Source organism: Pholcus phalangioides, unplaced genomic scaffold (assembly GCF_987345545.1).
Source record: "Pholcus phalangioides strain wild (caught in Gottingen) unplaced genomic scaffold, Ppha-v1.0 ptg000007l_1, whole genome shotgun sequence".
In the NCBI taxonomy this organism is placed as follows: domain Eukaryota; kingdom Metazoa; phylum Arthropoda; class Arachnida; order Araneae; family Pholcidae; genus Pholcus; species Pholcus phalangioides.
This window is the reverse complement of record NW_028301600.1, coordinates 53749551-53874927: the sequence shown is the minus strand read 5'-3', so window position 1 is coordinate 53874927 and position 125377 is coordinate 53749551. Positions and strand designations below refer to the sequence as shown.

General features: G+C 35.7%; 4 protein-coding genes across 15 annotated transcripts; 2 read left to right on the top strand and 2 right to left on the bottom strand.

The window, feature by feature from the left end:
* The first annotated feature begins 8850 nt into the window (after positions 1–8850).
* Positions 8851–44748, top strand: LOC149085493 (putative E3 ubiquitin-protein ligase HECTD2). Its single transcript, XM_089233957.1, has 20 exons — positions 8851–9134; positions 19413–19759; positions 19840–19942; positions 25261–25350; positions 25499–25563; positions 25746–25791; positions 26061–26170; positions 28492–28643; positions 28929–29052; positions 29220–29316; positions 29543–29650; positions 29770–29902; positions 30006–30094; positions 30782–30943; positions 31476–31550; positions 35320–35407; positions 37429–37535; positions 37686–37801; positions 42721–42864; positions 44125–44748. Exons 1-20 carry the CDS (start codon positions 8919–8921, stop codon positions 44243–44245), a joined length of 2493 nt encoding a protein of 830 aa, XP_089090083.1. The 5' UTR covers positions 8851–8918; the 3' UTR covers positions 44246–44748.
* Positions 44749–49170: 4422 nt separating this feature from the next.
* LOC149085492 (ras-related protein Rab-24-like) lies at positions 49171–65237 on the bottom strand. Of its 10 annotated transcripts, XM_089233519.1 has the most exons (8): positions 65034–65162; positions 64780–64912; positions 61105–61246; positions 59642–59710; positions 57125–57271; positions 55808–55961; positions 54351–54416; positions 49171–52044 (listed from the first exon to the last, which is right to left on the bottom strand). In XM_089233519.1, the coding sequence occupies exons 3-8, from the start codon at positions 61216–61218 to the stop codon at positions 51989–51991; spliced, it is 606 nt and encodes a 201-aa protein (XP_089089645.1). In that variant the 5' UTR covers positions 61219–61246; positions 64780–64912; positions 65034–65162; the 3' UTR covers positions 49171–51988. The 10 variants fall into 10 exon arrangements, with proteins under 10 accessions (XP_089089645.1, XP_089089650.1, XP_089089649.1 ...); XM_089233524.1 differs by having other exon boundaries at positions 55820–55961; positions 64776–65237; XM_089233523.1 differs by having other exon boundaries at positions 55820–55961; positions 64780–65198.
* A 5057-nt stretch (positions 65238–70294) lies between these two features.
* LOC149085491 (uncharacterized protein CG3556-like) lies at positions 70295–85274 on the top strand. The gene is made up of 8 exons (XM_089233513.1): positions 70295–70517; positions 72567–72783; positions 75338–75594; positions 78594–78754; positions 80873–81062; positions 81816–82077; positions 82502–82635; positions 85152–85274. Exons 1-8 carry the CDS (start codon positions 70433–70435, stop codon positions 85214–85216), a joined length of 1371 nt encoding a protein of 456 aa, XP_089089639.1. The 5' UTR covers positions 70295–70432; the 3' UTR covers positions 85217–85274.
* Positions 85275–88290: 3016 nt separating this feature from the next.
* On the bottom strand, positions 88291–121042 carry LOC149085490 (uncharacterized). Of its 3 annotated transcripts, none has more exons than XM_089233510.1 (4): positions 120743–121042; positions 105841–105986; positions 90617–90961; positions 88291–89079 (listed from the first exon to the last, which is right to left on the bottom strand). In XM_089233510.1, the coding sequence occupies exons 1-4, from the start codon at positions 120831–120833 to the stop codon at positions 88429–88431; spliced, it is 1233 nt and encodes a 410-aa protein (XP_089089636.1). In that variant the 5' UTR covers positions 120834–121042; the 3' UTR covers positions 88291–88428. The 3 variants fall into 3 exon arrangements, with proteins under 3 accessions (XP_089089636.1, XP_089089637.1, XP_089089638.1); XM_089233511.1 differs by lacking the exon at positions 120743–121042 and adding an exon at positions 110338–110613; XM_089233512.1 differs by lacking the exons at positions 105841–105986; positions 120743–121042 and adding an exon at positions 104126–104422.
* Positions 121043–125377: the final 4335 nt, after the last annotated feature.

Genomic DNA, 125377 nt, shown 5'->3' with positions numbered 1-125377 from the left:
TTTTTCTAAATTTTTTCAACTGTAAATTTACTTAAATCAATGTAGGAGAGGGAGCTCCGAAACGTTATGACTGAGTGGCCGTGTCGATGTACTGTATGGTATGTATGTTTATTGTTGAGGCGCGAGGCTCATATTTTTCGCATGGTATAACTAAAGAGTGTTATTTCAATTTGATAAAATTTTATTTTCACTTTGTGTTCCGGTTCTTCCTTTCTTCTAATCCCAAAAGTGATGAACCACCTTTAAAAAAATGGATAGAGGCTGTATCAGCCACACGGCCGCCAGTTTAAACGTGAATACGTTTTTTTAAACTTAGTTACAGTTCAATACGACGTATTAGGTGTGATAAATAAAACTGAAGAAGTGTGTTCATACAAATTAGGTATCGCGGGATTTGTGTCACAATGTGAGATTCATCTTTATCTTATATATAGTTCCTGAGAAACAGCGTTAAATGATTCGTCACAAAAGTGAATCGTAAATCTGGTATCCAAAGCAGAAAACGTATTGACACCTCATTTGTGTACAGGGCTATGTAATAAGAGCTTTCTCATATGACGCGTCGGGATCAGTACCAGCTGACGTAATGCGTGATGTCAATGCTCTGGCAGAACCGAGAAAGCCCGCTGTACTACCTTGTTAATTACAATAGTTTGCAATCATTGTACTGACTATTTTACTGAATTATTCCCAAAATTATCTTTTTGATTATTGCATTAGTATCTGCATATATTCATTTTGGTTTGCTTCCTTCAACCATTTAATAATTCAAATCAAGAAATTTCTTTCTTTATTTTATTTTTTTTATGAAGTTCCTTCCACTAAGAATACGTTAATTAAATTTTATTGGGTTGTTTAGAAGCCAACTTGAGACAGATTTCAATTCTGTTTTTTAACATTCTGATAATTTTCAGTTACCTTTTGATTTTAGTGATTTTCAGAAGCGTTGACTTCGTTATTACCACATGCGTGGTATAGAAACCGTTTACGGGCCAGAAGCAGGTTGGATCCGGGGGGGAGGGGGAGATGCCCTCCTCAAAAATGCAATGGAAAATGACGGTTCTGTCGCGTAAAATGCGGGACGTTTATTCACCGTTTCCCCTTTACTTCCAGTAATTCGCTCCTACTAGACATATTGGCATGGAAGTATATCCTTTCCAGAAAGTGGTGTACTTGTATTTTGTGATTGGATATCATTCTTCATGAACATCTTTAGCGGACCCTGGTGGACTCATGCGTCAAGACAGTCCTGACAATAGCACAACAACTCACCAATTACCGTAAGAATCAGCAAAATGAATTACCGAAATATCAAACGTGCATTAACTGAAACTAAAAACTGGGGCTGGGAATCGATTAAAATTTTTAACTCGTCAATCAAAAAGTTTTAATCGATTAATCGGCTTATACTTTACGTTAGTCGATTTGTCTGTGTATTAAATATCCAGTATGAGCCTTTCATGGCTCCTTGGGTATAACTCTTTCAGTTGTATATGTACCTTTCATGCTTGAATAAAAATAAAAAAATAAAATAATGGAATTTTAATCGAATATTTTTGAACGCACGTTTACCATTCATAACAAACGTATATAGTATATTTTTGACTATATAATATTAATTGATGCTATAAAATATATATTTCATTCCCTTCAAGCACCTATTTTCTGCATGTAAACAAATATAGGAATAAATTAATAAATTCTGGCCACCCGCATGAAGCAATTTAATATACTCTGGAATTTCTTAACTCGGATCTTATCGTGTTTTTTTTTAGAAAATCAGGTTAGTCACTGATTTCTGAGCTTCTTCGATCTCTTTTCTGAGCTTCTTCTGAGCTTGTTTCTTTTAGAAACTGTAGGAAATATCTAAGAGGGGGGGGTTTCGCTCCCAAATGGTACTGGAAGTGGGGAGGACATGTTTCCCGAACGCCAAAACTGATGTTCACAGCGGAAAGACAATATATTTTTTGAGTTTTTTTTAAAACTCCAACCAAACTCGGTTTGGAACTGAAATCCTCCCCAAAATGCGTTGAATCAACTCTGGGATTTCCTAATCCCAAAAAATTTGATGAAATTATTGATTCAAGAATATTTAAATATGGACACTTACCTGAAATATTATGAAAAAGAACATCAACTTAAGATATCTAATAGGTTTTGTCAAGTAAGTAAAGTTAATTTACATACTTTCAATGAAAATTTTAATCGGATTGATTGAGTCGATTAACTCAACTGAAATTTTTAACTGCGATTAACAAGTGATCGATTAATCGGACCAGCCCTTCTCAAAACAGTGAAATAAGCAACTCAAATGTAAAATAACCCATGTGAATACAGCACATGCATAAACATATCAGAGTAATGACGTCACACAGCAGCTCTGAGATCACGCCCACTGAGGCAAGACGTCAAGCGCAACTTCAAAAGGATGAAACCGCCTTTGCTATATAGTCCTGATTTGTCTCAATAAGATCTATTTGCATGTAAGCCTCTATCCAATATTATTGAGGTATAACGTAAAAAGAATTTCATTAGGAAATGCACCACTGGGTTTGTCTCAACGAGATCTATTCATAAACACCATTGGCTTCTATACAGGGTGCCCCAAATTGTTTGCACAGTGGATATCTCTGTAGCCCTTGACTTTAGAAACATACTTTCAATTACAGAAATTTTTCAAATAACGTGCAGTTACTTAAAATTTGTTTGAGGGGTCGAATATTTCGTGCATATAATAATCAGTAGGATTTGAGAAATTAAATATTTCATTGCGTCACTTTTGGATCACTCTGTATATCAAACGTCTGTAGCCAAAGTGGAAGACGCATTAACACCGGTATGGTATATTTTTGTTCGTCTCAATAAGATCTATCCGTAGACAACAAAAATGCGGTGTGTGATACTGTAAAACCTATAGTAAAACCCTTTTGCGGTCACCGGCGGGACAAAAAAAAATAGTCCGCAAAAGTGGAGTGACCGTTAATCAGGGGTTTGATTATACAAAGCGAAATTATTATTTGGCCATAAACGAGGGGTGACCGCATCTGAGGAGTATCGTTAAGAGAAGTTTACTATATATGTATTTTTATATAATTCTCGAAATATGCACGTTTGAAATATTTGTCTACTACTTCAGTAGTATAACTCATAGATTTAGTCTGATAGCTGATTTAAAAGTCGTATTCACATCAAAATTATTAAGCATAATTCATTTGAAGCCATAAACTTCTTATACACAAATATTTCAAAACCAGTTTATCTTTATCTGAAATATACTTTATTAGAAAACTATTTCATTCTTTTGATTGAATTACGGAAAATAAGAAAGGGAGAATTATATATGTTCCTTTAGCAAGAATCCATTCATCCGTCATTCTAATTTGTATAACTTCAACGTTTTGACCTTTGAAAATTGATTCTTGGGATCATTGACAAGCTGATATGATTTTCCCACTTGTTAAAACTTCTATTCCGGTGTCTACCGAGTGTGTTTCCTTGGTGATATTTTAAAAAATCATGTTCCTCGGTTTGTACAAAGTTCATCAGCCACGTATTCAGACGATATTAGTCTGTACTTTTCTTTTCAGTTTTTTAGTCTATTTGTGGATAATTTAAGATTTTCGTAAAGCAAATGAACTCGAGAAAAAAAATTGATATCGTTGTTATATATAATGCAATAGTTCAAATTCTATTTTATATCTATTTATTTGTTTTATTTGAATTACGTTAAATAGAGTGACTTGTGACTGGCAGGGTGCTTTGGGTACATACTCTAATTTCTTATTTTAGATGACGTCATAGCTATGGCCCCACATCCAGGAGCAGGAACTGGGATCTTTTGTGGCCCACCACCCAAACTTTTCACGGATCCTTCTGCACTGAATTTCTAGCATGAAAAAACAAAAAAATGATGGTAATTGCTCCCGGGCCCCACGGCGGGAGCCCTATCAGCACAACCCTTATGGGACCCTCGGCCATAGCCATTGTAAATGAAATAGAGAGGCTGACATGTCATGGCCAGCCGCCAGAGTGAACCTCCATGATTAAAAATGGTGCCTAAATCTGTCATAAGAGTATCCTGTTTTTCCCCCACCTACTTTTATCATAATCTGTGTTTCAAGGTTTCATGAAAAACATTGCAAAATTTTGTTTACAGTGCTTAGTAGTTACAACTTAGTCTTGATAGAAGTTCGCTTTAGCAAGTACGCTTATTCTTCTAACTGTGGATGATAATTAATCTACTTAAATAATTTTGTTAAACACCCGTTATTTTATTAGTGAAATGTTTAATATTTGCGTAGTAATTTGAGGACAATATTTTATATTCGTTACAGACACACACACAGTTATACAAATGCTTCATTTCCAAGCCATCTCGTTAATGGCAGTAAATTGCAATATAGCGATATAGCCAGAGTTGGTGTTTGGTGAAGAAGTTATACAGATGTCACACAAACATGTAAAGAAATGTTAGGCTCCAGGCCCTATAGAAATTAAACAGAAGATCAGATTAACTTTTTAATTAATTTAAGAGATTGACACCACATTTAAGGATTAACCCCAAAACAGACGTCTTCGACTATGCAGATTTACATTGTAGACATAAAAAATAATTTCCTGTATTTATATTTTTGTAATACAAAATTTATGTATTTATGCACTTTTTTTTATTTGTCTCTAATTATTTCCAATTGAGTGAGATACGCTTCGAAAACAGAAATATCAAGGCAATAGAGTAGTCATCCCTTCAAGGTGGGATGACTTGGGTACGACTTTGCATTCATTTTCTCCATTATAGTAAGTTACAAAATAACTATCCTTGCATAAACAAATATCTAAAAACTTCTTTCAAGTGGTGCAACTTTTAGTAAAAAATATTATATATATAGTTCACAAAATAACACAAAGAATGTCCAAAATCTGTACCGAAGTCATGCATGTGTGGTGTAGCAGTATTAGGTAGGGCTCGGGGATCCATGATGTTCTTAAGTCAGCCACCTCGTTGGGCAATTTGCCTGTTGTGGCGTTGTATTTGTATTTGTATGCCAGTTTACGGTAATTGAAAATCGATTTTCAACGTACGCATTAATTTTTACATAAGATTACGTTATCTCTTGAAAATAAAATTATTCTAGATATATATCTTCCGTGAAACAAAAGATTTCCTCTTGATAGGCTAGGCTAAAATTAAAAGAAATATCTACATAAGCACACATTTGCCACATGGATTTACATTTTCCGTTGAATCAAATAATAGCATTTTATTATAAATGTATAACGGATCAAATAAAATCTTGATTAATGCTTTTGATCTGTAAGTAATCGAACTCTGAATTTATAACTTTGAAGTCGACGTATGGAATCACATGAAGCAGTCAATCTATACGTTCAATCAGTTATTATTATTGCCTTGCAAATCTTTCATGTCGCGATAAATACGCGCAATAGCCCACGAAAGTGACCTTCGCGGCCATCGAAGCGTTTGTGGTATCGGTGGTGCAGTTAAGTGTGACATTTCTTTCTGGATCCAAAACGGTATCAGGATCGATTTATATGCAGTATATATATTTGGTATGAAACATGTTGACAATGTTTTTTCTAACACAAGTGAAATAAATTTATCTTGATAAAGAACTTACTGGCTCATTTGAACGAATGGTTTTATCCGATTTCGTCTAATTACTGGATTGGAATTAAAAAATTATTTGCATAAAAAGTACTATTCAGTTTCCTTCAGAAACTGGAATATAATTTTTATGAAAGTCATTGTTTGCCGATGGTAACTTTTTTTAAATTATATTTACATAGGCAGTTTGCATGAAATATTTCCGAAAAAAGTATGCGTATTTCCATTGGTTTTGATAAGAAAATATGATTTCCTAGCTGATAAAAAATCCGCCAAAAGAAAGAGAACGTTTACACAGCAACTTTTTTTCGGTTTAACATCCACTCAAATGATAAATATAAGGTGCTTTAATCTGGTTCCACACCCGCAGCTTCGGCGAGCCAGTCAAAACCCTGTTTATGAGGTGAGGTTCAGGTGATTTTGCCGTCAAAAACCGGTTTTGGTGCAGTGGGTTAGAACCCGGCCCGACTGCGTAATTATAGTCCCTACATTCTTAGTAACACAAGAGGCATTATCACGCCGCTGATCGGTTACTACGAGCATTAAAGATAAAACGTTACAGGGGGCAGAGTTTTTGGCGAAACTGAATTTTGAAGTTCATTAACGAAAAATGAAAGCATTTTTTAGTAAATCAGTAATTGATAGCTGCGCGCTCGCTTCGCGAGCCGTTGTTGTCATCTTGATGCACCTGAACCGCATTTGATTACATCAGAAAAAAAAATGAAAGCATTTTTTAGTAAATCAATAAATGACAGCAAAGATGGAAAAACCTCAGATGGGTTTGGCAGGGAATCGAACACAAAACCTTCGGTACGTGTTTTCCGTGCCGTAACCATTGCCCCAACATGGGCATAGATAGGGGGGGGGGGGCATGGGGCATTGTTCCCCCCCCCCCAGCATCAAAGGTGAAGCCTACTGATCTAATGTATATGCACATATATGAATTGACATTATCATCATCATGCACAATCAGCAATCATCATCGTGGCCCCCACAAACTTTCACGGTCTATCTCCGCCTATGTGCTCCAACTGCGGACGTCGGATTCAATCACAATTAAGTATATCTATTGTTAAACGTCACCAGCAAATATTTCACTGAGTGACGTAATGGTTCATTCCTTATTTCGGCCAGTCACCATGCGCTAAATTTCTATAATGTAGCTACGAATGTAGGGCTTGTTTATAAGCGACCCGGCTTTGCTGAGCTGTAAAATAATAACGGTTCTTGTGTGAAGAAAAAAGACTACAAATAACTTTCTATTTCTTATTTGAATGAAAAAGGCACCTAGAAAGGAAGGCAAGCCAATCTTCCTCCATCTTACAGCAAAAAAACTGGTTTTGTCACTCTAAAGCCCCGTTCACATGTGCAATAAAACATCCCGGGAAGTTCCCGGTAACGGGGATTTTCGCTACAAACCATTCACATGACGTTTAGTTTATGCCGATAATCCCCCTCTTCTAACGGAAGTGGTTGATTCAAGATGGCTGACGAAGGAGCTTACAGTAGTTTTCGCGGCGCAAAGGATTATATGAGAAGTTCGGTGTCGACCACTAATCCACCCCAAGGAAGATGGGCTTTTTTGATGAACTTCTATCCCATCTTTTTTTTTCCCTACGAGTTGAAAAAAGTTGCCGTGTCGGTAATTATCACCAAAGCGATCCCCAATCTTGCACATGTGAACGGGGCTCATGTGACGTTGGAAACGTCTAACTTTTTATCTCCTGCTCCTGACACAAGATGGAGTTGATGTCAACTTTCGCTTTTCTGTTCTAGTGTATATTTCTTCTTATTATTATGTCTCTCCTCTCTCTCGTATGTCCCCCAGTATGTGTTCGGCCTGAGGAGAAATGTGTGTGAGAGTGTATGTTGACAACACTCAATGTGGGAGGTTGTCTTATGTAATTCCCCTGCGTTTTATTGACGCATTATTGAATCATCCCCCCTTCTTACAGAATTAAATGTTGAGTTTAAAAAGACGTCAAACCAAAAACGACAAGATAGGGAAAAGTGATTGGCTATATCAATAATACTGACGTCACACACTTTCGCTCAAAGATGGCGAATGAGTCAGCCTGAGGTTTCAGGAAGCCCTGCTCTTGGGTATAGATGGATGACCCGTACACCAAATGAAGAACACTACTTGTATAATTTACTGATACTGTAGTATTAATAAATACAAATATACAAACGCAATGGCCACAACACACAACTTGCCCAACTTGGCTGAAAAAAGATGTCCATAAGAAATATGGATGCCAAATATAACCAAAATACAGCAACCCAATATAAAAGCATATATCACGAAAGAAAAACAAAATAATTAATTAAAGAAACAAATATTAATACAAAGAAAAGAATTGAGTGCTTTGATTATGTGCCCATCAAGAAACTTTTACTAAAATGAATATTCAATATCTAATAGATTATATACTTTAGTTTCCCGTAAAACTGTGAGCGCATTGCACGTACTTTCAAAGCAATACGTGTACAATACGTGAAGATGAATACAACCCATGATTATTTTTATTTGTTTGGTTTTGTTTTCAGATTTTCTTATTATTGTGAAGATTCTAATTAAATGTATTTAATCATTGGTAATCAATGACAGAGAGATGTAGAGAATGGAATTTCAATCTTTCGATGGAAATGCGAGAGAAATCGCTCAATCATTTGTATAAGTTAGATCGTTCAACGTACCTATATTAAACGTCCTGACGTTCGAATGATGGTTGTGGGTGGCTGTTTTATGACCACTATTGTTTCTATTTTCAGAAAGATTTTCCTTTCAGATTTATATTTTGATACTTACTTCGTGGCATTTACCTTGTTGCTTCACTGACTGCGTTTGAAGCCAAAATGAGCTTGTGAGAACCATCAACACCCCCCCCCCTCCCCCGCCCACAAACACCGCGAGTTGTTAAGGAACCAATAAATCGTTATCAATCTAAAGACAAATTACAAGACGCGACAAGCACCAAAATGTGTTACACGCAGAGACCGCTAAAGTGAAAGAAAGATGAAGTATAGTAGTATGTATAATTGTTTTTGTTTTGTTTTTTTTTCGAAGAAAAAGATGCATCCATAGCCAAAGTCTTTCAAGTGAATCCATACTGCCACGCAGATTTTGTTTGGGACCTGTGTTGCTACGGCGACGTATTGTGCCGAAGGTCGGAATACCCGAAAACCGTAACCAATCGATTCAGTTGTGCCTTCAGGTCCGACCATAGTTTTGAGAAAAAAAGTACTGTCATTTCAGTCTTACGTTTGGAATTCTTTGACCAGTGCTTAAATGCTCTGGAATAGAATGGAATACGCGGAAGACGGTGGGTCAACGGATAACCCATCCGTCACTTGTCCATCATGCCGGATCAGCATGGTACCGTCTCGAGCGAGGACTATGTGCCCCTTCTGTGGCAGTTTCTACAACCGGGCCGCAAACACAGATCCATCGCTGAGGAGGAGGGGCTCCGACGATCCAGTAAGATTACCTCAATTAGTCGACAACGTAAGTATTCGTCTTTTTTTTTATTATAATTGCTCTATTTGTTGATGTTTCGTATGCAGAATGCGTACAATAAAACGAGCGTTTACCGAGATCATTTAAATTCGTCTCATAACACATGTAATAACGAACCATGAGTATTTCAATGGAATGAATTACTGTTGCATATGTGTCTAGAAATTCAAATTATAATTGTTTCATTTACTTTGATTTAGTTGATCCATTTCACTTTTATCTATAACACATTCCATCTATTAGCTATAAATGAAGTCTGAGTCATTTGAAATTTCTGCTCAATTATGAATAGGAAAAAAAATAGAAAATTTATAAATCATCAAAACAAATTGCTTGGGTAACAAATTTCTGTGACATTTTTAACTAAAAATGTGTTTCGAAGTTAACTCTGCGTTGTTTAGAAACATTAACTTCTTGTAAAGCTTTCTTCGTTATCCAAATATTTCGTAACAATGTTCTTCCATAACTTACAAATAAATGTTTATGCCATATTACTCAAAATGTGTTCATATTTCAGTTAATTTTCTCTGATGTAATACAATTACGACTGTAATATACAATTATGAAAACAGTCAAAAAATTTTTAGTTTTCAATTTCAAGTTAATTCAAACTAAAGGTTCTGCAATAGTGATTCTCTCTTATTGATTTACCATTTCACTGATAAAGCTGATTTTTGTAACGTCAGTGTATTTGAAATTATTATCAAATAGTTTTAATTAGTATAATGTATTACAAAATTTGTCCATAAAATTAAATTTTATATTTTAAGCTTCAAGCATTCTTTTTAGAGTTTGTGAAATTGAAGTTCACGATGCGGATCATACCCAGTTAAAAATGTGAAATATATACGAGTTAATCAAGTCGTTTGCCAAAAGTAAGCTTTAACACAGAGTTCCTCAAACTTTTTGCTCCATCGTTTTTTCTTACGATGAGAGAAAAAATTTATTTTCCCTCATCGCCCTACCAAATCAAGCCAACCCATAGGATCCTATGTTATTCTTGTACCTTCTATCGCCCCTTTCATGGGTGGAGATACGGAGGAGGCATGGGGGGCATTGCCTCCCTCCAGTCTCAAAGCGGAGCCAACTGATCCAATGTATATGCGTATATATGAACGGACGTAATCATCATCATCATCATGCCTCCCCCAGAAATCATTATCGGCCCCCCCCCGGACCATTCCCACTTTGGGGAACACTACTTTAACGAATGGATTTGCTAATATCATATTTCGAATTGCTGTAGTAAACACAACTTAGAATATTCAGATATTAAATATCTTATGAAGTTAGCTTCAAGTCTTTCGCTGTCTCTGTGAGCGATATTCATGATGTGATTATACTATTTAATTGTCCAAGTTAGTTGTTTTTTAGACTGCGGAGTTGATAGCTGAAAAAAAACATGCATGGTTTGAACATAGTGTTAAAAAATATATGAATTCAAGTAATGAAGTTTCTCTTTTTCATCACCGCCGCGTATGACTTGACTTATAGCTCCATCTCGTCACTTGACGCTAAAACAAATAAAAGAAAATAAAAATCTTACATTTTCTCTAAAACTGCGCTTTCCAAAAGCAATTCTCCCAAACCTCCAGGATCCGCAAGAAGTTCTGAGAAGTCGAACAGTAAAACCTCGATTAGTCGAATATGCAGTGGCTGGTGAATAACTTTGACTCATCGAACTATTTTTTAATATTAAAGGTTACGGGGCCACTTAATTTTTCTTTATTTAATCATGTGAAATCAGTTCATGTATCATGAATCATTGAATCATGTGAAGAAAAACAGTGCAGTTAACAATGAAAACGAAATTTGTGACTATCCTGTAAATATGGAAGAGTAGATAAACTTTGCCCAATAGTAGTCAGAAACCACCAACGAATAAGGCAAATATACGGAAAATACAAAACTGCTAATGCATTTCGATACACAGTGGTGTCGCCTTAAAATATATGACCACTAATCATGTTGTCCAACTAGGGTTGGATACCAAATATTAACTCTCGGTTGCTCAGCGGGAAAAAAAAGTGGCTACGTCTGTTTACTTCAAACGTCGTGGTCAGAAAGAAGTTTGCCTTATATTTGCCTTATTCGTTGGTGTTTTCTGAGTGGTTTTTCTTTCCCTTGAAGAATTAAACTAAAAGCATGGATTATTATCACACTATCGCACATGCTCTCCCAGTAACTCAGATACCATGTTCAGATACCTCAGATGCCATACTCGTCCAGTCACTTCAAACGTCGTGGTCAGGGTACTTTTTTTCCGCTGAGCAATTGAGAGTTAATATTAAGTATCCAACCCAAGTGGGAGTGTCGGTCAGCAAAATTAGTGGTTAAATATTTTTCCTCTGAAGACGACACCCACTGTGTGTCGAAATGCATTAGGAGTTTTGTATTTTCCGTATATTTGCCTTATTCGTTTATGATTTCTGAGTGTCAAAGTAATGAGTAATTATACAGAGTTTTCGGTAGACAAGAGAAGAGATTAAAACAAACTGTTTTTGCAAGATACATTTAATGAAAGTCATTCGTTGTTCCACAGGCTAGGAGCAAATATCAAGCAGTAATACCATAGTCAGTATATCAACAGTTAACCGTGGTGAGCCAAGAGTAACGACAGTCTCTGTTGAATGGTTATGCTCAAGAGCATAACCACCAATTTAATATATTGTTGCGACATTGCACGGTTCATATTCAATGTCTATTATACCCAGCGCGAAGGAATGTTACTCTATATTGACTGGCATTGGGGAGTGAGTATATGCTACAATGGAATCTCGTTTAAATATAGGTCCATCAATTTCACGACTATAACATTTGCACGAAATTTGGCTTCAGTCGCTATTCATTCCTATACATTTTAATGTTGAAATTTTCATTTAGTCGACGCTTAACCTCAATTATTCGACGTTCGCACTTTGACTCGAACTCCAAATTTTTGGGAAAAAAATCGCTTTCATCCATCAAAAAATCCCCGTAATTTTTATACATTGTGAAAACGCGTCGCTAAAGTAGTTTGTCATGCATAGTGACATCGCAAAAGCCATAAACTTTAAGGTTATTTTGGACAGATACAAAAATAAGCATTGAGCCGGTCGTGGATATTTTACAGTAGATACTTACATGCCAATTTATTTCTGAGAATTCGGCAGTTATGATGAGTCTCAAAGAAACGGATTTAAATTGTTTGAAATGCGACCCCATATGTCCTTTCATAATATTTTATAATTTTCACAGAATTATCCCTGGAGGATAGAAAAATCTATTGAAATCATTCGAGATGTTGCAGATTTGCTAATAGGAAACAAGTACAGTATCGGATACTTCTTTTCGCGGAAACTTTTAAAGAACTGAACTCGATGCACAATCCGCCTTTACTTTGATATAGAAATCAAACAGCAAAACAAATAACGATAACAACTTTTAAAAAGTTTAAAATTACGTTGCTATTTTTTAACTTTGAAATGAATGGCTTATAAGAGCACTCGAAATTTAAATAACGATCAATCATAGTCCTTCATGTAATTTTGCTGATATGTTTTAAAAAAATTAAATTTTGCTCTTATTTTGTGCACAATTATGATTTTTATACAACAAAATTTGAAATGAAATGAAAACTTTTGAATTACTGTTTTATTTATTTTATTTTTTTGAGATCTATGAAGGGAAAACGATTTCCAAAGAAGTTTCAGTTATGCGATGTTTTGACCATGGTTCTTTAACGTCGTATAACCGGCGTTCCACTATATTTACCTTAAATACATTTGTTGAGAATGACATGTAATATGAACATACAAATACAAATACAAATACAACGCCACAACAGGCAAAATGCCCGACGAGGTGGCTGATAAAAAGATGCCCATAAAAATATGGTTGTCATGTGTTTCAAAAATACAGCAACCCAATTAAAAATGCAATTAACACAAATTACAAACAATATATACACATGATAAAATATTATACAATGCCCATAAAGAATACTTATGGTTGTCTTATTCTAAGAATGGATAGCTTCTCGATTTACCCCAACATGTTTATCGTATTTCTTTTTAAACGTGTCAATTGTGTTACAATTTACTACCTCCGGGGGTAAGCTATTCCATTTATTAACAACCCTATTGGAGAAAAATTCCCTGCGACACCATAACCTTGCATTGTCCCTCACCAATCGATACTGGTGTCCCCTTGTAAAAGCAGTCGATTGGCGGTGTACTAAAAGTTCATGGTCCATCCTATCCATCCCATTGAAAATTTTGAACACTTCGATCATATCTCCTCGACACCTGCGTTCATCCAATGTAAACATATTCAAAAAATGAAGTCTCTCTTCATACCTCAAGCCCCGTGTGCCAATAAGGACACGCGTAGCTCTTCTCTGCACCCCTTCAACCAAGTCTATGTCCCTCTGTAGGTATGGTCTCCAAAACCTTACAGCATACTCCAGTCCAGGACGAACTAAGCCTCGAAAAAGCGGAAGAATGACTTTAGGAGAACGCGAAGAGACCTTTTTGAAAATGAGACCAAGCATTCTATTCGATTTTTTGACAACCGCTGAACAATGTTCAGAAAACTTAAGTCGCTCGTCAATGAGAATTCCCAAATCGGTGACTCTAGTTGCATCCGGGATAGTGACACCATTCAACTCGTACATAATTTTAGGTAAATACGTATTATAATGAATGAATTCACAAATGCACACATATTTGTTTAATAATGATTACTAACGCATGTGCTATAGGAGAGAGAGAATCCAAGACAATTTTTCGATTCTTTCGTGTCAAACCATCGAACGGGTGTGTTAAAGTATAATGTCATAATGCACAGGGCCGCAAGCAGGAAGGAGCCGGCGGGGTCAGGTGCCCCGGGCGCTGCACTATTAGGGGCACCGAATTAATCCTTTAACACTGCTCCTTCTACATTACATTGGGGAGCCAAAATTCATTCTTGCCCAATGTAACAAAGTATCTACTGTAGTTGCAGCCGTGGTTAGGTGGCATTATACTTTCCTTAACTTGTAGATATACAAACCATTGTAGCGATGAAGTTCTAAACTCTTATTCTTGTGGTAATAAAAATATACTGTACACATACAAGTTCAATGCCCGTTGACAGGGAAAAATTCTATCTCTTCCAAAACTCATTCGCATTCTGTACCTTTGAAAATTGCCATTAGAATAAACCAACCTGAAAACTCATTTAAACCTCATTTATCATGCAAAGGACACACGTCGTAACCATTTGGCGTCACCCACCAAAAAGTCAGAGTTTGACCTCGTCAACTGTTTTATTGGCTTTTCATTTTCGAAAAAGTTCCTTCCGAACGAGCGTTCGATAAAATCAATTTCTTGGGGAATCACCTTTGAATGACGCACCTTTTGACGTCAACCTATAGAACTTATTTTCTATTATGCATGGACAAACGAAACACGCAATATCGTTTCATAATTCAACGTGAAAATATTGTTCAAAATAAAAGCAAAGTATTAAAATAAATAATTAGAATAAATAAAAACAAATAAAAAAACCCGGAGGAGTTTATACTTGGAAATCTATCTGTCTCTCTCTCTCTTCAAGCTATCCTTGAACCTGGCGTAGTTTTTGATGTCTCTTCCCTGCGGAACTAATGAGCAATCTGAGTGTTGAGGAAGATCATTGTTGATATGATCATAAATCCCAACGTCTGAGAAATCATAGACCATATTCGTTTTTTGATTTTTTTTAAATTTTTATACGCTTTGTTTAATTTTGCATATGCTATATATTTTACTTAACATTTTTTTTTTCTTAATGTTGTAAATGTTGGGAAAAAATTGCTATTTTAGGAAAGTAAAATAAAACCTTTAAGCACATAAAAGTTAGCATAGTTAATATTTTTTTCCAACTTCAATTTGAAATTGGTCGATGTAATAGAAGCCAACCTGCAAATCTTAATTTACTCAGATCATGAAGTGGAAAAAAATTAGTTATCAAACAAAGTTGGGGTAAATCGAGAAGCTATCCATACTTAGAACAAGATAACCATAATATTCTTTATGGGCATTGTATCATGTGTATACATTGTTTATAATTTTTATTAATTGCATTTTTAATTGGGTTGCTATATTTTTGAAATATATGACATCCATATTTTTATGGGCATCTTTTTCTCAGCCACCTCGCTGGACACTTTGCCTGTTGTGGTGTTGTATTTGTATTTGTATTGAATTTACCGATTTATTAAAAACTTGCTGAATTGACAAGCATTTCTTAGGAAAGAATTGCCGTGATTTCCGGTAAATAAGCCGAATCCAGAAAAATGACTGGAGAAGAAATAGTTTTGCAGCAATGCCACGGCGTTTTATATACATGTCACGTTCTTCCTAAAAGCTGCACTTAATTTTCACATTCCCGAACTAGGAAATACTAAAATTTGAACAAAATTAATTTTTTTGCGTTTTGCTTACATTTTAAGGTCTTTTTTTTATATTTAAAACTTTATAATGTTACGGATAAAATATTCGACAATATTCACAAATAAGAAATTTTTTTAACTCCATAAAAAGAAATAAATTAAAAAATCATCATAAAAACTTATCAAATGCCCTGTAAGGAAAAAAAAGTTAGAGTAGACCACGGTTTCAAATTAGCCCCAAAAGGCAAAAATTAACTAATTAACTTTTAAAGCCGCGATGAAGCCAGGGCCGAACTTTGGCAGGTGCAAAGGGCGTGGTTGTACCGGGTCGCTAAATTTTAGGAGCCACAAAACAAGATAAAAATGATTTGATTACATTTTGACTTTAAAAAATTGCTTTAATTTACATTTTGACTTTAGAAAATTGCTTTAATTTACATTTTGACTTTAAAAAATTGCTTTAATTTACATTTTGACTTAACAAAGCAATAGCTTTAAATTTTGCTCAAGTCCTCTAAAATTCAGACATCGAACCCTCTGACCTACAGTTTTGACAGAACCTCCCCCCCCCCTGCCCTGCACAAACCAAGTGAAGAGCGCAGGTGGATCTGGTGCCCCGGCTAGTGGACCAGAGGACGCTCAATTCTTCTTTTAAAATTGCATGTGTGAGACATAATTTATGCTCACCCAGCTGAAAGCGTGTCTATAGTTGCGGCTCTAGGTAGATAATCGGTTCTCTAGCACTGACAGCCCCAACCGTTGGTTGCATGGGGGAATACTTGCAATTGTTTTCGCTGGGCAGCGGGCACTATCGACCAAATTTACTGTCTAATGGATTTTTTATGACCATGAAATAATAGGTTGATAGTCATTCTAGTAGCAATGTAAACCTGGTATGCACTAGGGTATTCGTAGACACTGAGAGGATTGGAAAACTCCGTTTCAGAGAGCAGCAAAATACTTAAGCCCGTCCCTGGATAAAGCTTGCGATAATTCGAACAATATTCTTGATAATTGCATGAACTTCAGGAGGTTAACGAACCTCTGGAGAATAAATTCCGGAAGCGGGTTCATACCATGATGTAGGTCGTTCGATAGAGTCGAAAAAATGGAATGTCAAACAGAAAACAAGCGCATCGAGTTCCCATTATGACCAAAACATATATAATGGATATATTCGCCGGTATCGAACAACCCTCGACGAAGGCATTTGTGAATGCTCTGGTCTTGTACATCCACTGTGAGGAGATGCCACGCCCTTTCACGTCCTAGATTTATATGTAATTGAAGTATGGATTCACGAGTATAACGATTGAATGTATCATCCTTCACAACATAAAAACATTTCACGATGCAGTTCATTATGACGAACATTTCATGTTGTTCCTTCTTCCGGAGAATCTAATCATTAAGTGAAATTAGATATTAATTAACCAATACAGAAAAATAGTAATGATTAAAAAAATTGAATGAAACTTGTATTATAGGAGAAAAGTGGGTATGATTATGTACCTAGTAGTTATTCGATCATAGAAACGAAACATGAAGAGATAATTTCTCAAAAACAAATAATAAAACAACTTTCATTAATCAGGAATAATTTGCAAGAAATGAAAGCGGTAGTTTTATAAACGAATGAGAGTTATAAATTTTCTTTAAAAAATGGTGAATGCGTACTCTTTCCGGCCCCGTCTTGTAAAAGTACGCAGTGTGTGTGGCCAGGAGTATGCGCCCAAAGATTTAAGAGCAGTCGTAAACGAATACCTCTTTAGACCTTCATAACTAGAACATTCCTCCTGCTCTCTCTACCAATCCTTACCATATTCCCCACTCAACCCAATCATCATCTTAGGATTGCTCATAGACTGATCAGATGGACTTCTCGTTGTATGGTGAAACTTTTTGAGAAAATAGGTTTTTTTCGATGGTGTTTTGAAAGCTTTTCCTGTGATTTCAGGGCTTTTTCAATGCAATCATCCCTTTTCTTCCTTTCATGGCTCGATCGGTATTCGCTTTCTTCAATTCCAGATTTAGCTCAGTTTTACCCTTTAAGTGGCATTGACGAGATATCTCGCATTCTTAATGGTCTCTTATTTTAGCATTGACAAGCCCTGATATTTTGTAAAGTTGATTTCTCAATGAAACAGTTTTTCGTATGCCCCTGCTGAAAATCGGAAGAAAGTCTACCTTATTAAAAGAGATAGGTAGAGGCCAATATAGGCACACATGTGTAGTGCTTTCTGTTAGTGAATGCGATATTCAAAGTACGGATGCGTAATGGGGTCATAAAATCTTCAACGAAATTCAAGTCCTAAAACGTCCAAAGAATGTTGGTGCAAGCAAAGCACTAAGACCAGATGATATTTTTTCTCGGGTCCTTAGAGGATGTTCTAATGAATTACTGATGAATCCGTTGCACAGATTTACAGTAGTGTTGCTGAGGGTATGGTTCCAGGGAATTGGGAGCTCTGTAATGTAGGGGGTTCCGACATTTAAAAAGGGTAGTAGAGAAATGGTGCCGAATTTTCGAGTAGTGGTGCCAGTATAATTAAATTGACACCACTACTTCGACCTATGTAGCGCCCGTTGTTGTGGTTGCATTTCATTCAAACTTGGTATATAAGCTATCTGCGTCATGGGAAAAAGATAAAAAGATAACTGTGATAAAAGAGCGCCACTTTTTTTTTACCTGGCGGTCAAAACTTGAACTAATTTTTTGACTAAATTTTTATTTTTCCCATGATTTATATATCCTATATACCAAGTTTCATCAAAATACCTCCATCAGAATAGGCACTACATACGTTTGAGTAGTGTCAGTTGATTTATAAACACCCAAATATGGGGGGCTCAGAAGCCAATCAGTGAAAGTAAAGAATCCTAGGCAGTATAAGTGCCGCTATCTGCTGCTGCAATATGAAGATAACGACTTGAATGCTTTGGCAACTGAAAGTTCTAACAATGAAGAGGTACTTGCAGTACGAAAGACAATTTCGGAAAATTGACTTACACTGATTGGCTTCTGAGCCCTCCATATGTTATTAAATAAATTTTAATCAAATGCATTCAATACTTTGTTAAAATTTGGTACCATAATATAAGAGAGATTTGCTTATGTTATGTTATGAGAACATAACCTCAAGAGAGGCTGATGAGGCTCTAAACCAGGACCTAAGCAGAAAGAGTTCACCATGATGGATGGTGTATGAAAATTTATAAGCATACCCATAAAAATCTGCTCGTCATTTCACCCAATATACAGCAACACAAACCTAAAAATGTGCATAACTAGTTCACATTAAAAAGAATTGATATAATTGACCTGTAAAAAGCGTAATCAAACATGTATCAAATAAATTTAAATTTTCATTTAATTTGTTGCGCTACGTACTAATAACATCGAGACCTTTTTAGCGCACCATTACCCTACAGGCTCTTGCCCCATTAACCTGGATTTGTAACGCAGGGATACATTTTTCAGAAAAATGCACCAAAAAGTTAATATTTTTCCCTTGTTTGTAAGGGGGTTAAGAGTCGAAATCCAATACACACCAAGATTTACAATTTGGATTCCATTCAGAAAGGCTGGAATGACATCCAATAAGACAGCCTTGCCTGAACTCAATGCAAGGACTCTCTTGCCTGATCTTGCCTGATCACTCAAACTTTTAATTGGTGCACTGATCACTCGGCTGTTAAAATCATTTGATGTTAAAAAAAGAATACATAGAAATAAGCCAATATATTTTTCTCAATATAGTAGTAAGTAATATCTCATTTTCCTTATGTTAATATGTAAAAAAGCGTGTAAATATTCATAATGCAGTGTGTAAAAAAAGCGAAAGCCGAAATTGACTATACGTTTGTTTCAGAAGGATTCTGGAAGCCGCCAAATAGTCCAAGTCACAGGGTTCGGTCCTCTTATAACAGACACATTAGGTGTCATTCACACATACATCACTGGACTGCTTCTTCCACCATCTTCACCTGATTCCAGCCCGGTCTATGTCTCCTTACCACCAATTAGTCAAGCTGGCGAAGGACAACTAGTTACGATACGTAGTGATACTCGACAGCAAGCTTACGTTCCTACTGAAAGCAGAAACTCTCTGACGCGAAGCTCGGCTTCTTCGAACGAGGGTAAAACTTTAATGCTGGAGGATATGGAACCAAATCTCATTCTATACCCAACGAAAGACATGACTGTCCGTCAACTCAGGTAAATTGACACTTCCATTTCAAAAGTATAGAATTTTTTGTTTCAGTTTTATGACTTTTAAACTGATATTCTTCAATTAGGGAAGATATTGAAGAAGCAAAAGTTACAACAGATTATTCAAGACTTCAAGAATATTACGAGACGACATTCGGTTCATTGATAGACATTTGTGCAACTTTCAAAGTAAGTCTTGGGGTTATTCTTTTCTTTTTTTACTTTTTTTTTCAGAAATACTTTAATTTTTAAATTTTTCAACTTCACTGGCACAGACAGTGATTTTACATATTTTTAACCGCTTCGCTTACAAGTGATTGGCAAAAGGTTTGGATGATCTCCGTTTGACGAATCGGCGATAAATATAATAACCTTGTTCTAACGTTATGGCATGCTAGAAAAAGGAAGAAAAAAGGTAGAAAATAAGAAAAAAAAACAAATGAAAGGAAACATTATATTACTATACTCTCTCTCTTATCTGTAATATTTACAGATACGAGAGAGTAGGTATGATGCATATTTCTCTTTTCATCTTCACCTACCTTTTCTCTTTCCCCTCTTATGTACCATACATGTATATAGTAGAACCTACATTATTGTAGAAGCTTTTTACCTCCTCATCACGGAGGTAAAAAGAACTACTTTTTTTCATAGGGTTGCAACAAAGTTTCGTGGTGATGGAGTGGGAGAAAAGAAAACAGAGAAACTTGTTTGAATTTATTCCACTTGCGTTTCGACGCAAAATTACGTCCTTGATCGTAAAGTGGTTAATATAAATGTAAGGTGATAAAAATTGTGTACGTTCTGCGTTCTAAATATCGAAAAGCAAGATAAGGATTTAAAAAGGGGGAATTTTGGCTTTTTTCCAGCTAGAAGTAGTGTTCTCGCTGGTTTCTTTTCGGAACCAATTCTTCAGCTCTGGTATAGAAATTTACTTTTCATTCCTCGCGTCCACAATTTTAATTTTGGTCAACGCTGTTTAAGCAGCTTATTACAAATGAAAGACGAGAAAATAACTGCTTGAGCTGGTTTGGATAAAACGAAACAAAGCCACCCTTGCGGGCAGAAGTGTTTGATGCCTCGGGTGCCAAATCCGTCCTATGTTCATCCGACCACCGGTAGACGCCTCCACAACCATAGAAGGGGGGGGGGCACAAACATGGATGCTTGCCCCTGGGGAACTAAATGCATTTTTGTTTCTAGTTGTGTCTCTAGTCATTGGGATCTTGATAGGTGGGTTAAAGGGGCTCGAATCAGGAAACAGGGCCCAAATTATTGAAAGCTTTAACTAATTCTAAAATTGCTGCATTCATAAATTCCGAAATTGTTGCATTCATAAATTCCGAAATTGTTGCATTCACAAATTCCGAAATTGTTGCATTCACAAATTCCGAAATTGTTGCATTCACAAATTCCGAAATTGTTGCATTCACAAATTCCGAAATTGTTGCATTCATAAATTCCGAAATGGAATTGCTTTAATAAATTCTAAATTTTGATCAATACTGAAATTATTTCCTTCATTAACTTTGAATTTTTTACTCTTCCAAATTTTTATGTGGAACTATTTATTTCATTGATTTCCAATTATTTCTTTCATTAGTTCTGAATTCTTATCAATTCTGAATTTCAATAATTTTAGGATTACTTCTTTCATTGCGTATTTCGGAATTTTCATGAATGCTGAAGTTATTTATACATATATATTTCGTGTGTGAATTTTTTTCTTAATTTTATTTCTCCGATTCTGAACTTCTAAATTTTCATCAGTTCTCGAATGATTTCTTTAATTAATTTAAAATTTTCTTCAGTTCTGAATTTTCATGGATTCAAAATCTTCAATTTGTCGGATTTCTGTATAGGTAGTTTTCAGCATTCCTGCATATTCTGTAATATTTTATGCCTTTTTTGGATGGGAATCTCCCTGCACAAAATATGTGAAATCGGGCTCAAGGAAACGCCCCCGAAATTGTTCAGAAACTCTGGCGCATCTACTATTTTCTCACCAGGCCCCAGTTCTAGTAAGGATGGTCCTGAAACTAAATTGCTATAAACTCTTTTTTTTTATGGGCATTCTACCATCTGAGCCACCACGCTCGCCGTTTATGACTGAAAGTTAAGAGAAAACGAATGAACGTCTTTTTTCTTTGACATGAACTTTAACCTAGGGTTGCCAACCGTCCTCTTTTAGGAGGACATGTCTTCTTTTTTGATGTCATTTCAAGCGTTCTCCTACGTTTCGGAAAATTTGTCCTTTTGTCCTCCTTTTCAGGTTTCCAGAATTATTTTTCTTTTTTCTCTGAGAAAATTTTTTTTTCTTCACTTTAAAACATTTTTCTTCATTGATATTAGATCCCCATGCGCATTCATCAACAGTCGTTGAAATTCCCAGAATTTCTTCTGTTTTTACTTTTCTTAGCGGTTTTGTTTTAGTATTGGGAAAAATTATTGTCGTGGGGGGGCCCCCGTTTTATAAGTCGGAATAGTGGCGCCATCTATTGTAAAACTTATGATAAGTGACATCATTAACGTTCCTCGCAGACGTTCTTTTTCAGTATTCGAATCTCGTAACCCTACTTCTGGTAACCCTATCTGACAACCCCGAACACGTAATTATTTCAGAAAAATGCACCAAAAAATGGAAAACACAATTTTGCTTAATTTTTATTCATTAAATCAATAAAAAGATTAGAAAATAGTTGTTTTGTAAAAAAAATTAAATTGAAAAAATAATTTTAATTTAAATATATTTAAGGTAATTTTTAGATAGTTAGAACCTTTCTCTAAAAGACTGTCATATAACAAATCCACTTTCTGTCATATATATTTTTTATTAAATTTATTATTATTATTGTTATTTATTTATTTATTTATTTATTTATTTTTTAGGGCGAAAGTAGGCCGTAAGTTAAGGTAACTTTATCCAATTGTTCCACATCAAATATTCCTATTTTAAAATACTGAAACATGCTTGAAGTAATGGAACTCACTGGATTTGAAAAAAAAATAAGTACTCTCACATATCAATACAAAAAAAAACACTTCATTTATTCTTAGTTTACACCGCTACCTCTTTGTCAAATAAATATATACATTTACAAATCAATAAAGAAAAGAGACTAAGCAACATCAGTCTCATCAGAAGTCTTACACAGGTACGGTACCTAAGTATAATCTTTGTATAATTCTTTTATAAGTTCAAAAGAGCAACTTCAATTTTCGGCTGTACAATATTCACAGAAAAAAAGTTCTCTTTTCAATAATTCGAAGTCGTGATTACTTGTGCTATGTTAGACCATTTGTAGAAAAAGGTGTCTTGTGTTGGCCACTTCCAAGGTTTTTTGTAGGCCCCATGCAATCCACAATAGTGCCAGTTTCTGCTACACTCATAACCAGTCCTGGAAAATATTTTTCCTTCCAAAAAAAAAAAAGTAACTACTATATATATATATATATATATATTTCCTTCTTCCAAACTGTCCTTTAGAGATTGGGGGTTTCCACAGTTTTTGGCAGAGTTGATTCCAATGGTTCATGTTTCTCAATAGACTTGTTAGTTTTACCCACTATCAGTTCCCGGTGTTGGCTCAAGCATTTTCCACTACTTTGGCTCACCTTTCTTTTTGACGAAGTAACCCGTTTTCTGGAGTTAACAAACGTTGTAAGCGGGAAAACACTTCAAACGAGAAATCACGATAAGTATTGGCAAGAGCTGCGAGACCATGGAAATAAGTCGCCAACTGAGAGGGAAAACTTTCTAAGTTGGAACGTTATAAATGGGATCCACTGTATTTTTCTTTAACCCTTTGTGGTCCTGTGTCGAGGTGGAATCGCATTAAAAAACGGTGCTTCATAGTCACAACGGCCCCTTACGATTACAGGAAGTCCCCCCCCCCCCCCAGGTGTGAGTTTTTGTGCTTTTTGAATGGTTACAAGTTTCGCTAACTGTAACGGGCTTGCTGTAAAATACGAACTATAAAGTACCAACGAAACCAACTACACATAAAGTACCAAAAAAAAGTAAAAAAACTCGCCATCGTGCTGTCCGTAGACAGTGCGCTGGAGATGAAAGGAATGGGGTGATGTTCTCATGAGTCATGATTTTGTATACAATCAGGGTAATAGACAGCATATAATGAGGTTCTAGTAAAAACAAATTCTTCATTTCACACATGACTAGATTCTTTTATTAAGGAATGATAGATTTAGAATTGGTAGACCAATGGTGAAGGTCAATCTCTCTCTCTCCCCATCAATTCATCAATTTCCACATTATCCTGATCCTGTATATTGATGATTCCTAAACTTCCATGCGTCAAGTACCTCGTGAAAATACTAAAGAGGTTTGCGTACCACTAGAAAAGTGCGAGATATTTTCTTCCTCCCCAGACTTTTTCTAGGATGCTCAAGGCCGGATCTAGAATCCTGCGAACTACGCGGCCGCAGAAGGCGCTAGTCAACTGAAGGGAGACGATTTTTCCATAGGACAACTGAAAGAAAGGGGTGATTTTTTATCACCAAAATATTATTTGCTTACACTTGAAAAATGTCCAGAACCAGCCCTCTAGAAAAGCGTACTGAGTGTGCGTCCTCCTCGAAAGGCGTTCGAAGCTTCCGCATCACTTGTAAAGCACTACCACATCGTTTTTCCCGTCATTGCTGCTGATTTCTCGAGTACCCCTGACCAGGGCTGCAACTGAGGTGGAGCAGGCGAGTCTGATTCCCCGGGCGCTGAACCAAAAGGGGCGCCGAATTCATCCTTTAACTGCTTCTTCTACATCGCAAGGGGCACCAAAATGCCGGTTTGCCCCGGGTAACAAAGTATCTAGTTGCGGCCCTGCCCCTGACTATCACGTATCCTCTATCCCAGTGGTACGCCTAAACATTAATAGAGTGTGATTCCGATTACCTGGATGATAATCGGCGATTACATGATCAACTTGCAATAATCTCCTCGAATAAATTTTTTTCTCTACCTCGACCGTCCGCAACTTCGTCCTATCAACATTGAGCATTGACTTCGATGTATGAAAGTGTAAAGTATACAGTGTAATCTATATATACACTTATAGGCGCCGGAACTTAAGGGCTGAGGCCATTTGAGACTCATAAATATTGTGAGGGAGCTCAGCTCCCCCTCCCCAAATAATAAATGGATATACAATGCAGTGGTGCACAATGCACCTTCGCTCTCCTGCGTACGCGCTTGAGTCCCGTAATACGGGACGACCAGCAACTTTCAGCCTCTCCAATGTTTTCTTCATGTCGACGCCTCTGCGTACATTATGAGGTAGCTGAATAAATAGATCATTATGGTTGTATGAACTGACAGTATTTTTCCGTTATTTGCTGAAATACTTCCAAGAATCAAAGTCTTAATTACATTGTCTCAATTTGTTTTTGTTTTTTTTTTTTGGTTTTTTTTTTGTATTTTCTGAAATAATAGTAATTTTTGAAAACATTAGTACTAATTAATAGTTGTATTTTGTTGGGAATTTTTTTTTCAGCTATATCCAGATACAGATGGGGCAAAAGCAGATGATCCAGAACTGAGAATGGATCTTTTAAATGAAACGTATGATGTTCTGAATGAAATGGTAAATAGCTAATAGAATCAATTTTTTTTACATTTTAAAATTGCTAACATGGCTAACTTTTTCGTCGAAACCATTGACTCAATCAAAATTATCGAATCGATAAAAACTATATGATCTGAACTGATTTTTGCATCTTTTCTCGTTACAGCCGACGTACGTGAGCAAAGCCGCTTTGAAAGCGACTATAGGAGCTTTGTTAGCAACTAATGTTAGGTATGTCTAAGATAATCTGCTTGTTTTATGTTTGTGCAATTTTTAAAATATATATTTTCTCTGATTTAATATATAGTAAAATTCGAAATAAATCTAAATAATTTCTTAATCAATAAAAAAGAAGTGTTTTCTTTCATAAATTCTAGTAACTTTTGACTGTTTTTAAATTTTTTTAAACACAGATTAAAAGTGAAAGATGAAACAAGGGCCTTATTTGCTTTGCTTCATGTAAGTCATTTAAGTTTGTTTCTCGACACATTGTGTGATAGAAAATATTATTCAATTACCAGTTATATTCATTATAATATAATGAATTTTTTTTTCTTCTAGCATCAATGCGTAAAGTTTCTATCATGCGTTTAGAATCCTTTTTTTTGTACAAATATTATGTATAATAATTGTTTTATAATGGTACTTTGTATAATGTATGTTTTTTCCATCAACCAACTGTTTTTGATATGCATTCATAAATTTTAGACATATTTTCAAATTTACAGAATCCCTTATTCAGCAGCCAATCATCTTATACCGTGTTTGCTCACTTATTACGAAGACTGGTGGGACTGAGTAGCGGTGATCATCAACTACTCATAAATTGGTTTGCAAAGTAAGATTACTTATTTTCTTTCTTTTTGAAATCAAATAATTCTACGCCATCAATTAAACTGACGCGATACACAGAATTTTAAACTCACCTTGTAGTGCACAAAAAAGATTTATATCCCCAATAACACGCCACATCCGATTCCACAGGTCTGTATCTATGTATATAAACTCTGTTTTGTTTTCTGAAAGCACAAAGCTGAACCGTAATGTAAAGTCGTCTGTATCAGCATTTTAAATTTTTATATTTAATTACTCTCAAATATAAAGAATAAATTACTGATAAATTTCGAAAGAATTTACTGATCAGTGATAAGCTAAAAATCTTAAGAATCAATAAATCAACACACACGTATCGTAATACTTACGTCCAAGTAAAAATCTTACGTAATACAGAATTTTTGAGGGGCTTAGAAAATCCTCATCACTTCATTAAGAAATTCCCACCGCTTCATAGCTTCCTGAAGAATGCTGTAGACAGCTCAGAACTGGGGAACTTTTTAATTATAAACACTCTGTACATAAAAACTAATAAGGTTACTTCAATGACTGTAGGAAGCTGAAAATCATAACGATATCACAGCGGCATCCCTATTAGATGTTTAAAACATTTGGCAGTGGATTGGACTTCCGCTATTGAAGCTAATTTTAATGGCTTTCATTACAAGTGTAAAATTTGTGAGGCATTGTCTCAGTGCTTTCCTGTGTTCACTGCCCACGTTTGGACAATGAATAAATTATTCATAATCAAAAGCAAAGAAAAAGTCGCATCACCACAACTCTCGTCGTCTTATATTAAAAGTTATCTATCGCATAAACTTTTTGACACGAAAATTGAATGTATTCGGCCAAAGATTCAGAAACAGCTGATTCGCTAATGATATCGCGCTAATATCAGACTTGAATTACCTATATAGTTTTGGCGTAACAGAAAGTAGTATATTCCAAGTTAAGTTACTTATATTTCGATCGACTTGATGCAGGCAGGCAAACGAATATCTCTGTCATTAAGAAGGATTGCCAACTAATTTTTGCCATTAATTTCGTGATTGCAACGTTATCCAAAACTTTTTTTTGTATATATATATATATATGTATGTATATAGTACTAAGCCGAGATTACTCTATAAAATTTTTATAGAAGTTCTTGAATATAAAATTTGAAAAATGCAACCAATAACCTTATCGGTTGCATTCGAGCAAATGCAATCGATAAGCTTTTATTGGTTGCATTTGTAAAGTTTATAAAAGAATTTTTCTAAAATTTTTATAGTTTAATGCCAGCCTTATTTACATATATGGGAAAGATGGGTAGGAAGCTGGAATCATTCATGGATTTTTGATTATAAAAACCAAACTTGAAGAGATAAAGTTTCGAAAATTTTATAAAACATATGTTACCAAACAAAAAAAATTGTATAAGGATGAACTCTAGTAAAAGTTATTTTATAAAACTTGAAAAATACAACAAATCTATCATCGTATCTTTTGCATTCGCTCGAATTTAACTGATAAGCTTATTGGTTGAATTTTTAGTGTAATCCCGGCCTAAAAATGAAAGCAGTAGCTTTATTAAACAAACGAGTTTTAATTTTCTTTAAAACATAAGTGAAGAGTAAGTACCCAAAGATTCAACAGTAGTTCCAAACGAATGTCTATGTACCTTCGCACCTGGAGCATTCCTCATGTCATCACTCCATACGTAATTCCCACTAAACCCAATCTTCATCGTAGGATTGTTCACAGTCTGGTCAGATGGACATCTCCTTGCATAGTCAAACTCGTTGAGAGAATCCGTTTTTCGATAGAGTTTTGAAAGTCTTGTTCCGATGATGCAGGGTTTTTCGATGCAATCATCCTTTTTCATCTTTTTATGGGCTGGATCAGTCTTCGCTACTCTACTTACAGATTAAACTTCATTTTAAATGACTTTTAACTACTCGAGTATTGTTTTTGTAAATCGTTCATAGATAGCAACTCCTAAGATACAGTTTAATTCCAACATCACATTGTTCGGTAGAGTATGTTCTTCCTAATAACTTGAACCTTGAAAGCTTTCATCAATCTTCTATCCAGGAAAAAAATTAAGATTTCATCGCAGAAAAATTACAAAATCAAATTTTACCCAATAAATTGGAGATATCAAGAATGTTATCAGTAGTGATAGTTTCTTGAGACAGTTCGAAACACACCTGTTAATTTGGTCAGTCACTTTTCCTTACACTGTTGCCAACAACAGAATAAATGCACACGTAGTCTTACACATATTTCTCTAAATGATGCTTATTGACCATCGTTAAATATATGTATTTCTTGCTATAACAGGAGTGAACCAGAGAGACTACGTCAACTCGTAAAAAGGATACTTCAGTTCATTACGATCCGAGAGTTCCCTCCAGCCAACGGACATAAACTCCCTTCAATCAGTAAAAGCAGATGGTGGATACCATGTGCTACTAGAATTCTTGCTTTGATAAGTGAGTATAGAAAGAAACGATGTGTGTCATTCTCCGCTATTCAAAGTACGAAAGATTTGATACCGAGTGGAGATGAAGTTTGAAAAAAAAATTACATACCTTCCCCCCCCCCCCCCCGAGGTTGATGGTCCGATCGTCCGATTCCCCGTAGAAGCATGTGAATTTTATTTTCGATCTTCATCTCTACTTATTAACCAGTCTTTTGTATTTTCATCTTTTTATCAAACATATATTTCAAAAAACTATGAATAAGATACGGGGCTATTTGCCACTGTTTCATTTCAGACACTGCAAACAGCAGGAGTAATCCTAACCTCATCCCTTATACTGAATTCTACAACAGTGCCTTGGACCACATAAACCTCATGGCTGAATATTATCGGTGGCAAAATCCTAGTAAACACCACAAGTAATATCCAATATATCGATTTATTCATTCTCACTCCATTATAAAACTACATCGTAATTTTTTCAACTTCCCACGAATAAATCTCGCTGATTTTTTAGCTAGAAAATTTGCATATTTCTTATTTTTACATTATCCGCTTTTAAAAAAAAAGTTTTTGTCATTCATAGATTTTCCTACTGCCAATATCCTTTCATATTAAGTATAGTAGCAAAGAAAACAATTTTACAAAGAGATTCCGAACAACAGATGATTCTTAACGCACGGGTAAGTGTGCTGGTGATTAAATTGTTGAATGTTATCTAAAATATACCTATTGTGTGTGCTGCCGTTATTTAAAAACAAAATATTTCATTTACATTAGAATAATTTAACAAAATATTTCATTTACATTAGAATAATTTAACAAAATATTTCATTTACATTAGAATAATTTAACAAAATATTTCATTTACATTAGAATAATTTAACAAAATATCTTCATTACTTTTAGAGAAGTCTAATGAGTAGAGCTTTGCATCAACAAGCTCCTGATATCGATGTGTTTTTCCTCAATCTGAATGTAAGGCGATCTCATTTGGTGTCGGATTCACTTAACGAGGTACAGCAATGATTTCAAATAAAATTTTACGGGAGTTTTTCTAAAAATATTTTTTTTCAAAAAAAAAAATGCAAAAGAAATTTCATGTTTTTCAATGCGTTGTAATTTTTACAATTTAGATAGCCAGAAAACAATCGGATTTGAAGAAAAAACTGAAGGTTACCTTTGTAGGAGAGCCAGGGCTAGATATGGGTGGTCTCACCAAAGAATGGTTCCTACTTCTTATAAAACAAATATTCGATCCTGATTACGGTAAATTATAAAAATTAAGTGGCAAAAATATTTTTTTTGTGTGTCTAAGCAATTTCTCTCTCCCTATGCTGTGTATTTCTTATTTACTGCTATCTGCTTTCAGGCATGTTCGTTTATCACAACAAATCTCGATGTTACTGGTTTAGTACATCTCAGTCAGGAAATCTCAGAGAATATAATCTTATAGGAGTGGTATCCTTTTGAGACCGTTATTTTTTATAGGTTGTATCATGCATGAAATATTAAAGTTTTCAAGCATTGGTAATGAAAATTGCATTTGTATTACATGTGTACCATTTTGTAAACATTGTAAATGAACTAAAGTTACTGTTCTAAATTTTCTCATGCGTTCAAAACATGAAGTTCTCATACTTTATATATACAAAAAAAAAACACCAACTCTGGCCATATCGCTACATTGCAATTTACTGCTATTGATGAGTTGGGTTGAAAATGAAGACGCCATCTATCGGTGGTCGCTTCAAGCTCGCTCGGGAAAAATATTTTACCTATATTCTTCCCCGGGTTTGAACCTAGGACCGTGCCGGAAACTTTCACGGTGGTAGACAAACATTTTACCACCACGCCATTCCGACGGTTAAAAGAGATGCCGACAGAGCGGTATTCCTAGGTGGTCACCCTCCCAAGTACTAACCACGCCAGATGCTGCTTAACTTCGGTGATCGGACGAGAACCGTCACAGCACTTTATAACTTATTTTGAAAATATAATAAATAAAACTTATAATTATAAAAATAAGTCTTAGTACTCTAACTTATTTTTAATTGTTTAGCAAATCTTAAATTTCTTTGAATTTCTCTTTTTTTATTCAAATATCATTGTTATTTTTGTCGCTTAGTCCTTAACAATTTGCTTCAGCTTATGGGTCTCGCAGTATACAATTCCATAATTCTGGATCTTCATTTTCCCACTGCTTGCTACAAAAAGTTGCTCAGTCCTCCAGTCGTGCCTCAAAATTTACAGCACACTAATGTAGGTGTGTGGAAATTCGGAATTGATGACTTTGCAGAAGTCATGCCTGTAAGCCACGCTTTACGTAGCAAATATTACAGAAGAGTACATATATTATAAATAGAGTGTTCAAAAATATGGGCCAAACTTCAAGATATGGCATATAACACACCGAGACAATTACTTTTTGTCAAGGACTGTATGGTTGGAAATGAAGCTCAAATTCGGTAACGGTGCAGCATGCGTGAATAGTGTTAGTGAAAGGGGTGCTTTTTTGCCATCCCTAGGTTTTATTTCCGACCTCGAAGAAAAATGGTCGTCTTTGTGGGTTCCACTGCCACTTGAAATTTGGCCTATCTTTCTTGAAATATCCCTATATGTAGTTGCATAAAAATATTATTTTTCGCATTTTTAGTTCTAATTCGAAGATTGCTATTTCAGATTCTGTATAGGCGATATGAAGACGTTACATGAATTCTTTGATATCACACACAATGACCAAAACACATGACAAAGATGTACATATTTTTTTAAATTCCATGGTATTAACTACTTGGTTCAGCGAATAACAATAAATAAATGTCTATTCATTTTTTCGCAGGATGTTGCAATTGGACTTCGAGAATTGCTTTCTTATGAAGGCAATGTAGAAGAAGACTTTTGTATGACATTTCAGGTGATTTTTTTAAATATTTTCCATTAGTAGCTCGAATTGTAGTGAAATCATCGCTGATATCTGTAATGAAAAAATGTATAGAAAGTGCGGGGATTATGGAATAAGTCGGGTGATATGGAATTATGGGTTTTCTCAGCTTTCGGGTATGGCTGCTAGGTGGAAGTGGAATAATGATAAATTACTTTAAAATGTCCCATGATGCTTCAAAGTCGCTCGGTTGTGCCGCTGTGGGGGTTGAGTGGTCATAGTGACGGACTCGCATCACGAGGACTCAGGTTCCAACCCCATCGGTGCCACAGTGGCGGTCGGCTGAAGTTGGTTTTCTGTGGTTTCCAAATTCGAGGCGTGAATGCGAGGTGATCTCCCTGTTAAAAAGTATCTTCACAGAGAGAAATAGGCCAACAACGGTAAAATATTCAATCATACTTCACTCACAATTCGGAATATAGATGGCAGCACTGAAAAATCTGACAAAACGCTAGATACGCACTCAGATTGTTACGTACCCACACTTTTTCCCCGACTCTGCCACGAAGCTGGGCTGGAAGAAATATCGCGGATGTGATAAGTCCGGTGGCAGAGTCTTCGCATTCATTCAGTCACTCGGTTGTCACCATCATCACGGCTGCTGTAGGAAAAGACTTGTTTTTATACTTCTCCAGAAATTTACTCAGGCAACTTTTAAAAAGTGTTCATTAATTACTGTATTAAGAGAATGCCTAATAATTTGAAACTAAGCACAATATACGTTAAAGAGTTGCATTTTATGTCTTGCTCATTTTTCATTTTCTCCGGAAAGATGGAACGCTATTTTTTCAAAGATGGTGTGTCGGGTTATATGGAATACTATGAGTACCATCTGAGCAGCACCTCCTAGAGACAGAAGGCCTCTGCAGTGTTTGCCATAAACGTCATTCAGACTACCTAGCAAGTTTTCCACATTTTGAAACACACAGCATCCTATTTCGTTTCTTCTTATTTTGGCGTAGAATCTTCCTGATTGGCTCCCAAATACCGCATAGAAATTGGATGTGGGGCATAGAAATCGCCAATTCTGAGCTCGATCATTTCTTTTCCTCACAACGATGATACTGGCACGAATAGAGAATTTTTTTCCCTGAATATTCTGAGGGAAAATGGACTACTTACTGACGTCACAAGCAGACTGCAGAGGCCTTCTATCTCTAGGAGGTGCTGATCTGAGTTGAGTAGAGTTCGAATATTTCTTCAAAACGGAAATTTTTGAAGATAGAAGAGAAGAGGTATGATAATCATGTGTGTCCTGTTCTCTGTGGAACCACCTTGACTGTTCTGTTGAAAAGAATGATTGCATTTGTAATTTTTGCAAATAAACTGGAACAGGGGATTCTTAACCTATGACGTAGGTGTCCCGCAGGCAGACTTGATAATTCAATTCTATTTGGAAAATTATTCAATTGTCGTAATTGATATTATAGTAATATCCATATGGATTCACAAATAAAAATTGTACCTTCATACTTAGGTTCATTATACCTCATGAAGGAAAATGCGGGAAATTGCGATCCTAAATACATGGGATATTACTATTTTGCATCGCAAAAATGCAATTTACGACAAATTTGCTAATTACTGCAAAAAGAGATGAAGGATGGAGGAAAAAAAAGGTTGTTGAAAATCGCAGTAAACAAATGAATGTGATCTTTCTTTTAGGGCAGGAATCTTCAACCCGTTGCTCGCGAGCACTTGATAAACGTTCCAATTCAACGCCTACTACAAATTGCATTCAAGGATTGAAATCAATCCTGATTTCATGTATTCATATGTCAAACTTTTCGTAAGGGTGCTTTTCTTTTGATGATAGGTATAGGCAGTGCTCGCGACTGGAAAAAGGTTGAAGAATTCTGTTTTAGGGACATCAAGTATTTGGCACATTTCTTTCAGCTCACTGTCTCCATATTGTTGTAACAATTAGTCTGACTGAGGGAACATGACGGTATCTAGTTTTTGAAGCATGCGAATACATCTTCATTTTTCCGAGCTATATTCTCCAAAAAATATTTTCTCTACTTTTTCCACCTTCTTTCAAACCGAGCACAACTCCAGGCCTATCGCCATAGACAATTTACTACCAAGTGAGTTGGGAAGTGTGTGTACCTAATAGTCTGAGAGCGCATATACTGTTGTGTCTTATTTCTCAGTGCTGCCATCTATATTTCAGAAGTGAAGTGTAATGATTGAATATTTGTACCCTTTGTAGGCCTGTTGTGAAACTTTTCAACGAGGAGATCGGTTCGCATTCTCGCCTCGAAGTTGAGAACCACAGAAAACCAACTTCAGCCGACCACCACTGTGGCAACGGTGGGGTTCGAACCCGGTCCTCAGGGTCCTATGGGGACAGAGCGGGGGTCATGGTCGGTTTTGGGTCCTCGCGATGCGAGTCCGTCACTATGACCACTCAACCACCACAGCGGCTATGTTTTCCCACTGCCAAGTAGCGTAACCCCTGGAATAATTCCTTCTCACAATTTGATTTTTTTTTTCCTTCTAGCGTGACACTCTAGAAAATTGGTGGTGACTAGAGTGAAAAATCTCAGTCTCCACTGAGAGTGTCTCCACATGTCTAGTCGCCACGTGGCGAGTGACGACCATTTAATTTTCACCTTTATTGTTCAGTGACTTGTTTGCGCTCCTAGTAGCTTCCAGTGGACGACCGGCGTTTGTCGATGATACCCTACCGTTGTGGGTCAAGGCACGGAAGGGGAGTGTTGCAATAGAAATTTTGAAAATTCACTTTTCGTATTGGAAAATTATTTAGCTGTAGTTTTCGTCTATCCGATACTGATGTTGGAAAGTATTTGGAAACACAGTTGACGCCATTTATTGGCATCATGAATGTTGTTATCACTTTCTGCAAACAACGGAACGGACCAGTATCATAATGTGGGAAAAAATTCAAAAAAAGTTATTAGGTTTTCGGATAATGTTATCAATTTTTTTTCCTGTCGAAAGTTTTTTTGCGCATTCTGAAGCTAAGGTTGAAACTAAACTTTTTTTCCCCCTGTTAGTTATTGTTATCTAGTTGCAAGATTATATAGGAAGCTAAAAGGTGTTCTCTCCCCTCTCCCTCGTTGACAAACATTTCCGCACTTAATGTCGTAATCGGTCCGTAATATTCGCTCTGATCCATGTAGGCCTACGCGTGGAGCTGTTTTTGCAATGACCTTCCTATAGCTAAGGCAAATTTATGACAAAAAATTATTTTTTTCAGTTCTTGATCCGTTTCTTTGAGTTGATCAGATTCAAATTTCTTTTCCGGAGAGACTTTCTCGAGGATATCGGACAGTTCCATTCTCTAAAGCCCTCACAATGGTTGAATGAAAAAATTCAGGATTTTAGCTCAAAGGGGAAAAAAAGAAGTCCCGTTTTAGAATAAAGTAAAAAACTATAGAACGATGGAACATTTTGCAACCAATAATATGGGAAAGAGGACGAGACAGAGTGTCCCGTTTTACCGATACCCGTTTACCATATGCCTGGTTCTACTAAACAGGATGTATGATCACCGTACTTTCAAACGGGATTTTTTTCCGATATAGTTATCCTTCGGTTATTGTTATCAGAAATCGTGCGTGATTACGAAAAAGTGGTGTAGACTGTAACAAAAACAAAGAAAATTTCTTTAATTTATTAAAATCGCAAATGAAATTTTATAATCGATAAAGCATTTTTTTTTTAATTAATGCATAGTACTTATATAACTTACTAATTTCGATACTTTGATTTATAGGTTTCTGTAGAAGAGTTTGGGGCAATAAAAACTCATATTTTGAAACCTGATGGTGAAAATTTGCCTGTTACAAATCAGAACAGACAAGGTATTAGAACTTAAATATACAATTCCGTTTTTATTAAGACCAGGGGCGTGGGAAGTGTTTCGAACCTGTGGGTGCTCGTCTTGAGTTCCATATAGGAAATTTCGATTTCTGAATCAATTCTGTGGGTGCTCGGACCTGTTTTACAAATTTTCGTGGGTGCTCCAGCACCCACAGCACCCCCGGCTCCGACGCCACTGATTAAGACTACATGTATTCAAAAAATTAAGTTATTTGCCACTGACAAACTTATGGAATATGGGTCCAAATATATTTTGGCTCTTCACCTAAATTTATCAATCAAGATAATGTTATCAATTTTTTTTCCTGTCGAAAGTTTTTATGCGCATTCTGAAGCTAAGGTTGAAACTAAACTTATTTTTTTCCCTGTTAGTTATTGTTATCAGGTTGCACCTGATAACACAACTAACAGGGCACACACCCTTGAGAATCTAGTTAATTCATCAATCTCATTAAATCGAAGACTACTGTTTCTTAATTAATATATGAGGTGGTTAAAGTCAGAATGGTGTTCGTCACATTTTCAAGAATTCCGACTTGAGTAATGAAATGCAATCAAGAAGTGCTAAACTATTGAAAGAAAAACTCAATCAAGTTTTATGTTCAATATTTCGCCACAAGATTGTGAAATCATAAAATTTTTAACATGGCAATGCAAACTACAGTGGAACCTCGTTTAAACGACGTCCAAGAGGCCGAATCAAAACGTCGTATAAATGTGTACGTCAAATAACTGAAACTATTTGAAAATAGTGACTTCTTCCCCCCCCCCCCGTCACAGACATACAAAATATTATAAAATTCAATGTGTTTATATAATTGCATCTCCAATTTTCTCTCTCTCTCTGTTATAAAAAAAATTATTTCAATCATACTTGAGGGGGAAACAAAAATAAATCGCATTTCAAATCACTCTTGAAGAAATGAAATTTAGCAGAGCATTACTTTTGGAACACGACATTGTTTAAAAAATTGCAATAAAATCTTCTGGACTAGGGAAAATTTCCCATCTTAGACTGATTTTTTTGGCAGTGGATGATTTTGCAACCAACAGCTTCGTCTTTGATTTTTTTCCTCTGCTTGTCACAATCGTTATCAAAGTTAACACTAAAATATTCAACTGTTTTGTAAGATCAACTTTCGCCATTAATTTAAAATTATTGTCGAATTCTTCCAAAATTTCCATGTTTTGTTTTTTTAGAGAAAGAGCTTTTCGTTTTCTCGACATTACGAACGGCGAATTTGACACAGCCAGCAAGCAAAGCATCACAACGTAAGAAAATTCTACAGAAAATGATCGAAAGAACTTACTTTAGGCCTATGTGTACCTTATGTCTCTTATCGGCTGACTTGTACCCTCCAAATGCTTACAATGTGTGTGAACATTTTTACCCTCTGGGGATAATGCTAAAAACATTGAGAAAAAAAAAATCTGAAATGGCCGTCTAAACAATTAAATCCCCTTTTCTTTGGAGCTCGCCACTTCTGCGTATTCTCAGAAAAACCGGCAATAAACAAATCACTTGAGTGTCCACTATAAACGGCCATCAGCCAGCTTACTGGATATTTTCGTATACGTCAGTAATCACCCTAGAATTTATGGCTTTTGCGGTGACAATATGCTAGAACTGTTACAGATACGCGTTTTCACTGCTTACAAAAATTGTGGGCATTTGATGGATATAAATGATGTTTTCTCAAAGGATTTGGAGTTCGAGTAGAAGTGAAAACGTCGAATAATTGAGCTGTTACGTCAAATAAATGAATTATTTTAACATTAAAATGCATAGGAACCAATTACGACTAAAACCAAACGGCGTATGAGCGTGTAACTGAGTGACGTATAAACGAGGTTCCACGGTATTACAAAAATTCTAGAGAACCTTCTTTTCGTCAAAATGAGGATTAATCGACTTACACTCACTGAATTTTTACCCGTTCATATGTACAGTACTTACAATCGCAACTAGCTCTTATGAAACATCTGGTTTTTCTCATTTCAGAATATGTCCATTTGTATATAGAACTCATTTTAAACAAAGCGATCTACCAACCTTTCAAAGCCTTCTACCTTGGTTTCCACAGTGTCTGTGCCTCTAATGCATTGATCGTAAGAAAATTCGTTTTTATCGGTCTTGCTTACCATTACCAGTCTACCATTTCGTTCTACATTCGCAGAATAAAATAATTTGTGCTGCTTTTTTTTCCGCTTAAGATAACGTGGTAGCAAAATTTACTTGAATAAGATGAGATTTTTCAGATGTTGCGACCAGAAGAAGTTGAAATGCTCGTATGCGGTTGTCCAACACTTGATATGGAAGAATTACGGAAAGTGACCGTATACGATGGCTTTCACGAAGAAGAACCTATAATCAAGTAGGTAATCGTATACAAGGTGTCCTGTAAGTCCTAATTCAGCCTCTCTCAACCGTTTGTCATAGAGGTATGGTACTAATTTAAAAAATGCTCAAAATGTGTTCAGAAATGAATCTGTGAAAATAGTGTTTCATAAAATAAAATAAAATCTATATTTTTATACGGTCCCCTCTGTCCTCTAACTTCCAATCGGAAGTTGTTTCCCTGACTTTCCCGAGGCCAACAAAAAATTCCACGTTCGTAAGTGCAATGTTCTCTGAGATATTTGAATTCGAAAATCGGAAAAAATATTTTTCGGAAAGAACTGCATACTAATGGACAACTTTTTTTCCCTCATTTATGCTGTTCTTTTTTTTCCTATTTCTATTCCAACTTTTTCCTATTTTTGAATTCAAATACTGTATTTCAGCAAATACAGAAATTAGAAACATGGAATATTTTTGTCGGCGTCGAGAAAGACAGGGCAACAATTTTCTAATTGGAAGCTAGAGGACAAGGATACCGTATAAAAATTCAGATTTCTTATTTTATGACACACTGTATTTTCACTCTCTAAACTGGTACAGAGTGAGTTTTAACACATTTTGAGCATTTTTTAAATCAGACGTTACCTCTCTATTACGAACGATTGCTGTGATGAAAGTCATATCAAAACTTATAGGACACCTTGTATATATAACTTTCATTTTCTTTTATATAATTATACTGTGTATGGTATTTTCTGATGTACCTAATAATTTGATAGCTAAAGAGGATAGCTTAAAAGGACTGAGTCACCTGCAGCCTAGGCGTATACAATATTAAGTATCCTTCACTATTTGGTGAATATACTTGGAAAACATTGTCGCTAATCTGTAATCTATACGTTCATCCGAATTCTCTCAAGATGGAAACCCATAAAATCAATGCTAAACCACTATAGATAATATAGAAAACAACTTTATCATTTGTATATTAGTCATGAAATAATAGTGATCTGGCTCTTACGTAGTGATTTCGATACTCATTTCGCAATTTCTTCCAACAAAATCAGCATATTGATCATGTCCCGTCGCCGTAATAAAAAGCGATCATTCGTGGTCTCTGTGATTTGATTTAAAAGTCAATTTTTTATTTATGTGATCCCATTACCACAGAGAAAAATGTCATTTGTTTCGGTCCCTCTGGATGAAAATTTAGCATTAACAAGATATATAGGGTACATAGGTAACAGGACGCATGACATTTTGCTTGCGAATCGTTGTGATCGTAGAGTCATACTTTCAATTAGAAAAAGTATCCAAATAACGTATAGTACTCATATATTGCATTCATGTTCGAAGGAGTTGAATAGTTATTAAAATAAAAGAAATAACTTTTATACGGATACCCTGTACCCAAAAATCTAATAAAAAAGTTGTTGCCTTCTGATTGGAACAAAAAAAATCCTACGTTTCTAACGAGGAAAGCGTCGGAAGGTGTCATCCTCAAAAAATTATGAAAAAATTAAAGTATATTCATATCACCCAAAAACACATAAAAACAAAAAAATTAGCGGCGGAGTTCAATTATTAAAGCCGCAAAAAATTATTAAAAATTACAAGAGTTGGCTACTTATCGCCACTTGAGCTTCTTGGCGATATCTATGAAGAACTTTTCTTTTCAGCTTTTTCCCTCGTAGAAACTCTCTAGTAACAGTAGAACCTTGGTTATACGACGTTCAAGAGGCCGAGCCAAAACGTCCTATTATTTAATGTGTGTCTTTTAAACTGAGAAACCAAGAATATGACTTCTTTCCCCCCCCCCGCGCCACACACACAGGCTTCTTATAAAAAAAATATTTCAATAACACTTTTGAGGGAAAAATAATTAAATCGCTCATTTCAAATCACTTGAAAAAATACAATTTAGTGGAACATTACTTTTGAGGTACGACATCGGGTAAAAAATTTGCAACAAAATCTTCTCGACTCATTTTTTTGGCAGTAGATGATTTGCAACCAATAGCTTGGTCTTTGATTTTGTTTTTCTGCTTTATATTCGTTTTCAAAGTTGCCACAGGGATATTCAACTGTTTTGCAATATCGACTCTCACCATAAATTTAAAATTCTTGTTGAATTCTTCCAAAATTTCCAGTTATTTTTTTTAAGAAAGCACTTTTCGTTTTGTTGACATTATGAACGGTGGATTTGACACAGCCAGCAAGCAACGAAAGAAAATTCTTCAGGAAACGATCGAAAGAACTTATTGTGAATGTGTACAGTATGTGACTCTTATCGGCAGACGTGTACCCTGCAAATGCTTACAATGTGTGGACATTCTTACCGTTTGAGGATAACGCTGAAAACATTGGGAGAAGAAAAATTCTCAAAGGACATGTGGCCGTCAAAACAATTGAAACTCGTTTCTTTCGGACTCACCGCATCTGCGTATTCTCAGAAACAAGCAATAAACAAATCACTTAAGAGTCCACTCTAAATGACCCTCAGCTAGCTCACTGGCTATTTTCGTGCATGTCAGCAATCATCGTAAAATTTATGGCTATTGCAGTGACAATATGCAAGAACTGTTGCAGCAACACGTTTTCACTGCATACAAAAATTGTGCGCGTTCGATGGACTTTTGTTCAAAACATTCGGTGTGCGAGTCGAAGTGAAAACGTCGAGTAATTGAGGTTTTGCGGCGAATAAATTAATTATTTTAACATTAAAATGTATAGGAGCATATTTGCGACGGAAGCCAAACGCCGTATAAACGTGGAAGTCGTATAACCGTATACCGAGCGACGTAAAAACGAGGTTCCACTCTGTATATTTCTCTCTTTTTTTCTCTATCTGTACAGTACACCTGTACTTAATCATATGTTGTTTGAATAAAGTCACTCTAAGACTTGAGGGTTGTGGGATTTCGGGATTTTTAATTTCATTCTTGGCCTGTATTGCCGTTCAAAATACTAATATTTACTTTTTTATGAGTGACCCATAATAATTCCGCAGGATATTTTGATATGTTTGAGCATATTTAAATGAGTAGAATTAATGGTAATTTTTTCGAAACTTTTTGAGGATGACACCTTCCGACCTTTTCCTTGTAAGTGCAATATTCACTGAGATATTCGAATTCAAAAAACGGAGAAGAGTTAGGGAAAACAGCGTTAAAAGCGGGTAAAACGGTTTATCCGTATTTAACACTGTTTTTTTCCCAAACTGCCCTCTGGTTTTTGAATTTACATATCTCAGTGAATATAGTGCACTTATCTTAGTGCACTTAGAAACGTGGAATTTTTTTTCTCATCAGGAGAGACAGGGTAGAGAGTTTCTAATTGGGTTTTTGACACAGGGTGTGCATATAAAAATTTAACATTTTTATTTTAATAACTATACATCCCCTTGTAACATGAATGACATATCTGAGTACTACACGTTATTTGGATACTTTTTCTAATTAGAACTATGCCTCTAGGATGAACGGTCCACCAGTAAAATACCATACGACCTGTTACCTATGCACCCTGTAGAAAAGTGTTCTCCAAAGTCGGCAATATTGCCCCCTGGTGGGCGATAGAATGGTCAAGGGAATGGTCATCAATAGAAGCCACTGACTTAACATAGGAACCTATGGGTTCACATGAGTTGGGGGGGGGCGATGAAAGAAAAAAAATTCTGATGAAGGGGGCGATGGAAGAAAAAGTTTGGGAAACTATGCTGTACAATTTCATCTGGGGTAAGGCCAGTGATGGTAACTCGTGGGAAATTTCCCATATTCGTGGGAAAAATTGGCCAAAATTGGTCCATATGGGAAATTTCTTGGCGTTTGTGGGAAATTTTGAAATTTGGTCAAACAAAAGAATTTCTGTTGAAAAAAAATATATAAATGCCAAACAATGCTTTTCTAGTATAAAATAATTGACTACATATTTCCACCGATAGATGGCAGCAAAAACTTCGGAATGTGTGGGAAAAATTTAGTCAAAAGGGAAATTTTTGAGGGAAATTTTGCTTGACGAGGTTACCATCACTGGGTAAGGCACAACCTGTGCATGTGTCAGCCAAAACTCTCGTTAGCTTTAATTGTGCTATGTTAGAGCTATCGCAGATTATGCAATAATACCCAAAAATTAAAATTTGGTGAGTTCGGCCGTACAACAGTCTATGTCGTTTTTCCAAACTTTAGAGATGCAATGAAAATTATCGCTGAATTAAGAAAATGATTTTTTTTCTGAATGTAACATAGACCGTTATTCCTTCTGGGAAGGTAACTGAAAAAAAACAATGAGAGAACACAACATACAGGGCTGCAACTATATGCTTGGTCAACAGGGGTAAGCACGCATGTTCGCGCCTCCTAGTAATGTAGAAGGAGAGGTTAAAAGGTAAAATTTGCGCCCCCTCTGGTCCAGCGCCTGGTTCTCCAGACCCGCCTGCCCCCTCCCCCATAGTTGTGGTCCTCGTGACATAGATCGTTGTTCTGAAATTCACGATTGCAGCAGTGTAAAGGGGCATAGCAACGAAAAATGTCACTGTGTGCAGGAACTGACTTGTGGAACGTATAACGCTATATGGCAGTGTTTCTCAACCGCCGGGCCACGGCTCAGTACCAGTTGTATGACCGGGCCTTTCACTTACACAAAAGAAATTTAACGGGCCGCGGGTTTCCAAAGGTTGAAAGGCGGATGTCCAAACCGATTTCACAAAATGTGACATAGACCGTTATTCGGGCAAACCTTTCATTAATTGAGAGACTCCCCAGAAATTTTTCTCCCAACGAGTTGCTGTCTCGAGCAATGTTGTAAAACTTATATTATTTGGTCTAGATCAGGCAAGTTTAATAGAAAAGAAAACTCAGTTAAAAAAGTTTAATATTAACACAAAGGTGAATAAATATATGGCAGATTAATATTCATTAATGTTTCGGTAATTTTTTTCCATGTTATACAAAGGGAATTCTGGGAGATTTTGAAAAGCTACAGTCCGGACCTTCAAAAACAATTTTTAAGGTTTACAACTGGAAGTGACAGAGTTCCCGTTGGTGGAATGGGAGAAATGACCTTCAAGATATCTGCTTTGAATCACAATACCGATATGTAAGTGTGATTGATTTTTGTTTTTTTTCAATATGTGTGAAAAGTATGAATATCTTCAATTCTCAATTAAAAATTAAATTGAATAACAATGAAATGTATAATGAAATAACAGATAACCGCTCATTAACATTTAGTTCATTACCGAATATTTTCTTTTCAACGCACTCATATCACATTGAGCAGTAAAGCACTAACAATATTTTTCATGAACATGATTATTCTCTTCCCTGATTCTGGTGGGCCACAAACCCCACCAGTTAACGTGTTAACTGTTAAGGCTTGAGATATGGTAGAATTTTCCTTGAAAAAGACCGAATCCAAATTGTTTATTGAATTCAGGAAACGTAATAGTGATGAAAGAGAGAAAAATCAACATTCAATTCCAAAATATTTATAATTCATATATACCTGAGTTTAAAGAATTTATTCTCGAGCTCGATTTTATTTCGAAATATTAATCAAACTCACATTTCATTTAACTACGTATAATCATAATTTATATATAACTATATATAATAAATACAGTACACAGAGTCTCCTGTTAGAGCTAATGTGGCCTGTATCTCATCAACCGTCTGTAGTGGAAGTATGATTAAAATTTAAAATATTCTCAAAATTCCCTGTACCAAATTCAAAAATTACCCTGTACCAGTTTTCAGAGAGAGAATACAGCGTGTCTTAAAATAAAAAAATCTAATTTTTTTTACCGTCCTCTTGTCCTCTAACTACCAATTAAGAAAGCTGTTGCCTTGTCTTTTATGATCCCAACAAAAAAAATTCTATGTTTTTTAACTGCAATATTTACCGAGATATTTTAATCTGAAAAAAGTTGGGAAATATTAGCAAAAACTAACGGACAACTCTCCTTTCCTTCATTTTTATGCTGCCCTTTCCCAACTTTCTCCGATTTTTGAATTCGAATATCTCTGCAAATATTGTAGTTAAAAACATAGAATCGCTTTTGTTGGACTCAGAAAAGACAGAGCAAAAACTTTTTAATTAGAAGTTAGAAGACGGGGGGGATTTATGTTTTTTTATTTTGTGACAAACTGTATTTTCACTCTCAAAACTGGTACAGAGTAATTTTTAAACACATTTTGAGCATTTTTTAAATCGAAACCATATCTCTACGACAAACGGTTGATAAGATAAAGGCCGTATTAATACTGTATTTACAGGACACCCTGTATAAATCATATTATAAATTTGATTTATATTAAGTATCTTTTATTCAAATCGAATTTGTAACTATTTTTTCAGGTTACCCATATCGCATACATGTTTCAACCAGTTGGTTTTGCCAAGGTACAAAAGCAGAGATATACTCCGAGAAAAACTGACTATAGCTATATCGAATGCAGAAGGCTTTGGATTAGAGTGATTTCAAATTTATGATGACCTATAAAGCTCCCATTCATAAAAATAAAAAAAGAGCTTCGAGCCTCCAGACTGTGATTTTTAACAGAGCTCATTGTTATACAGTGTACAAAACATTATTTTTTCATCTGCACAGAGTATTAAAAAATTTACGGATGTACAGCAAAGTTATTATCCTTCATCTTTAAAACAAAACATAAAGATATGTTTCTTTTTTTAACCATATGCTATCTACCTAAGATTAGATAGTTTTCTATATTTTCATTGTTCCTAATTTAATGAATTTAAGTGCGTTAACTCGTGATTTCTAAAAAGATCTCGTCTCGATCGTAAACATTTCATATTCAAACTTCAGCATAAGAATGAAACATAATATATGCTGATAAACTTCTGTGATGATATTCTGAAAGCGGAAACTTTTGTCTAGAAATATTATTACATGTAATTGATAGAAGCATTTAATTACTTCTGAAATATATAATAAAACTATTTTTGTTTTCTTCATTATTGACAGATTATGCTTTAATCGGCATTAATAACTTATTTCTTTACTGACAACTCCAAAGTCTATCTTTCAAAAAACTTACTTGAAGCGAATCGATATTCCATCATGGACTCAGTAATGCACATTAAAACCTCTCTTTTACGGATACCGGCGGGACAAAAAAACATTCATCCGTAAAAGAGGGGTGACAGATAATCAGGGGACCATTATACAAGGGGAAATTATTTGATTGTAAAAGGGGGTGACCGCATCTGAGGTGTCCGTTGAGAGCGGTTTTAATGTAATTGCATTGTTAGTCTCTAATGTGTGTCCTGAAATGGACTGATGATTTTTATAAAGCAATAAATGCGTGATTCTGGCAGTGGACTTGCGGGCCAGGCCACAAAATTTATTGAGAAATCTACCTTATCGTAGATACAAATTCCTACCGACAGAGGACACTGTGGGCACATTCTGTCTCTGAGGTGATGTTGTGGGGTCATCCATAATGTTTTAGATCAGTGTTTCTCAACCTTGCGTGTTTCCCGGATTCCCTTATGTGTCGATGAGATTAAGTCCATGGAACCCCCCCCCCCCATTGTCATTAAAATGAAGGCCATAAAATAATACCTGTCAGCCTCCCTCTTGCGGGGGTTCAAACTGGTAGTTGATTCTAAAAGTATCCCCTCCATATTTCATTTGAATATTTCACATCTGTGTTTTTTTTTCACAGGTCTCTGCAGCTCCTTTAATCATCTGCCACGGTTCTCCCTTTTTACTTGATTTTCACCCGCAGCATAATTCGTAGTTCCATCCATAGCAGTGGTTCTCTTACGTGGATGGTGGTCAGAAAAAAACGGGGGGGGGGGGGGATCTCTCTTAAGACTCCCTCCGCTGGCTACGATCTTGACCATACGCGCTCATTGTCTTGTAATAAGCTTGCGAAATTGATTCACGTCGTTTTGTATAAGCGCATTATTACATCCTTACAGCGGCAACGACTAGAAAAGTTTAGATCATTAAAGAATGTGTGGGAGACTGATATTAATTTTCTGAAATTAAGTTAATATTAGCCCTTTAAGTTTTAAGCACATTTCATTTCGGTCGTGGCGTAACCTAATGAACCGAACAGAAACCTCTCTCTCTCTCGACGCTAATCTTCATGCGCCAAAGAACTAAACTGGACTTCAGAGCATTTAAAAACCAAAATTACGGAAAAGGGCGGGCTAACTGAAATAATTCTTTCACTCAGTTCTGGGTGATATTGGTTATTATACTTCTTCGCAGGTGCTCATGACACTGTGCAAAGCGGGCCAAAACTCTTACAGCAACTTTGACACTGTGCTGGGGAAGTATATAGTTAAGATATACTGAGATACGCTGCCATTTATCTCCCAAATCAAAAGCGACAAATGTACTGCAGAGATAAAATTACGTACTGCTTTATACAGTAAAAACCCCTCTTTTGCGGACACCGGTGGGACAAAAAAATTCGAGATTCGACAGCAAAAAATATATATATATTTTTTTTTTTTTGAAGCTTTCAAAATAATTCATTTTGAAATGTACCCAATTTCGATAAAATAAGTTAGAGATTGTGTGTAAAACTAGTATTGTGAATACTTTTTACTAATACGCAATTTAATTTACAATGGAACATAAATAAAATTACCGTAGTTTCTTGTAAATTGACCGAACAGAAATTGTCCGAGGAAAATGCCGTCGCTTTGTATAAGAATTTCATGGCCTCATATAACACCATAATTTCAATGAAACAATTTTGTCCGTTTAGTAATCGTTTAAATTTACCTTGGGAGGGGTTAGTTTGTGTCAAAAGGCTTTCGACCCAACATAAAAATAAATTAATTTTTTTCTGATTTTAAAAAATTTAGATACGCAATGGTTTGTGTGTCATATCAACTCAGTGTTTGTTTCTCATAGGATAGATTTCATGAGAAAATTCAAATACGAATTTTATTGACGAATTTATTATTGTTGAAAGACTTTTCGGTGCTACTGTATATGTTATGGTAAAAGTTATACATCCAGTGATTTTATGAGTAATTGTCGACCATTTTGGTTAGTTTGATAAATGTTTATATATATATTGCAAATTTATAAAATTTTCCGGTGAGAATGTACGTATACATATCGTTACCTGCACATTTTGATAAATATGATAAATCGCCAATGTGAATAACTCAAATTTACTGGACATTATGCATAAACTTTTGTGTAGGACATGGGTGGATATAGGGATAGGACAACGCCAACATTCCCCCCCCCCCCTATAGTGTCAATGATAGAGAGGACTGATCTAATGTATACAGGGTGATTCTAAATTCATGGGATAAACTGTAAGAGGTGATATAAGACTCTTAATCAAGCATTTTTGGTCATAGAATGTGCGGTTGAATCGCAATAGCAAAGGCGGTAGAGGGTGTTTTTAGAGAGTGCACAACAGCACTTCACCAAAAGTAAATATATTTTTCTGACGGATTTGCTGCAATAAGTGAAATCAACCATTCGAGGTAATGTGGTAGGCCTTCTCATAGCTCAACTTGGGGGTAACGCAAATTCTACCACAAGTCATTGTAGCGCTTAGTCATTGTTTGGCGCAGCATAATCTTGATGGTCCTTGCACCAATAAAAAACAAACTCCAATCCTATCCGAAGGTGCATATGCACCCTCGAATGGTTGATAGCACATATCGCAGTAAATCCGTCAGAAAAATATATTTACTTTTGGTGGAAGTGCTGTTGTGCACTCTCTAAAAACACCCTCCACCGCCTTTGCTATAACGATTCAACCGCACATTCTGTGATCAAAGATGCTTCTTTAGGGGTCTTATAGCATCTCTTAAAGTTTGTCCCATGAATTCAGAATCACCCTGTATGCATATAGGAATGAATACAGGAAATGCCCATATGTTGACATCATGATAGTGCCCCTTCCCCACCATCCCAGCGAAGGGCAGAGAGGGGCAGCTGCCCCCCCCCCAGAAGAGAAATTGAAGTGTAGTAATTGACACACAGCACAGACGTATCTATTTAGTATCGGTGAGTTGCCCCCCCTCCCCCAGATCCTGGGTACGCCCTTGCCACCAGCCTATCAAGTCTATCTCCGCGGATGAATTGAATCGATTATGTTGCAGGCCAGTAACTTGGCTGGGGCAATGCTCCAAGGCACCGAGCCGAATGGGGGATCTCACACTTATTTTCCATATGAGAGGAGCTGCTTACCCGAGAGGGTAGTAAATTCTAACACAATTCACACGTTTTAAAAAAATACGATAAACATATATATATTGTGTGGGGTAAATCAAGAAGCTATCCATATTTAGAATTAGACAAAATCATAAATATATTTTATGGGCAATATGTATGTATAATATTTTATCACGTATACAGGGTGATTCAGAAAAGATGGGAAAAACTTTAAGAGGGTAGTATACACAAAAACAATTTTCATCAAAGAATGCATGGTCTAAAATAAAATGCAAACATGCTACATAGTAAAACCGAGTATACGAGGAGAAGACACAAGAATAGCGGATACGTTAAAAAAGCAATTTTAATGAATAATTTACAATAATTGCTCAAGATGTGTTGTATGCTCAAGCACTCTTTCCCCTTTCTTATATAGCATCAGACAAGTCTTTGGTTATTTGCACTTATCTTAGGGTTTATTTCAGAAATAAAGAAAGAAAAATAATAAAAATAGCAATTTGTGGAAAATCCCTTACCACCCAGCCTTTTTCAGAAAAAAACAAGTACAGCTTACCATATGGTTCAAATCTTTCTGAATTTTCACAGGAAAGTGTGAGAGTTCAGGCATTTTGTGTACTGGCTCAAAATGTCAAAACAATTCATCAAATATTTTTCTAGAAATTAGAAAAAATGTTTAAACTTCAAAGTGAACACATCTATCTCATCTAGTTATGGCTAGATATAAGATGTGGTATGATCATTGATCATTTTTGTCGCACCAGTCACATTTTCTGCACACGAGGGCTAATTAGACCGGGACCTACAATTTATTGCCGATTCCGAACAGCAGGCTTGTTTTTTATACTCGTCAAGGGGTTGGTAATGTGGTATGATAATGAATATTATTTTAATTGAAGTCTATTTCTGAACCGAAAAACCGTTTTTGAATTCACATAGCAGAACTTATTGAAATTTGTGAAATGTTAAATGCACATTTTTATTTATCTATAAAATAAGCATCACTTTCAAATATTAAAAAGCTAGAGTAAAATATTTCATCTAGTTAATTCGACTATAACCATTGGTTAGCTATTATCCACACAAGACAATATATGACCGAGACAGTTTCTTCTATTTGGTTTAGTACTTTTCACAACTGTCAAGCATAAAATATTTATTACTTTAGGTATTTAGCATTTTAATATAGTTCTATTAACAAGTAATGAAAACACTGATAAACAAATTAGAACTTTTAATAAACATTAAAAATACAAGCAAAAAGCTCCCAATATATAAATGTTTAATATGTTTTTTCCATCATATAAAATATTTAGAACAGCAGAATATGAAATACATCACTGCTACATAAATAAACTGAGTAAAAACACATATCAACATAGTTTGTGTAAAAGCATGGCGATTGCTTTCAAACACTGATATCATGATCTGAAAATATATACCTCAAGCTTCATGAAAGCTGGAGACATGTATGTGAGCAGTATAGTAAGTGTTCTTGGTCAGATTTAAAAATACTTAGAATGAAAAGTTTATATTTGTATGTGCATTAAAAAAAACATGAATAAAATCTAAAAGTTACCACATCATAGGTCATGTGTGGTCAGTTCTTGTCATAATACTATCACATAGAGATGAGACCTTGTTGTTAAAGATATATGTTCAGTAATTACAATGAGGTATACAGTCTTCCATATGATACAGAATATCAAATTATTAAAATAGCTAATTGCAAGCACTTTCAAAAAACTGCAAAGTTCTTGCTAAGGCATAAAAACTAGTTGTAAAAAACAATAACACAGTATAAGAAATTTCTATAGCACGTAAAGAATTTTGATTTGTGGACACAGTGAACAGTTTATTATTAACAAATATTCCTCAAACTATAGATAAGAAAATTATTTGAAAATGATAATCACACAACAAATATGATGCCAACCAAATTTTCCCATTAAATTGTGAAAATTAGTTTAATGTTAAGTGAAAATTAATTTAGCTTATTGAAGTTTAAATGTGTGCCTAACATGATGAAGATGTAATAAATGTATTGTAGACTCTCAATAACCCGACCGTGCACTACTCTAGCCCATCCAGTAATTTGATGTTTTTAGCAAGAATTTTCTCGAACCACAGAAAAGAAAACCATGTCACTGTATGTCTTTGCGCAAAAGTTTATATTATTTGAAAATGGGCTTTTTTAATTAATTTCTAGTATACCGTAATTTCTAGTATATTTCTGATATGACCTGGTTTAGCGAGAGTCTATTGTACATTATAAAAACATTCCTAACTTCAGTTGCATTTAGAAAAAAACATTTTTCATTTAACAACTGACAGAATAAACTGAATGCACATTTCAAAAAATGAAAAAAAGGCTTTCTTTGGCAGCGTTAACTTATGTTTTTGAGATCATATAACTCAACTATAATCAGAACATTAGAGCATAAAACGTACCTTACTAAACTGCATTTGATTAATTTATCTTTATGCTTGTGGCCATTTATCTTATGCCATGGCCTGATGGCTGGATCAAGGTTTATCTAGCAATCATTATTTGCAACTCAACAGGTATTAATTTGACATACATCATGCAATGCACTAACTACTCAATATGCATATACTACCCAATAAGCATATGCTACCCAATAAGCATATGCTACTTGAGAATCATCGGACAAAATTGACTCATCATCAGAAACTGACATCTATCCATGCATAAAATATTTATTAATTGTGTGATACAGCTACCAATGCTCCCTCTCAGCTGAGCATGTGATCTACCTCACACAGCAAAAGTGCTCCTGGGAATACAAAATCACTATTCCATCAATGTGTATATGACAAAGAATCTTCCTACAAATTACTTAATTGCAAAATTGCATACTAAACAGAGAAAAAAAAATGTCCATACTGGTAAGAAAAATTGAGGGAATGTTAGCAGCTAGTTAGACTCAAGCTTTATTTGTAATTATGCATCATTGTTTCATTTGAACAAACTTTAATTCATGGATAGAATATTTCAGAGTGTAGTGGATTTAGAGCAAATATAAATTTATTTATAATGATGCAATAAAAATTTTCAGCTGTATATTTTAAAACCAAAAAAATAAATTCCAAAAACTATTTTCTTTTATAAATGATGTCCCACTAACATACACAATTTTAAAATAAATTTGAATAATCATTTACAACATTCAAAATTAATTGCATCAGGCTACAATACAAAATAATATGCAGTTCACAGAGAGAATCAAAACTACACTGAATCTTATAGATGGAAAAATGCAATGCACTCTCACATTAATAAACAGCATTGAAATTCAACCTTATCTTTCAGCCTTATGACACAAATAAATGAAAAAAATTTTGTATCAGATAACTTTAAAAACTAATAAAAGTCTCATTCACATGGCAGAGGAACTTTCAATAAAGTTTGTTACAAATGGAATAAAAAAGTAATTTTAATGCTCTGTTCAATATCCAAATTTTTCAGTTAAAGACTTTTCACAGGTAAATGAAAAAAAAAATCAAAAAGGGAAGCTCAACATGCAGTTTGGTAAAAATTCTAATTTTTTTCCATTGTAAAACTGGTTTAATGAAATCAGCACAAACCAACCAAAGGATTTTGATGGCTCTCAGAAAAACAGTAAATGACTGAAAACATTACCAACAGATATAAAACTTGAGTCAATTATTTTGCAAAATTTCAAGTCAAATTTTCTCATTTAGCCTTGAAAAAAAAACCTTAAAACTGCTGCTCATGAGTCATCCTCAATTTTTTATATGAATGAATAGATACTGAAAATTGAAAAATGAGTAATTACAGTATGATGTAACCTTACTTTATAATAAATAAACAAAGACGAAAACATTGCAGTCACAATAAGGGGGCACCCAATTCTATATTTGATGTCTAAGGGGGGAAAAACCTATATTCATGCACCTTTTAGTCATAGTGCTATTCAATAATTAAAAAGAAATCAGTAAATAAAAATACTGGCTTAAGTAGATTTTCAATTGCTGTGTTTAAATGAATCGTTAGCAGCATTTGCTTCTCCTTTCTGATTGACTAGAGATTGAAAAAGTTTCAAGTCCTGAAACAAAAAAAACATGATAAAACATCCTTTATAGTCAACCTTTGGTTTATGAATGTCTCAGTTTGCGAACAATTTGGTTTACAAACAAAAATGATTTGGTTCACGAACATGCAAGCCGGAAAAAAAATTAGACTTAACCCATGACTGGCGTTGGGAAATTTCTTTGTGTAACTGGTGTCATGATGCCATTTTGACCCCAGCAAGTATTAATGCATTCAAAAAAATTAACAAAAAGAGTTTCCACAAAAGCAATGGGTGTTTTACATGACTTAGTTCACCTATCACTTAGCCACTATATAATTTTTCACAATTTTTACTTACTTTCTCAAATTGATCTTTTACTAAGACCAGGACCAGTTCTGGACATTTTTCAAGTGTAAGCGAACGATATTTTGGTGATAAAAAATCGTCACTCTCCTTCAGTTGGCACCCTAAAAAATCTACCCCTTCAGTTGGCACCCTAAAAAGTTCAACCCTTTCAGTTGGCCAAGACACGCATTCAAAAGAAATGGAGCGATGTGTGTGTGACTTTTATAAAAAAAATTTTAAATTACAGATTAAATTTTTTAAATGCAATTTTCCCAATTTAAAAATGAACAGATATGTTTAAAATATACTCAAAAATGAAAAATTTACAATTTTAAATAATATTTACCGAATTTTTATGATCATTTGATCATTTTTGTCGCACCACAGTCATTTTCTGCACACAAGGGCTAATTAGACCGGGACAAAAAGCGTTCTTCCAAGACACCATTCAGATCTGAACACTTAGGTGGTCAGACAAAAAAACATTATGCAAGTGATGTGCTGGGGGTTATTTTGTACCAAAAATAAACTAAAAAATTATATAAAAGAAAAAGCAGAACACCATAAATTTGTCAAACACATGTAAACAACCAGCTTGAAAGGTACTGATGGATTACTAAAGGAACAGGATGGACCAGATGTATTTTTCTCAAGAGATAGGCAAAATGAGCAATGCATGGAGGTACAAAGTTAAAGTACATACGCTCTTCAATACCGTATATGTGGGAAAGCTGACTCATAGCCCAATCCTGATGTTTTACTTGTTTTGGTGACGCTGTGTACAAGTAGCATAATGTTATTTTTGTATCACATTGTAAGTTGGTAGTTTTATACTGTAATGCCCAATAAATGAGGTTCAGAAAATATCTCGGTTTTGTCCTGAGATTTTATTATGGATTCTGTTTTATGTTCCGATTTTTAATAATGAATTCCTGGATTTGTCCGGGTTTCACAAGTTCTTCATCTGGCCACTGTAATTAATCTAGGAGGACATGCTCTGCCCCAGCATTTTTCTTTTCTTTCAAACCGAGCACAACTCAGGTCTATCGCCATGGGCAATTTACTACCTAGTGAGATGTGCCAAAAGTGTAAGTGTGTGTACCTAACAATCTAAGTATGTATCTAGTATTGTGTCAGATTTTTCAGTGCTGCCATCTGTATTTTAGAAGTGAAGTGACTGAGTGAAGTTCTGCCCCAGTATATGGAATATAAGCCCACTACCTTTTAAGGTTGGGATCTTTCTCTCATCCCCGGAAAAGTATTATCAGTTTCAGTTTGATGATTTCAATTGGCTTTACGTTAAGCACTTGAGCATAAAGCATTGTAGTAAAAGTTGACAATAATTCCTTCTTGAGACTTTGAAGATTATTAATCTATTTTACATTGATTTCTAAGGAAAATTTTTAAAAAATTTGTTAGGTTCGTAAACAATAAAATTTATATACAGACTTCAAGAGTAAATTAAGTTCATAAACGCTGTAACTGCTGGTCAACTGTACTTGAAAGATATTGACAATCCTATAAATAACAAATATATTCAAGTTCTTTTCTGGCATGCCATTACACACAAAAAAAGAGTCTAAAGTAACATGATTCTCACGTATTCCCAAGAGATTAGTATAATCTGTCCAGGTCAAATGCTGCCATTCGGAATTGCCAAAATTATAGGTCCTGGTCCAATTAGCCCTCGTGTGCAGAAAATGGCTGTGGTGCAACAAAAATGATCAAATGATCAAACTATGACCTTGCATATGAGCAACACTTTATTTGAATGTGTTTCTCTCATTACTATGAATTGGCTGGTTTGTGCAATTAACCCATTTATAAGCAGAATAAGCTCCAAGCAGTTAAAGCCTCTTATCACAGAGCACGGGATGATTTGCTTGCATAGTATATAAAAATCTGTTTCATTATCAATGTGTGGACAAGTGGTGTATTTGGGGGAAGAATTCAAATGAATTGGAAGAATTCAAAAAATTGAAAATTGTACTCACCCCTATGACTGTTTTGTGCCTCTTGACTCAATAAATAGTTCCTAGCGATAGCAAAAAATAGTTCACCTGGTGGAAAAATAAAAATGGAATATGATGCAATTTAGCAAAAAATATTTAAAAGTTCTGCATGAATAAAATATAACAAAGAATGTATAGCTGCTTGAATATTTTTACTCTTGGTTAGGGTTTTTACATTGATTTTTTTAGCTTAATACATTTGCATCAAAGCTCTATATCTGCTACTCACTTCATAAATCTGATGGATTGAACTCAGTCAGATCATACCACCATTCATTGATAGCAAAACTGATTATATTTGAACTTGTTTTGAATAAGTTGAATCCAGTCAAATTAATACCTCCAAGCATTTTTTTTTTAATTCCAAAAGCAATTGCAGGTTTTTTTGCATTTAGTTTGATGGAAATTGGCCATCGGTACAAGCAAACTATTTCACTTCCTTTTTGCAGAATGTTCCGCTTGAGGATGCAAATGAGTGAGATTGGCATTACAAAAAAAATATTTACAGGAATTCCAATTTTCATATTTTTAATTTATATACCCTCATTATAATATACAGGTGATTCAGAAAAACATTGCTAAACTGAAAGGGCAATTCAGGCATACGATAACAATCCAAAATCAAATAGAAACATAGGTGTACAAATGCCATTCGAAGCAGCTACAAGTTGTTGTTGTATCACACACTTTTAAAGTAATCCTGAATTCAGCAAGCATGAAGTTGCAATTCTGACTACATAAATACGTTAGAGGTCAACACATACACTCAGAACACACATTCCGGCGTATACAGATTTGTTAGAATTTATGCATGGACTGCATGCATGCTACTACTACTTAACTGTACATGCACCTCATACACATTCCTCTGCGGAATTTTTAACGAATCGATACAATCAATCAATCATATATATTTCTGTCCCGCCCCTAGAGGCATACAGCGAATCGATACATGCCGGAATGTGTGTTCTGAGTGTATGTGTGGCCAATAACGTATTTATGTTGTCAGAATTGTGACTTCATGCTTGCTGAGTTCGGGATTGCTTTAAAAATGTGTGACACTACAACTTCCTGCTCTGGATGGCATTTGCATACCTATGTTATTTTGCATTGTTATTGTATGCCTGAATTGCCCTTTCAGTTTGGCTATGTTTTTCTGAATCATCCTGTATAAGTAAAAAAAATTCTTTCAACACAAAACCTTGATCAGTTAATTCAATTTTTTACCTTGTTTAAAAAATAAAAAGCTTTTATTAAATGAAATATCCATTACCAACTATAACGGCATGAATTTGTTTTATTTTATAATTTTATTCAATTAATATTCATGTCTCATATTTTATCAAATATTATAAATAAATTATACAACCGCAAAATTAATGTAAACTATGTAAAGTACAATAACTGGTGTAGAAAGCAAAACTAATTGTAAAACTTACTGATGCCTTCACCTGTTTTGCTAGAAGTTTCATATACTCCACTGGCTTTTATCTCATCAGCATAATCTGTAGTCATATGATAATCAATTTTTCTGTTTTTTTTGTCAGGTTTCACCAAATCCAACTTTGTTCCACATAGATATATTTTACAGCTCTATAAACAAAAGAATGAAAGCAAAATATGGCTGTTCATAAAATTACCATTTGCGGTATAAGAATCTCATTCTCAAAACTTGCATTTCTTGCTATCAAGTTTCATATGCAGTAGAACTTCAGTTTATGAGCATAATTTATTTCATTAATATACTCGTAATCCAAAACACAATATATCGAATCAAACTATGTGATAGGAAATAACAGAAACTCAAATGATTTGTTCCCCAACCATTTCCCTCATGCCAGTCACAATTTTTTTCACAGATTTTGTACAGATAGACTTTTCTTTTTAATTAATGATTTTTTTTTTACTTATGTTTGGAATTTATAGCATCATATCTGTCAACATGAAAGAGGGTCACTATATCCTGAAAGAGTCAAAAGAAGCATTACTTTTTGGACCTTTTCGTCTAATAAAATTTTTTTAGTGCCTAAAAATATTTTCTGAAGTCTAGATTTTTTTGCAATTTGTCCAGACCTGGTACTCAGTGACATTAAACGGATGGTGACAAACTTAATGAATGGGCCCAAATCAAACAAGAACCCTCAAATTATTGAATTTTTTTCTTGACACACATATGCATACAATACATTCAAAATATATATATACTGTAAAAGTTCAATTTTAAATGAAATACCTCAAACAAATTAATTATGTGAACTGGAAAGAGATAGCAAAAATATGAAAATTCAAACAGGAATGAAAAATTCAAATAGGAATTCAAAAATGAAAAAAGCTATAACCAATGTCTAGGACGCTAATCAGGAGAGAACACCCTGACATTAGCTTAACACAGAACGTTTCTGAGAGCATTTCTTGGCCTCCACAGCCTAAATAGATGCTCGAACTTCCTCCTCAAACCAATAACTATAACTGTTCACTTTGAACACAACCCGCCACACCACACATAGGACTAACACATAGTATGTACTTGCACCTTCTGCATCTATTTTTTATTTTTTTATATTGACTGCTACTTTCCTTTCTTTCAAATTGACTAAAAACACTTGTTTTGCTTCTATTTTGATTTTTGAATTCAATGATACTACAGCAGAATGTTGGGGATCAAGCTTCTATTTAGGCTATGGAGGCCAAGAACTGCTCTCAGAATGCACACTTGCAAGTATGTCATTCTTAACTTATTTAATAAAAAAATTAACCTCTTCATATTTTTTCAACTCTTTAATCCAAAACCTTGCCCTTTCAAAACTAGAGTCATCTGACAGATCATAACATACTATTGCAGCCCCAGATTTCCTATAATATATTTGGCACATTGCTTCATAGCGTTCACTACCTGCTGTGTCCTGAAAATAAATCATGATTCTACTTTACATAACTGACACATACTTCATGTTCAGAACATAAAAAATTACTTTTTATGCTGATATTCAATGTTATCTTCTCCATTAAAATAATGAGATATTAAATTTTGAGAACAAAAATTTTTGTCATTTGAAAATGGTTAGAAAGATATATAATATAATATATATTTTAACTGGCGCATAATACAAAGAGATCAACATCAAAATGAACACCAGCAAGACAAACATTTTAAATGAGCCGGATGGGGTACCACTAGTTTAGGGCTGCTTTATAGATTTCATGAATTTAATAGATTTCAATTCTATTTTGTCAACAGAAATAAGACAATATATTGAGGCAATTCTAAGAAACAAATTTACAGAATTTCTTTTCCCTTTTGCCGTTTTTAGCTTCTGGCATTCCCGAAGGTGAAAAAACTTGATGAACAGACACCATATTACTAGTAGAAGACAAGCTGATGATGTATTTCACACACAAGTAAGCTTCCCCCCCCCCTCAATTTCCAGAGACTTAAACCCAATTAAACACATTTAGAACCAAATCAATCATCAGGTACTGTCAGTGGATCCATCATATATACCTTCCAGCAGCTATCAAATGTACTCAATTGTCAGACCAGACATGGCCCAGGCTCTGTCCCTTCTAAGATATATTAGCCCTTTAGAATTTCTAACGAATGGGTATAGTAGTTCGCTGCAGCTAAGAAAGGCTACTAAAGCATCTACTTCAGTACCTCAAGCCACAGTAAGTGAAATAAGGAAGGCGGGGTCGTGTCTCCAGTGGTGCAGATGATAGCATGCTCGCCCGGTTTGCAAGAGGGCCTAGGTTCAAGTCCCAGCAGAGACCAGATGACTTTTCTTTCTGAGTTCACCTCAGCATAATATCCAGAAAATATCTGTTTCCTCAAACGGGTGCATGTCGGAATGTGTTTATGTTGTGAACCTAATGTAAAGTTTGTTTCTGTGAAATGTTTCTTATGTGCAGCTTGTTAAGTGCTGCTAACCATGTTCTAAAACTTGCCTTTCTAGTCATCAAGTTTCATATGCAGTGGAACTTTAGTTTATGAGCATAATTTGTTTTGTGAATAAGTTTGTAATCTGAAACACTCATATATCAAACCAAACTTCCTCATAGGAAATAATGGAAGCTCAAATGAAGCAGCAGACAAACTGGCTGGTTAGATTTTGCTCGTGACATGAATGTATTTTTTAAATGTTGTAGGCTGATTGTTCTCTGTGGAAAGAGTTTTAAACAGGAAATCAGCTTGCATTTATGCCTTTAAGTTGGAAGACCACAGAAAACCAACTTCAGCCGACCATCACTCAGCTGTCAGTAGGGTTTGAACCTGAGTTCTTGCAATGCGAGTTCATGACAATGTGTAATGGTAAGGACCCGCTGGGAGTGGCGAAGGACCACCACCTTATTCTGTTTGCTCGTGTTGCTTATTCTGTTGCTCATTCTTGATCCCGATTGTGGTAAGTGGTTTGTCACAGATGCCCAAATAACAGCATAGCAGCTTCTTATTGTGACACTTCAAGACTGATTAGCTACAGTTGGCACTGCGTAAGGGTATGAATATAATGCATGCTGATTTCTGATTCTGCAAGTTGACACTGTTAAGGATTGGTTAAAAACTTGAATTTCGGGTTTTTTAGCCAATCTGTAATGGCACCAACTCACAGAATTGGAAACCAGCATGCACTATGTTCATACCCTAAGGCAGCTATTCTAAATATTGAGTGATGGTTCAAATAATTTGACTGGGCTTCCAGAAATTTTTCTCTTCAAAATTTCTTAAGATAATTATGAGACATATTAGAGAACCAGCACTTTCCACTCAAGATGTTTTTCCTGTTCAAGAAGTTTTATTTCCAGAATACCAACTTTATTTCCCATACTGAAACAATTTCCTGTTTGAAAAGTTTTCGGGCTTAATATTTTTATTTTATGGTCCATATGCATAGGCATAAACTTTTATTAAGCCTATGGGCCCGATCCCCCTGCCCCCATCCTCAGTATTTGTCGCTTTCTATCTTCATAATACCTACAGAAATATTTTTCTACAGGTATTCTGGAGAGGTTCAGCCCCCTCCCCTCATATTTTTGAGCCCTTTCAACATGTCCAATAACTTTATGCTATGTCCACTACGTTGACATAGGCATAAAATTATTGGAATATAGATTGGACACACTGCAGCATCAGCAGAGCGCGAAATGAATATAAACATCTTTAATTTCAACAGATACATTACATCATTATATATTTAGCATTACTTTCAATATATTTTCGCTCAAAAGTCAAAACTAAAGCATGAAATATGAACATAAAAAGGGGAAAAAAAACCACTAACCCACAAACCTAAAGTCAGTGACACACCATCAACTTCCATTTTCTTGGCACCAAAAGCAGCTCCTATTGTCTGTTCAATGAAAATCCAAACGTTAATATTTTTCAAGTAGCAATGTAAACCACACAAATGCATGGATAATCTTTTTTATATAAGCTTTCTTTTTTTCAGTGAGATTAAAAGAGCCTACTTTTAGATTTTCCAAAAGTAATGAATTTTTATGGAATAATGAATTTCATAAAAAAAATGTTTTCATCTGAAAAGAGTAATATAATAACAACTAGCGTGACTACATGCCTCATACTTTATAGGACCGAGTTGCTTTTTTCCATATTATTTGATTCAGTGAGAGAATGCTCATTCTATCATTTTTTTTTTTAATTTCGAAAAAAAGCCAACTTTAATACTTCTAAATTATTAATTTGCCATCTTAACATGATTGTTTATCAATAAAATGCCCCATTTCAGAGAAACATGGGCAACCTAATAATAACCATTCACATATAGTTAATTTTCATTCATACATACCAATTAATAATTCTTTTTGAATAAAAATTTTAGGGGTCATTCAAGTATCACTTCAGCATCGATGGTGGAGGGGGTTTCAGGTTTGCTGATTTTTGATGATCATCAACCCCCCCTTGATATATCTTTAATGGCTTCTGACTGGGTGTAAAAACGAGAAAAACCTGTCTCTAGTTTGTGGGCACCTGAACTAACATTCCTCCTATTGATAAGTCCTACAGAACCACTTTAGTGATCTCAAAATGTCCCGCTGATACTTCAAGTGAGCTGGAAATGTGTCCAGGCCACTCAACTGTTCTAGAAATGTGTACCAGGCTGCTTAAGTGCTCAAAAACTGTGCCACATGTGGGATCTCTAAATGTGCCACAGACTGCTTAAGCATTCTGGAACTGTGTCATGGGTCACTCAAGTGATTTGTAAATGTGTCACAGGTCACTTAAGTGATCTGTGAATGTGTCACAGGCTTACTCGAGTGATCTGCTTAAATGCTCTGGAATTGTGGAATCTGGAGGTGGCGTGCCACAGGTTTAGCATATATGGCTTGAAGGGTGGGTCGCAATATATTTCTTAAAGAGAAATTTTATGTTCTTAGTCTTCAAATAGCATTGAAATTAACAGAAATTGGTTGTAATAACATATAAAGGTATTTTCTTCCAAAATTTTGATTTTTTAAAAAATTTTTTTTGATCATCGCATAGTAGGAGCCATGTTTGTGCTTTCTCCCTCGCTTACATTTCTGACCACAACATGCGTTAGGAGGGAGAGTGCTAACACAAATTTGATGATGGGGGAGTCAGAGTTTTGCTGACAAGGAGGGGTCAAAAATAGCTAAAAATCTGTTTATGTAATACTTGAACGGCCCCTTAAAAAACATGACTGATGTGTAAGTGAAATAGTTGACAGGTAAATTATACAAATTAGAATTTAACTGTTTATCTTACGTTCTGATAAGGAACATCTCCTCTGAAGCGGTCATAAATAAACCGTTCTACAATACTGGTCTTTCCACAATGCTCTTTTCCAAGTAATACCACCTTCAGATCTACTGGGCCCATCGCCTCATTTGTGCTTTCTTGCTAAAAGCTGAATAATCAGTAAAAGAGCATTATTTAATACAGATACATGCTTCATGAAATACAGTAGAACCTCTCTAATCTGGACACCCATAATCAAGACTTGACAAATCTCAGGCACTAGGTCATGTCGACTAAAAAATTGGTATCCGCACCTCATTCGTGTAGTTTTTGGATTTGCAATTTGTCATGCCCTGCCTATAATCTAAACTCTTCCGCAGAGAATTCCCCCCCCCCCCAACTGGGTATTTTGATGTCTTTAGTTTACCAAAATTTTATTTCAGCTTTTTCCTATTACAACAGCCATTTTTCTTTCCTTTTGTACCACTTTCCCCCTCCCCTCATTATACTGTTGGTGCGCACTGTAGTTTTCAGGCTTAAAGTGGAAACAAAGATGGTCCTTGCATGCCTCAATGAATGTGATTAGTCAGAAAGTCAGCTTTGAATAAAAAAACTTTTTTCACTTCATTTCTTTCTGCCATAGTTAACCTTAGTGTTTTAGAAGAACTTGTCCAGTGCTCTATTATTTTCTGTGATTATATCTATGGATTTTCCACATGCGGGAAAAAGGTCAAGTGATGTTGTAGGTGCAAATGGAAACATACTGCTCTAAGTACATGTATATGTGAGAAACTTGAAACTTTTGATAAATCTAGAATGCAAACACCAGTACAAATGTTGTGTGAAGAATATGGAATCGGAAAATCTACGGGTTAAAGAAACAAAACAAAAAAAAGAGAAATATGCTTTTCTGGATGTTGTGCCAAAACAAATCTTTAATAAAGAAAAGTGCTTTGTCTCTTCCAAAAATGGAACCTGGATCCTCCTGGATATCGGGCAAGTGATGTATATCCAATATATCAGAGACATACTTTTCATTTTCTTATAACACATTATTAGCATGAAACACTAAGTAGCCGCCCTTAACTACAGTAATTTCTGCCACAGGGTATTAAGAGATATTTTTCGGCCGGAAATATACTGAGAAATAGGATTCTCTGGATGTTATGCAGAAACAAATTCATTCTGCAAGATTCATTCAATTTGGTTTGATTAGCTCGTCATTCCAAGGATTCGTTTCCGCATAACATCTAGAAAATCCCATTTCTCAGCATATTTCAGGCCAAAAAAAACATCTTTTTAAAAATATAGGCCTTATATTTTTCAGTTTTTTCGAATTCAAGCAGGGCTTACAAAAAACATTAAGAGAAAAGTGAAGGATTTTTTTTAATGCAGATAACTAGTAACAGTATGTAAATTATAAATTATTCTTTAAAACTAAATCATTGTTTATATTATATAATTTATATTATATAATTTATATTATATAATTTATATTATAATATTATAATTAATATATATAATTATATTAATATATAACTTATAATACTATAATATAATTTATATTATAATATTATAGTACACATATTATTAATACATAGATTATATGCATATATATTGCTTTATTGATTTTCTCGCAAAGGAAAATATGGATCAAAATGCTCAAAAGGCATAATACTGCTTTAAATATTAAAACTTGGGAAATGAACAAAACTTAATCCATATTCCAGAAAATTCTCTAATCTGGAATTGTGCCTATGTACCGAGGAATCTGGATTAGAAAAGTTCTACCTTATAAGGTGTTTGGTCCAGATGAAAATACAATTAGTTTATTGAAGGTTTCATATATAAATGCTCATATGAATTACATATACCACTTTTTTTTAATGTGGTCTTTCATGAAAATAACACATTGTCCACATTTTGTGTAGAAAGTTAGCTACAGAAAATGTGGACAAAAAACTTTGCACTGTTTCCTAATCGTCGATAAGAAAATTGATGAGCTTTGAAATGCATTCAATCAAAAATAATAAATTTTTTCCGTAGGTACAGACCTAGGGGAGGATTTCCATAGTGGGTCATTCAAATATTGCGTCAGCAGATTTTTAGCAATTTTTACCCCCCCCCCCCCCCCCCGCCCGTTTGTCAGCAAATTTTCATCAGCAAGGCCCTTACCTCCTAACGCATATTAAGATCAGAGAGAGATGTACACGGGGGAGCATAGTAGAAAGCTCGTGCACCCCTCCCCTCCACAGATTAAAAAAAAAATTTTCGTGTAAAATATTTTAAAAAATTGAAATTTCAGAAAAAAATACCATTATACGTTATTATAATCAATTTCTGTTAATTTCAATGCTATCTGAAGGCTAACTCAAAATTCATAGACTAACTCTTCCTCATCAAGAATTTCATAGCGACCCACCTCTAAGCATATATGCAATACCCATGGCCCTCTGGGTTATCTGATGCGGCCCGTCACCTCAAACCTAATTTTGTAAAAATGAACTAAGCGGCACATTTGCAGATCACTTAAGTGACCAGTAGCACAATTCCAGCGAATTTAAGTAGCCTGTGGCGCACATTGGCAGATCACTTAAGTGACCCACGACAGTTCAAGAACACTTGAGCGGTCTGTGCCACATTTAAAGATCTCTTGGGTGACATGTAGCACAGTTCTGGAACACATAAGCGGCCCCAGTGCAGTTCAACATCAGTCGAGTTACCCGTGGCACTTTTCCAGATTACTTAAGTGATCCGCGGCACATTCCCAGATTACTTACGTGATCCGCGGCACATTCCCAGATTAGTTAAGTGATCAATGGTATAATTACGGATTACTTGAGTGACACGTGACACAGTTCCAGAGCACTTAAGCTGCCTGCACATGTTTCTATAGCACTTGAGCAGCCTGGACACATTACCAGATCACTTTTTTTTACAGGATTATTTAAATATTACTAAAGTGGCTCTGTAGAGGACATATCAATGAAGAGAATGTTAGTTCAGGTGCCCACAAACTAGAGAAAGGTTTTTTTCGTTTTTGGCACACCCAGTAAGATGCCATTAAGAATATTTCATATTTTTATAAAGGATGGTTGATGACGTAAGCATCATCCAAATCCCCCCTTGTCATCAAAAGTCAGCAAATCAGAAACCCCTCCCCCCCGCGATGCTGACGTAACTCTTGAATGACCCCTAGGATGAAAAAATAAAAGTAACACTACTTCAAAACTTTTCCTTTCTAATATTTGATTGTCTATTTAAGTGGTTAATAATTTATTAGTAAATTGTGCATTAACGCAGTGAATGTTTCCAACAAATGCACACATCAAATGCTAAGAAATATGAATGTTTCAACAAATTTGGATATAGTGAACCTTGGATTAGTGACCTTTTTATTGGGTCCACAGATGGTTCACTATAATGGGGTTCAACTATACTAGATACAGTATCACTGAACTTGTCCCTAGCGACAATTACAACATCATCAGTATAACCAATGCAAGCCATTCCAGATTTAGCCATTTTCTCCAGAAGTGAGTCCACAACTAGACACCACAAGATAGGAGAGAGTCAGTAATTATTTACAACTAAAATAATCTTGCATTTTTCAAAGGACAAACTTGGTGATTTTTTCAACATGAACGAATGGAACAAAAATTCAATTTCTCAAGAAAAACAATTTTCCTTTTGGCTACCTACTGAGCACTTTGTTCCATCAGCACAGTGGATATTCGTTTGTATGCAGTTTTTATTTACATACACAACAGAGCAAGTCCCGATGAAACAAAAAGGAGTTGCATAGTAGGTTTTGAAGTACGTCCAAACTCGTTCTCTGGTCAAATCAAAGAAAAAGAGCATAAATAAGAGTTGAAAGCTTGTGATTATAGTAATACCGAATCGGTATTTAAAATCGAATGCATTACGTCTTGAAATAATAAGAAAAAAATCTAAACTTGAAAGTTGAACAAAAGTTTGTCAGTCCTGGTCTTGGTCTTATTATTCAGGGCACTTTGTTTGTCAGTAAATACAAACTGTGATGCAATCTTTCGAACAGTGATGATGATTATACACAAGGTTTCAAATTTAAACAAGTAGAAAATGAAATCGACACCAAAAATGGCAACGTAATTATGGATCAAGTATCTCCATAAGCGGGGCAAACTAGGTGGACGTTCATCAGGAGTAGGTTGACCATACTTCCTGTATTTTCTGGTACAGTCTGGTTTTTCCTTAGAGGTGAGCCAAGGGACAAAATTTCCATCCTTACGAGACATTAATTCAGCGTCACTTTGGAACATTAGTAAAGTGACTCCGAGAATTCGCGAATGTTTTCCAAATCTAGATAAAATATAATAGAAATACAACGCCATAACAGGCAAAATGCCCAACGGGATGGCTCAGGGCAGTCTCTATTCTACCGGTAGAATAGAGACGGCCCAGGACCGTAATCCTCGAAAACTCTCAGTTTTCGAGGGTTACGCCAGGACACGACCACCTAGATAGGAGGTCGTGCCCAGGATGGCTGAGAAAAAGATGCCCATAACTAGGCTGACCATATTTCCTTGAGAGAAATACGAGAAATTAGGATTCTAAATACGGGAAAATCCGGGACATCGCCAATTATTGCCAAGAACGATGCCAAAAATGAACAATGTTGCCAAATATTGCATAAATTACGAAAAAATCGCAATGGCGGGAAACGAAGCATTACTGTAAATTGCAGTGAATTCTACGAAATAAAGCGTTCACCAAGGCAAATGTGGGAGATTAATGTTGTTATTTGTAATTGCAATTATCATAATATAATTTATGAGTTGAAAAATAATTTCAATCTTTGACTTCAATAAAGAATAAAAATCCAAGTAGGCGTCATGTAAAAAAACGGGAAAAACCGGGACACTTCTGCCAAAAAGTCGGGACGGCTAGAAAAAGAAAGAAAACCGGGACTGTCCCGAGAAATACGGGACGTATGGTCACCTTACCCATAACAAATATGGATGTCATATATTTCAAAAATACAGCAACTCAATTAAAAATTCAATTACAAACAATATATACACATGACAGGGCCGTCATTTCAACTTTTTCCAGGGGGGGCAAAGCACAAGTACTCAATATATGTATGTGTGTATATATATATATACGGGGTGATTATAAAAAAACTATCCCGACATATGGGCCCCTAACTATCATACCATTCACAGAAACTGGATGAAATTTTGGCATAAGGTATTTTGAGGTATGCGCTCAAGAATGATATGGAAAACAACAGTGTCACTCTAACAGTTACGGTTACAGTGAGAAAATTTCGAAAATATCAAATGGCAACACCAAGTTTTTTGTATTGGAATGCGATTTCCATACTGAAAAACACTAAATAGCGTTGGAATGGCACCTGTAGCACGAAAATCCCCGGAGCTAGGCAAGGAAAAAGTAAAAAGGACTTTGCCGTGCACCAGAGCATTAATGTTAGTTTCATTCGTCACACCGTTTCTTCGGCTGAGATCCCAGCCTGATTAGTCTTCCACAAGGTCATGTGGAAAATTTGTGAAACACAATAAAATGCTTTATTTTATGCTGCTTCTCTGTCCTTATTGGTTGTCCTCACTTTTAGCCTATCTACCGCCGGTGATTTTCATGCTACAGTTGCCGTTCGAACGCTATTTAGGGTTTTTCACAATGGAGATCACATTCCAATACAAAAAACTTGGTGTTGCCATTTGATATTTTCGAAATTTCCTCACTGTAACCGTAACTGTTAGAGTGACATTGTTGTTTTCCATATCATTCTTGAGCGCATACATCAAAATACCTTACGCCAAAATTGCATTCAGTTTGTGTGAATGGTATAATAGTTAGGGGCCCATATGTCGGGATAGTTTTTTTATAATCACCCTGTATATATATATACAACTTTTAGTGTATTTTCAAAAGCCAGGGTATTTTCAAAGCCCTAAATGACGGGCCTGACACATGATGAAATATTATACAATGCCCAACCCATAAAGAATACTTATGATTGTCTAGTTCTAAGTATGGATAGCTTCTCGATTTATCCCAACATGTTATCGTATTTCTTTTAAACGTGTCAATTGTGTTAAAATTTACTGCCTCCAGGGGAAAGCTATTCCATTTATTAACAACCCTATTAGAAAAAAATCCCCCCTGTGACACCATAACCTCGCATTGTCCCTTACAACATACAGTCGATCCCGCTTATAATGTTCCCATTTAGAACGTTTTTCCACTTAGTACGACTTATTTTTGTAGTCCCAACTCTAAGTAATTCTCATTAAGATTTTACCCGCACCCGCATTTGACGTGCTTTGTGTTCAGTCTATCTAGGGACGCAACTAAATACTTTTTCAAACGGGGCAAGCAAGCATCATGCACTCCCGTGTAATGTAGAAGAAGCAATTATAGAAGGTGAATTCGGTGCCCCCTCTAATCCAGAGCCCGAGCACTAGACCTGCCTGCTCCACCCTCCCCAGTTGTGGCCCTACATCTATCCTGCAAATTAGTAATGCGTGGATTTGAAATTTAATGTGTACATATTTGTTTTGTAGGTCTGTGTGTGATCGTCGTGACAACCACAACATTTTTTTTTCAAAGGAATAGCCAACTCAAAATTAAAAAACCTTAGAAAATCATATTTTTAATTGATTACCATTGTGCAACCACAGGTTCCGAACCTGCAAAGGGATCATCAAAGGGAAAATCTGGGGGGAGTAGGTATGGGGGTTCGTGCCACCCACCCAATCAAAGAAGATCAAAAATTACAAATATTTTTGTAGAAAATTAAAATATTGGCGAAAAAATGCATTCTTATACTATATGTTAATTTTAAATTCCTTCCTAGTGTGACCCACAATTTCTGTGGAAGAAATCCTTGTTCCCCTCCAAAAGTCGGTTCTGCGTTCACACCCGTAATTTCGTGATGCAAAACACTGACTACATACCGCATAGCAGCTAGATGACAAAATTGGATATTCAAGGTAGTTTTTACAGATTCCTTTTTTTTTTCGCCTCATAGATAAAATGTATCATTGATCGTTTTTGTCTCACCACAGTCATTTTCTGCACACGAGAGCTAATTAGACCGGGACCTACAATTTATTGCCGATTCCGAACGGCAGCATTTTTTTTTATACTCACTGAGAGGCTGGTGCGCTAACCCCTCGGTGTGGGATGTGGGACTTCCTGCTGTAGCAATCTTTTTCTGTGGTCATGTCACCGTTTCTGTTGTCCCCTGTGTTAGGAAAGTTTCTGAAAAAAACGAATCGGGTATCGAATTCGCGACACCTCTAAACATCCTTTGGTATTTTAGGTAAGTATCTTATCGACCTGGGCTACCGCACCTAATGTGTATCAAAAATTAGTTTTTTCCGAGAATCATAACCAAGCGGAGATTGAGATGTAGTTCGGAAAGAAAATTCACATTCCTCTGTGGGGAATCGAACCACTAATCTCTCACTGTCCGGGCGAGTGTTCTAACCATTGAACTACAGAGGGCAGCCATTTTTCTTTCTTAGAGCATATGTATGAATGCTGAACGGGACTGCGCATGGACAGCTTAGCTCAGTTAATAGCTCTCACGACGTTAGCCCACAGATGGTGACATATAGAGAAAAATGATGTCACTCTCCGCTGTTCATACGAAGTACGAAAGCCTAGATAACCAAGCGAAGATTGAGATGTAGTTTGGAAAGAAAATTAACATTCCTCTGGTGTGGAATCGAACCACCAATCTCTCACTGTCCGGGCGAGTGTTCTAACCATTGAACTACAGAGAGTGTTCCAACCATTGAACTACAGAGAGTGTTCCAATCATTGAACTACAGAGAGTGTTCCAACCATTGAACTACAGAGAGTGTTCCAACCATTGAACTACAAAGGACAGACATTTTCCTTGCTTAGAGCATATCTCTGTATGTCGCCATCTGGGGGACTAAGAGCTATTATCTAGGAGGCTGTCTATGCGCAGTCCCGTTCAGCATTCATACATATACTCTAAGGAAGGAAAATGTCTGTCCTTTGTAGTTCAATGGTTAAAACACTCGCCCGGACAGTGAGAGATTGGTTGTTCGATTTCCCACAGAGAAATGTGAATTTTCTTTCCAATCTCCGCTTGGTTATCCAGGCCTTCGAACTATCATTATATTTTTAACATTGCATGTTCATAAGAGTTTGAAGTTTCCATTTCAAGAGCTCACAAGCCTTATTTGATCATATTTTTTGAATAAAAATAATTTAAACAGAGACTCACCTACGTCCTATGGCGTTTTCCCTTATAATCTCGCGCAGCTCGCGTTTATTTGGAATCAGGCTGCCGGTCGTGACGTCACCACTGATGCGCCTTATAGCCTATAGCATACAAAGGCTATACATTTTTCATATTTATCAAACTTTCTAACTTTATTTGGGAATTACATATAATCGCCGGTAAAAGGGATGAAAATGTAGTGAAATTCAATCAAACTTTCTTTGTTGAGACGATTGGTGATTATGCATAACCATCGGTGCATCACTTTTGCAGTAAAAGGCATAGGAACCAATAGCACAGAATTCAAAAACGTCATGTAAATGAAAAAGTCGTATAAATGAGGTTCGGTTGTATACCGTTACCCCCCGTCAGAAGACAAAATTTTTGGTCCCATGGATGTCTGTTATCGAGAGGTTCTACTGCATATTCAAAGCAATTAGGCCAAACGCACATGATGAGCGGATAGCATGCGAGAAATAAAAAGCACCCATAGCTAATCAGAGACGAGAACTATTATTATTATATTTTTTAACATTGCATGTTCACAAGAGTTTGAAGTTTCCATTACAAGACAGCTCGCTAGTTTTATTTAATTATTTAATCATATTTTTTTTATAAAAATAATTTAAACAGAGGCTCATCTATGTCCATCTACGTCACCCCCACCCCCATAGATCCGTGCTTGGCTCCCATCAATGCAAAAAATTCATTTCATTTCTACATTTCTTAATTTATATTTGTTCTTTCAATCTTTCTTGAGCTACCGGGGAAGTCGCCATGTTGGTTACCTTGGATACGGTGTGTATGTCCCTCAAAGAAAGGGCGATCCAAAAAACCTCAATGAAATTACGGTAATATGGTCACGTAACTTCTAATAATCTTTAATAAATTGTTATTGTGAACACCGTTAGGTAGCGCGCAAATTAGTAATATAAAAAATAGACGTGATAGTGCAGGTGATTCAAACCATCCAAAACAAACTTTAGTCACTGATTTTCAAGTTTCGGTTACTTGCGTGTTGAAATATGTTGGTAAACATCTATTTTGATATGAAAGAAATCTGATCCTCCCCATAAAAAAAGTGAAATCATGGCATATTTTCAGATCGCCATTCTATTTTTTATGCCGTTTTCTACTTTTACACGTTTTGGATCCTGCACAAATAACATCAAAGGTATAAACATTTTATATTGATATATAAATATCAGGATATCGATTTAATTCATGAGAAGATAACATATATCTCTCCTGTTAAACGGGATAATTGTTATCTGAGATTTGATCATTGTAAACATTTCATGTTTCATCATCATTAAAACAGGATAACACATACCGAAAAGAGTGGGCAGTGAGTCAGAGACATATTTACGGGGGGGGGGGGCCTAAGTGCGCGGCTATTGTCCATTGTGGGAAAATTGTGTGATGAGTGGTCAGGAACATTAAACTAGGATCAGTGATGGTAACTGATGAGAAATTTCCCATATTCATGGGAAAAATTGGCCAAAATTTGTCCAAGTGGGATATTTCTTAACATTTGTGGGAAATTTTGAGAATTCATCAAACAGAGAGTTTTTGAAAAAAATGAAGAAATTATTTGCAATGAAATACTTTTCAATTGTAAAATACTTGATTACGTATTTTCCCAGCTGGATGGCAGCATATTTTTCGGATTGCATGGGAAAAATTTAGTCAAAAGAGAAATTTTTTTGATGGAAATTTTGCTGGAAGAGGTTACCATCCTAGTCTAGGACCGGAGGAGAGCGGCAAAATTGGTTTAGCTCATGGGCTGCAAACCCATTAATCCACCTCTGGCTTTATGTCGTTTTTAATTGCATTTGACCACATTTGATAGGGAGTGTTCTGTAACAAGGGTATGACAAGTCCCAAATGTTTTCTCTTACATGTTTTACTTTTAATAAAATGACCACCCAGTTTTCAGTCATCCATTATTGAAGGAAAAAGTTGGGGGTCATTATAACGAGCATCAAATGTATTAGTTTTTCTGTGAGAATGGTAAGAGTTCAGTTTCAAAAGTTGAGACACATGAAAAATCATATTGTGCCTATTTCTTTTTTCTTATCCAAGACAAGTAAGTGAATAAGAAAATGGCCCCAGTAGCACAATGATATCGTTATGATATTGTACTGATACTGTTCCAACGTTGGAACATCAAATGAATATCGAATGTCGGAAAGAGGTTGGAAATCTGAGGCAAACACGAGTGGAAACTATTACGCAAAAAGAAATTGGCATAGCAGAATTTTCATGGCTATAAATTTGGTACATAAATGGCATAATTTGAACGGGTTTTGTATTTTCTTGTTGTGTTGTTGTAAAGTAAAAGTAAAATGGCCAAATCTTAAAAGACGGATACACCACGTAATTATGATATTGGGTGGGCAGTGATAGGATGTCTCAGAGTGAGCACAAACAGTCTGATGTAGTGGGAGCCCTGAAGTTGACTGCTACATTATTAACTGTCGGTGAATCACTATCAAAATGAAAGGACGGTGTCCCGAAAACGTGTGAGAGGACATCCAAGAGTCACAGCTATTCATAATGATCATCATTTGTGTTTTTAAGCCAGACATCGCAGATGTCTGGCCAAACAAACCAGCTTGACAACTTGGTTTGGAACTTGCAGCGTTGACAGAAAAAGCAGTATCACGCTAATCAGTTTCTCGACTCCTGGGTGAGGGTTACCTGTATGCGAGACAACCAGTGGTTGGCATCAGATTGATGCCCTTATTCCATTGGACTATGTTGAACTTGTCTCTAGGTCAACTTCTCTGAACCCCAACAATAGGAATATGCTTTACATGGATCATTCTTGGTTTGGCCTACACAGTAACTCCCGATGGATACGAATGTGGAAAATGCCTGGAAATTTTGGTACTTAATTGTACAGTTCGTACTTTATAGCGCCTTTCCGCTAGGGTTCCTGGATACTAATCATTGTGCTTTTTTTGTATAGCTTATGAGTTTTGCTACAGAATCCAAATTCATAATGGTCTTCCTATAATCGTAAGGGAGTGTTGTAGTAATGAAGTACCTATTTTTCCTGATGTCGATTCCACCTGGACATAGGGCCGCAAAAGGTTAAGAATTAAAAAAAAAAAACATCAACAGCTAGATTAAAATTTTTTATATAGGGTGGTATTATGCATGTTGATGATAGATTAGTAATAGACTTTTTGATAAATGAAGCATTTATTTATTTCAGACCTTCCACTTTTAAATGACGTGAACCATCTGCAGAAAAGAGTTGAAAATAACATTCTAGCAGAATTGAACGGAGACTTCGGTTGGGATCATGGAAAAACTCCATTTGCAGTTTCTGCTTTGAGTCTTTCAAATAATCACCTTTTCAGTTGTGGAAATTTGACTGGAACTCTAATTAAAAAAGAGCTGCAACTTGAACTGTTAAAGCATCTTCTAAGGTAGCAGTGTTTCAATTTTTGTTTTTCTGATTAATTATTAGTGTATATTTTTGAATGTGCATAAATATGTCATATAGCCAAATCATACTGGGAAAAAAAAAGAAAAAAGTTTTCCAGTAAGACAAACATTTTTTAAAAAAATCAAAGGGAAAAAAATATAAATAAGTCCAATTGCATGGGTCACCTTTAGGTATTTCTAATATGTGGTTAAATCCTGTCACTCATGCATTGGACCTACCGTAGAGTCACGAAAATTTGAGCTTCCATACGTTCGAGTTTCTGAAAATTTTCAAATTTTCTTTTTGAAGCCCGCTTTTATCCTCTTTTTTTTCCTCCAATAACCCAACTTCTTTATTTTTTTTCAATAGAATACTATGTACTATGTGTATGTATTGTGCAATAATTTCAGTTACAAAGGCTGAAAGCTATCTGCACTGTAATTGGCAACTGGTGTAATAAAATATTAGACTTCCTTGAATAGACATAGGCAATTTTAACTTTTGATGGGCGGTGATGGATTCTTGGTGATGGTGGACAATGGCATTGTTAGGCCCATGATTTAAACTTTTTCTGGGGGGGGGGGCCAAAAAACATATGCTCAATATATATATTTCACCTTGTTTGTCCACTTCTATTATATTTTTTAAAGCCCCGACACCCCCCCCCCCCAAATGGCGGGCCCAGGCATTGTTCCCTAATTGCTTATGTAAAAATATTGGAAAGGCAGTTGAAAGCTATCAGTGTCTCTGAGTCTTTCACCATCAATCCCATCCTCAACTGTTCTCAATCACTCATCTTCCTTTTCACATTGTTAATTTTTTTAAACACATCATATGGCATTTATATCTTATTTAAGAATTAAAAATACAATAAGTATGCTAGTACTGCTTTTGTTTGTCTTTTTTTGCATAAAACAACCATTTAAATCATTTTTTATTGTTTTTCGGATAATTTGATTTGATTTTTCGGTTTTTTGATAATCCGAAGTGACCTTGGTCCCATCCACCTCGGTAGAGAACAGGAAATCATATTTCCAGAGAATCCTCTGGAATTCTCAAAATCACTTATTTACAGTAAAACCATCTGGGTGGATCAGGGAGCACCGTGGTACTCGCAAGCAACAGGTTCAAGATGTCTGATCTAACCCCTTTAGCTTTGCAAATAGTTATAGATATTCTTCTGCCTCTACAAGGGCATACCCAGGATCTGATATTAAATTAACACGTCTGCGCTGTTTGTCAATTACTACACTTTAATTTCTCTTCTGGCAGAGGCAGCTGCCCCTCACTGGGTACGCCCATGTGCCTCTGCACAAGCAAATTTTTTTTCAGTTTTATATCATGGAAAATAGATGGCAATCAAACTCTGATGTTACACAGATTAAATGAAATTGAAAAAATGAAGGAAAACAGTACAAGAAAAAAAAAAACTACCAGAGAATAGGAAAATAATGAAAGGGGAAAAAAATAGAATATATATTTGTATGGCATCTATACGTCATTTTAAGAATTTCATCTAAAAAAATTCAAATCATCAGAGGATGATTAAGCAGTCTACTGCACTCATCATCTATAGACGGTGGAAGCCGTTTAATGGTGAATAATATAATCAGGGATCCCATTTTTGGTGATTTTCTGTAAGAGAAAATATTAAATTCATTTCATTGAATAAAGGAAAGAGAGGCACCACAATGAATATAAGAGTTTCAAGATTGGACAGAGTTCAAGCATGATATTTGAAACTAAAAGTTCATTCCTAAGAATGCTGTAAACATACAAATTTGAAATCCCTGGATTAGCAGTAGTAAAATCATGCTAAGTAAAATGCCTCTAATTTGGAATCAAAATCAAGAATTTCAATCAATGAAAATCAGCTGCATCAATAAAAAATTTATGTAATCATTCAAAGCTGATGCAGTAGTAAAACTTGTTTCATGTGATAATCAGATACAATAAAGTACTTCTGTATTTATGCTTATGCAGCTCACACTTTGAATTAAAATGTGTGACACTTTCACTTTGGCACACATGTTAGTGCAATGATTTATTCTGCAAAATAGCTTCATTATAACTCAGGTCTTTGACACAGCATCATAAGAAAATTTTTCTTTGACATAACACTTACAAAACAGTAAATTCAGATGGGCCATATTTCATTTCTTCTTACATCAACTTGTTATGCAAGCATAACATGTTTTCACATTAAATTACCAATTAGTGTCCTAAAGTTTCATATGACAGCTACATCCCTTCAAGGGCATTGCCCTTCTTTTCTATTCAAATCTGTCAAACAATGAGCGATAATTATTTTGCACAATGTATTTAAACCATATGATCAACCCAACTTTTATTGTATAAGACTAATACTTATTTAAGATACAGGCCAAAGAGTTCTTTGTGCTATTCAGTATAAAGACTCACATACAGCCACATTCAATTTTCATTTTATGATACTGATTCTAAAGATAACTGCAATGCTTTAATTGTTTTTAATTATTGCTTTCATTTCATGTATGATACACGTAACATGTTATCTTTGCTTATAAATAATTTAGAAAAAGAAATAATCATCTCTCCTCCGGACAACTTGCTACTTATATAATTGCTTTAAGAGCTCTGTGCATTGATCCCCATGATTTTTCTGGTGTGAATCTTGTCTCTATGATGCGCCATCAACCAATATCATCAGGATATGAAGAATCACTCAAGTTCTTAGCATTATGTATAACTGGTCATAAGCTCTCTAAAGAATCCATCTCTAATCTGACAAAAACATTCAAACCCGATCCTGAAAGTATCAGTGATGGATTGGGTGAGAATTTTTTTATACTTTTTTCTCAGCTTTAGTGAGTTTTCCATCAAAACTCAAAAACTCTTAGTTATGTATGTATTTCGTACTAGCCATCTCAGTATATTTCTGTATTTTTTTCTTTTGATATTAATTTAATACAGCAATTCCAATTTGTATTTATTCTGAAAACTTACTGGGTGTATTATATAAATAGTAAAAATTATATATATACAGCCAAATCTTGATTAGTCAAATATGCAGCTGTTGATGAAAAACTGAGTAATCATTAGTTCGACTCATTGAAAATTCTGATTTTAGAGGAGGGGAAAATATATTTCTAAATAACAGTGCTATTTATGAGTAACGTATTAGTAAACTACTGAAGGGGTGAAGAAATCTGCATGGATTTAATTCTAATGCAATCATATTTAATTACGGTATTGAATGAGAATATTATTTTAAAAAAAGCATAGACACACACATAGACGTACTGTATTATGAGTATGGATGTTTGCACAATTCTTGTATAAAGGAACCATGTAAAAAATTGAGAGACATATCTTGCACAAATAATGTCATTGTTTTCTAAAATCTATGATAGGGTATTAGAGTATTTTCTTTGGATTTGGATAATTTCCCATTTTATCTTGATAATTTGTTCATTTTTCCTTCCAAATCTAAAATGTTCAACTTTTACTTCACCATTTTTGAAAAAATCTATGCACAAGCAAGATTTGTACTGATGTTTGAACACTGCATTACACACACTTAAAACTCAGCAAAAGAGAAATGGCTATTTCAACATGATTAGACATGCTACAAAAGATTTACAAGCAAGTTGATTGTCATTGGTCAGTGTTTATCTAAATCAGTGATTGGCAAACTTTTTTAGGAACAGGTCAAATAACACAAAAAAAATTTTGTGGGCTGTATCAGACACTGTGATCCATAATAATTATGAATATGCCTGGTCCAAAAATATGTTTGTCCCGTCAAATTTTTTTTCTTTTTTGGAATCCTTAAAAATGAAGTGGAAGAATGTGTTGTATACTCTGACAACTGCCACGGTTTCATTGCAAATGAGAGACAAAGCAAAGATTTTCAATAGCTGGCTGATGCGAAGATGACTTTAAGAAAGAAAAAAAATTCCATTGTCCTTGCGGGTAATTGAACCCATGTCCTCTCACTTGCCCGGTGAGCGCACCAAGAATACAAAGGCAACAGACATCAATCTTTCCTTAGAGCTTATGTTTGTAGTTTTGGCCTGAGTTTGGTCTGACCATCCATGTAAGGTCCCGTTCAGTGCACACATGCTCTAAGGAACAATTGATGTTCATTGTCTGTGTAGTCTAGTGGTATAAAGGGCATCCAGCAAGTGAGAAGATGTGGGTTCGATTCCCTGCAAGGGCAGTTGAATTTTCTTTTTTTCCTAAATTCATCTTCTCATTAGCCAGCTGTTGAAAACCTTCATATGAATAGCAGAGAGTGACATAATCATTGGATGAGAGACAATGGTTTATACTTCACAACTGTGAAAAAATATATAAGTATATTTTGATAACTTTATGCATATTTATATTGCATGTGCAAAAATTGATCAATTTCTATTTAAATTCTTGCAACTGTATTTTCCATTGCAAAAGGGAACCCCACCTTCTTAAATGAATTTTTTTAAAACACTGGAACTGAAAACTTCTACACTATTATTTTGAAATTTGCGGCAGGCCAGATAAAATTTCTAAGCAAGTTGCAGTTTGCCCATCACTAATCTAAACCACAGGATATGGGCCACCAAATGGTTAGTTAGTAGTGTTTATCTGAAATAGTTCAAAAGGGAAGAAATTTCTTGAATTATGTTCGCCACACTTTTAATTCTTCACTGAGAAGGCAAATGCTATTTTTTATAATTCATCTCATACTCGAAAAATTCGACTTAAAGTAAGGAAACTTCGAAAATTAAGGAAAAATTCTAACACTAAAGTAATATTAAAGGTTGTGGGGCCACTTGAAATCACTGAAGTTAAACAAATATTTGACTCATTGGAGTTTGACTTATTGCAAATTGACTGTATATATGTTACAGTCACCAATAGTGATAGATAAATTTCACTACATTCATCAGTTTTACTGGTGATTATGCGTAATTCTCAAATGATATAGGTAAGTTTGATATATATTGAAAAATTTATCATCTCTCTTCTTTTCATTAAATGAGTTTATTGGTTTTGCTTATACATGATACTGCTTAAGCCTGAAGTGCGGCCAATTCGCGACAGGGCCAGCCACTTTGTGAATTGGCCAAGAGTTTTGACCAAAGTCTGAATTGCAGAAATGATTCAGACTTTATCCAGCAATTTCGCAAAGTTGCCAGAGATCCCTGGCCAAAGCTCGATGTGCTGATGTAAGGCGGCCTGGTAGGAGTCAAATCCATTTTCTTTTATCACCAATGTGTGATACATGCCTATATATAGCAGCTGTATTAGATGAGCTCCATGTGATGAGGAAAAAAAAGGAAAATTTGAGAGAGAAAAACTATAAAAATAATTTTATAAACATTTATTCTGCAAAATTTTAAAGAAAAAAATGATTACCACATTGTTACTGTGCGGTTTGATGGGTTGCCATAAGTAACGTAGACATAATTATCACAAACAAATACGCTAACTTGACAATGATCCAAAATCATGTCTTTTGTTATCCGACTTTAGCAAGGGATCACTGGTCATTTCATGAACTGGCCGGGTCAATATTTAATGAAACTGGCCAATTTGCAAAGTGGCCAGCCCCGTCGCAAATTGCCCAATTTCGGGCTTTGGCTGTAACATATACACTACAAATTTTTTGCCATAAAATTTGATTCCAGGGTTTTGGTTTGGTTCCAATTTGTGCTTATAAGTCTTTTTTTTGTTAAATAATTTCTCATCCACCAAAACTTTTCTTATGAGAAGACTTACTTAATTTTTTAATTATAAATTAAATAATGTTTCACTAAAATTCAAGTATGCTCAACTTCTTTTCAGATACTCAAGCAATGGCAGCACTTGCTATACTGTGTTCTGACAAAAAAAATCAAAATACATTCACATATGGTACACAGAAGGATATTGTCTCTCTATTTAAGAAACTTCAAAAGAATGACGGAAGCTTTGGTAACATTTATACTACTGCTCTTGTTACTCAGGTATCAAATGCTTTAATTCATTTTTCTGTTGGCTTATTATGTTTAACCATTTTTAAATGCCAAACTACATGAAAAACTTATAGTTTAAATTTCTAAAACATACATTTAGTGTAAGAGTATATGTCTATTATAAAGTTCCTGCTGAAAGTTTATGTAAATTTTGTACACCAAGGATTACATTATGGTATAGAGAACATAAAAATGTTTGGTGTAAATTTTTACTTTCACAGTGAGGGTTAAATTAGTGAATCACAAGGTAAAATTTCTACTGTTTAAGACATTTGTTGTTGTAGCAAATAAATGGAACATTACAAATATTTTGCACAATAATGATATTTTCCGCACTAAAGTAATCAGAAGTTTGCACAAATTTAATTTATATTTAGTTTATATAATGTAGTGTGGTGAAAAAATGTACATTTTGGTTCAGTTAGTCATCGTAGTCTGAAGAATCGCTGTCAGATACATCAACAGTACGTAATCGCGAATGCATGCATTTTTCTTCATCCCCTTCACATTTGCACATTTCTGTATATGGGAGTTGTACAGTAACACAAGAGCAACTCCCAGTTTGATAGATGTTAGTATTACAGCCACATGCAGTTAGTTCTATTATAGCATCTGGAGCAGGTGGTAAGTCGGTAATAACTGGAACAAAACATTTATCTTCTTTTTTCCAACCGTACAATTCTAGCAGAGGTAGAGCTGGCATCAATTTGATATCATTGGCCCAAGGCTAATGGCATCCAATTAGGATGTAGCATTAATCTTACACACAGACTCTCAGCTTCATTTGGACCATGATTTTTGAAGTGAACAGACATACTTTTTTCCGCTGAGCAACCGAGATTTAAGATTTAGTATTCAACCCAAGTGGGATCCTCGGTCAGCATGATTAGTAGTTAAATATTTTTCCTCTGAAGACGACACCCATTGTTTGTCAAAATGCATTGGGAGTTTTTGTATTTTTCATGTATTTGCCTTATTTGTTGGCATCTTTTTAAGGATCTTATTACTGTCATGTTTGTGTTTGTAGAACCAATAGGGACCTACATACCACAAATTACTGTGTAAACAATAATGTCCCTGATATTTATAAAAATTATTTTTTGTATTATTGGGCCTAATTTTTAAATAGCATTCACATAATGCAATATTTCTGTATGGACTGCCTAATAAACAGAGCCGGTCTAAGCTCCAATTTTTGTGCATGACACAGTGTGCCCTTCCCCCCTTCCCACACACACTATGAGCAATGTTAAGTAGACATATGTTAACTCTACACTGCTGATGTCACCGTCTGTTCAATTAGACAAGAATTCTGGAAATTTGTGAATTGTTTGGAAAAACCTCTGTTCAGTGATTTGTATAAATTCAAAAATAAATTAAACTTTTTAAGTATTCATCTTGATTGGCTCAAACTTTTCACCTGTGATGATTTGTACAATATAAAGTAATGAAAGCAATATATATATATATATATAATCCTGTTCATAAATGTTTTTATGGATTGATGAGTGCTTGATTTAATTTTGTAATCATACTATTTCTTCCACTAACTCTAGGAATTTTGAACTTCTTTTCCACTTCTAACTTTTTAGTCAACTTTCTTGCTTTGACTTGGTGACAACCCAAGTGTTATTGCATATTCTCACCTCTGTGCAGTTCATATGTGGGGGCAAATGTCCACCTCTACCTTCCAGCCTATGCCAATAGTAAAATTTTTTACTGAAGGGGGGGGTGATCGCCTCTATTGCCCCTCCCTGTATCTGCCTATGGCACAGTATGTATCATTTCCCAGATATGAAGAAAACATTGGTAGGAGCCAGTAACAGACGTCACTGCACCATAAAATAGCATTGATCCGGATTAATGCAATTTTATGGGTGGGAGCAATTGGTTGGAAGGTGCAAAAAATCAGGGAGCCTGGATATAGCAGAGAATATTTTATTTTTGCTCTGGGGGTGTGGTTGCCTCTTCTGCCTTTAATCCATCAGTGGTAGGAGCTAGTTTACTATACTTTAATATCTCAAACTATTCTTGTGTTTTATATGAAATGTTCTTTTGAAATTTTTTTTTACTCTTTTATATTTTACTGATTTAAGGATGTTTTCTAAGGTATTCATTGCTGCTGATGAACAGGATCGAGATGCCTCCATGAATTTCAGACACGCTCTTAAAAATATTAAAACTCATTACCTAGATGAAAATTTCAAGCACACAGTCATTGGTGATATCTTTGTACTTCCCGTGTTAAATGCCAAGTCATTAACACAACTGAGAGACAAGACATGCAAATGTCCATCAGGTACAGGTGATTCCAGTTATTTTTTAAAATTATATTATATGGTTTCACATTTATTATTAATTTTATTATTAAAGTTTCTGTATTACAGCTTATTATACTTATTATAGATTATTCAAACTATTTATGAACTTGATAATAAAAGTTTTTTGATTTTCGGGAGAGAATATTTTTCACTTTCATAATATTAATAATATCTTTCTGTTATTTTTGTGTGAAAGTGACTTGAATGAATTCTATTGATTCCAACAACCCCTGGGATATGTTACTATTTTTGGCTAAGTGAGAAGGTGGAGGATGACGTGTGGTGTAAACATTTGCTTTCTTATCCAAATATTTTTTTATTGATGAAAACTGCTGCGTAGTTGGAGAAAAAGTAATCAGTACCCGACATCTATTTAATAACTCCCACATTGCTAAAAATACATGCATTTCTTCATAAACTGATAGTTGCCTGGTTGAGTCAACGAAAAACCCAATAATTTAGTCAGGATTTGTGCAATTGTGAAGTATCATTAATAGAAACTTCCGTGAATACTTAAAACTCTGTTGAATTTTTTTTTATGATGAAAGTGAATGAATTTCAATAGGAAATATTACCTTAAATATTTTAGGAATGAATAACTTGTAACTTGTCTTAAACTGAAATTCTGATGATCCTTTACAGATGATGACTTTCTTTGATGCTAAACATGAATAATTTTTGCTTTACTTCCCTTGCTTAACTTTTTTTTAATACAGCTGAATTTTTTTTAGATGCAAAAAATAATGTGCAGTTGCAGAAAACAAATGACGTATGGACCTATTTGAATTCAGAAATTTTTGATGAATCAGTTACATTGGATGAAGCTACTCCGACTTCTGATGTTATTCCAAAAATATCTGTGACATATTCTCTGAGGATTTCTAATGGGAACTCTGGCTTAAGCATGAATATATCGACTGTGGTCTTTATGGATAAGGGAGAAACATTTTTAAATGTTATGGATAAAGCAGTTTATGGTGATGAAAGATATCTGTAAATTTAAAATTTTATATATCCACCTCTATGCAAAGAAAGTTATCATTTATGACAAGATATTATGCTTATGATTTTAAATCATGGATATATTTTAAATTTATTTGAATAAGGCCAGGATTACACTATGAAAGTTTTAGAAAAGTTCTTTCATGAAACTTAAAAAATGCAATCAATAAGCATATCGGTTCCATTTGAGCAAATGTAACTGATACGCTTATTGGTTGTTTTTCAAGTTTTGTAAAAGATCTTTTATCAAACTTTTTTGTGTAATCCCAGCCTATAAGAATAGTTTTTATCACATTTTTCAATCTTATAGATATATTATATTGGTGAGAGTTTTTAGTAATCTCATGTGGTTTGCTACAATTTCCCTCATTGTGTCTTATTTTGATAGAATCATTAACTACCACATTAATTGCAGGTACACCTCTGAAAATTGTACATTTGGAACATTCATAAATGGTATATCTGGCCTCAAGAATGATGCAAATTCCCATTATTATTGGCTGCTGTTCAAATTAAAAAATGATGGTAGTCTGATCAAGCAGAGTAAAGGTTGGTTTCAACAATTTTCTTACATTTATATAGTAATCTTTCCATGTTTGCATACGATTTTTCAATGTTACTCTATAGCACACATATACAGGGTGTATGAGAATCATCTTTATAACTTTAACATTCAATAAAAATAGAACTAAATAAGATAACAATGTTATATTGCTTCTACTTGTAATAGCAACACAAAGTTTTACTTACATTTTATTTGTAAAAAATTCACAATTGAATGAAGACTTGCAGTGACGTATCACTCAATAAAGAATTCCCAGACTGATGCAGTCCTATTCCATGGAAAGCTTAATCATCAGATGTCATGCTATGTGATTTTTTTGCTGTGGGAATACATTAAAGATCATGTATACTGTACTCTGGTAGCTGATATCAATGATTTGACAACAAGAATCACAGCTGACATTGCAAATACTAACGTAGATATGCTGGAGATTTCTTGGGAGGTATCTGATATTCTGAGCATGTCTAACTTTACCTATGTTGAATGTTCCTAACTATAAGTTCTTATTTGTAAACAAAGTTTGATTCAAATTTATCTGCAAACTGTCATCAATTTTCTTTTACAGATAAAGTTGTACAAAAAAATCTTAATGTGTTGCTGATATGTACAGGGTGCATTGAAAAGTCACTTTATCCTGGAATAACTCTCGAACCGTTGATCCTAGAAGCATACTTCCAATTGGGAAAAAGTATCCAAATAACGTGTAGACCTCAGAGACATCATTTATATTCTTTATTTTATTTTAATAACTATACAACCCTATGCAATATAAATAGGTCTAAACATTATTTGGATACTTTTTCCAATTGGAAGTATGCTTCTAGGATCAATGGTTCGCAAGTTATTCCAGGATCAATGGTTCACAAGTTATTCCAGGATCAATGGTTTGGGAGTTATTCCAGGATCCTATGCTTTCCTATGCACCTTATATACAAGCAACATAATTTGTTATCTTATTTATTTCAGGTTTTGTTGAGTGTCAAAATTGTGAAGATAATTCTCATGAAAATTCTGTACATATATAATTATATAAATTTTCTATTTTTATGTATCTTGTGGCAAAGGTTGCTGATGTGTGTTTTTTTATAATTGTAAATCATAAGGGACTTGAAGGGCATGGGTGCACCTGGGCATGGCTCGGGGGCTCAAGAGCAGAGGGGCCTCACAAAAATTATATCTGGTTGAAAGCTTCCAGAATTTGCCTGGTAGGGCCTCAGAAAAATGCCCCTGGGCACTTGGCCTGGGGGCCCACGATGCTCTTGCCGGGGGTATGAAGATGTCAATACGTATATATTTGGGTTTCCGAATTCCTGACATTTTGGAACCTTTGGGAATGGGAAATAGTATTTCCCGAGAACTCTCTCTGGAATTTCAACCTTGAGTTTAAACCTTGTTGGTGAATACCACCCTAAGACTCTCACCTACTGTACCAAAGGATGTTCAGAGGTGTTTCAAATTTGATACCTGCTCACTTAATGTCAAAATCTTTCTTTGTGTAGAGGTACACCAGAAATGATAGTAATATAGCCACTTGGCACATTGCTTCTACAGAAAGTCCCTGTGCCCTAGTACTGTTTTAAAGCATGGGCCAACCCGGGCCTCACAAAAATGAGATCTGGTTGAAATTTTCGAGAATTTGCCCGGTAGGGCCTCAGAAAAATCACTTGGTCCGGGGTCCCATGATGCTCTTAAGACGGCCCTGCCTGTGCCAAGCGGTTAGTGCATGAACCTCTTGGTCAGAGGCATGAAATGAAAAAGCTGTTCAAAATCAGCTATAAACAGGAAAGTGTGGGCTATCTACCACTTGTGTGCAGAAAATTACCATGGTGTAATAAAAATGATCAAACAGACTTCTTTTTAACTCAAGATTTCAGTCATTAAAATATGTAGCCTTTTAAGTTATGATATTAAATTCTTAAAACAGGGTAGCTATCAAGTTGCAATAAGATGAGAACAATAATGAGAATAATCTCATTGTCGTTGAGTTAGTTCCACTTTTTGATCTTGTGGAAGAAATTACATTCCCACACACAGCATGTGGTACCTGCCATGTTGAAATTTTTTTTTAAAATTCTTGTCTTCTTGGCTGATTGAGATACAGCTTTTGTAGTTTAAGGTATGAAAATTGCATTTCCCCCCTCCCCCCATTAGAGCTTCAACTCGGTTCCAGGTCTTTCAAATACGGTGAAACCTCACTATAATGATAAATCCCTCTACAATGATATTTTTTCAAGGGTTTTTTGGAAATGTAGTCTAATATTAAACTCTCACCTCTCAATATAACAATAATCTCTCTACAGCGATATTTTTTCTTTGTCTACAGAGTATTCTTATATAGAGGTGTCATTATAAACAAAAACTTATCAATAATGATTGAAATTGTCAATTTCTTTTCCCTTTTGATGCAAAATAATGTATTTATGAATAATTGAAAATTCAAAATGTCACAAATATGTGGGAAATTTTTATCCTCACATTTTTTTAAATGCTCTCTTTATAGGTGTGGAAGAGATTATACCAGATGATAAAGATCATTTTGTATTTATGTATACAAGATCAACATAGTAGGTTGTCTTACTATGACATAAAAATTTATGCAACAATAAATAATTTTTCATGGAAACTGAAGATTTCATGTTCATTTGTATTTTCGATTTACATTTTACTTTGATCAATCTACTGCCAATTACAAGGTAATTTTAGATACAAAATTCTGAATTGATAATCTATCAAAGGTTTGATGCATAAAAATTTCCTGATTTTGTAAGAGTTTTCTTACAAAGTAGCTTAACCTCATGTATCTGCAGGGTATACTGTGGCATTATCACAAATCTGTAGCCGAGGGGAGTTTCTGTCTATGGCCCTTAAGGGTCATTCAAGTATTACGTCAGCATCGATGGAAAGGGTTTCCGATTTGCTGACTTTTGATGGGGGGGGGGGGGTGTTTGGATGATGCTTACGTCATCAACCACCCTTTATGAAAATATGAAATATTCTTCATGGCATCTTACTTGGTGCGCCAAAAATGATAACAGGGTTCATACGGTGCTTAAATACTCCTTAAAAAGTCATTAATTTTCATATCCTTTTTAAGGCCCCTTAAAAACTCCTTAAAATCCTTCTAGCTGTTTCTAAAAAAAAGTCGACTTCCCCGCTATGCATTTTGTCCCCGAAAATCGGATTGTGGTAACTGCAGCTCGTTATTCAAATTATCGGCCCCTAATCGGGCTTTTCATCGTGAAACCCCGATCATATCCTTGATCGTACAGCTGAAGATGGTTTACTCTATCTAGTCCAGTGTTTCTCAACAACCGACCGCGGTTTCCGTTTTCAAAAGAAAAAAGATCGTCATTGTGTCAAATCCCGATGTTTCGTGGGTGGGAAAAACTCATTTCGTGAATAAGAGCTAGTCTGCCGAATTATGAGAGTTTAATTTGTAAATTTTGCCAAATAACGAGTGTTAAATCGCCAATGTCGCCAAATAACGAGTGTTAAATCGCCAATGTCGCCAAATAACGAGTGCTAAATTGCCAAACATCGTGTTGAATGTCCTGAAATTTTCTCTCATTTTGCAACAATTTCTTTCTGAGTACAACTGAAAAACAAGAAGGAAAATTGAAAAACTTAATTTTAAAGAATTTGTGTATGTGTTGATGCACTTTGAGCGAGAGGTGAATAAGGAGTTGTTGTGAAAATATAATTTTGTAAGAAAAATCTTTGTCAGCTGTGGATTTTTATTTTGAATAATTGGGGGAAGGGGGATGAATATCACTTTTAGAAATTTTATAATTTATGTGATGCTGTTATGAGTTATATAATATATTATACATATATATATATATATCAAATTATATATAATATATTATATATATATATATATATATCAAATTATATATAATATATTATATATATATATATATCAAATTATATATAATATATTATATATATATATATATATATCAAATTATAATGATTAATAATCAAAAAATGATTAATAATCTTTTTAAAAGTGGGACATATGGTGATGTTTATTCCGCTTGGTAAACAAGCGGTATGTATGTAGATTGATTATTTTATGAATTCTTTTGATGCTGGGTAACAAATCTTGTAAGTTCAAAGTTGTAATTTCTGAACCACTTCTACGTCTATATTTTTGAGAAGAATGAACATTTGGCAAATTAAAAAAAATTTTCATATGTGCCCCGTCCCCTTTTTTTGCTGTAAAACTTATTAACCTTTTTATTGCTGTAAAACTTATGAAGTTTCCCATGACTCCTTAAAAACTGCTTGAAACTCCTTAAAAAGTCCTTAATTTTTATTTAGGAAATTTTGTATGAACCCTGGATAAAAATCTTTTGCTAATTTGTGGGCACCTAAACTAACATTCTCCCTAATGATAAATCCTTTACAGAGCCACTTCAGCTATCTCTAAATGTTTCACAAATCCTTCAACTGCTCAGGAAATGTGTCCGGGCTGCTTAAGTGCTATGGAAATGTTCCCAGGCCGCTTATATATATGTGCTCTGGAACTGTGCAACGCATCACTCAAGTGATCCGTAATTATGCCACAGATCACTTAAATTATCTGGGAATGTTCTGCAGGTAACTTGAGTGATGTGGAGCCGCTTAAGTGCTCTAAAATTGTGCCCCATGTCACTCGAGGGATCTCTAAATGTGCCATAGATCATTTAAGTGTTCTGGAACTGTGTTATGGGTTACTTAAGTGATGCCACGGACCTACTTCAGTGATCTGAAAATGTGCCACAGGCCACTTAAATGCTCTGGAATTGTGCCACAGGTCATTTAAGTGATCTGTAAATGTGTCGTATAGTTCATTTTTACAAAATTGGGTTTGGGGGACAAGCCACATCAGATAACCTTCAGGGGCCACATTTGGTCTGCGGGTCAAGGGTTTATCATATATGGCTTAAAGGGTGGGTCGCAATGTATTTCTTAAAGAGAATTTTTGAGTTCTTACCCTTCAAATATCATTGAAATTAACAGAAATTGATTATAATAACATATAAAGGTATTTTCTTTTGAAATTTTAATTTAAAAAAAAAATTCATCTGGGGGAGGCACATGAGCCCCCTATGCCCCCCACATACGTTTCTGACCCCACCAATATGCGGTAGGAGGTGGGGGCAGTGCTGACGAAATTTTGCTGACAAGGGTGGTTAAAGTTTTGCTTACTTTTGCTGACAAGGAGGGGGTCAAAAATAGGTAAAAATTTGCTGACGTAATACTTAAACAACCCCTTATTCAATATACAAGATGTATGCACCAAAGCAGAATATGCCAAAATCTGTGAAGTACGTCGCAGAAAAATCTGGAGGAAATTTAAGATAAAAATGTGTGTAGCCCCAATCTGCTTTGGGGCCTGTGTGTTTCCAGAGTTGGGTCAGGGTTGATGAAAAAAAATGTATCTATTTGTTTAACTCTTCCAACTGTTCACTTTGCATTTATGACATAACAAATCATGAAGGAAAGTCAATACATTAAAATATTAGAAATAAGATATTAGAATAATTATTTAGAAACTGGTAATAGTCTAATCAAATAATATATTTTACATAGTATATTGATTGTGCATATTATGTTCATTTCTGTAAATTTTATGAATAATGACAAATTTGAAAATAAATCACATTTTTAATGTACTGACACAAAATAATTCAAACTAATGCCTGTGTATAAAAGTACATAATTCAAACAAAAAGTTTGCATTATAATATGAAATAAGAGCTCATTACAGTTTAGAATTGAAGTTCAAGAATTTAGCAGTGTGATTCACCACCTTTGTTTTCAAGTTCTAGAACTAGCTGCTGAACTTCACATTCTAGTGACCTATTCCTTCGGCACATTTGAACATAACTCATTTGTAACTGTTTTTGGTAGCAGATAACCCTTTCTTTTTCATTTTCCCATTGCGTTCTTTCTTCTTGCATGCTTTGTTGCATTAGTTGTAAATTTTGTCGAGCAACATATAATTCAGTTCTCAATTGTTCCATTTCAGATGTTCCTTCTTTTGACTTTTCTTCTATGACTTTATCAAACATGTGTTTTTTCAACTGCTCTTCTGATAACCTGTGAAATCGTGAGTGGTTTTCAGGTGGTTCTCGTACATTGCTTAATTCTGTGATTCTTTGGTCTTTTTCTTGTGCTTGAATTTGAAGCTCCTTTAATTTATTTTTTAATGTGAAAAGTTCTGTAGCACGTGAGGCATTCCCTCCTTGACATTCCCTAAGTTGAGCCTTCAGGAGAGAGATTTCCCCAGACTTATGACATAGTTTCCACTGTGTTTCTTCTAATTGAGTACGACAACTCGAAAGCTCATCTTGCATTTGTTTGATCTGTTTTTGACTTTTTTCTTGTTCTTTATGCAACTGCTCTAATTCTGCTTCAAGCTGTTCTTTTTCTTTCCTTAACTGAAAAACAACACAAATTTTTGTTAATGCAGAAAATAATAATAATGACGATAAAAGATGAGTAAATAAGACTAATATCAAAATGAAAACTGCTCCAATTTCAAATCCTGCATTTTCAACCAAAAAAATCAATTAAAAGAGACTAGTTACACTTATTTAGCTATAACTGGATAACTTATAAAGGGGCGGCTCGAGCTCACCTGCCACCAGGTGCAAAGCCTCATGTGCCACCCCTAAAGAAGACTCTTGTGGAAGGCTGACAGGGCTTTACCATAGGGGACCCTGTAAAAACTCACACGATTGTTTACCAAGCGGAATAAACATCACCATATGTCCCACTTTTAAAAAGATTATTAATCATTTTTTTGTTCTAGAGTAATTTTACCATTCTTAAATTATGCTAGTAACTCAATTCACATTACAGCTCTTGTTCAGGACTCATCATTACTGATACTTATCCTGTAAAGAGGAAATATAATGAGCAAAAAATTTTGGAGTCTAACTAAAGTCTATGCTGCCGCCCATGGCCCCTAATAAATTTTGTGAGGGGGCTGAGCCCCCACAATAATTAAATAGTATACAATGCACCACACCCTTCCTCCTCCTGAATACGCGTTTGAGTCCTGTACATACAGGCGACTGGCAACTTTCAGCCCCCCCCCCCCAATGTTTTCTTCATGTTGGTGCCTCTGATACACCTTGCATATGTTATTCTTGTATGGCATGCATTAAAAAAACATTTAGATGCAACAATGATTTTTGGTTTGAATTCAATAAACTATATTCTGAGGGGAAAAAATTTCCAACACAAAAAATGTCGCAAAGAAATAATACTAATTATAGCATAACAATAATCTGACTTGCAATATGATTTTGAGCTATGCATATACTATGTATTGCCTTTCCACAGAATTTCTGATGGTAGAACTTTTTGTGGAAGTAAAAATGTTTTGTGACAAATAAAATTACAGAATTTTTTTGTACAAATATTTTATATACACCTACAGTGGATTACACTTAAGAAGTCCCGTTTAAGACCTTTTCCTCTGTAAGAAGTCTTTACATCCAGTATCTTGATTTTGTTTACCATATCAAAACACTTTTTATTTAGGAACTTTTATTACTTGATAGAGTTTTACTGAATGGTTCCAGGATACCATCTCAATTGGAATCCACTATATAAATAATTCATTATTATTTATTAAACAGTTTTTCCCCTATGCCAATATATAAAACTGCTTGCAATTATTGAAAACAAAATGAAACTAAAAAATAAAAAGACAATGATAAACAATGATATCGCTGAATATCTCTTTGGTGAATATCTTTTCAGGAAATTCATATGCAAATAGAAAATAATCTGGGGTAAAAGTTTAGTCTTGTTCACTTATGTTACTAATTCACAGAAAATATTTTATTCATGTGCACTGGAATAAAAAAAACATATATGCTGTGTACTTGCCTATAAATACCCCTACAAATCTTATGAATGTAGAGAAATTGATTGACATATAATGAGAGAAGATCTATAGTATACCTGACTAGTAATGGAGGTATGTCGCTGCTGGCAAGCATGAAGCTTGGACTCATACTGTTGATGAAGATGTCGAATCTCTCTAAGCCATGCTTGCTCTTTCTCAGCATACACTTTGAAAATGACTTGCTCGTTATGCTCCAGGGTCTGGCGAAGATATGCAATCTCTGCTTCCTTTTCACGCAATACAGAGTCAGTGTCACCAGATAATGGAGAAGGACTGTTTCTATCCCAAGGTGATGGAGATGGTGTTGATGAAGGTAGAGAAGTTGAAGAAGCACTACTGCGGCTGCAAAGGTGAATTGCTGCTGGAGGTTTATAAGCTATAGGACGGAGCACTGTTTCACCCTGAAATTATATGAAATACAATTATTTAAAAAGATTTACCAAAAATGTTTTATTATTATAATCAAAATGAATTTGTGTACTCAATATTTCTAACCTAATTCAGGTGCCTTTGAAGAACAATTAGCAAGCTTTGGCAGGAAAGTATTGTTTTTGAATATGCACATGACATAACATATTTTACGATATGTTTAAGAAACAAAAAAAAGAATATGAGCTATCTTCCTCATCGATCAAGAACAAGCATCACAACAGCAACTAACTCTGTCATCTGGGGTAAGCATTCATTTTTGCACCCCCCTTCCCATAATTTTGAATTAAAAAAAAAAGAGCAAATCCCCCAAATCCAGCACCAGGGACACAAGAATAGCCTACCTTCCCCTACTTAAACCCTGACCAACGCCAAAGAAACACCAAGCACATTCATAATTTTATTCTCAATGATTACAGAATGAAGGTTTATTCACATACATCAGTTAGGTTTCTGATGCATCTGAAACATATTAGGATCAGATTCTGAATTTCACCTGATGAGTGTGAATGAATAAGCTACTTAAGCAGCGGTTCTCAAACTTTTGTTACCTACAACTCCCTTACGTAGTTCATGGTCATTCTGCAGCTCCCCAAGATAGTTTAGTAGATATATTTTCACTTATAAGAGAACCATTTCAAAGCATAAATAGGCACACAAATTAATATCTCCAGCTCACTGTGATGCCTCCGACAAAGGTTAGCGACATCCCTAGAAACCGTGATGTACACTTTAAACCCTTTGCGTACATGCTTTTGGCAATGAATGTAGATGATCTCTATTTGACAAATCAGCGATAAATCTCATAGCTGCCAACTTTGGAGAGTGGGAGTTAATGAGGTTTTCGCGATTCCAAATTTCATACAAAAATAAATATAATAGGGCTTCTTGAAAATAACATTGTTGGGATTTTTCTTTTTTTTAATGTGATCATCACATATTCCCAAGAGATCTTTGCGATCTGTCCAGGGAATTTGTTAGTGTGTTGGTAGACATCCATGCCTGAACCGGGATTCGAACCCAGCCTGCACAGTCAGAAGCTAGCTCCCTAACCAATGGACTGCCAGGCAATAAGTTGTGCAAGTAAACTATTTGCACAACTTGTTGCCTGGTAAGTAAACTATTTAAGTAAACCAAGTAAACTATTTGCACAAGTAAAATTGTAAAAATTTTCCCCCTTTTTCAAAAAACGTTATATCGTGCAAGCCATTGCTGATTAGCGACGATTGTTGCCAATCAGTAGGTTAAATCAGTGTTTCTTAACCTTTTTCCACCCATGGCCCCCTTTGGACCATATTTTCTTCTCGTGGCTCCCCTGTTTTATCCAGAGACCCTCTCTACCTTATTCACCCTTATCCAGAAGCATTGGCAAATTTGTGGTATTGCCGCTCTGTTCCTATTCTTGTCTAATTTTTTTGATTACCCATGCCCCCTGAACTCGACAGGGGGAATGAGTAATTGGAATATTGCCTCTTATTCTCCCCCCCCCCCCATTTTTTCTGTAAATATGCCTCTGTCAATAGCAACTCCTATTACTTTTATGGGTAATGTCTATACTAAAATGATAATAATAAATTTTATAAATGTTGATTTCTTTTAGAGCATTGCGCTTCTGTGAGCTTCCCTCTTGTGGAGGTTTTATGCAGGCAATCTTGACATTGTGGAACCCTCCAATAATGTTCTGAGGGTCCTGTACTTAGCTGGAAGTAACAAGTACAACAAATTTGCATGCTTACTCTCGAAATTTCAGTCATAGTACCAGATGTCATCATGTAAGCTCTGGAGAATCATGTATGCACATGAAGATCCTGAGGCCATGCCCGGATGGGGCCCGTGCTTGCTTGAAGGGGAACCCTGGTTCTTTGGGCAATTCCACTCAGATTCTGAAAATATAGCCATACTTTTTTTTCCGCCATATTTCACTTAAAAGTCTAATTTCTTTGCAGCCAAATCTATTTTTTTACAGCTCTCCGAGGCCCTTTAAACCACCTTTTTCATGGCTTCCCCCATCCACTTATTTTTCTTCCATGGCCCCTAAAGTATATCCCAGGACCGATTTCGGATGCCAAAATACAAATACAACGCCACAACAAGCAAAATGCCCAACGAGGTGGCTGACAGGGCAGAATTGATGCTGGCTGTTTGAAAATTTTGTCTTCACAACCCCCCCCCCCCCCCCAAAAGTGATATAATTCTTTAGGAATAATTTTTTTCCCAAAAGTAGGGATTTTTGCACTAACTGGCGAAATTCGGGAAATTTGATTTTTCGGGAGTCCGGGCAATGAAGTAGGAATTTGGGGGAATCCGGGAGACTTGGCAGGATGGCCCCCACAAGGGTGGGACTGACAGGGCCTGAGACAATTAACATCATTTTTTGTGGTGTGTGTGTGTTTTTTCATGCTATAAATTCACTATAGGCTCGTGGAAAGTCGGGCTTGAGGACCCAGATCTCAGCAGGTCAAAGACTCCAGCTTAGCGGTCATGCTTTGCATCTATGAAATCTGGTAACCTTGTCCTAACCTAACCGCACATTACAAAAAGGTAGATGAGGGGGAAAGAAAAATATATAAAAAAAGGAAGAAAAAACAGAAAAGGAAAACAGTTTGAACTAAAAAAACAATCTTTTTCACCCTCACCCTACGTATTCTCTTCCGCTCTTACGTGTATATAGTAGAGAGACACATTATATGTGGGGGAAGAATCACTAACAGGGTATTGAAAGAATGGAGGTTAAAAAAAACAACTTCGGTTCATAGGCTTACAATAAAGCTTCGCGATGATGAGGAGAGAGAGGAAAGAAAACATAGTGAACTGAATTGAATTTATTCCACTGACGTTTGGACGAAATATTTCGTCTTTGATCGTAAAAGGGTCAAAAAACACTAACACTACTAAACGGAAGAGGAAAATTCTTTTGAACTGAGACGAGACGGATCTCTCGGAACAAAAACGGGCCGTGACTGATGACATTGAACATTGAAGGACCGGACACACCCGCTCCACATCTCGGAAAAATATCGAAGCGTTCCCTAAGGATGGGTGTATCCGGAAATTTTATTAAAACCAAAGGGACATAGCCACCTCAGACGAAGACAAAAAAAAATTGAAAAAAACATCATGGAACAGCAGCAATCGTCAATTTCAAATCGTATAACAGATAAATAAAATATAAACCAAACTACGCCAATGGGCGACCAAAATTATAATATGATTATCAGGTGATGGTGTATAGCCGTTCAATCATATAAGAATCTGATACTAGTCAATTAATCAGATGATCATTGATAATCTAGATAAATAATTTTTTTTTCGAATCACAGTAAATCAGCCAATCACAGTCAACCGTTTTGTCATCGGTCCCATTGTGACCATCGGTCAGTAGTCATGCGTCCTTATCAATGGTGATGATGACTGTGTATATGTGTGTGTGATGACATAAATTCAATTTCTAATGCATGCATCTTCAACCCTTTACTCGCGAGCACCACGGTGCTCCCTGAAGCACCCAGAGGGCTCAGTGCTAGTGTCCGATTTCGCGCTCACGAGCACTTCATTATCGTTCCAATTGAACACCTTGTACAAATTGCATTCAATGATTGAAATCACCCTGATATCATGCATTCGTGCGTCAAACTTGCCGTAAGGGTGCTCTTCTTTTGACGATGGGTACAGGCAGTGCTCGCGACTAAAAAATGGTTGAAGACCTCTTCTCTAATGCATCCAAGACATATCAGTCAGGACCACTGTTATCCGAAAAAATAATTTTGAAGAGTGATTCCACTCCACTCCTCCACGGTGTTAAGGGGTAGTTTTGTAAAAAAGAGGGGGTATTTTTTTAAATGAAAAACAAAGAAAAAGAGGTGTATTAAAAAAAAAGTGAAATAAAATTTGAAGGAGAATTTTCACTGCTCAACGAAATTTCTAGGAATAAAATTGAAATTTGATGCGTATTCGCAACACTGGCCAGGACTATTCACAAGCATCAATTCAGTGTCAGTTAGGTTTCAGGGATTTTCGAGATGAGGATGGTAGAGGTGTTACAGTGGGAAACATGAGTGGAAAAAGGGCTATATGTCCGCGGATTAGAGAGAGTAAAGACTATATAAAGAGAGTTATGGTAAATGTCCAGTATTTTATGGGAGATAGAACCATCATTTTCCATTGTATTTCTAGAACTTGGGGGGAAGGGTCGCCCCCTCTGGACCCACACCTAATGGAAAAACGCGCATGGAAGAAAAAAAGAAAATGAAGAGGAATTAGTTTTTATATTTTATTCAAGGAGGATGGAACAGTTTTTCCCACTGTACTTCAGAATGTCCGAAAGACAAAATGTTCGTCCCAAGGGCGGCTTAAGCGAGGGTGCAAGCAGTGGCGTAACTAGGCTTGGATAACCGGTGCACTGCCCCTGGGCCCCGAGCCGAATGGGGGCCCCAAAAAAGTTTATATTTGTTTCGCCTAATTATAAACCTTTCAAGAGGGACCCCCAAGCAAAAGTCTGCCCCGGGGCCCGAGAAGGCTCACTATGGCCCTGAAGGGCGGGCTTAGTGGGCTATATCCCTGGGAGGAAAATTCTGGGGGGGGGGGGCGGCAAATTTGAGGAATGAGAGGTCAAGAAAATTAGTAAGATGGGAGAAGTGCGGCAAAATTTGTCACAGGCAGTAAAACCTTAAATCCATCTCTGCCGAGAGAGCGACGGACTAGGTCAGTGAGTGACAAAATGGGTGACCTAGAGAGTTTGGAAGCATAGGAGGGATCAAAAGAGTGACCTAGAGAGTGTGTAAGCATATGAATGATCAAAAGAGCCACCTAGACCATGTGTAAGCATGCGAATGACCAATAGAGCGATCTAGAGTGTGTGCAAGCATGTGACGAAAGAGTAACCTGGAGCTGGAGGGCAAGGGACCAGGTCAGTGAAGGACCAAAAGAGTGATCTAGAGTGAGTGAGAACACGTGAATGATCAAAAGAGTGACTAGAGTATGTGAGAATACCTAAAGTAATACGAGTATAATACGAATAATACTAGAGTATGTGAGTGACCATGGCCCCCACAAGGGGTGGGCTGACAAGGCTCCAGCCCTGGGGACAGGTGTGATTTTAATCACTTTTTTTTTCACCCTATAAATTCATCATAAAGGGGCCCCGTGAAAGTCTGGTCAGGGGGCCCGTAAAAGATCCCAGCCTAGGGGCCCTGCTTCAGGATGTGGGGGCCATGTGAGTGACCTAGAGTGTGTGAGAACACGTGAATGACCAAAAGAGTGACCTGAAGAGCGAGGGCCAAGGTTAGTTAAAAAACAAGAGTTACCTATAGTGTGTACAAGCATGTGAGTGCCATGGCCCCCACATCCTGGAACAGTGTCCATAGGCTGAGATTTCTGGCGGGTCCCCAAGCCAGACTTTTCACGGGCCCTTCTATATAGTGAATTTATAGCATGAAAAAAAAATCATAGTAATTGTCCCACTCTTGTAGGGGCCATGCGAGAGCCCAAAACAGTAAGCAGGGGCCTCACCTAAAATCCCAACGTAGGGGTCCTGCTCCAGGAGGGGGTCCCGCCCAGGATGGCCCAACCCACACGGGTAAAAGGCTTATATCCCGGAGGAGACAGAGTTCGGGTCTTGTGTGGTCTGACCAACACCACACCAAAGATATTTCTAGTGAGGTGTTGGTGTAGGGGTGATGCAAGCATGTGAGTGACCAAAAGAGTGACTAAGAGATACAGGCATAGTAAAAAGGGTGGAGGAGTCAAGCGTGTCTTTGCATAGGAAGGTGAATTCGAGAAAAAAGTGGTCAAGAAAATCAGACTGGAATAAGAGAGGGGTGGCAAAATTTGTATAGCCCACAGGCGGAAAAACCATAAATGCGCCTCCAGGTGCAAAGGGCAAGGTGCATCCTGGTGGCAGGTTGTAAGGGGCGGCAGCTTAGGCTTTAGTTAGGTACCATTTTATTTTTTTTTAGAATTTCCAACAGTATAAATTATTCACGGGGCGCGGTAGCCCAGGTCGATAAGATACTCGCCTCAAGTACCAAAGAATGTTTAGAGGTGTCGCGAGTTCGATACCCGGTTTGCCCTTATCAGAAAACTTTCCTGACACAGGCGTACAACAGAAACGGCGACATGACTACAGAAAAAATTGCTACCGCAGGGAGTCCCCTCATCGAGGGGTTAGCGCACCAACCTCTTGATGAGTATAAAAAACAAGCCTGCCGTTCGGAGTCGGCAGTAAATTGTAGGTCCCGGTCTAATTAGCCTTCATGTGCAGAAAATGACCGTGGTGCGACAAAAATGATCAATGATGATTATAAATTCACATGACATCAAGCTTTTGAGCCATACTTTGACAACGAAGATGTTCAGAAAACCTGAGGGAACAGACAGAGCCTGGGGCCGTAATACTGTACCAGGAAACGATAATGTACTCTGTCATAAGAGGCAAGTGTGCATGTTGGTGCCCAGGCGCGGCTCAAACGAGGGTGCAAAGGTTTCGGTGCACCCGGGTGGCAGCCTAAGCTTTTGTTTAGAAACAAAAATTTTTGGAATAATAAAAAGTCACGACTCCACGCCCTGTCAATCTTTTTTGAGCCATACCTTGACAACGAAAATGTGGAGAAAACTTGGGGGAACAGGCAGGGGGGACAATACTATACCAGAAACAAGAATGGACTGTTGTCACACAGGGCAAGTGTGCATTTTGGTTCCCCCACCCAGATGTGGATTTATGGTTTTTCCACCTGTGGGCTACACGAATTTTCCGGCCCTTCTAGTCTAATAATAACGGTGCAACTCAATCGGCAGTAAATTGGCCATGGTGATAGACCGGAGTTGTGCTCGGTTTGAAAAAGTCTACAAAAAAAATAACAATAATAATTCTTGTCTAATTTTCTTGCTCATTCATTCCTTCAATTTAACGCCCTGCGTATTTCCCGATTGCCCTACCCACCCCTGTAGTACGCCTGTATCTGTAAGTTATAAGTTACTCTTGTGGTCACTCACATGTCTGCGTACTGGTTTGGTCACTCACATGTTTGCGTACTGGTTTGGTCGGCTCAACACTCTAGAGAGTGTGAGCATGGGAGTGACCAAACTAGCCAGTGTTTCTCAATCATTGTCTAGGCCAGTGTTTCTCAATCGCCTGGCCACGGCCCAGTACCGGGCCCTGACATAAGTCAAACCGGGTCGTAAGTGGTTCACCGTTTCATTTTTACCCATTTATTTGTAATTAGTCGTGTGTACGACCGGGCCTTCCACTGACAAAAAAGAAATCAAACGGGCCGCAGGCTTCTAAAGGTTGAGAAATACTGCTCTAGGCCGTTCTTTTGGTCACTTCCATGCTCACACACTATCTAGGTCACTCTTCTGGTCACTTCCATGCTCAAGCAGGGAGCAGATTTGTAGTTTTACAACCGAGGCTATACAAATTTTGCCGCCTCCTTCTCCCATTCTACTAATTTTCTTGACCACTCCTTCCACAAATTTGCCACCCCACCGAACTTGCCGCCGTGGGCTATAGGCCACTAGCCACCCCCCTCCCCCCCGTAAATACGCCATCGCCCCCACCCAGTAATTTTTCGGGAGCGGTCAAATAAAGGCAAAAAAAGAATTTGGGTTTTTACTTGTTCAGGCCTGGAGCACCAAAAATCCCTCGTACTCCCCTAGTTTCCGCCCTGGGAACCTTGCAGTAGGTATTTTGGTGTTAACAAGGTGCAATGCAACTCTATTAAAACAATTTAGGTTAGTTAAGAAATTCAATCTTAAAAGGAAGGAAAATATGATGTCTCATCAATAATAGCTGCAATGTGGAAAAAGTTATCTGACATAATTAAGAACGGTGAAACAATTCTGGTTCAAAAAAATATGACAGCTTCTTTAAAAAGCTGTACATTTTGTAGGCTGAACAATGGTGTGCGGCTTCGGTCGGGTAAAATATCAGTTTTATCCCAGAGCCCCCTTGGCTGAGCCCTTTCAGTATCTCACCAGGGTCGTCTTCAAGGGGCTGCAGGTGAGGTAGAGCCGCGCCCGTTGGTGCCCCAACCCAGTAATTTTTCTGGAACGGTTAAAAGCAAAGGAAAAATTCGGCTTCTTACTTGTCCGGCTCTGGAGCACCAGATACGCCATCGAAATAAATTTCTTAATAAAAGTCGCATCGTTATACATACTTCCTCCTTACAGGATAAATGTAAATAATGATGGCTTATCAATGAGAGCTGTAATATGGATCAAGTTATCTGGTATAATTAAGAACGATAAAATAATCCTGGATCAAAAAATGCAGTACAGTTTCTTTAAAAGCAGGGCGTTATGGTTACGGATATTTTGTTTAAAAAACAATGGTGTGCGCCTTTGTACTAAAAAAATCACGTGTATCAGAGTCACCTAGGGTAAAGCCCTGTCAGGCTCCTTCCAGGGTCGTCTTTAAGGATTGCCCGTGAAGCTTGAGCTGCCCCTGGTCCGTCCCAACAAAAATCGAAAAATATCGTTTTTATTTTTTTTTAAAAATTAATGTTTTTTTATAACAAAAATTATGAATAATTCACGTCAAAAAGTTGTGAAACAGAATGAATCTGCGGTGATAGCCCTTTATGAAATCAGCTACATACATTATTTGGGTAACATTACAAGTCTTTTATATATAGTAACGGTTATTTGGTTAAAAACGGAAAGGAAGATAAAAGCAGCAAAAACAAAACGCGTCTCAAAAAAGAAGTGCAAGCATTTCGTGACATTTTTCAGAAATATGTACTTTGATCGGATGAAAACAGCAATAGCTGGCAATTTGCATGACCGGTTGAAAGGAACATTCTCAACTGTATAGTGTTTTTCTATAGCGCTCGACGAAAGTTCGAGTATTCGAGACGTGGCTAAAATTACTTTATTTCTTCAGGCTTGCGATGAATATTACCGAAAAGTTTTCGGAAATGTTTTCTATCCATGAAACCACAACAGGGAAATATATTTTTGACGCTATGGCAAAATATATTCACTTCGAAAAATTATCAACTTCCTATGAACAAAATCGTATGAAGAACGGTGAGAATGGACGTTACTCCAGCTATGTAGAGGACAAAAATATAAATTTTGTTCCAAAACCTGCAACGAAATTCAAAGAAATGAATCCAGACATTCTTATATACAGGGTGTCCTGTAAATCCTAATGCGGCCTGTATCTCATTAACCGTTCGTCGTAGAAGTATAGTTCCAGTTTAAAAACTGCTCAAAATATGTTCAAAAATCACCCTGACCAGTTGTGAGAGTCAAAATATAGTGTCACACGAAATAAAAAATCTAAGTTTTTATTTGGTCGCCCTATCTTGATATCCCAGTTAGAAAGTTGTTTCCCTGTCTTTTCTGAGGCCAACAAAAATTTTTCCATATTTCTAAATGCAATATTCGCTGCTACAGATATTCGAATTCAAAAATTTAAGAAAAAAAATTGGGGAAAGAACAGCATAAACACTAACGGACAGTGCTTTTTTCCCTCTTTTACATTGCACTAGCATGTGAAAATTCTGAATAAAAGTTATCAAGTTTTATGTAGAATTCTGAAGTGAAAAAAAAATTATACACAGCGAAGTTCCTATGTAAACGGAACACACATTTTTTCTAATTTATCGACTTTGAAAATTATTTCGTCTCTAACGAATTCAGAATATACCGAACTAAGTTCCGTTCACTTCATAATAGAATTTCACTGTATATTATACTACTGTATTAATATAGTCATAAACTATATACACACATACCTGCACGGTTGCACATCAATTTAATTAAGAATTCAATTCTCTTCACCCATAACATGCAATAAATATAATTTCCGAATGCATGCATAAGAAAGGAGGAAGTATCTTATTGATGATGTGTTTATTTACAAGATTATTAATGTAATGCCAGGAATAGGAATAACCAATAGTTTTTAGGCCATGATTTTTGAGGATTTTCTTCTTGCATTTATTGCTTCATCTGTTAAAGTAATTCAGTGTCTGAAAAAGTTGATACAATGCATCTATAGCACCTTGTTGTTCCTTCCTGTTTAATACGGAATAGCGCAGAAAATACAACTACAACCGGTTCACTGGGAAGATGCGCTCTATCACGAGCTACAGCCTGAAGCTAAACAAAGCCATTAGGTCAATTGGTTATTTGAAAAGACCTTGCACTTCGAGAATCCCAAATTCAAACTGGCATTCCGATTAAAACGCCATCTCCGTTAAGTGTGGTAGCTTAGCACGCAAGCAAATAATTAGAATTCATCCTTATTTTTGCTTTGTTATTTTTCATCCCAAAGATGAAAGAAATTTGTCCTACTTGCAGACCTTACCGTGTATCTAACTCATTTGTTCTGCACAATTACACATGGTCTCGTGACGACCAAAAATACGAAAATGTTTCAAAATCATAATAGTATCATCAGATAGAAAATACATCGTGTCAACAAAAGACTACTCTCACGTACCACTCAAAATGGTCTCATTCCGTGCGTAGTTTCTTCGTGTGATTAGCATTGATTATATCTCCAACTGTTATCATAACGTTTACGAGAATTCTAAAAGCTACGATTGACTAGAATCAAACTTTTCATTGCCATTTTGTTATATTTCGATTGATATACGATAGTCATGAAGTTTTCCTATTTTGTCTGTTACAATCAGTATGTATCCTGTGCCAGCTGAAAAAAGTGCACAATATTCAAAAACAAATCACAAAATCTAAAAGAAAAGGATCTGAAAAGTAAATGTTGTGAGTAAGACAAATATTTTGAAAATCAGAAAATCATTGGACAATTTTGAAAGAAAGTTCGGTAAATCTAGAAAATGCACAATCCATTTCATTCACACTGAATATTCTCGCTATTTCCCTCAAATGTGCAATCTTATTTCACGATCGATATGATATCAATAAGTGACTATCGAGAAAATTTTGAGCTTCCCTAACGAATTGCTGAATGCAGAAACTTAGGTAATAAATGTATCATAAGCGTAAAATCATTCCGTATAATAATTATCCACAGATGCCTGTAAATTTTCCTTCCAAATAATTCATTCATCTTCACACTATATACAGTTCTTCTACATTTTGCATAATAGTAAAGAGTGACATCATCTCTTTATGCGTATAATCGTACCAAGTACATTGAAATTTTTAACGTGTCTACCATTATTAAATTAAAATGCATGCTTTTAGGACGTAAAATTTTGATATGGAAGGCCATTTTAAGTATGGAAGGGAAAAATGAATCATTGAATTTCAGTGTAAATGAGAAATTAAAAAGAAATCTTAAGAGATTTTAAAGAAAAGAGTGAAATAATATATTACAGAAGTATTATATCAAGCGAAATTTCAAATCCTGTTTATAAAATGAAAGCTAATGATAGTCACACATATTTTATGTAGAAAACGTTTCCGTTTACGGTGACCTCGAAACAAATCAAAAGCTCCGAGTAAATGCCACCAAGTGGAAGGGGTGGGGCACCTCACAACTCTAAAATAGTATTTCCGTATTATTACTATGATCTCATTACCAAAAAACAACATTACTCAATCACAAAAGAAAAAAGTCGATTTAAAGGAAGAAGTCTACTTTTTTTTTTCAATAATATATGTATTCAATCAGTGTGATCAGTCATCCAAAACTAATCACCACAATGAAGTAATTGTTGTAAACCTAGAGAATAGATGTTAATTTCATTCGAGATACAGTATATTCTTTTCACACACACACACACACACACACACACACACATTTATAATCTAAAATAATCTACAAACAATTATATTCATTTCAATTTGACAACTGATCTCACAAGTATTTGTTGTCTCAATGACAAATGGAAAAACTCAAAAGGATTTAACCATAGATTGAAATAATATTTATAATTTGAAAAATATAGTTATTCGTAGTAAACTCGTTACATGATAATTTCTATTTTTAATGCCTTCCATGAAAAGGAAATTTTTTTTTTCGCTGAATACATGCATTCATGATAACAAAAATAATCTCGTGCAGAAAAGGACCTATTAATAAATGTTGAAATCAGTGTTATTCACGTCAATCTAAAGTTCCGTATTTGATTTGATTCGTGATAACTTGACCAATTCATTGAAATCGGAGAGCAATAAATTACCGGATTAAGGCACGACCTCCTATACGATCATATAGGAGGTTGTGGTTAAGAGCGAGAAATACCAATTTCGCAAAAATAATTAGAAAGAAAATGCATAGCTTGCTGGGCTTGATTTTGCACGGTAATTCCCGATTTAACATGTCTAAATTAAATTACGACTTGGGCATAAAAGCCTAGACTTAGATTCAACTCAGACCGTTGGTCCCAACATAATTAAACCATAGGGGAACCACTTGGTGGGTTGAAGTAAATTAAAATGAAAAGATAGGGAGAATAAAAACAAAAATAAACGCGTTTCGGCGATTGTTTTTCCGACATCGAAGAGGCAAATATTATCTGTGCGAGGTACGACTCAAATGTCACCTGAAAAGAGCACTGAAAATGATAAAGGACTATGTAGGAATTCAGTTTGTGTCTTTAAACAGTGATCCATTTGCAAGATTCGATTTAAATCTCTTTTAATTTAATCATTAATATAAAACTCAAATGAATTAGTCAAGGATAATATCTTACTAATGATATTTGCCAATATTGTTCAGCTTTTGAAGGTACAGTAACTTGAAAAGTAAGTTAAATATGTAATTTTGCCAGATCAATTTGGCTTCGAGATTAGCCTGGGCTTTATTTGATTTTGATATTATAATCGGACGTTTATGATCATATTTTTTCTTTTCCGTCACTTTTGTTAATGTGCGGCTGGTAAACATTACGGTGACGTATCTACCGGAAATAACGAATCTTTATATAAGAAAAATGAGATTATCTCGCGAAATCTATGCAAAAAAGTTAATATATTTTATATCAACTATGGACATTTTTGAAGTTTGTTCCCCTGATTAAAAATTAATTACTTCTGAAATATTCAAGCAGCTCAAAGAAACCCCTATAATTAGTACATATCATCATAATATTCTATCGCTCTTCTTGGATAAAAAGGGGGCGTATTTATTGAAAGCTCTAAAATTTTATTGCCGGAAGTTTGTAAAAAATATGCTGCTTCATATCATAATTTCGACTCACCCCTATTACCATGGCCTCAGTGAAGCCTTAGCAAGTGACATCCAAAAGCTGTTCCTCAAAACAAATTCCGACAGAAAATGAAAACAAACGACGTCAACAACGAGGGAATAATACTTCATTCATCCGCTTGTCAAGTTTTGTTGCTGGTAGTCCGTTACCTCGAAATTTAGTCGGAGGTTCGTGAGCTAATGAAGAGGCGGCAGATAATAACTCGGGAAGATTCTGGCCGACACGGTCTGGGTCAACGACTCAGGAGCCGATAGGTCCAGAAACCCGTCGAGCAGGAACGCCCGAGGCTGTCTCGAGTGGCGGTAGCAATAAGTATAGTGATGTATTGGACAACTCTTAAAGACCAACCTTCTGTTGTTATGGTATAAAGAGATGGAACAAAAACAAAGAGAAAAAAAAAACTTCCTAAACACAAGCAGAAAGAGACTATCAACGCTGATACATTACTGCAGGACTCGAATCATTTACTTGTATTCTGTACTAGTGGGACAAAGTAGCTCAAAGAGATGAGCCAAAGGTCAGCGGGTGATTTCGAGCTGGAAACGCGGCTACCGCGATTAGAGGCATCCGTATATGCAGAAGAAAAACTATGTCTCATAGGCCGGGATATTACAGTACAAAACTTTGATAAAAGACCTTTTACAAAACTTGAAAAAAACAACCAATAAGCCTTTTGGTTACATTCGCTCGAGTGTAACCAATGCGCTTATTGGTTGCATTTTTGAACTTTTATCAAAGAGCTTTTACAAAACTTTTATAGTGGAATCCCGGCCATACAGGAATCGTTATGATTTTATAATCCGGAAGATGGATGAAATACAACCAAAATCGAGAATAGAGTCAGATTTATAAAATTGCAAATACGTACTTCAATTAAAATGCCGGGGAATCACACTACAGAAGCTTTTAAATAGTACTTTTGTAACTTGAAAAATGCAATCAGTAAGTGCGTCGGTCACTTCGCTCGGTTCAATAGGCTTATTAGTTGTTTTTTGAAGTTTTATGAAAGTAATCCGGGCCTACTAAAAAAATGTTTCGCATTTTAGCGAATTGGTGTTTTAAGCATTTGAAAAAACACGCTTGTTCAGCAAAATATTCGATGCCAATTTAAACAGAGGGAATCGAAATCTGCTATGCGCTAATCGTACGGCCAACAGGTGTCTCGACACACACAGTATTTGATGATCAAGCTCATCACGAAGCTAAAATCATGTCACATGAAACGAACAGGAAATTCTGATTAAAGTGTTAGAGCGCACGCTTGAAACTTCCGGTTTGAGTTTCATGTTTTAGATGAAAAATTTTTTTCTTGAGAAAATACACAAGACTGCAATTATGAAATTAATTAATGATTATAGTAATGATATAATTTGAATTCCTTTTTTCTGATAAAAAATCAATGAGTCTCTACATATAAATTTCTCTACCTCATCAATGAGTTCCTGAATATAAATTTTTCAGTTCTTTATAGAGTGTAATATTATGTGCATCTATATTTTCATGCCCGTTAGCAGCAGGTTTTTGAACTGCTCTATAACCCGTTTACTCTTTCTCACAACATGCACTACCATCACCTGCCAATGCCAAACAAAGCTTATTTCTCTCAACGACCTTGAAACGATTAAGTCAACATTGCCATCTAGCGTCGTGTATCAGAAATAAAAACGTATCGATCTAATGGATAATATTGATAATAATCTGATTACCTTTGTGCTGAGAACACCGCTTACAGGAGCTATACGAGGTGGAGGAGGTGCCGAATCTTCGTCACTTCTCATGCTGAAGTAAGCACTGTCAGCTCCATTTGCCACACCATGCGCTTCATTTGAAGGAGAGACTATGTGTCGCATCCCTGCAAAACATTATGTGAAACATGTCAATCAGAAAAATCAATCCTATATCATAAATCCGTGCTCAGAGGGCAAAATTTCATAAGCAAGGTCCGGATGTTGTTGACCTAAAAAATCCTGAAAAATGACCTTAAAAATGGCCCAAAAAACTCGAAAAAATACCCTAAAAATTTAAAAAAATGCCTTAAAAATAGGTCTGGTACAATTAATCGATTAATCGGGTCGGTTAATCGATCAATTGTTAATCGCAGTTAAAAATTTTAGTTGACTCGATCGATTCGATTAAAATTTTATTAAAAATTTGTGAATTGACTTGATTTGTTTGAAAAAACTGATTAGATATGTCTTATAAATCATGTCATGTTCACACAGAACATTTTAAATAAGTGACTAAATTAAAAAATATTTGAATCAATATTTTGACAGAATTCGATTCATCAAAAACTGATGATTTTAATTTTAAATTGAGTGTGATTGGAGTTTTAGAAGACAAGAACAAAATTTGCCTCCACTATGAACAGTAGTTTTTCGTATTCTTACAAGCATCAGCTCATCTCCTCACAAGTACCATTCGAGAGAGGAGTTTCTAGAAAAACAATCAACAGTATAATCGAAAGTAGTTTCGAAATTTGTGAATTTCGACCAATTGAAACCAAAAATAACCGTTTAAAAAAAACCATAAGATCGCTCGATTAATCGAATTTTAATTGAATACTTTTGGTGACCATATAATATTAATATAGATGCTATAAAAATATAATTTATTCATTTCACTCGCCTATTTGGTAAGGTAAACATATATATAGGAATAAGTTAAAAAATTAAAGCTGCCCGATTCAATCAATTTAATATATATATATGCTGAACATAATTGCCAAAACTTGTAATTTCTTCACTTGGATCTTTTAACTGGTTAATCAAAAATTTTTGATTAACTAGTTAAAACTTTTAATCGATTCCCAGCTCTCCTTAAAAACTAAAAGAAAAATTATACAAAAATGACAAAAAACGCTAATAAAATAACAAAGCAAATTTCTTTAGAAACTGAACCAGTCACTATTTTGACTGGAGGTACAAGAAAAAAAAATTCTTCTAGTACCAATTGTGTGTGTGTGTGAAAATTACATTCATTCGCAATATTATGTTTCATTAAAAATTTCCAATGGAATTTTTCGAATAAGCAATTCATCAATTCATTGGGAAATCTAAAACAAAATAGAAATTTCTGAAAAGACAAGATAAACTTCTCTGACATCAACATATGTTATTGGGGATATTTGGAGGGAAGGGGGAAGGTCTATAATTCACTCTATAAATTCGCTATATACGGTCTAGTCGAAATGCTGGCCTGGGCACCTAGGATCACAGCCTAGTGGCACTGCTGCAGGGCGTAGGGGAACATGCATACAGGAGCTAAAAAAACCATTTTCACTGTATTTTTAGCATGGAGCTAAACGGGGAAGTTGCTGTATTTAATCCAGTGGTTCTCAAACTTTTGCCACCCGCGACTCCCTTGCCTCAGGCAACTTTCATCCACGGCTCCTCCGAATAGTGTAATAAAATACTTAATGAACTAATAAAGAACCAGGGCGTGGTAGCCATACTCGCCTAAAGTATCAAAGGACATATAGAGGTGTCGCGAGTTCGATAACCTGTTTGTCGTTGTCAGAAGCTTTCCTGACGTGGAGGTACAACAGATACGAAAGACATGACCACAGAAAAAGATTGCTACCGCAGGGAGTCCCACACCGAGGAGTTAGCGCGCCAACCTCCCGGTGAGTATAAAAAAGACTGTTGCCGTTCGGAATCGGCAATAAATTGTAGGTCCCTATTTAATTAACTCTCGTGTGCAGAAAATGACCGTGGTGCGACAAAAATTATCAATAAAGAACCATTTCCAAGCACTTAACTGGCACACATCAATATCAACAGCTCTCCCCTAACATAGTTGGCGACGCCCATTTTGAGAACCACCTTCTCAATTATTTCTGTAGCGAGAAAAACGCGCTAATATTTGATTCTGAATGTCTCGCGGCATGGATAAAATACCCGAAACTAAACTATTTAATGTGAAATACAGTATCAGCAAAAATTTGAATTACATTCCTTTGACTCTTGAGATAGAGACATTGTTGCACGCACTTTGTCTGAGATTGTAGTGTCATTTTGCAGTAAAAAGCGAAAGAAGAAAAGACGATGCCCCCCGGCTCCTAATCCTTTGCGAAAATCCCGCGTGCGCCTATGTACAGAATTACAGTGGATCCCGGTTGTAACGTTTTCAAAAAAGCGTTATGAAAAACGTTGTAGGCGGTAAAACGTTTCAAACGGGAAACCTCTATAAGTACAGTAATACCCCGATTTACGCAACCCCGACTTGCGTAATTTCGGAGTAACGCGATTTTCTGTGAGAAATGCACATTTTTCTGGAATTCAAGCATAATCACTGGGTTATTGCTCAGATATTAGAGCTTATTGAGTGATAATCAAGTAAAAATATTTTTATTCGATCAGAACATTATACATGTAATGAAACTGCAATCATTTTAATTAACTCTACAGAATCGATGGCGTTGTATCGTTCAAGTCAAACAAGGAGGCCTTGAAATCAATGAAGATTTTTTTTTATTAGTTTCGGATTTATATTAATTTTTTCTTCTTCAACGTTTGATTTTAATTTTTATTGACAATTCCATTCAATGTTTTATAAAATGTACGCTAGAATACATTTTTTTGGACACCTTAGAAGGGGGCCTCAAAAATGAATGGGAACAGTAAAGAATTATTTTTTTTAGAGACAATAATTTTACACAAAATCTATTTGAAAATGTGAGAGATCATTAGTAAAAAAGTTCCTCCAATCAACAGTTCAACAAAGTTTTTTAAGGGAGTTGATACCTTTAACATGGTGAAAAACTGCTCTAATAGAAATATCATTAAAAATACTATTTAACCATTGATTTATTTCAAATTTTTTACACATGTTCTTGATTGTATGTGCTATCCTATGCTGGTACAGAAAGCTTTACATATCTTGGATACTTAATTTTTTGTAAATTTAAAAAGAAAAATGCATTAAAAATAGCTTGCGCGCGTGATAAAATACCATAACATCAATATACAGTAATTGAATAAAAATGTATTCAAAATATATATAAAAGAAACTGCTTAGTTCATGAAATGAAGCAAATGTTTGAGATTTCATTGACTCAATTTCACTTAAAATTAAATTTTAAATTTAAACACTTTTTTAAATTTTAATTTTAAATAAGATTGAGTCAATGAAATCTCAGCCTTTTGCTTCATTTCATGAACTGAACAGTTTCCTTCATTTTGAGTCTATTTTTATTCAATTACATTGATGTCATGGTATTTATCATGCGCATAAGCTGTTTTTAAAAAATCCATTCTTTTTTAATTCACAAAAAACTAAATAGCCAAGATATGTAAACCTTACTACCAGCATAAGATAGCACATACAATCAAGAACATATGTAAAAAAATTGAAATAATTCAATGGTTAAATAGTATTTTTAATGATATTTATATTAGAGAGCATAGTTTTTCACTAGCTAAAGGTGTCAACTCCCTTCAAGCAAGTTCACTACTTATCGTTATGAAGCACAACTTAATACGATATCCGCTTTGATTCAAATTTTTATGAGCAAATCAATAACGTATGCGATGTACGCGGGTTACAGTCAAGTATTACTATATTACATCGAATAATGGCGATTATATTTTGAAAGAAACTAACGTTTGATTTCGGTAAAGAATGTTGAAACGCAATGCACGTGTCTCACAAGTCTGCTCTCAAGTATTTCGGCCTTCAAAACGTTGTATAATATCACTAACAATAGCTTGAAAAATAAATGTTCTCGAAACACCTAAATCAATAATAATGGGCGGGAATAAACCTAATTAGTGAATGACTTGGTTTTTGGAGTATAAGTATCTCACTAGATCGGGCCGTTTTCAAGAAGAACTGATCTCCAATTAATTTTTTAACGATACTTTAATCTAAACACTAGTCAATTATGCGGTTTACGCTTCCATGTTTTTAGAATATAGTATAGTGGATCCTGCTTATAACTTTTTTTTTAAAAATAAGTTATAAGTCATAAAAAGCGTTGTAAGCGGGAAAACACTTCAAACGGGAAATCTCGATGAGTACTAGTAAAAGTTGGACAACGAAAATAAGTCGTGGTAAACGGGATATTGTTCAAAGAGGGAACGCTATAAGCGGGATCCACTGTATTTATGTTTTAAATTAGTACATTCCTGTATATACTGCATGTAATATATAATATATAAGCACTGTACATCGTATTAATATAACCAAAAACTTGACATTACCTGTTTTGAATTTATTTAAATCCCAGATCATGTTTTTTTTCGAAAAACTTCAATATTAGGTTATACTTCTCAAATCTGACACTTTTTGGTGGCTCAATCACAATGAGAATTCTTTTATCATGTTCTAGCAAGTTGGGATTCGTTCATTTCTTCCGAAGTGGTCTGAAAGGGTAAGGGTTTGTTCCCTTTGTTTGACCTCCGTTCCTTTGGACTCGCTTTTCAAGGTGATTTGTGGGTGAGAAGACGAAAAAAGGTGTTAAGTTGAACGGACACGCCTGTTTGACAGATACTTGACTTACAACTCAGTCTGGTTATATGGAACACTTGGACGATTACACATCTTGCGATTAGATAACAGAAAATGGGTGACAGGGAAGGTCACAAGCTTCAGATTTGCATACAGTGGTGTGACCTACATTTACCTTCAAACGGAATCCAAGTTTTTTTTTACTATATTTTCTATTCGTTGTAAAATGGCAGTGGAAAGATCTTTGGTCATCACTTTTTTTTTCTTGTTTTGAACAAGCCTTGAATTCATCTTCAGACTATGCATCTTCTATACCAGTATTTTCTAAAGTAGGCAATACCATGGGGGACGATGAAATGATACTGGGGGCGGTAGAAGCTTCGGGTTTTGTATGGGATCCTTTGGGTAGGCTTGAGTTGGGGGGGGGGGATGAGAAGCATGAGCGGAGATCGGGGAGGGGGCATTGCCCCCTAACGTGAAAGGTAAAACCGACTGATCTAATGTATTTGAGTATACATGAATTGACATCACACATCATCATCATGCCCCCCAGCAATCATCGTGCCCTCCCCCAGACTTTCAAGTCTATCTCCGCCTTTGATGAGAAGAGAAATGTTTTGAAATAGGGGGGGGGGGGGTGATGGATCAAAAAGGTTGGGAAACTATGTTCTATACTTTGATCTACGAGTTAAACTGAATACATATACTGTACAGTACCGTCTTAACGCATGGGCCCGGGAACCTCAAGTGCAGAGGGGGCCTCGTGATAATGAGATCCGTATGGATAAGATTTTTTTAGATTAAGCATGTAAATTGGAAAGCAGAGACATTTCTAAAAGATAGAGGCCTAGGAAAAATCACTTTTCCCGGGAGCCCATGGTGCTCTTAAGACGGTCCCGTTACCGTATTTTAATATGAAAGTAGTCAGCTGCACGCTTACTTTAAAATGAAATGTTCTTGTTTTCATTGACCATTGATCATTTTTGTCGCACCACGGTCATTTTCTGCACACGAGTGTTAGACTTCTTGTTTTCATATTCTTGTTCTTGTGTATACGCGTTTTTTTTTTCCTTCGGTAAATCAGTAAGTTCGGAAGTTTCACAACGATTCTTAAAGTAGATAAATATCTGTGTATCGAATACGTACGAAAAAGACTAAACAAAAGAAATGGAGGCTTTGAAGACTTGGTTTAGTGCATCGTATGTATTGAAAAATATATATATAAGTAGGCGCTCGAATTCACGAACTGATTCTCTGTCCTGAACAGCACGTCACAGAGTTATTGTTAAAATCCGCTCAATTTTACGAGCTCTCATTTCTGATCAACTCTCTAATCTTACGCGCGAACTTCGTTTTTCTTCCACTACTTTTTTTCGGTTATTTTATTCTTTCTGTCACCACCGAGTTCGTTTCAATCAAAAGTAAACTTCAATTCAGACGTTTCACGTGTTTTAAGAGAAAATAGAGGAAGAGAGTGAAGGTAGAGAGAGTGTTTGTGTGTGTGTTCACCAATTTGTGTGCGTGTGTCATCATCGACATATACAAGTGTTTTGCGAACACGTGCCAGGAAGGAGGGTTTGATTGTTGGCGGGGGTGACCATGAATTGACGATACGTTGACAATGTAATTCACTCTTTGTGCATTATGACTACATAAACTGGTGGTTTTAGAAATGGTATGATAAATTAGGTCAGCGGTTCTCAACCTTTTTTGACTCGCGGAGCCCTTTTTAGTAAAAAAAATTCTATGGCGGAGTCCAGTAGGCCAATTTTTTAATTATTCATCAAAGTTACTGATTTATTTTTACTATTTAAAAATATTAATAATTATTTTTTTTAAATTTTCCTGGGTTTTTTCATTTTCCTCGAGCGGCTGGAGAGTGTACAAGGAGCCCCAAGGGCTCCACGGAACACCGGTTGCGAACGGCTGCATTAGGTTATTGATAGGTCATTTCTAAATCGAGAGTCGATCAAATTCTATTTTAGCCAACTGCTGTTCGTCTACTTCATTCTTCGCAATGTCAACAAAATGGAAAAGATTGAAAGAGGGTAAAAAAAAAAATATTTTAAAGACATTTATATGGTCGAATTCTTACAAAGACAGAAATTGTCAAAAAAAAGTACGGGATTCAAAAATTCAAGTTCGTAAACGAGCGATCGCAGGGCCGTCTTAAGAGCATCGTGGGCCCCCGGGCGAAGTGATTTTTCCGAGGCCCTACCTGGCAAATTCTTGAAAATTTCAACCAGATTTCATTTTTGTGAGGCCCCTTCTTCTCTTGAGGCCCCCGGGTCATGCCAGGGTGGCCCATGCGTTAATACGTCACTGAGCGATCGACTGTATACTGTACATCGATACCATATACTGTATTTATTGATAGAGAAGTGTCCGGGAATAAATAGAATAGGTATGAGGGTAAGAAGGCAAGCGAGTTATATCACTTCCGCCTCCTCCGTTGACAGAATGGTCATTGCCAATGTTATGACATCATCATTTTTCTTCTTGAAAATGATGCAAGCATCGTCATCATCTCACAGTGAGTAAGCTAAGCACGACTACTGCAGTTGGACGACGATCTAATCCACGCGAACAAGGAAATTGGTCATCTGTCGGAATTGTAAATGAATGACTAAGCAAAAGCATCCGGCGTATGGTACCGTTTATTGTTCCTCTATATAAGTGACTGTACATCCTACTGCCTTTTCTGGCATTGGATTATGAATATTCCCGGTGCTTAACTTTTTAACTCTTCAACAGCTGATCACAATGACAGATAATGATATGAGAAGGAGGAGACCACGACTCGTGATAAAAGAGTGGAGTATAGCTCTTCTTCTCTCCCATTCTCTCTCTTCTTTGTATCTTTTTTTTCCCCTTCCTTCCGTCTTCGGACATCCTATTGACTGAGCAAACAATGCCGCAACCATTTTCTTTTTGAAGTTTGATAATGCCATAAACTCTCAACAGACTTCTCGAAGACAGACGCGGAATAACTTGTGAACGTAGGTGGCCTCTGGAGGTGTTCCATTGTAAGCATTGTATAAACCTTTCCATGCTCATGCTGGGTCGTCTTTAGTGCTCTTCTAATAGCTTGAAAAGCACTAAAGATCCTTTGTCCACGAGACCTCACACACACAGTTTTATCCAGCAAATGATATAGCCTCTTTCCTAGACCACTTGAACATGTTATAGTTTTTGGAATATCAAATTCAACTATTGCAGAGTTTTTTGACCATTTTCAGCTGTGACCCAAAATAAACAACATGGGGACTTTCGCAACCCATGGGGACTTTTCGTTCACTTTAAAATTAAAAATTACTGTTTCAAAATGAGTGAATTCGAACTTGATGGCGTCATGGTCTATAAGAGGATTTGTCGTAAACTTGTGCGACCCATCTCAGAAGCCCCTGCGACGCAACCCCTAGGTTGAGAACCCCTGATCTATCGCCTCATACTTTCTTGACATTTTAAAATTGAAAATCGACAATAATACGGCAATTATTGCTTTTTTCTAATAACTGGTTTTCAATGCTATGGAAAGGTAATTGTCAAGGCAGCGGTTCTCAACCTGTGCTCAGCATACAATTCCCTGGGGCTTCGCGGCCACTTCAAGAAAAATGAAATAAAAATCAATAAATACATAAAAAACAGGCCAAAGGGATATCCATAGCAATTAATTCCGAAAAGGGTTGAGAACCCACATGTTATGGTATTCTGCATTTGTAGAGATACAATTTTGTTAATCACTGAAAAGTTTTTGAGATCAAATAAAATTAGAAATCACTGGAATCCGTATGAAGACGACGAAGCTGTAACATTATTTAAAAAACCTTTGAATTCTACAGAAAGAAGCGAAAAATGGTGTGAAATGAATTACTGCAAAATCTAAATTATCTATTTTGATCCATGGCAGTCCTGTCTTTTACCAAGCAAACTCGCGATTAATCTCGTGGAGAAAAATGTAAACAGTAGAGTAAAACATGTTGCATTGACTTAGAGATGACACAAACGGAGCTGGGCAAAAAAAAAAATATTGTGTCATCCAAAGGATCAAAGATAAGATCTTCTCTTGATTGAGAGCAGCAACTAAAGAAAACCAGCCGAGTGCGAACATCACGAAGCAGCTGTTGTAATAATGCTTCATCCTGGCATTACTGCGTTATCTACTTCGAGATCAGACTTAGACCAAGGGATTATACCGCCTTTCTTGTGCATTTCTGAAGTATACTACGAACGTGTATCACGCAGATAATAATGTCCTACTCTGAGAGTCACTCTGGTTCTTTGAATCACTTTGATAGCTTCACACAAACAATAAAAAAAAAGTGTATTTTCAAACGTCTTTATCTCAAACCGAAATAAGGGTGGGCGTTCCTGTTGTTAATTTTTCTTTCACACGAAATAAGCCATTTCTTAAGTTCATAATGACTGCTAATGCATCTGATCAAATTGAATGGTATATGTCACCAACTTCTAATTATCATTGAAAATATATATTAATATATTGTGATATCTCATTACAAAAGATTCTCTTTTCATCCAGACTTCCTTTCATCCTGTGAATCCTCTCCATTTGCAGCCAATATTCATAATTACATAAACTAATACAGTAGGAGGCTTGGCAAAAGCGTTTATCTGATGGTACATAAACTGTTTTAATTATACTACAAGCGTCATTTACAATTTAAGGTCAACAAATCTAAGAGTTATCATAAAAAAAGTATAAATGAGAGAGAGATAAACAAAAAAGTGTACATATATTACATAATTCCAAGCACATCCATATTCTCATTATTTTTTAACACACGATAATCATTTTTTCCTCACGTTTTTGGTATAGTAGATCGTAGAATGAGCTTTTCCAAACCCCCTGTACAGTATTAGCCGGAAAAAAAAATTTTGAAGAGTAATTTCACTCCTCTTCAAAATTTGAAAAAATGAGAACGTTATAAGCGGAGTTCACTATAAATTAACAGAACTTCATTAAAATCTATGCATGTATAAAAGAAAAGTTTGTAGTGTGCCCGTTTATGTGTGTGTAATTAATACATATCTACAGTTATATTCCGATCTTGATGAAATTTTGCACGCTTGTCCTCCAAAACAAGAGGAATAAATACACTGTCTACATAAGATTTCGAAAAACCACCTCCACGTTGGGTTACCAACTAAGAAAGGAGGACGCCTCCGCGCACACACTTAGTGACGTCACTTTCCCCAATTTTCACAACAGATGGCATCTTTACTCTGACAAATATAAAACCGGTCACAACAATAATTTTTCCCGACTAAAACAGAACAACGGAGAAAAAATTCTGGAAATTTCCAAACATTGGTGTCAATGAGAATTAATATTTCTTCACAGTTTCAATTTTGAAAAATCACGTCACCCATCTTAAGTTCACATAAGCCCGGGCAACGCCGGGGACTTCAGCTCATCGGCGTACGCAGAATTTTCTCGGGGGTGGGGGATTCAATTTTTTCTCATTCTGGGGGGGGGGGAGAGGGGTTTACGTTTCCCCCTATAAAATAACACTACAATCTCGGCTTGAGGGGCGTACGCCAATGCTTCAGCTAGTTACATATATTAAAGACAGTTTCTTTCAATATTTTCTTTTCTTTTTTACGAAAATATATTTAAAAAATTAAATTTTTGGTTCGTTTGGGAGGGGGATGAGCCCCTTATGCCCCCTCCCTGCGTACGCCTCTGCACAGAACCAGTTAGAGCAGCGGTTCTCAACCGGTGCTCCATAGAGCCCTTGGAGCTCCGTGTGCACTTCCCAGATGCTCCGCGGCGACTCAGGGAAAATAAAACAAATAAGTAAATTAAACAGATAAAATGAAAAAAAAAAGGCCTACAGGGTTCCGCCATGAAAATTATATACAAAAAGGGCTCCTCGAGTCAAAGAGGGCTCCGATATAAAAATTATGTACTGAAAAGGGCTCCGCGAGTCAAAAAAGGTTGAGAACCACTGAGTTAGAGTAAAATTGTGTAGGCGCGACTTGATCAAATTTACAGGGCTTTTTCTTTTTAGCCAAACAGCCTTTATTTATTAGAAGCCCTCGTATATAGGGAAATTGACTCAACATGGGAAATTACAGCAGATTGGTTGTGATATACCTGATAGGAAAGATTATTAAAGGGGTAATTAGTGAAAGTCAATATCCACCATAGGCGTACGCATTTCCTCGAGGCGGGAGGGCGTATCTTTTTTTTTTATTCCAAGAAGGGGGTTTATTTTTTAACTGCAAAAAAAACCAATAAAATCTCAGCTCAAGGACGGGGCACGCCAGTTTGCGCACGCTAGTAAAATCGGTCGTATCCATGATTTGACAGATATAGTGAAACATTGTTAATCGCTACAAGGATACTTGATATAATAATAAACTCCTCTACAACGATATTTGTTCATCTTGCTTGGAAATGCCTATGGCATAATGTAAAACTGCTGCCTCTCGATATAACGATAATCTCTCGACAACGATATTTTTTCTTGATCTGCAGAGTATCGTTATATCGAGGTTTCACTGTTGTTTAAATGGCAAATCATAAACTTCGGTTAAAAACACGGCAGTAACCTGCTGTCTAACGGAAGGTCAGCATTGGGTTCGGCATTTTGGTTAGTCAAAAACTCTCTGAAACCTAAAACAAAATGAGATACTTTGTCAGCCGGGCAAACACGCATTTTGGCTCCCCCGTGTAGTGTAGAAAGAGGAGTTAAATGGTCAGTTCGGCGTCCCTTCTAGTCCAGCGCTCGGGACACCAGAACCGCCTTCTTCCCCCTAGTAGCGGTCCTATTCATTTCCATCATTTCTTGATTGATCGATCATAGAATTGAATAATGCCTTTATTCTAACCCAAAATTAAAAAAAGGACGCAAACATAATTGCATATCTCTAGCGAGGGACATAATCACGTTAGGAAAGAGACTGCTGTCACTACTATTATATGGAAAGAGTGAGCCAATAAATTTTTGAGAAACTGAAATGTTCTTCAATAGAAAAATGCTAGTTTTTGTTTTAATCAGGGCATCTCGAAATTACAGCTGTTAAAAGCACCGAAAAACAGAGATTGGGAAAATGATGAGAATGTTTTGGCCAGACGGTATCATCAAAGCCATTTCATAGAGTGATGTCTGTTAGATACCACGGCTCTTAAGGGAATAAAAAGCAGTTCTTTTCCTCATGTAAAATATTAGCAGAGCCATAATAAATGTTATTTTTGATTTCTTTTTTATCAGCCGTCGACCTTTTCAAAGAGAGGATAACTTCCGACTCCAAAAAAGTACCGCAGACGCACATACATACGCCTCTCTTGAGTTTTCATCAATCTCCATTAAGAGAGTTCGAAGTGCAACTGTTGAAATTCCTTTTCTATCTTCTTAGAAGTAAACAATTCTTTGGGGTTATTTTTTTTTAGTCTCTAACATATTCAAATTGTGTTTTTCTGTATGAATGACACGTTTTACAATGCCAATGATTCCTCTCACAATTTTCACATTAAATATTCACTTGTTTCATATGGTGTAAAACGTACTAATGTACCTTATTTGATGGAAATCGGTCAGCATTGGAATAGCTTTGAAGAAAGCCCGTATTATATTTGGATGCAACTTCGTCTCTCTCTTTGCACACATTCTCATATTCTATTCTCAACGAATGCACACGTTTTCTATTCACAATATGTTTTTATATATTATTTGAAAACACTAAGGCAGCCGAACTCATCCATAACGGATAGCATCTGCATAAACTCCAAGAGGAATCACGAACCATAACACAACATCCAAAACGTAATCATTCTCATAAAGTTTTTCAGGCGGAGACTCCAGCTCACCCAGTCATTACAGCTGATAACTCGAGCTTCTTTCTCACCGAGAATGCTTTGTGAATACTGAAATAAGATAGTTGATCTTTTATAATATAAAGACTAAATTCAGAGCGAGGGTCGCAGAGCGTAGTCAGTCACGTTTCCAGCTCATTCGAGAAATATAGCCTACTCACTGCTGATTTGATGATTTACTGGACGGAAACAGAATGACTGCTTACCATACTTCCATACGCATTAAACGTTGAACAGAAATGGTTGGTTGGTATATTACGTGTGGCTTAAGACTATCCGTTCGTCGTCTTTGATGTATACAAGTGACTGAACTTCATGCAATTGTCGATGCTTTGTGATAGAGGTTACGATGGTTTTAATTACGACGGGCAAATAACGAAGAAAAAGAGAGAGTATATTCTACCATTAATTTCTTTAACGAGTGTCTATTGTGTATAACTCGTTGGGAGCCTTGTGCCAACATCAGAAAGTCCACGTATTGTTCGTATGGGTCATATCCCAATAAAGAGTAATGGGTGATGTTTTACCTCGGGTTATATATATAATATATAATTGGTAATATAAAAGTCTCTTGGTAGAGTAAGCTAGATAAAAAAGACGAACGATTGCAACTGTGTACGCAATAGAAGAATCAACTAAGATGATACATACAATATTGGAAATTGAAATAAAAGATGAATAAAAGAGAATGCAAAATGATAGCGATAGTAATACTGTAGTTTATTCAAGAGAATTTTTAAACACTAGAAGATTTTCATAGGGAAAAAAATTGAATTTTATATAAGTGAAATGCAATCATGAATATCATTTCTACAATAAGGCAGCCGTAAGGAATAGAAGTCAGGATCGGATAGCGTGATCTGATACATATAATTTGAGTAGCGAGAGTGTAATTGGAAAAATGGCTCAACAACAACCGCAGCCCAAGGCAGGCACGTCATCTTCTGCGCCAGCAGAAACAGTAGAATACACGATCCATGCCGAAAAGAAAGAAAAATGCCGGATTGACACCGCAATTACTGTAAGAATGGAATCATTTATTTCCTTCAGCCGCAGCAGGAAGTTGCTCAACTAGATGATTGGGTTAATAGATGTTCAAATGTGAAAAGATATCTAACAGCGATGTGCTTACTTATTTTCATGGATTTGAAAATGAAAGTAGACTCTTCACATGTACTACTAAGACTATTGGTACTCTGAAAAGTCAAGAATTTAGAAGCAGGGCCCCTAGACTGGAATCTTCGGCGGACTCCGCTATATAGTGAATTTATAGCGTGAAAAAGCTAAAAAAAATGATGAGAATCGTCCCGGGCCCCGTCAGTCACACCCTTGTAGGGACCATGGATACAACTAACGCTCGTGGACCAACTAACATATATGGACATGGCTTCCACGTCCTGCAGCCCCCATAGTGGATTTATAGCGTAAAAAAAATCGTCCCAGGGGCCAGGGCTAGAGCCTTGTAAGACCTGCCCTTGTGGGGGCCATGTTTAAAACGGTACATTAAAGATGTGTTACCTGTTTATTTCTTTTCTTCCAGAAGATTGTGTAATAAAAACAAAAATGTGTGCCAAAAGTCCGTTGTGTACTTAAGGGAATGATTTTCTCTGTTGGGATCCAAGGTTTATAGAATATATAGATCCTCTCTCAGCACCTGTCAACCCTGCCAGCCAGGCAGCACTTTTCTCTACGAAAGAGGCCACGCGACTCCAGAGACAAACGGTGCAGATGGGGCTACATTTGCACAGATGGCACACACGTGGAGGATATTATGTCTGCCTTGGGGCTACCATCTGCCTGCCAACTCGAAGCACGCGCCAAAAGAAAGATGATGATGAAAAGACATATTATATATATCCCTGCACTATATGTACCCAAGCTTATAAAGCGACTTATTACAGGCCCGTGATCAGCACATTTATAAAGAGTGTAGAGGCCCATAACAAGAGCCAGATGTAAGATAATTGAAAGGAAGTCAGTAAAAAAGTTTATACCATCTTTGACACTTCATCGAACTAATAGGTAATCTAGCGTATTTTATGTCGCGAAAAAAGAAATCCTCAGAATCCTTAGCTAAAAGACTATACTTGATCATGCTCATTTTCTTTGTGTTTCCTCTTCATGCATTTAATAAGAAAAGCACTTAGAATTTCCTGCCATTCGAAAATATATAGATATATGTACAGTAGAATCCCTTATTTAATAAATCAGAAAAAACTGACAATTTTATTCGTTAAATCGAGGAAATCGTTAAATCTTGGTGAAATTTATCAGGAGCATAAACACACTCGAAACGGCAAATTTTAAAAGCTACTTACTTTGGGGATTGCTGTTACAACTTATTTCTGACAAAAATTTAAAAAAAAACAACCAAAAAAAAAAAAACTTGAAAATAAAGTCAGGATCCATAAAAGATTTCTTGGTAGAAGACGTCCAACATTTTTATCAAATTCTGTTGAAATTGTCCTTTTTTTCACTAATCAAGAAACATTCTCTCTTCAGGTGACCCGTCATTCTTTACTTGTCAAGGCAGAGTACAAACTTAAAGTAACTTTATTTTTTTTTATTGAAATCTAAGCATATGAACAGCGCAATGTTTTATGGTATTGGCATTAAACCGATTGCTAAACCTTCCCGCGTACATTCTAAACGGCTTTATTATCTCCTTTTCTCAAAAAGAACAGTCTTTTGTTTGTCTCTAGAGAAGGGCTGAAGGTCAGTCAAATCTTCGGATTGTGGTTTCGAGTGATGATAAATAAGAAAAAAAATTGGATAGTTCAAAAATTATTCGATATATCGAGGCTTTTCATTCATTAAATAGGGGTGTGACTACTATTTTTGCCAGAATTTCGGGGGGAAAAAAAGCTAAATCATTGAAATTCGTTGAGCTGGGGTCCGACTGTATATACCTTTACACATAAACTGTGAATAGCATATACCAGCCGAGATTTTTACGAGGCAAACAGAGAAAAAAAAATAGAAATCTTAGGGTAAGTTTATATTTTTCATAGTATATTTGAAGCCAGACAAAGAGATCGAGAATATTCTTCAACGTCAAACAATAAAAATTGTCTGGCGTATTGTATTCCGATGAAAGTACGTGTTCTCTTATATTGCATACACGTATCTCTGTACGCCTGTGTATTAAATTATACCAAGTTTTATTATGTATAGTATCTTCAATTCACTTATATATATCTATATTTCCACAATTTTCGAGACATCGCTCTCGAATGTTTAATGTTTTGATTTCAGCATGTAATGAAAAGTTTCCAATCAAGTGACTTAAAGTTAGTCTAACCATATTTCATCTAAGAAAAATACGGGCATCGCCAATTGTCTGCGAAACTGACAATAATTACTAAAATCGTTAAAAAGTTGCCCGTAGGGAGAAATAAAAGACAACTGCAGTCAATGAATAAAATTGTATTCCACGGAAAAAGGCGAATACATGACAAATATGTATGATGAATATATTTACACATTACTTATATTCATAATTTTTAATTAACGTAATGTAATTTATAAGTTGGGAAAATTATCTGCATCCACGATATTAGTAAAGAACACATATAAAAAGGTAAGCTTCGTTGAAAAACTGGAAAATTTTAATGAAAATGTCGGGATGGAAAAAATTATGGAAAAAGTACTGGTTATATGGTCATCCCTACTTTTTCGGTGAGTTACCTGTTTATTTTCTACTAAAGCTGTCGCGCTGGCAGAAGCATATTTAGACTCTTTTTTTTCCATTTTTGACTCACTTCAAGCATGCAGGGCCGTCTTAATGAATGGGCACATCTGGGAGGACTATATTACTTCATGCTGCGCGAGGGCCCCACGATAACCTTGCATAACAATTAACATGAATCGTGGAATACAGGGTACCCAGTTCATTTTTCTGCCGCGGAGCCCATGATGCTGTTAAGGTTGCTCTGCATACATGTCCAGCAGGGCCAACTATGTGTAATTAAGGCATGTTTCCACCATCAACGAAACACCATTCAGTGACCCTCTAATAATGCAGCTCAGACAACGAGATACACCCAGCTGAATTGCGAGCTCAGTCGACCATCACACAAAAGCCACGTTCAGTTAATTATTATATTTTTTTTTTTTTGTTGCTATAAATAAGCTAGAAAATTTATACAGTACCAACTGTACATCAAAAAACTGAACAAGCATATAATGAATCTATAAAAAAATTGAAAATATATCGCGTCAGCGTTTTCAGGCAAAAGTCACTACGTCCAAAAATTGCGATTTTGAGATAATTATTCCAGCGTCATCTCCAATTAACGCTCAACAGTCTGGTAAATCTCTCGAATGAAATTGAATTTTCGTTGCCAAACAAAAGAGGTGTCTATATTTCACCAAGTACGGTTAGGTGCTTTTATTGGCAGGCATAAAAATCGCTAAGTCTACTTAGTAAGTGGACTTGAGGATTTTTTTGCAGATTTCGTCGGCGGCATTCAAGCAAAAGTCACCAAGTCCATCAAAAACCTTTTGATAGACCAGTCATTAGAAAGGACATGATGATTGATATATTATTAGCTTTTAATTCAAGCAGAGTTGACTGTATTCAGCTAATGAACTATACTTTCAATAGAAAAGGCATTAGTTCCAGATCTTACTTGCGCGTGAATTAACGTTAGGTTTATGCATCATCACGTTGGTAGTTGTTATACATGGCATGAAGTAAATGGTAAGCACGGTAGTTTAGAAATTATAGCATGCCTGTATACGTTTCTGGCTGCACTCCCAGGAAATATTGAAAAGAAAAACGTGTCACTTTTCTCTGATACATGTGGTGGTTAGAATTCAAACCAAAATATGGCAGCTTTGTCAATGTACAGTAAAACCTGTCTATAACGATACTCACCGGGACCCAAGAAAATATCTTTATAGACAGGTTTATCGTTATAGACAGTATCGTTATACACAGGTTTCACTGCATTTGTTCCAAATGACTCGCATTGAAATTTTAGTGATGAGTATTTCACAGCGTCATTTTTTTATTTATTTTCTTATTTTATCACTACATAATTACATTTATATCATCATCAGAGATCAGACATCAGTAGTCTACGTATTGTAGTAGTAGTAGTAGTAGTACGTATTGATTTCACACCGCTTCAACGTGATTTGTATGCTGCTTATACATTAATATCGAGAAGTTTAATTTTCACTTTATCTCAAAAACTAGAAACAACCTGACAAAATCAATGCCAGATTCGGATTCAGTGCTCCAAAGTCAAGCTAATCACTGAAATATTTTGGGTAATAAAATCGGTGTTGAGTAGGTCATTACTGATTCAAAAGAATTCATATAATCAGTTTATTTTTTTTTGCAAGCAAAAGTCACCAAGTCCACGAAAAACCTTTTGACGGGCTACTGCAGTCAATTAGAACTTTTAATTAATTATTTCATGACATATAAATCAGTTATCTAAATATCAGTAAACCTGTTGTAGAAGTTGGAAATCTCTGTAAAATGATTTTTGCTATTTTTCGTAATGATTGAATCACATAGTTGCGGTTTAAATTGCCTATGTCTTAAAAACCTAAAATTTTGTACTTGGTGACTTCGCCTGAACACCGACGATATAGTAGTCGATCCTTCAGCCGCTAGACTAGTTGTTTCCTACCGAAGGTACGTATACTTCTGGGGTACGTGACGTACCAATGATCCCAGCGGCATTGAAAAAAGTATGTAATTAAAAATGGGAAAAACATTAACGTGTAAAACCCAGATACCTCATTCATGCTGCAAGGGGTTCTATATTTATTAAAATAAATACAAATACAAGGCCACAACAGGCAAAATGTCCAACGAGGTGGCTGAGAAAAAAAATTAACTTTTTATACGAACACCCTGTTCTCAAGCAATTAGAAAATTAGAAAGTTGTTGCCCTGTCTCTCTTGAGGTCAACAAATACAATTCCACGTTTCCAAGTGCAGTATTAGCAGAGATATTTGAATTAAAAAATCTGAGAAAAGTAGAGAACGGCAAAAACTAACGGACAACGCTTCTTTCCTTGATTTAATGACGGACATAACATGTATATTTATCTCACCTATTTGTCAAATTAAACGTTTTTTTTCTCGTGAATTTATACATAAATCCGTTGCTTTATTTCCCGCCATTTATGATTTTTCAGTGATAAAAATGGCAACTTTACGTATCTCGAACAACGTTTTTGGTGATAATTGGCGATGTGCTTCATATGGGTCCAAATGTTCCGTATTTTTTTAGAGGAAATATGGTCAGTCTAGATACATGTCGTTTTGTATGTATTGATACTTTCCTATCGGAACACCTCTCGCAGACCGGATTAACCTAATTGACGATCCGGAGGTTGTGCGCCCCCTTTTACACCAATAGGGGAACCACGAGCGAAAAAAGGGTTAAGAAGCACTACTCTATAAGAATCAGGCGGGAGCGAAGCCTTACGACGTCATATTCGAGGTGTCGTGATAAACGAGGTCGTTATAACCGAGTTCGACATGAGTAATTGAGTATACTTTTCAAGATTTCTCATTTACTATTATTATTCGAAGAGTTCTTTTGTTTTTTCATGAAATAAGAGAGAAACCGAACGAAAAACAATGTATTTTATATGGGACGGCAGGAATAAAAAGCAAAAGTCAATGGAGGTGAATAGTTTTTACATTTATTTTTTGTTTTCAACGTTGTATACGTGTAGTGTATTATGTGTGGGAAGAGGATGGATTGACTAAAAAGTTGCGTTACAACTCTTCCTTAGTTTGATGTTCAGTATGTGTTTTCTTTTTTCTTTTACTGACCACCACAACAGTACGACTTCAAGAACCACTATTTTTTTGTTGTTGTTTTCTTCTATCATACATACGTAGTCATTGTCCTTTTTCCTTTATTTTCCGAGATATCTGTCACCTCTGCAATATCTTTCAAACCTTAAAACTAAATGATAAAT

Excerpts from the sequence above, each read along its gene's own strand:
- LOC149085493 (XM_089233957.1), top strand. The coding sequence starts at position 8,919 with ATGCTCTGGAATAGAATGGAATACGCGGAAGACGGTGGGTCAACGGAT. Across the intron at positions 28,644-28,928 it reads TAGAATTCTTGCTTTGATAA|ACACTGCAAACAGCAGGAGT; the intron begins GTGAGTATAGAA and ends GTTTCATTTCAG. Across the intron at positions 29,903-30,005 it reads AATATTCGATCCTGATTACG|GCATGTTCGTTTATCACAAC; the intron begins GTAAATTATAAA and ends ATCTGCTTTCAG.
- LOC149085492 (XM_089233514.1), bottom strand. The coding sequence starts at position 64,938 with ATGCTCTTTTTCTTTGATTTGACCAGAGAACGAGTTTGGACGTACTTC. Across the intron at positions 57,272-59,641 it reads CACTGACTTTAGGTTTGTGG|GACACAGCAGGTAGTGAACG; the intron begins GTTAGTGGTTTT and ends ATTTATTTTCAG. Across the intron at positions 55,962-57,124 it reads AGTTGAAAAAATATGAAGAG|AGCTGTAAAATATATCTATG; the intron begins GTTAATTTTTTT and ends TTTTGTTTATAG.
- LOC149085491 (XM_089233513.1), top strand. The coding sequence starts at position 70,433 with ATGGCATATTTTCAGATCGCCATTCTATTTTTTATGCCGTTTTCTACT. Across the intron at positions 70,518-72,566 it reads CTGCACAAATAACATCAAAG|ACCTTCCACTTTTAAATGAC; the intron begins GTATAAACATTT and ends TATTTATTTCAG. Across the intron at positions 81,063-81,815 it reads GACATGCAAATGTCCATCAG|ATGCAAAAAATAATGTGCAG; the intron begins GTACAGGTGATT and ends AATTTTTTTTAG.
- LOC149085490 (XM_089233510.1), bottom strand. The coding sequence starts at position 120,833 with ATGGATCCTGACTTTATTTTCAAGTTTTTTTTTTTTTGGTTGTTTTTT. Across the intron at positions 105,987-120,742 it reads TTGTAACAGCAATCCCCAAA|GGATGCGACACATAGTCTCT; the intron begins GTAAGTAGCTTT and ends AATGTTTTGCAG. Across the intron at positions 89,080-90,616 it reads ATACCTCCATTACTAGTCAG|TTAAGGAAAGAAAAAGAACA; the intron begins GTATACTATAGA and ends GTTGTTTTTCAG.